The sequence below is a fragment of the Cupressus sempervirens genome, chromosome 9 (genome assembly GCF_028749045.1).
Source record: "Cupressus sempervirens isolate cs-2001-9-10 chromosome 9, ASM2874904v1, whole genome shotgun sequence".
In the NCBI taxonomy this organism is placed as follows: Eukaryota; Viridiplantae; Streptophyta; class Pinopsida; order Cupressales; family Cupressaceae; genus Cupressus; species Cupressus sempervirens.
Genome location: NC_143126.1, coordinates 642783872 through 642928050, shown reverse-complemented (window position 1 = coordinate 642928050; position 144179 = coordinate 642783872). Strand labels below are relative to the sequence as shown.

The window sequence follows — 144179 nt, the reverse complement described above, 5'->3', positions numbered from 1 at the left end:
GCCTAGAGGAGAGGAGTGCATCTTGAAGATGTGAGTGATGATGAAGTAGTAGCACCAAACCATAATCCAGAACCTGAAGAAGATCAAGATGAGGAAAGATTGTTGAGAGTATTGTCTAGAGCAAATTCAAAGCCTGCTGTAGAAGTTGTTCCTTATGATGGAAAATTGGATACCAATGCTGTGCTGGATTGGATCTTTGATATGGAGAAGTTCTTTGAGTATGAAAACACTCCTGATAATAGAAAGGTGAAGATTGCAGTCACTAGGCTGAAAGGTCATGCATCACTATGGTGGAAGCACTTGCAAACTGATAGACAAAGGAGAGGAAAGGAGAACATCAGAACTTGGCCAAAGATGGTGAACAAGGTAAAGAACAAATTCCTTCCTACTGATTACCAAGTTAGCTTGTTGAGAAAGATGCAAAATTTGAAACAAAAAGACATGACTGTGAAAGAGTATACTGAGGAATTCTATAGACTGGACATCAGATTTGGACATGTGGATGATGATGTTGAGAAAATTGCAAGGTATATTAATGGATTGAGATCTGGAATACAAGATGAAATAAGTTTTGTGAAGTTGGAAAGTGTAGAAGAAACATATCAATATGCCTTGAAAGCTGAGGAGATCTTGACAAAGAAGCATGAACAAAGACAAAGAGGTAGAGGTGGTAGATTCCAGAGAGGCAGAGGTAGATCTTATGGAGAAAGTGGTAGATTTGACAGTTCTATGCAGGATAAAGGCAAATCTGAATGGAAGAATGATGACAAAGGCAAGACTGAATGGAAAAGCGGTAACTCTTATCGAAGAGGCACTAATTCTTACCAAGGAAGAGGTAATTCTTATTCTAGAGGTGGATTTCATGGTAATTGTTTTAGATGTGGTAAAGAAGGGCATAAATCCTTTGAATGTAGATCTTCTAAAGGTGGGCAGAATAATAAAAATGCTATGATTCAAGAAGACATTGAGAGTTCACCAAGTGGACCTGAGGCTGGAGAAAATTTGATGGTGAGAAGAACCTTATGTAATAAGGGAGGTGATGAGAAACCTGTTTTAAGGAGAAGTCTTTTCAAGACAAGATGTAAGATGGCTGGAAAATGCTGTAAAGTGATCATTGACAGTGGAAGTTCTACAAATCTGGCATCAGAAGAGCTGGTTACAAAGTTGCAGTTGCAGAGGTTGAAACATCCCAAACCTTATCATGTTTCATGGATCAAAGATGAGCATAAGATATTGGTAAGTGAGCAATGCCTTGTGAAATTCAAAATTGGACATTACTTTGATGAAGTTTTGTGTGATATTATGCCCATGGATTGTTGTCATATTTTGTTGGGTAGACCTTGGCAATATGACATATGTTGTACATGATGGAAGATTGAATCAATATACTCTTTAGGTAAATGGGAAGAAACAAAAATTGTTGCCTTTGATTGAAGTTCTAGATGAGGTTAATTGTACTACTATAAAAATTTGCATGGTTAATGGGAAACAATTTGAAAAGGAAGTGAAGAAGAATTAGGTTTGTTTTGCTATAATTTCAGGAAAATCGAGTTTTGTCAATGGAGATCGAGTGCCAAAAAATAATGTTAACCGAGTACCAGTCAGTGGTGACCGAGTGACAGATGGTAGTATTGACCAAGTGCCAAGAGAAATTGTAGAGTTGTTGAATGAGTATAAAGGCATTATTGTTGATGATATTCCTGATGGTTTACCTCCAGTACGAAGTATAAGTCATTGTATGGATCTGATTCCTGGAGCTAGTTTTCCAAACAAAGCACCATATAGATTGACACCCACAGAGAATGAAGAATTGAAGAGACAAGTGCATGAGTTGTTGCAGAAAGGATTGATCAGAGAAAGCTTGAGTCCATGTGCTGTACTGGCTGTATTAGCACCTAAAAAGAATGGAGAATGGAGAATGTGTACTGATTCTAAAGCCATTAACAAGATAACAGTGAAATATAGGTTTCCTATGCCGAGGATGGATGACATAATGGATTGTTTGAGTGGAAAAAAGTATTTTACCAAGATTGATTTGAAGAGTGGCTATCATCATATCAAAATCAGAGAAGGTGATGAATGGAAGACTGCTTTCAAGACAAAAGATGGTTTGTATGAATGGTTGGTTATGCCTTTTGGTTTGACTAATGCACCTAATACTTTCATGAGGATGATGAATGAAGTTCTAAAAAGATTCTTGGGTAAATTTGTGATTGTTTATTTGGATGATATTCTGATATTCAACAAGACTAAGGAAGAACATCTTGAGCATATTAGACAAGTATTGCAGAGGTTGAAAGAGGAAAAGTTGCTGATTAATCTGAAAAAGTTTTCTTTTATGCAAGAGGAGATTGTGTATTTGGGATTTGTGATTTCAGCTGATGGTTTCAAGATGGATCCTGAGAAGGTTAAAGCAATTTTGGAATTTCCTACACCTGAGAATGTGGGCAAGGTAAGATCATTTCATGGTTTGGCTAGTTTTTACAGAAAGTTTATAAAGAATTTCAGTGCTGTTTGTAATGCTATGACTGAAACAATGAGGGGATATAAAAAGGAATTCAAGTGGACACATGGAGTTGATAAGAGTTTTTAGACTTTGAAACAAAAAGTTGTTGAATTACCTGTATTGGCTTTACCTGATTTCAACAAAGTATTTCAAGTTGAATGTGATGCAAGTGGTAACACAATAGGAGCTGTATTAAGTCAAGAAGGTAAGCCTGTTGCTCTCTTTAGTGAAAAGATGAATGATGCTAAAAGGAAATATTCTATGTATGATCAAGAATTTTATGCCATTGTTCAAGCATTAAAGAAATGGAGACATTATTTGATGCCTAGGGAGTTTGTGTTGTATACTAATCATAAAGCTTTACAATACTTGGGAAGTCAACATAAATTGAATTAAAGACATATGAAGTGGGTTGAGTATTTGCAGAGTTTTACATTTGTGATCAAGCATAAGAGTGGAGTTACTAACAAAGTTGCTGATGCATTGAGTAGAAGATGTTCTTTGTTGACTGAAATGAAGGTTGAAGTTCTTGGTTTTGATGAGATGAAAGAGTTATATGATGCTGATCCTGATTTTTCTGAGGCATGGAGAGAGTGCAAAGCACCAAATCTGACAGTTCACATAAGTAAGTATGATGAATATTTCATTCAAGAAGGTATATTGTTCAAAGGCTTTCAATTGTGTATTCCTAGAAGTTCTATGAGGTTGAAATCTAATTAAGGAAAAGCATAGTGGTGGATTAGCTGGACATTTTGGAATTGATAAGACATTGAGTTTGCTGAAAGAGAAGTATTATTGGCCACAAATGTATAAGGATGTTCATAAATTTGTAAAGAGTTGTGGAGTTTGTCAAGTTGAAAAAAGAGTGAGTCAAAATACTGGTTTGTATACACCTATTACTGTTCCTGAGAAACCTTGCACTGATATCAGTATGAATTTTGTTCTTAGATTGCCTAAAAAAGTGAAAGGGTATGATTCCATATTTGTTGTAGTGGACAGATTTTCTAAGATGGCTCATTTTATACCATGTAAGAAGACATCAGATGCCGAGCATGTTGCTGAACTTTTCTTTAATGAGATTGTGAGATTGCATGGATTACCAAGAAGCATTATTTCAGATAGAGACAATAAGTTTGTTGGTTATTTTTGGAAGACTTTGTGGAAAAAGATGGGTATTGAATTGAAGTTTAGTTCCACATTCCATCCACAAATAGATGGACAGAAAGAGGTTGTGAATAGAAGCTTGGGTAATTTGCTGAGATGTTTAGTTGGGAATAAGCCAAGTAATTGGGAGATGGTATTGGCACAAACTGAATTTGCATATAACAATTCTGTGAATAGGAGTACAGGGAAGACACCTTTTGAGATTGTTATCGAAATGCATCCTAGAGGTATATCAAATTTGAGAGATGTTGCTGGTGAAGAAAAGAAAAGTGCCGCAAGAGAAGAATTTGCTGATTTTATGGAGTCTTTGCATAAGGAAGTGAAGTTGAGGTTGGAACAAAGCAATCATAAGTATAAGGAGAATGCTGATTAGTCTAGAAGACACCATTATTTTCAAGTTGGCGATGAGGTGATGGTTCGTCTAAAGAAAGGAAGATTCCCAGTTGGAACATATAGCAAGCTGAAGATGAAGAAATTTGGACCTTGTAAGATCCTGAAGAAGTTTGATAGTGGTAATGCTTATGAAGTTGAGTTACCTGATGACATGGATATATCTCCTATATTTAATATTGCTGATTTGTATAAGTATCATGAGTCAAAGGATGAAGTTGTTATACCTGATGATTATCCTAAGAAATAGATTGAGGAAGTTGAATAGATATTGGATTAGAGAGTTGGCAAGAGTACAAGAGGAAAAGATTACTATGAATATTTGGTGAAGTGGAAGAACATACCTATTGAAGATGCTTCATGGATTTCTCAATTTGAGTTGGATTTAGCTTAGGTTGGGACATCTCAATGGTTCAGGAGAATCATTTCTTTCAACCCCGGTTGTCTGATGCAGGAGCATCCTGGGTTGCCTTGTTATCCTGCTCATTTTGGTTCATTCTACAGTTGGTGCCGAGTCATTGTAGCACTCTTCATGTGCCGAGTTACCTAGTTGATGCTGAGTGATGCTTAGTTGCCAGTTTCTAGTTAATGCCGAGTGATGCCAAGTGCCATTTTTCAGTTGATGCCGAGTGCCAGTTTTCAGTTGATGCCGAGTGCTAGTTTCCAGTGGATGCCGAGTGCCAGTTTCCTAGTGGGTGCCGAGTTGTTTGTTTTTTGGTTCTTAGTGGGAGTCGACTTGCATATTTTCTTTTGATTGTGAATTTAATGATAGGATCTTGTGTTGGCCTTCCTCTTATGTAATGATTCTAGAATGATTTGTAAGCCATTTTGGCAAGTACAAATAGAGAGTTTAGGCTTAGAGTTAAGTAAGTTTTGAAGAGAAGAAGTTTTTTAGAGAAAAAGTTTCAGAGAGAAAGCAGATTATGGAGCAGAACTAAAAGTGTGAATTTGCTGTTGGATCTTTGTAACTGAATGTATTGTAATTGGCCATAACCTAGAAGGCCTCATAGCTGGGCATGTATGAAGATATTTTGATGAATCAATAGAAGTATTTGCTCTTCTCTCTCCTTTGGTTGTTGTTCTTTGTGTTCATTTCCGTTGTGTTAACTCTTGCAGGGTGGTTTGGATAACTGGGTGAGCCTTTGACCCTAGTTATTCGTCCCCTTGCCTACATTAGACCTTGATATATCTGCAGATGTCAAGAAATCCAAAAGCAGAGAGCATGGTGAGAACAAAGTCCCATTCAACACGGTCATAAGCTTTTTCAAAATCAATAAGGAACATAACATCATGTTGGCCGGAAGAATTAGCCCACTCCATGGCCTCCCAACTAGTGAGGAGGTTTTCCAAAATATAATGCCCCTTGATGAAGCCGATTTGAGTAGAGCAGATAAACTTGGGGAGAATATGCACAAGGCGGGAGGCAAGGACCTTAGCAAGAATTTTATAAGAAATATTAAGAAGAGTGATAGGAACCAGTTCTTCATAAGGGCCTTATCCCCATCCTTAGGGATAAACTTAATAATGCCAGTGTTGATGGACTGACCAAAAGTGCCTAAATCAAAAGCTTCATAATATAGATCATAGAGATCTTTCGCAATCCAATCAGCATTAGCCTTGTAAAATTCAATAGGAAGGCCATTAGGGCCAAGAGCTTTATCATTTTTAAGAGAGTTGATGGAGCTAATAATTTCTTGGAGGGAGGCCCTGGAGTTAAGTAAGATGGTATCCACGTCATAGATCTTGTTAGGAATTAAGTATTTACATTTTTTCTTGATAAGCTTAGAAATATCATTATCCTCTGAAGTAAACATGGATTTATAGAAATTCTCAAAGGAAAAAATGATGCCATTAATGCTAAGGAGATCAGTATTATCAACAACAATCCTGTCAATCCTTTCTCTAACTTGTTTTTGTCTCAAGAGGTTAGAGAAGAATTTAGATCCTTTATCACCATATTGGAGCCAATGTTTGCAAGCCCTAATGCAAGCCCCCCTAACACAAACTTGTTGATGCTTTCTAAGACAATCTTTGGCATCAGAGACATGATTAGTGAGAATAAAAGAGGAGGGGTTAAGCTGGATTTCCTGCTCATGCAGAAGAAGCCAATTCTTAAGAATGGTTTCCTGAGACCAAAAATCCTTAGTGTTCTTTTGGCCTAAGGTTTGAAAAATTTTCTGCCAAGAGGAGACATTTATATTCCAATGGGCAATGAGGAAAGGGTAGTGCTCGAACATATTGAAAGATCTGACCATTCTGATGACAATAAGGGCATCTTGGTCCTTTAGAAGGGAGGTGTTGAGAAAAAAAATTATTAGAGGAATTGCAAAAATCAATAGAGTTCGTAAGCTTGATAGTGGATAAGATGGTGAGGTGGTCAGAGAGGGTAGAAGGGGCAACAAGAATAGGGGAGTTAAGACAATTAGAGGAGAAAGAAAGAAAATTAGAACTAACATAAAATCTATCAAGTCTAGAGTAGATCCAATTAGGACCTTCTTGGAAATTGCACCAGGTAAACCAAAGACTAGAATACTCAGACTTAAGGCCTTCAAGGGGATCAAAGAGATGAAGATGTTGTTTAAAATGATCCTAGTGGATCCTTTCAAGGTGTTTCCATTCAAAGGGAGCACCCCCACTTTTATCATCTTGATTCTCAATCATATTAAAGTCCCCAACCACAATCTAGGGGACATTAGGTAGATCACAAAGAGAATTCCAAAGAGAACACCTTTCCTTAAAATCATTAGAGGCATATAAAGAGAAAACGCTAAATAAGGAGCCTTTAAATCAAAAGTGGCCCAGGTCACCTGGTTACAAGGAGACATACCATAATTATGAATAAATTTACCCCACTAGGGGCTACTAAACAGAGCATCTCCACCCTTTCCTTTAAAATGATTGGTGACAATTTTAATAGAATCTTTCCATATACAATCAATAGCAGAAGAGAAATCAATAGCCTTTAACTCTTGAAGCATAAGAAAATCAACATGTTTATGACCCATTAAAAAATATTTGATAATAAACTTCCTCTTAGGAGACTCAAGGCCGCAAATATTTCAAGAAATACACTTCATAATGAAGAATTGGGAGCATGGCTTGTAAGGGGAGCAATAAGCTCTCCATTCTTCTTTTTGTTCTTAGAACCAAGAGGCCTTCCCTTTTTTTAAGAAGCACTAGTTCCAACTAGGAGGTCTTCATTAATTTTATTATCATCAACTTGAAGATTAGTAGCATGAGAGCTATTCATACCAGAGTCTTGAATAACACAAGAACCCATAGGATCCTAAGTAGTAGAGCAGGGGGGATCTAATTTGGCATAGATAACCCGAATAACATACTCATCATCAAATTCATTAAGAGTCAACATAGGAGGGTTGGTGATGTTAGCATTAGAGGGGTCCCTGCAACAAAATTAGAGTCAGGACCTATAGGAACCACAATTTTACTATACTTGGTTGCAGGGATCTCGCTTATGACAACATCATCAATCCTACTATTTATAGCAACTTGTTGTTCTTGGTGCAAAGTCACAGGGGTCGAAACATCCTCAAGTGTGAGAGAGATTTTCAGAAACATCAACACCATTAGGAGTACATGCCATATCCTCAATAAGCATGGAAGGGAAGACAATGCCAAAAAGGGATTAGAATTGCGGTTAGTAGAGCATAGTTGTTCCAAGGCAAGCTATTGGGTATTCTTCCACCTTTGATTTTTCTTATTTACTGTTTGAAAGCCATCTATATCAGGGATAGTGACACTTTGAAATGAAACAATGCAGGCTAAATTTTTGTTGGTGTCAAGGGTAGTATTATTCATGGGAGGGAAATTATTAACAATGGGGGATGTGAGTTGTGGAGACATAGCCAAGTTTTTCCCACAATTAAAAAACTCCAAGATTTTATCCATGCATTGAGCCTAATTCTGCTTGGGGTTAAGAGTAGAATTGCTAGAATCTAGAGAGTGAGATTTGGCAATGACAGTAGTAGGAATGGGTGGGCCAACATGGGTTTTAGCTAGGTTAGGTTTAGGTTTATTTCTCAAAATAATAGGACAATTCTTTCGAAGGCGCCCTTCCTGCTTGTAGAGGAAGAAAACATTTAACCCTCCAAGAATATCAACCAGGTAGGAGAAGATATCTAAATTAATGTTGAGATTGAGACATTGAGGAATATCTATTCCCAGTTTAATTGATATAAGCAACTTGGCATCAAGATTAGAGGCAACTTTGGTAGTTTCATCAATTTGAATGATGTTTGCAAAGGGTTCAAGAAGCTGTGGAAGAAAACACCATAGAAAAGCTACAACATTTTAATGATAACCCATCTTGGACTGGACAATGCAAGGACCTCATCACAAATGACATCCTAGAACCAAGAAAGTGCCTTGAATGAGGTTTTCCCAACCACCCAGTACTGCCATTTTAGGGCTTCTAATTGAGCATCATGATTATTGAAAAAGATAATATATAACCCTTTTTGGATTTGGCTATAGAATTTTTTTTTTAGCCCAAGCTTTAAGTTCCAGAGATTGTGGAACTAGTCATCCAAGAATTTCCTGGGGGGACATTTATCCAGATCAACACAAGTGAAGAAGATGGAAATATCACATAACCTAGTCTTTTCTAAATCGATCTTTTCTAAAGCGATCTCCTTTAACATAGCTTCATTTGAAGAAATGACAACCTCATTCAAAACATTGGTAGGGTCCTTACCTTTTTTTCTTGGTTGATCTCCTCCAAACATTGGAAGAAACCTCGCATCATAGGGGATCCCATTATTGCTGGGGGCAACAATCTCTGCAAAAGATTTTTTGTGCAAGGGGGTTAATAGAAATAGGGAATGGTAAATCAGGAGCCAAAGATAGATCATCAGACTAACGCAGGGGACTAATGATAGATGCATTAATAGGGCAAGAAAAATCCATACTGTCATATTCAGATTCCATAAATGCATAGTACAAAACCGACCAAGAGTAAGTGCAAAGCAGGGGAGAAGAATGCAAACCACGTGGAGGAGAGAACCTCCTCCAGAAATAAAATGTATGGAGTGACCACGATGCCCAGATTTAGATCTACTTCAGATTCACCTGTCAAAAATCGCCTTCTAAAACTCCAAAAATAATTATTTTTTAAATAAATAGGAAAAGAAAAACAATAGTTAAAAGTGGAGATTTAAAATATAATCTTTATGTGAACAAATTAGATTATTAATAATTTTATATTAAATATAAGGAAATCAAAGTACAAAAGTTTCACCAAGAAGTACCAAAAACAAAGAGGCAAAGCCTCACCATGCCAGTATCACCAAGACAAAGTATCAAAACATCCAAAACTAAAGAAAAGAGGCAAGGCTAATGAAGTAGGTCATCATGAGCATCGACCCAAGCTGTACATACCATGCTGCCCTCCATCCAAAAACTATTTTTCTTGTTCTAAATCTTATCGAGTAGGAGGATCATGTTATTAGTGGTGTTCTTATTAGTCCTTTTAACTTCCTTATTCAATTGCCTCTCAAAAAACTAGAAATTGTCCAAATGCTTCCTCCAAAAGTGGCCATCCTTAAGCTCAGTGGAGAAGAAGGTGTAGCCCATCTTGATAAGTCTTTTGAACTTGTCTTTATCAATCCTCTTATTATTTACTAAAATCTTTTAAATAGGTTAATAAATATTATTTATTTAAATTCAATTTATCAAATATGAAAAATTAATAAGAGAAATACAAAAAATAACAATGTCTAACAAATATTCTATTGACTAAATAAATTATAGAAACTAAAAAATAATATTTAAAGAAAAAACAAAACTAATACAAATTAGCAGTTACATGCTTTGTGCTTGCAACAATATGTTGATAGCTACTTGATATAATTTTTTTTAAAAATATAATCTTATGTGAACAAAATAGATTATTAATAATTTTCAATTTAAATAACATCATATTTACTAAAATATTTTAAATAGATTAATAAATATTATTTATTTAAATTAAATTTATCAGATATGAAAAAAAGTAATCATTTAAAAAAGTCTATCAAAAAATATATTATAAGAAATTGTAAGAATTTGGTATAGCTCTGATACCATGAAGGATTGGCCTAAGGGAATAATTCAATGCCAAGATCAAGAAGCTCAATAGACAACACAAGAGAAACAAATAGTGGTCAAATGAGAATGGATATCAAATGATTGGATATGAGATAATTGGATATGATATGAATACACACTAGAAATGCCTTGTATATAAAGGCAACTAGAATGTCTAGGAGTCAGCAAAAAGATAAACATCACAACTAAGCACATGTCCACCAAGAGTGGATTATCCTCCATTGAGCATAGGAATTAGTGCAATGATGAGAGGAAAAGTTTACACAGGTGTATCTCATAAAGAGATGTTGTAGACACCATGTGCTCAAATAAGTTGCTAACTCTTGTGTTGTCAACAAGACAACTCATATGACTATGCATATTCCTAAGTGTCTACATGAAAACTAATATAAAAATGCATTTTCCCAAGTAAACTTAAGTAAAGTGTAATAATAATTAATTATTTACACTAACACCCCCCCTTAAGTGCAACTTAGGGGAATGCACTTAAGCTCACAAAGCTAAATACAAAATGCAATGTGGATCCTAGCTATTAGGCCATGTTAGGTGCCCATGTACAAATGTAATGCTCTACATACAATGTTATGCAATGCAATCTCTCTGAAAACAAAGAAAGAGGGAAAACCTCATGGGAAAAACCTCCTCCAAAAAAAGAGATGAAGAAATACAAGATGCATGCAAGGATGGAGTAATCAAGACCCCCCCTAGTATGACATACATCATGCATGTACAAGCATATATCCCCCCTAAGAAAAAATACATGATGGTATCCCCCCATGTTGAATAATCTCCTGCAAGGGTGTCATGAAGATAAAAAAGTATCCAATTCCTACAAACGACATTTCTACCTTTAGGAAGAAGATACACCAAGTATAGGTGCAAGTATACTTCCCATTGTGAATAGGAAGATGGATGAGGAATCCATATGTAGTATTTTATGTATGCTACCTATGAAGTCTACTCATATGTTGACAAGTTCTTGATGAATGTAGATGCCACATGCCAATCTCGTGGATGCTCAAAAGGTGGTGGCAAACAAGGTAACATGTCCATGTATGAAAGTGAATCAAGCTCCAAAGACAAGGAATCATCCTTATAGGAAGATATGAGAAGAAAAGCAATGTAGCCTCCCCTCAGTGATGAATGCACACCATGAAAGAAGCTCCTTAATGACTAAAGAAGCTGTACAATGAAAATTGAATGATGTTCCTCCTTGTAGGAAGAAGTGGTGCCATAGGTGCAGTAGAGAATGGTCCCCAACTAGTAGGAAGAATCCTCAAAAGATATGATGTATGAGGAAATTGGAATACAATCTCCAAAGATTGACATGTCTTTTTGAAGTAAAATAGTCCTCCTCCAACTGTTGAAAAGAAGTGTCCACAATCATGTCAATCTCGAAAGAAAGATCAAGTGGTTGAGGGTCAGAGTGTTCCCTCACAACAAGTGAAGAAGAATTCTCCTCAACAAAGAGAAGATGGATGCCATCAATAATGTCTCTCACATCTTCAATGTAAGACTACCCAAACAACACTACAATGTTTGGAAGCAAGTCATTCCATGAAGTTGAAATAGGAAGACATGGTGTTTCCTGTTGCACTGAATAAGGAGCATCTGTGGCTAGAACTAGATCAATAGAAGCAATAGGAGCATCATGAGGTATGATCTCAATTGGAGTTGTAGGTACCACAACTAGAGTGACTGGAGGTATAATGTCCTCTAGTAATGGAGGGACTCATGGATCTCCATACACTTCCCAAAGACACATCCAAACGTCATGAGGACTACTTGCGTTACTAAGAGGAGAAAAGATTCCTTACTCATACTGTCATACATAAAGTGAAGAAGAAGAGAAAGATGTCCCCAATTAGTATTAGGTGAAAATATCTTCAAATATGGATAAAGAAACACTTCCTTATGTTCTCTTAGATGATAAATCATCAAAGCACTCCATTTCTGATAGTTCCTTTTTGTCAATTTGAATCTTAAACCAAAGTGACACTTTTGACATGACTCCATGAGATCAAATAATGTATGCACCCCCAAAATGCAAAAAATAACTCAAAGAAACCCCCCCTTAGTGTATGATTTGGAACTTTATATTTAGTGTGATTACAATGGCCACTTGCCAATTTAGGGCATATGTGGACCACTGATTTTGATGATTACAACAAAAAATATGAAGCTATATTGGACTCAGAAAGATAAGACACAAGACATCTCAAGATTCTAATTAATTACAAGTTCCAATAGGCCAAAATGAGACCAAAATTTGTAAGTATTATGTCTACTCAAAATTACTTCAAACTGATACCAGATCTGGAAAGTAGACAAAAAATTATGCACTTTCAAAAAAATAGCACCTAAATATGTGTCCAGATGAGCTCGAACTAAGCCTTTGAAGTTGCAAAAATTGGGATTTGTGATTTGCAGAAAAATTAAGGAAAAAAGATCTCAAACATTCTACACCAATGTGTAGATCATGAAATTCTACCCCAAAACAAAAAAAATTGCTCAAAAAAAGGAGTCCACATGAAGGAGATATCACTGTTTGAAAATTACCTTTGTAATTATTTTTCCTGAATCGTCGCTGTTGTACCTCCAAAAATCAATTGAATCTAGATTTCACCTTAGATGCCTAATTTTGATGAAATAAAAGTTGATTTGGGGGGTTTTTGACCTTCTGAATGTGATACCAATATTTGATTTGCACCAACAAGCTCCAATATTGACCTGCAACAAAATTCTCTCCAATGGCTATGCAATGAAACTCCTATGGCTCTGATTCCATGTAAGAATTTGGTATAGCTCTAATACCATGTAAGAATTTTTCTAAGGCAATAATTCAATGCCAAGATCAAGAAGCTCAATAGATAACACGAGAGACAAATAGTGATCAAATGAGAATGGATATCAGATGATTGGATATGAGATAATTGGATATGATATGAATACATACTAGAAGTGCCTTGTATATAATGGTAACCATAATGACTAGGAGTCAACAAAGAGATAAACATCACAACTAAGCACATGTCCACCAAGAGTGGATTATCTTCCATTAAGCACAACAGTTTGTGCGATTATGAGAGTATAAGTTTACATAGGCGTATCTCATAAAGAGATGTTGTAGACACCATGTGCTCAAATAAGTGCTAAATCCTATGTTGTCAACAAGACAACTTATATGACTATGCATATTCCTAACTGTCTACATGAAAACTAATATAAAAATGCATTATCATAAGTAAACTTAAGTAAAGTGTAATAATAATTAATTATTTACACTTACAAAAATTAATAAGAGAAGTACAAAAAAATAATATGAAAAAATAACGTTGTCTCTAACAACAATTATACAAAGTTAATTGTTAAAACATTGACTACTAGTGAATCACTAACTTGTGCTAATTTTTTTTATGAGAATTAAAATTCACAGCGAAACGTATAACTTTTTTTATGTATTAGAATAACTGTTTCCTTCCTTTCTGAAATTTTCTTTCCCTTATTCTTGCATTTTTCTTCGAATGTGTCTATCTCTTATGCCACTCTAATTTATAATCCTCTAGTAACCCAATATTTATATTAAATTAAATTTCAAGCTAAAATTAGATTGCAGAGATAAAATAAGCCTATATGAACTAAAAATTTGAGTAATTTATTTTTTCACTAAAGATAGCAAATTTTTATTTTCATATAAATTGAGTGCATGAAAAAATAATTTGAGTTCTTCCATATATGTTAATGCCACACCTATGTAGAAGTATTTGTTTGAGTTGCAACAACTCAAGACCACTCCCTCTTAGTGAGGAAGGTATTTTGCCCAACACCTAGCATATTCCTTAGTACACAAACTTGTCTTTCATCAAAGCCTTGGTCAAGATGTCTTTTACTTGCTTGTCTATACGAATGTAGCGCAAGTGATTTGAAGACACTCAAGCTTATCCTCATATAGGATATTGGTTTCCATTGCACATTGAAACCCTTGAAAAAAGGAACTAAAATTCAATTTATTTTTACAAATAATGCGACAAAAGTAGAGGCAACATTGTTAGTAATTAGAGCCTCCAAAAACTAGGGGTAACCAAACTTCATGTAGAAGGGAATATGCTAATTATTAGCAATGAAATCATTAAAGGTACTTGAAAGTATGACATCTCCAAAATTATATCACAAAGATTATTTAGGAATTAGCCACCCCAAAAGATTTGAAAATCTCTAATGCAACACAAGGTCGAAGAATCTCCAAAGGAGATGTCCTAGCCCCTAGCAAATAACCACATAGTGGAAACACAACAAAAATGCAAGATTTGATACCAAATAAAAATACTTTATTCATAAGTATAACTATTTACATGCAATATGCTTGACTATAAGGCCTTCTGGGTTAGGGCAAAATACAACAACAATTACGAAACAATTTTGCAAGATCCTTCAAGATCCAACTCAATCTTAGGTATCCCAAATCTGTAACATAGTAGAAATGTCCAAGATCTCAACTTGTGCTTGCAAGCCACCAAGCAACCTCCTTGTTTCTAAACTACCACCACTAGCCTTTCTCACAAACTTGCAACTCCACCACAATCCTTCTATAAACTGCCTCACATTCGATGCTCTGTCCACAAACTCAAGAAAACTTTCCCTTCAGCTACTCCAAGCTAAACTTAGGATCCACTCCCTTTGAATGAATAAATCACTCTATGAATGAATGAATAATGATTCCACAAGACCCCCTAGTTATACACAACTAAGCCACAAGTAGGCCTAGCAATTACAAATTAAATAAACCCATTGCATTAAATGCATATTTAAGCCACAAGTTGGCTCACAACAAACATTAAATACAAAATGTTAACCCTTACATTAACTTGTAGTTAACACATGATAACCACACAAAATACTTAGGAAAAGCCCCAAGTTTACAACACTGATTAAATACACATAGAAGAGATGACCAAGACCACACATAGGTCCACACAAATGACTAGATTGATCCACATCACAATCACATACTACATGCATTAAATGTACCAAGAAATTCAGTCGACACCAATAGACTTCTGCGTGTCAGCAAACTCCCAAGCATCTCTGAGCTCCCACAAGCCGAGACCATGCCAAGCTCCATAGACCATGCCAAGCTCCATAGACCATGCCTATCTCCAAGACCATGCCAAGCTCCCTTCAATGATCAAGCTACTCGACTGACACTAAACCCAATAGCAACCGAACAAAACTCCATAGCAACTACCGATTGGAAATCTAATTGAAAAGATATTGTGAGAAGAAGATTGATTGAAAGAGAGAGATTGTTGATAAAGAATGTTTTCAATCATTGTTTTGTCGTTGATGTCAAAACTGCTATTTATAGGAATGACAATTTCTTATAATATCGAAGTACTATCACTTAGTTGATTGATGAAGAGGATTTAATCAACAAGATGTAACAAGAGCACTTAAGGGAAAGGTTGAGTTATGGTTTTGTAATGAAGTGCAAGGATCAACTAAGACAATGGTTAAATGATGTACTAATAACATACTTGTAGAGACAAAGGTTGGCCACACTTAGAAGCATTGGAGGATTAAGTTGTAATAAGGTTGATTGCAATGCTTAAACTAAGTTCATTAGTGAGTGCTGAGCAAGCTAGTTTAAGCCAAGAAAATTCTCAGTTGGAGCTGAGAAAATGCAAAATCTAGTGTCTATTGAGTGAACTTCAGGTGCCAAGTGAAGTTCAAGTGCCGAGTGATATAGAAGGAGCCGAGCAAAAAAAAAACTTAGTGGATGTCGAGTGAATCCAGAATAGGGTTGATGCCAAGTAGCACAGTATGTGCTGAGTTGCTGCATTATTGGAAATGTCAAAGATTCACCAAATTTGAGCTAACAAAGTTGTTACCTTGAATTTTGTGAACTAGTTGGAGGATAAGGATGATGAGCTGGTGGCACAAAATTCTATGTAAACTATTTTAAAGAGAGTTCTTCATGATGTTTCTAGAAGGAACAAAATGTGGGTTAGATTCAATGAATCCTATCTAATCCAAACAAATTGAAATCGAAGGAGGGAAGAATCGAGTGGGAAAAGAAATTCCAAGACTTCTATTTAAGGAGTCACAGGCCAAGAAGCAAGAGTTGCTAGTGTGCCAAATTGTGAAGTGGCTAAAGGATGTCAAGGAGAAGACATCTAGGAGAAGGAAGACCAAAGTACAAAGGCTCTATTTCAATAAGTGGTCAGAAAGAGATGATTGCACTGGTACATTGAGCATGGAGACTCAAGGAGATAAAGCTTGAAAAGAGGGCAAGCTATCAGAGCTACAAAGATTGAAAGTCAGGTAATGTTATGAGTTGAAGAGTGATCTAAAATCTACAAGTTAAGTTGTATGCTGTAATCGGGTCAAAACCCCTTATTGTTACTCTCTAAAAATTGTATTAGTTAGGGTAAAAATCTTATGGACTTAGGTTGGTTTAACAGCCATTTGTAAATCCTTTAACAGGGTGACATTCCAAGTGAATGTTCTAAAGTCCTCTAACTAGGCCCACTTCTAACAGGGTGGTTAAATCCTTTAACCAGGTCACATTTAACATTGTGTTATAGCCTTTAATAAGGAATGCCTTTCATAGGGAATCACTTTAGAAGAGTGAGAATTGAGTAGCATGTTACTGGTGGTTTTTTCCAAATTGAATTTTCATGTAAATCACTATGTTGTGTGTTGATTCTTTATGTGTCATGTTTGCATGCTGATTTACAGTAACTTGTTAAGTAGGAAAGTCTAAGCTTGGATGAATGAATAGTTTAATGAGCACACTTTACTTGATCAAAAGTTTGAATTGGACATTTGGACCTTGAATAACTGATTCACCCCCCCTCTCAGTTATTCTAAAGCATTTTTGACAAATGGTATCAGAGCCATCTGCTGATATAGTTTAAAGGTACTAGAAGCAAGAAGATCAAGATGTCCAAGAGAGAAGTTCCCAAGCTTAATAGAGATAACTTTGCTACATGGCAGAGTCTGATGAAATTGCACCTTGGATCAAAAGGTGATTATGTAAAAACCTCAATTGGAGCAGAACATATAGATCTAGCTGGACCCCTCTCTATAGATGATTTGAAGAAAAGGAAGGAACACAATTAGTCAATGCTGGAGATTGCCTTTGCACTCAGCTATGCTAAATTTGATGACATCAAAGGATGTGACACTGCATTCAAGATGTGGGAAGCCCTATCAAATATTTATGGAAGAGATCAGAATGTTCAGAGCGCAAAGAGAGAAAGCCTCAGAGGAAAGTTTGATGACATAAAAATGGAGGAAGGTGAAAATGCTACTCAATATGCTACTAGAATGAAAGAAGTGGTAAGTGCAATAAGAAGTCTGGGTGGTCAATTGGAAGAAGAGACTGTTAATAGCAAATACTTGAGAATCCTGCTCCCTATCTAGGCTATTAGAGTTTTAGCCATTCAAGAGCTAAGGTGTGTATAAGGAAACACACTAACCTTTGAAGGTATAGTGGGAAGACTTACTACATTTGAATTGTCCAATTTGATAACTACAGACCTGAGAAACTTGAATCTACTTTCAAGGCCAAGCTAACATTGAAAGACACTGAGGAGGTGAAATCAAAGAAGAAGAGTAGAAAATGAAAACATGCATCTAGTGACAACATCACATATGAAAAAGATGTGGAACAATTGGAAGCACTACTGGCTAGAAGATTCCATAGAGGCAAAGATAAATTCAAAGGTAAGCTATTTATCATTTTTTTAAATTGCAATGAAATAGGTCATATTGCTGCAAGGTGTATGCAGAGGAAGAACTACAAAGAAGGAAACAAGTGCAAGAACAAGAGAGAAGATGATAACAAAGATTACAAGGACAAAGGAAAAAAATACTACATTGTTGAAGAACATTCTGATGCGAATGATGATGAAGTAGTCTATGTGGCCATGAAGGATGAATCAAATAAAGATGAAGCAACAAAATTGGTAACCTATGTAAACAAGAATGACAAGTGGATCATAGACAATGGATGCTCACACTACATGACAAGAGACAAAAGTAAGTTTATTACCTTTACTCAATATAATGGAAATAGTGTTAGATTTGGAAATGATGCTCGATGTCAAATCAAGGGAAAAGGTTCAATTAAACTTACAAAGAAAATTTCATGTGATAATGCATACTATGTAGAAGGATTGAACTGCAAATTGTAAAGTGTATCATAGTTAGGCAATGTAGGTTGCAAAATAGAATTTGGAAACAAAACTGCTAAAATCTATGACACTGATGGAAATCTGATAGAAAAAGGTGAGAAAACCATAAGTAATTTTTTTTACCTAGACATGGAAGATGCAACATATCTTGTTGTTAGACTTGATGATGTGTGGTTATGGCATAAAAAAATATGTCATGTTAACTTTGACAATCTGATTAGCATTAGCAAAAAGAAGAAAGTCAGAGGTTTGCCTAATCTAAAGAAACTTGAAAATACTATGTGCAAACAATGTCAACTAGGAAAGATGACTAAGTCTAGTTTCAAAAGAAAAACATACACTTCTAAAGAAGTACTAGAAAAAGTCCATATAGACTCATGTGGACCAACAGAAGTGCAAAGCTACCTAGGAGACAAATATATAATGCTATTTGTAGATGACTATTCTAGGATGATGACTGCTATGTTTTTGAAGCAAAAATTTGATGTATTTCAAATGTTTAAGTGGTATTTGGCTAGAGTTGAGAAGGAAATATGTAAGAGTCTAAAGTGCCTAAGGTTAGATAGAGGAGGAGAGTTTACATCAAAAGAATTTGAGACATTCTACAATGAAAAAGGAATCAAAAGGAAAGCATCAACACCAAGAACTCCACCACAAAACAGTATTGTTGAGAGAAGGAACATATTAGTGATAGATTGTACCAGAACATTGACGATGGAGAAAAACATTTCTCTAAAGTACTGGAGAGAAGATGTAAGCACTGCTATTTAAACCCTAAATAGAGTCCAAGTCAAGAAAGGGACAAATGCGACACCTTTTGAACTATGGTATGGTCACTCACCTAATGTAAAGCATTTCAAAGTATTTGGTTGTAAATTCTATATTCTTAAAGATACTAGAAATGGAAAGTTTGATGCAAAAAGTGATAAAGGTATATTCCTTGGATACTCCACTAGAAGCAAACCATATAAGTGTTTGAACACTAACACTAACAAGATTGTGAAAGTGCAAATGCAAATTTTGATGAGCATGTAGAAGTCCAATTTGATGAATCCAAGAAGTCAGAAGATTATAGATCTCTTGTATACTTCTATGAAGGAATGCCTATTGAAGTTGATGCGGCCAATCAAGTTGGGAATCAACAACAAATCTCAGTATCAGTTGAGTAACAACCAATGAATGTCGAGCTACATTCAGAAGCTGAGTTGCAGAATGAAAAGAATGGACATTCTAACTCTGAAAATAGTACACATGAAAGATATAATGAAATAACTAAAGGAGAAGAACAAAATAACTTTGAAGCTAAAGAATCAGATATGGAAAGAAGAATAGAATCAAGGTTAGCCAAGTATGTGAGAAGACATCACCCTGTAGATCAAATCATTGGTGACAAGGATGCTAGACCAATGAAAAGGAATAGATTAAGGAATGAATCATGTCTACTGAGTAAGGTTGAGTCCAAAATAGTGAAAGATGCACTACAAGATGATGATTGGTATAAAGATATGGAAGAGGAGATAGATTAGATTGAGAAGAACAAAACCTAGACCCTAGTTCCTAGACCAGCTAATAAGAATGCAATTGGTACCAAATGGGTGTTTAGAAACAAACTTGATGAGAATGGTGAGATAACAATAAATAAGGCTAGATTAGTCTGTAAAGGTTATGCACAAGAAGAAGGATTGGATTATGGGGAAACATTTTCCCCTGTAGCAAGGATGGAAGGAGTAAGAACATTACTTGCATATACTACCTACAAAGGATTCAAAGTTTACCAAATGGATGTGAAGTCTACTTTTCTGAATGGTACACTGGAAGAGGAAATCTACATAGAACAACTAGAGGGATTTGTTGATGACAAAAACAAGGATATGGTTTGAAAATTTCATAAGACACTCTTTGGATTGAAGCAAGCACCTAGAGCATGGTATGAGAGACTGCAAAAATATCTTGTGAAGATAGGATTTGAGAGAACAAATGACAACAACAACCTTTATATCAAGGCAAAAAAAAAGTAAAGACATTTTGATATCTGAAATCTTTGTTGATGATATAATATTTGGAGGAAAAGATGCTCTATGCAAATATTTTGCTGATCAAATGAAACATGAGTTTGAGATGTCAATGTTTGGAGAAATCAAATTCTTTGTTGGATTGCAAGTACATCAACTGAACCATGGCATATTTGTAACCCAATAAAAATACATCAAGGGGATACTCAAGATGTTTGGATTAGAAGACTCAAAACCAGTCAACACACCAATGATAACAAGACACAAGTTATCCAAGAATGATGAATTTGCTAAAGAGAATCAAACAATGTATAGACCAATGATTGGAAAGTTGCAGTATGTTGTACATAGTAGACTAGAGATTAGCTGTTGGAATAGTGGCAAGATTTTCTACAAATCCAAGAGAAAATCATTTGATGGCAGTAAAGAGAATACTAAGGTACTTAAAAGGAACTGATGAATTTGGTTTGTACTATAAGAGAAGTGAAAAGTTTGAGCTAAGAGCCTATACTGATGCAGATTGGGGAGGTAATATTGATGATAGAAAAAACATCAGTGGAGGAGCACTTTTCTTACGTAAAATATTGATTACTTGAACCAATAAAAAGCAAAGTTGTACCTCACAGTCCACAACAGAAGCTGAATATGTTGCAACTGCTATCAATTGCACCAATATTGTATGGATTAAACATCTATTGCAAGGTATGAAGGAAGAGGTAAATGAGCCTGTGGTACTTTATTGTGATAATACAAGTGCCCTCAACATGTCAAAGAATCCTGTGATGGATGCCAAAACAAAGCATATTGCAATCAAGTATCACTACGTAAGAGAATTGGTGGACAATAAGCAAGTGAGAATGAAATAAGTTAGTTCAAAGGAACAAATTGCTGACATTTTTACAAAAGCTCTACCCAAAGATGCTTTTAAATATCTTAGAAGCAAGTTAGGGGTGATACCCCTAGCCAAGGCTACTTAAGAGAAAACAAGACTACCCTGCATCAAATAAAGTGATTGTTGAAATATTACACATTGATGCAGAGGATACTTACTTTAGGATTCATGCCCGAAGTAATCAAAGTGCTAAAGTTCCAAATTAGTAACAAGCAAGGTGACAGAGGGAAAAATTGAAAGAAATTTCAAATGCTACTCTTGCATGTTAAGATGATAAGATAATATGTCTTTGGCATTGTTGTCAAAGAGGGAAAAATAGCTGAAATTGATCAACAATTGATCAATAGTTGTGAGAGAAGTAGTAAAAAGCATAACAAAAAGGGATATAATGTAAGAAGGAAGCAACACAAGCTCCACAAGCTCAAATTAAATAATGGTAAGCCACACGATAAGAGGGAGAAACATAATGATTGATCAGAAAGGAAAGAAAAAGGATACAATAGCTAAGAGAGAGATTGTAGAGATGTGAAAATTGATGGCAACACAATTTCTTTTTAGAATTTGATTTATTGTTCTAACCTAGTTAGCATTTTGATAACATGGTTGAATAGTTTGGTCTAATGGTTGATCTGTTTGGTTTTGCATCAATGCCAAAGAGGGAGATTGTTGGAAATCTGATTGAAAATATCATTGTGAGAAGAAGATTGATTGAAAGAGAGATATTATTGATAAAGAATGTTTTCAATCATTATTTTGTCATTGATGTCAAACCTACTATTTGTAGGAATGAAAATTTCTTATAAGATCCAAGTACTATCACTTAGTTGATTGATGAAGAGGATTTAATCAACAAGATGTAGCAAGAGCACCTAAGGGAAAGGTCGAGGTATAGTTTTGTAATGAAGCACAAGGATCAACTAAGACAATGGTTAAATGATGTATTGATAACATACTTGTAGAGACAAAGGTTGGCCACATTTAGAAGCAATGGAGGATTAAGTTGTAACAACATTGACTGCAAAACTTAAACTAAGTTCATTAGTGAGTGTCGAGCAAGCTAGTTTAAGTTGAGAAAATTCTCAGTTGGAGCCAAGCAAATGCCAAATCTAGTGTGTGCCAAGTGAACTTTAGGTGCTGGGTAAAGTTCAAGTGCCAAGTGATATAGAAGGAGCTGAGCAAACAAAAAACTTAGTGGATGCTGAGTGAATCCACAATAGGTGTTGAGCATCGATAAAATATAGTTGATGCTGAGTAACACAGTATGTGCCAAGCACCAGAATTTTAATAATGCCGAGCTGCTGCATAAATGTCAAAGATTTTCCAAATTTGAGCCAACAAAATTGTTACTTTGAATTTTGTGAACTAGTTGGAGGATAAGGATGATGAGCTGGTGGCACAAAATCCTATGTAAACTATTTTTAAGTGAATTCAAGAGGATTCTTCATGATGTTTCTAGAAGGAACAAAATGTGGGTTAGATTCAATGAATCCTACCTAATCCATATGAATTGAAATCAAAGGAGGGAAGAATTGAGTGAGAAAAGAAATTCCAAGACTTCTATTTAAGGAGTCACAGGCCAAGAAGCAAGAGTTACTGGTGTGCCAAATTGTGAAGTGGCTGAAGGGTGTCAAGGAGAAGACATCTAGGAGAAGGAAGACCAAAGTACAAAGACTCTATTTTGATAAGTGGTTAGAAAGAGATGATTGCACTAGTACATTGAGTATGGAGAATCAAGGAGACAAAGCTTGAAAAGAGGGAAAACTATCAGAGCTATAGAGATTGAAAGCCAGACAATGTTATGAGCTGAAGAGTGACCTTAAATCTGCAAGTTAAGTTGTATGCTGTAATCAGGTCAAAACCTTTTATTGTTTTTCCTCTAAAAATTGTGTCAGTTAAGGTAAAAATCCTATGGACTTTGGTTGGTTTAACAACCATTTGTAAATCCTTTAATAAGGTGACATTCCAAGCGAATGTTCTAAAGTCCTCTAACCAGGCCCACTTCTAACAGGGTGGTTAAATCCTTTAACCAAGTCACATTTAACAGTGTGTTGTAGACTCTAATAGGGCAGGCCTTTCATAGGGCATCACTTTAGAAGAGTGAGAATTGAGTAGCGTGTTACTAGTGGTTTTTTCCAAATTGGGTTTCCACGTAGATCACTGCGTTATGTGTCATGTTTGCATGCTGATTTATAGTAACTTGTTAAGTAGGAAAGTCTAAGCTTGGATGAATGAATAGTTTAATGGGAACACTTTACTTGATCAAAATTTTGAATTGGACATTTGGACCTTGAATAACTAATTCTACCCCCATCTCAGTTATTCTAAAGCATTTCTAACACTACTAAGCCTCCTCCCAAGAACTCCACAGTAGCCACCGAGAACCCAAGATGCTCCTGCATCAATCTCCCACATAAAGCAAGATGGTAACACGGAAGCATATCGAATGTGAAATTTTGCAGTTCATCTCAAAATACCTTAAGTGGTTATTGAAGATCTACCAAATGTGCCTTGGCAAGATGAAATCCAATTTAATTCTTGAACATAAAATGAAAGAGGAGTAGAGTACTAATTGCATTGGTAATTTGAATAGCAAAGTGTTTTATAGATTGTGGTTTATACAAGAGGGTCGTGTTGATGGGAATTGCATTAATGACACTGTTCATTGTAGCATTTTTCTTTACATTTTTCTGATCACATAAGATTAATAACACTTGTTTTAGTAGTCTTTCTTTCATCCAAGAAAAGAATTCTTTTGAATCTTATTGAGGAGTGTGTAAGTAACAACAAAAAAAATGCCATTTACCCTTGAATATACCAAGCAACACAATCCATTCCTTGGTTTGGAAAGGAAAGACATGATGGACAATTTATTTCAAATTGAGCATTCTCAACTCATAGAGGTTGTTGAGCTTTTGCTAGGGGAGATGTTCTTCCTAGTCCAAAACATACATTGCACAAACATAGATGTGTACTCCATGATAATGACATGGGCTCTACAACTTGGAGAATCTAAAGACATTGTAAGATTCATCATGCATCAACTGGGTCAATGAGATTTCTTGCAAGGATTTGAAAAAATTCTAGTTCTTTCAGTTCCAGGTTGGGGAATTAAACTTGGAGAAAGGGAGACATGAATTGATAAAATTTCAAAGACAAAACTTACACCCTTTGTGTGGCACTTTGTAGTAAACCAAAGACACCGACAATTCAGATAGATGAGGAGTTGGGAAGCCCTAAAATTACTAGTGATGATCAACCTTTATGTTTGAAGGATTTGAGCAATACAAATCCACAAAACCCAAAGAACACCTACATGCAAGAACCTGTCATAGAGAAGAAAAGACAAAGAAGAGGCAAGGGTTTTCCTCTAAGAATATGGAAAAGCATATTATTAGATTGAAAGAATGAATGAAATTTATAATTGATCAATCCTTATGGAAGGAGATTCAAAAACCTAAAAGGGAAACCCTAAGATGTAAATGACATTTAATAATTACTATTTAATTATTAAATGGAAATGCAAGTGCATAAAGTGAAATCTTAAGAAGAGAGTAAAGGTAATTTAATAAATGAAATGAAATTAACCCTTTACTCTAACACCCCCCTTAAGATGACCAACAATTCAACTACAAACAATGCATGAAAAAAAAAAAAACTTGGGTCCTGGCAAGAAAGGCCTAATGAAGTACCAAATCACAACCAAATCTCTATGAAATGAAGAAATAAGGAAAACGAAGTTGGAAATACCCTACTCCAAAAAGAGATAGAAGAAGCTAAAAAGAAAGAAAAGAAGGAAAGAAGGGCTCATCCTGAGACCCCCCAAGGACAACTTCCTTCACCCCAAGCATAAAACACAACTAAAGATACCACGGGGATGAAAAAGGTTTAGTGAAGATATCTGCAACTTGTTCAGTAGTGGGAATGTACTCCAAGCTAAGAGAGCCATCCTAAATCAGATGCCTAATGAAGTGCATGTGAAGCTCAATGTGCTTGGTCCTCTGATGCTCAACTGGGTTGCAAGAAATGTGTAAAGCACTTTGATTGTGATGTAGTGCAAGGTAGGAGAATCCCCAAAGGAGATGTCCTAGCCCCCAACAAATAACCACATAGCGAAAACACAATAACAATGCAACACAAATGCAAGATCTTATACCAAATCACAACTCTTTATTTATAAAATAATTGTTTACATGCAATATGCCCGGCTGTAAGTCCTTCTGAGTTAGGGCCAAATACAACAATAATTACAAAAATAGTTCTACAAGATCCCTCAAGATCCAACTCAATCCTAGCTAGCCCAGATATGTAACATAACAAAAATATGGTAGAAACCTCTAAGGTCTCAACTTGTGCTCACAAGCCACCAAGAAACCTCCTTGTTTCTAAACTGCAACCACTAGCTCTTCTCACAAATGTGTAACTCCACCACAATTCTATTGTAAACTACCTCACTTTTGGCACTTTGTCCATAGACTTTAGACAACTTGCCCTTTAGCTACTGCATACTGAATTCAGGATCCACTCCCTCTAAATGAATTAATTACTCCATGAATGGATTACCTAAGACTCCACTAGAACCCCTACTTATACCCAACTAAGCCACAAGTTGGCCTAGCAATTACAAATTAAACAAACCCTTTGCATTAAATGCATATGTAAGCCACAATTTGGCTGACAAAAAACATTAAATAAAAAAATATTAACCCTCACATTAACCCATATTTTACATGCAATAACCACACAAAAATACTTAAGACAAGCCCCAAGTATACAACATTGATTAAATGCACATAGAAGAGATGACCAAGACTGCACATAAGTCCAAAAAAAATCCTAGATTGATCCACATCACAATCACAAACTACATGAATTAAATACACCAAGAACTCCAGTCGGCACCAACACATTTCCAAGTGACAACACACTCCCAAGCAACACCGAGCTCCCACAAGAATTATCGAGAAACTAAACCACGTCGAGCTCCATAGACCATGCCAATCTCTTAGAGCATGCCAAGCTCCTAGAGCATGTTGAGCACAACTCCTTCTTTGATTGAGTACTAGTCCAAGCACCCTCCAAAGAAACTACCGAGCCTCATTCGATGAACTCTAAAGTAGTCAACAAGAAAACCAAAGATTGGTGTAGGAGCACCTAGGAGGGCAAGTGATTCAATGAAGACACCAAGAACTAAGGAGGAGATATTGATAACAAAGCCAATAAATTGGAGTGTCTTGAAGCCTATTATGGCCTTTTGTAATGAAAAATGCAATGTAATGAGTAAATGTCCTAAAGGTCCTAATAGAGACCTTAGATCTAAAATGCAATGTAAATGGGCTAATAATGCCTTAGGAGTCTAGAAAGGCTTGTTAATAGGGTCAATCAAGCAATAAAATCCATTAAAAGATATTAGTATTCATTAGGAGCCAATTAGAGTCTTTTGTTAAAAGTTTCAAATTTAAAATAAGCCTAATGACTAGTTAGGAGTTTAGTGCTTTTTAGGATCATTTAATAATCACAACGAAATAGAAGAAGTTAGGGGAGGTTAGAATGAGAGTCTATAAAGCCTAGAGAGGCCTATGAACTTGACAAGAAGATAAGAAGAAAGCACTGTACAGAAAACACAGATTTGGAGAATAAAATACAGTTTTTTTGCAATATTTCCTTGAATGCTTTCATTGTCTTGGCATTGATTCCAAGTATCTAACCTTGTGGGATGAATTAGTACTTTTATACAGTCATTTTATGGTTATTTAAAGTGATCTTGAAGAACTAAAAGTCTTTTTTTTTGTTATTTCCACTAATAGTGTTGTTACTGTTCATAGAATTGACTGTTTGAGAGGTTTTCATGAGGATTTGATCCATTCCTAAGGTATTTTCCTACTATTTCCTATGGAATGGATCTATTGTAATATATTTCAAATGATACTAACCAATCTAAGTGTAGGGAGAAACATTTAGAGGGTGATCACCGTGACTAACAGTGGAAAAAGGAGAGGAAAATGCTGCTACAAGTACAACAATAGGGTATCTACCTTAATGAGGGTATGATTTTATGTTTGGATGAGTTAGGGAATGTCCTAATTATGGTTTTTAGTCTTTGAACAAGTCTTAGAAGTGATCTGAAGTGGGAGATCTAGAAAACCCTTGTTTTGCATTATTAAAGGTGAGGGTTTGTTGGAAAGCATGCTTAGAAGAATCAACTTGGTAAAAGGACTGATGGATCCTTAGGCATCAAAATACCATACTGTGGAAAGTTTGAGAGTCTAAAGATAAGTTTAAAGTACACTTGCTTTGTAAAAGTGGCCTAATTCTGAGACAAACTGCCCTGTTTCGTACAATCTTTCCAAATGATTGATATCTTGGTTTTGGGTATGTTATAAAACTTTGAAAAAAGTATTTATTTTCTTGTTTTGTGAGATAAGTCAAAAAATTAGTGTTTGCTGACCTAATGGAGAGAGTAGCCTAGTCAAGGTGGGTAACTTGATTTATGCATAAAGTTGGTTTTTGGGGATTTAAAAACAACTAAAACATTCATTTTGAGTCTGATAAAACACTTTGTGGGGTTGGAATATGTATTTGAAGGTATATTCATAACTTGTGCATTTGAGGGTTATTTGAATGCTTTTGAGAGCCTAGTAAACCTTGTGCAATCATTCAACTTTGTGAAGTTATTGTTGTTACCTCCTTGGCTCTGTATCAAAGATGCTCTTGCATTAGAGTCCTCAAGTAAATAGAAAAGTGTGTCCCACACTTTGATGCCCAAAGAAAGATCAACAACCATCTTCATCTTCACCAAAGGCTTCCACTCCAATAGGGAAAAGAAAACCAACATACAAATCATTCACATCTGCATCATTTTGTCAAACACTAGAATCTCAACCATCCAATCATCATGCTCACTCCATGAATAAACCGAACATAATGCTTCATCAAAAAATCCACATCCACAAAAACAACTAGTGAATCTATAATAGTAACATCAAACTCCACATCAACAACAATATGTAGATCTTCATTAACACATTCCAAACTCACAACACCAACAATCTCATTGCTCACAACAAGATGCTTTGCAACATACAACTCATCACCAACAACAACTGGATCATCCATGACCAAGTGCCCTACAATATCCATGTCAGAAATAACTAACTATTCATGAAAACCAATCTCCATCCTAGCATCAACAAGGTCATGAATAACCTTAGCAACAATCTCTAGTTAATTTGTAGGTTCTGTATAAGACTCTATAAGATGATCAACAAAACCAACCTCTTCCACCTCGATCTTGCCATCTTCTCTCTCAAACAAGTTTTCTAACTAGCTAGAAAAATTTCTTTTGGATTGGTATACTCCAATTCCAAAAACATCTATGGAATGCCTTCCTCATCTCATCCTTAACTCGATTAGCCAAACTAGCTTCCAACCAAGCAAATACCTCCTTAGCTTGATCAACCAATCTAGCTTTATATTGAACAGACATCTCAGAAAAAATCCGCTCCACCACATCACAGAGATTCACAATTATCCTACAGTCCAATCCTCTTAGAGCCATCTCCCAAGATCTTCGCAAACCCTCTACAACAAATCCTCTCCACACTCCTTGTGACAAACCCAAATTGTTTGCAAGTCAGATTGCAACCTACCACCTCACATGAACAACTTGGAACCAAATCTCAAGTCTAGGAACATGGATCAATGATCTTTCCTCAACAAGATCAACCTTTCATCTTGCATCCATCGATCCATCTACAAGCCCTCTGCAATTCAAAAGTTAGAACCATGATCTACCACCTTGCAACCAAGAGAGCTGGGACTTCAAAAAAAACAATCCACCACCAAATCAAGATCAAAATCTCTCAACGCAAGTCTTGGTGCAAACTACCTCAACTTTGGTGATCCATCTACATGCTTAGGAACAACTTTCACTCTGATACCATCTGATGCAATGCAAGGCCAGAGAATCTCCAAAGGAGATGTCCTAGCCCCCACCAAATAACCACACAACAAAAAAACAACAATAATTAAAAAAATAGTTCTACAAGATCCCTCAAAATCCAACTCAATCCTAGCTATCCCAAATATGTAACATAACAAAAATCTGGTAGAAACCTCCAAGATCTCAACTTGTGCTTGAAAGCCACCAAGAAACCTCCTTGTTTCTAAACCACAACCACTAACTCTTCTCACAAATGTGCAACTCCACCACAATCCTACTATAAACTACCTCACATTTGACACTCTATCCATAGACTCAGGAAAACTCACCATTCAACTACTCCATGCTAAACTTAGGATCAACTTCCTTGGAATGAATTAATCACTCCATGAATGAATTACCTAAGACTCCACAAGTCCCCCTACTTATACCCAACTAAGCCACAAGTCGACCTAGTAATTAAAAATTAAATAAACCACATTAAATGTATATTTAAGCCACAAATTGGCTCACAGTAGAGATTAAATACAAAAAATTTAACCTTTGCATTAACCCATAGTTAACACGCAATAACCACAAAAAATACTTAGGAAAAATCCCAAGTTTACAATACTGATTAAATGCACATAGAAGAGATGACCAAGACCACAAATAGGTCCACACAAACTCCTAGATCAATCTACATCATGATCACATGCTACATGAATTAAATACACCAAGAACTCTATTCAACACCAACACACTACTAAGTGATAGAAAACTCCCAAGCAACATCGAGCTCCCACAAGCATTGCTGAGAAATCAAACCATGCCAAGCTCCAAAAACCATGTCGAGCTCCCAGACCATGCTGAGCTCCCAAAGCATGCCAAGCACCACTCCTTCTTTGACCGAATACCAATTCAAGCACCCTCCAAAGAACCTACCAATCCTCCTCCCATGAACTCCAAAGTAGTTACCATGAAAAACCGAGATGCTCTTGCATCAAATTGTCACACCAAAGAAAGGTAGGACTAACAAGAGGAAATCCAAACTCTGTCATCAACTGTCAAAGCCATAAAACCTCCTAACTTGATGCAAGGAGGGCATAGAATAACTAGGGCCAAAGGCATACCAAAAAATCCAAAATAACCTTGCAAAGTTAACACAACAAAAGAAAATGCACAAAGAGAACAACACCATAGAGAGAGAGAGAGAGAGAGAGAGAGAGAGTTTTATTGATTCATGTAATAATCATCATACATGCCCAGCTATAAGGCCTTCTAGGTTATGGAAAGGTATGAAAATACATTCTAGATCCAAGATTTAGCTTCAAATTTGCACTTCCAAACACATATGCAACAAAGTTTCCAAACCTTCCAGTTCTGTCCTAACTCTAGGCCTAAACACCCTATTTATATTTACCAAAATAGCTGACAAAAAATTCTAGAACATTACAAAATAGAAAGGCCGACCCAAAGATGGTCTACACACATCCCAAGACAAGATTTTATCATAAATGTCACGATCAAAATTAATCCCACAAGTTGGCTCCCATCAAAATGTAGAAAACTCATCCAAAATGCCAACACTCAACATCAACAGGAACACTTGGCACATGAAGGATCACTCGGCATACATTGGATAACTCAACACATGAAAGATAGCTTGGCACACACTACAAAGTGAGAAGGGATAACACACTAATTTGAGTGTTAACATAATGTGGGATAACTTCAACTCGGCTTATACTGCAAAATTTTGGGCACTTGGCAATTATTGCAACTTGGCAATGATTGTAACTTGACAACTACTAGAAAAATGAACACAAATAAGCATGATAACATGCCAATCTAGAATGATCCTACATCAAACAACTAGGGTAGAAAGAAATGATTCTCCTTAATCATTGAGATGTCACAACTTGAGCTAAATCCAACTCAGATTGAGAAATCCATGTAGCATCTTCAACTGGTATATTTTTTCACTTCACCAAATATTCATAGTAGTCATTTCCTCTCATGCTTTTGCCAACTCTCTGATCCAATATCTATTCAAACTCTTCAATATTCTTCTTAGGATAATCATTAGGTACAACAAATTCATCATCTAACTCATGATACTTATACAAATCAACAACATTGATATAGGATATATATCCATGTTATCAGGTAACTCAACTTCATAAGCATTTTCACTATCAAATTCCTTCAAGATCTTACAAGGTCCAAACTTCATCTTCAGCTTACTATATGTCCCAATTGAAAATCTTCCTTTCTTCAGATTAACCATTACCTCATCACCAACTTCAAAAATATGATGTCTTCTAGACTTATTAGCATTCTCCTTTTACTTCTGATTACTTTGTTGTGACTTCAGCTTCACTTCCTTATGCAAAGACTCCATAAAATCAACAAATTCTTCTCTTGTAGCACTTCTTTTCTCTTCACCATCAACATTACTTAAATTTGATACTCCTCTAGGCTTCATTCCAGTAACAATCTCAAAAGGTGTCTTCCCTATACTTCTATTCATAGAATTATTATATACTTACTTAGCTTGTGCCAATACCATCTCACAATTATGTGGTTCATCTCCAACTAAGCATCCCAACAAATTACCCAAGCTTCTATTCAAAACCTCTATCTATCCATCATTCTACAGATGGAATGTATAACTAAACTTTAGTCCAATACCCATCTTCTTCCACAAAGTTCTCCAAAAATAACCAACAAACTTACTGTCTCTATCAAAAATAATACTGCTTGGTAATCCATGTAATCTAACAACCTCTTTGAAGAAAATTTCAACAACATTCTTAGCATCTAATGTCTTCTTACATGGTATAAAATGAGCCATTTTAGAAAACCTATCCACAAAAACAAATATAGAATCATACCCCTTTGTTATCTTAGGCAATCCAAGAACAAAATCCATAATAATGTCACTCCAAGTTTTCTTAGGAATAAAACTAGGTGTATATAATCGAGTATTTTGACTTACTTCTTTAGCAACTTGACAAACTCCACAACTCCTTACAAATTTTTGAACATCCTTATGAATTTGTGGCCAATAATACTTCTCTTTCAAAAAACTCAATTTCTTATCAATTCCAAAATGTCCAACCAATCCACCACTATGCTTTTCCTTAGTCATATTCACTCTCGTAGAACTTTTAGGGATACACAAATGAATACCTTTGAATAAAATACCTTCTTAAATGAAATATTCATCATACTTACTAATGTGATCTGTTAGATTTGGTGCTTTGCACTCTCTCCATGCCTTAGAAAAATTTGGATCATTATCATACATCTCTTTTATCTCATCAAAACCAAAAACTTCAACCTTCATTTCAGTCAATAGAGAACGTATTTTTCTCAGTGCATCAATAAATTTGTTACTAACTCCACTCTTATGCTTGATCACAAATGTAAAATTCTATAAATACTCAACCCATTTCATATGTCTTTGATTCAATTTATGGTGACTTCCCAAGTATTTTAAACCTTTATGATAAATATAAAACACAAACTCCTTAGGAATCAAATAATGTCTCCACTTCTTTAATTCTTGAACAATAACATAAAACTCTTGATCATACACAAAATACTTTCTTTTAGCATCATTCAACCTCTCACTAAAGAAAGCAACATGCTTACCTTCTTGACTAAATACAACTCCTATTGCACTACCACTTGCATCACATTCAAGTTAAATACCTTATTGAGATCAAGCAAAAGCCAATATAGGTAACTCAACAACCTTTTGTTTCAAATTCTCAAAACTCTTATCAGCTCCATGTGTCTACTTGAATTCCTTTTTATCTCCTCGCATTGTCTTAGTCATAGTATTATAAACAACATTGAAATTCTTTATAACTTTTCTATAAAAACTATCCAAACCATGAAATGATTTTACCTCACCCACATTCTCAGGTGTAGGCTATTCCAAAATTGTTTTAACCTCCTAGGATCCATTCTCAAACCATCAGCTAAAATAAAAAATCCCAAATACACAATCTCCTTTAGCATAAAAGAACACTTTTTAAAATTAATCATCAACTTCTTCTCTTTCAATCTCTACAATATCTATATAACATGCTCAAGATTTTCTTCCATAGTCTTACTAAATATTAGAGTATCATTCAAATAAACAATCACAAACTTACCCAAAAATCTCTTCAACAATTCATTCATTAATCTCATGAAAGTACTAGGTGCATTAGTCAAACTAGAAGGCATAACCAACCATTCATACACACCATCTTTTGTCTTGAAAGCAATATTCCATTCATTACCTTCTCTAATTTTGGCCCTATGATAGCCACTCTTCAAATCAATCTTGGTAAAATACTTTGCTCCACTCAAACAATCCATTATGTCATCCATCCTCAGTATAGGAAACCTATATTTCATAGTGATCTTATTAATAGCTCTAGAATTAGTACACATTCTCCATTCTCCATTCTTTTTCAATGCTAACACAATAGGTACAACACATAGACTCAAACTTTCTTTGATCAAACCTTTTTGCAACAACTCATGCACTTGTCTATTAAGTTCTTCATTCTCTGAAGGTGTCCATCTATATGATGCTTTGTTTGGAAAACTAGCTCCAAGAATTAGATCCATACAATGACTTATTCTTCTTATTGGTGGCAAACCATCAAGAATATCCTCAACAACAATATCCTTATACTCATTCAACAATTTTGTAATTTCTTTTCATACTTAGCTACCACTATTTATTGTCACTCAATCATTAACAACTTCTACTACTTAGTCATTACTACCACCACTTAGTCCTCTAGGAACTATAGAAAAACAAACTTGATTCTTCTTCACTTCTTTTTAAAATTTCTTTCCATTAACTATGCAAATTCTCAAAGTAGTACACTTAACCTCATTTGGACTTTCAATCGAAGGCAACAATATTTGCTTCTTCCCATATACTGAAAGAGTATATTGATTCAATCTTCCATCATGTACATCATATCTATCATATTGCCAAGGTCTACCCAACAAAATATGACAATAATCCATAGAAAAAATATCACACAATACTTCATCAAAATAATGTGCAATCTTGAACTTAACAACACATTGGTCACTTACTAATATCTTATGCTCATCTTCCATCATGTACTTTTTCCTTCTAGTTGTGTTGGGAAATTATTCAATTTGATCTTGTTAATGCTATTCAGGAATTTTTTGGTTCCAAGAACCTGCTTAAAGAAATCAATGCTACTTTTTGGTATTGATCCCTAAAGTCACTAGTGTAGATTCTTTTGAAACTTTTAGACTGATTAGCCTCTACAACTCTTTTTATAAGATTTTTGTGAAGGTCTTAACTAACTTCCAAATATTATTGTGTCTCAACAATTGGGTTTTGCACCTGATAGACAAATCCTAGACACCATCACTAAGGTTCATGAAGTGATTCATTCCATTGAAGTTGGAAAATAGGAGGGATTTCTTCTCAAACTTGATCTTTCTAAGGCCTATGATAGGGTGGACTGGGGGTTCTTGGACATAATTCTTTTTAGCTTTTGGCTTCAATGCTAGAGTGAGAAAGATAATCTCTCAATTGGTTTCTACCCCTTCCTTTACAGTCATGGTTAATGGGACCCCCTCTGGCTTATTCAATTCCTTTAGGGATCTTTAGAAAGGAGATCCTCTCTCTCCTATCCTTTTCATCATCCTGGCTGAAGGCCTAGGAAGGCTCATACATTTCAAAAGGAGCAGAGGGGACTTAGTGGGCCTACAACCCTCCTCTAGTCCCTTGGTCTTCACCCACCAATAATTCATGGATGATACCATCTTAAGGGGTGAGGTCTTAGTGAGAGAAGCTAGGATTGTCAAAAGAATCCTCAATAATTATTCCAAGGCTTTTCGGAAACTCATCACCTAGGACAAGAGTTTGGTGTTCTTTTTTAACACCCCACTAGATAGATAGAGGAAAATTGCTGTCATTCTGGGTTGCAATGTTGGTGTGCTCCCTTCCATTTATCTGGGACTCCCCTTGGGGACCAAACCTCCTAAAATCTTTTGGGACAATCTCATTGATAGATTTAAAGGAAGCTGGTAGAATGAAAAGGCATCACTTTGAGTTAGGTTGGTAAAGTGATGTTGGTTAAATCCACCTTGCAGAATTTACCCACTTATGCTCTTAGCCTCTTCTCTATCCCTTCTAAGGTGGCTAACCATTTGGAAGAAATTCAAAGGAATTTCATGTGGTCTAGCATAGATGACAAGAAGAACTACCATTTGGTGGATTGGGATAAAATTTGCAGATCAAAGAAGTAGGGGGACTGGGGATTAGAAAGCTGAAACAATTCAACTATGCCCTTGAAGCGAAATAGATTTGGAGGCTTTTCAAAATCAATGGGGGATGGAGAGATATTTTAAAGCTTAAGTATGTTGTTAACCTCAATTTTAGATAGTTCATCTCTAGGGATCCTGACCCGAAGGGCTCTAACATCTGAAATGGCTTTTTGAGAACGAAGAGCTTAGCTTTTGAGAAAGCAAAATGGAAATTAGGTAATGGTGAAGATATCAATTTTTGGCATGATGAATGGCTTAGATGTGGGCCTCTATGGGACATAAATCCTTTTAATAGATGATAAAATGTTTGTATTGAAAGATATGGGAGTAGGGAGAGTGACTACAAAATCCATAATGAGTGGATTGATCTAGCTGAGATGTCCACAGAGCTCAAGCCATTGATGGACATAGTCAGGTTATCTAGGGGGAGACTGTGAATGGTATTTACACTGTGGCCTCTAGCTATGAGACTTTGCAAAATATTGGCCCTGCCCTTGTTTGGGCCAAAGCCTAGTTTCTAGGGCTTACTCAAAAAAATCAACATTTTTTTTGGGATTATGCTCCAAAATCACATTCTTATGGTGGAAAACCTCACCAAGGGAATATTCAAGTATTGAGCATATTTTTATCCACTGTCATTTCATTAGAACTATTTGGTCCCTTTTCCTATCTTTTTTCAACATGTCTTGGTGCTTCCCTTCCAACATTTTGGGGCTCTTTGAGCAATGAAACCATGGGATGTTAGGGAGTAATACCATGGTGATGCAGAATTGGACCTTTACCAATGTGTGTTGGGGGGTTGGAAAGAGCAAAATAACATGATTTTTAGGGAGAAGGAAACAAAGGTAGACATTGTCTTCCACAAATGCCTTAATGCTTTGATTGAAAACTACACCAAATAAAAGGTCCCATCCCCTCTCTCTACACAAAGGGCAGGGATGAAAACAAGAGGGATGGTTGCAGATGGACTCTTCTATTTGAGGGATGGCATAAAGCTAATTTTGATGGGGTGGCCAAAGGCAACCCAAAAAAAATTGGGGTGCGAGGAATCATTAGAAATGCTTTTGGTAAAGGGATTGTTGTAGTTTATGCCCCCCTTGGAATAAAAATTAATCATTATGCAGAGGCAGTTGTGGCTCACCATACTATCAAACTGGCAAGAGAAATGAGAGTCAAATATGTCTGGCTAGAAGGAGATTCAAAAAATATTATAGATTGCCTTAATGAGAAGAACAAGCCTACATGGACGACTACAAATATCATAGATGAATGTATTCAACATCTTAAGACCTTCTAAAAAATTGATGTGGCTCATGAGTATTGATAAGCTAATCAAATGACAAATAGGTTGGCTAAGTGGGTAGTCAAGTATAGTGAAGTGGCTAAGTGGATGGATGGGTATAATTTCCCATAAGATATTAATGAGTTGATCAAAAGGGAAAGGATCCCAAGTAGATTGGGAATAATAAAAAATTCATTATGATTGTTTATGAGTTATAGGGAATGGTCAAAAATATGATGTGTAGATTTATTATGATTGTTAATGAGTTATGAAGAATATGCAAAAATGTGATGTATAAGTACATTAACACTTGTACTTCTCACATCAACAATATCCATCAACTTATTTCAAGGATCAATTTTGGGCAGAAACTTCACAAGTCGAAAAGAAGCTCCAAGAAAATGAGGAGCACCAAAGATATTCTGGCTTCAAAGGGCATTTATACCAAATATAGAGCTTGCATAGAGGAAGAAATCATGGTGGGGGAAAGACACAAGAGGGAACAAGAGGACAAAGCTTAGAAGTGGTGTAGACATTCCAAGGTGTGGATCATTCTAAAAAAAGGTGAAAATAAGAATTTCATAGAATGGCTCCATGGTTGGAAACCCTTCATTACCAGGAGTATGGTAAAGAGCTAGAATGAGGGAATTTAAAAAATTGATGGGGTGGATTTCATGGTGATGGAGGATGTTATCTCTTTTGTGACCAACATTCTCATTATGGGGAAGAAATTCTACAGAGACAGAAATATTTTGGGGTAGGTAGTGGTTGAAATCACTAAGGATTTAGAGGAAAAGAAGGTGTTGGTGAAGAAAGGAACTTACTATCTCTCAAGCTCCATTAAGCCACTGTGGAGGTTTGTATTGTGGGTTTTTATCAAGTACATCTCCCTTGACACCAGATTTGACCACCTTTGCACCCACCATTTTGTTCTTGTCAACCATTATAGGTATGGGGAAAATATTTCTATTCCCTTCTAACTATAATCTTCTATGAATGAGAATATAAATGTTTATAAGGAGAAACATGCTAGAAACCTAACACTCCATGAGGGGCTTTTGCTATTAATCTACAAATTTTTTGAGGCTAGGTCTTTGGGGAAACATATTAAGAATAGGAAGGAGGGAAAGAAGGGCAGATGGGACTCTGGAGAGTCAAGAGAGGACTATATGCCTTTTGATACTGAGGACAACCTTGAGATTCATGTGGCCTCAGAGGAGGATGATTCCCCACAACATGGCTCTAGTTAAAAGAATCATCGAATTGGAAAGGAAGGAGAAATTTTTTTTTACTGAACCTAAATAGGGCCTTGCCACTTCTTTAGATAGGGACTATAATGAAAGGGATGAAGGCATGGATATGGGGGAAGGTAGTGTTGAAGGTGAGGAAGATCTTAGAGAAGGGGAGGGCATGGAGAGAAATAGGGGCAAGAGAAACCTTACCATCAAAATGTCGACAAGAAAAGAGGATGATGTCATGACCTCTTGGGGTTGGAAAAGAGGGAAATTCTCTAATTCTAAGGAGGAAAAATAGAGGATGGGGAAGGAGGGGGTAGGAGGGGACATTAAAAAAAGTGAAAGGGAGGAGTAGGGGCAGGGCTATGAAGAATTTAGAACCAAAAAATACAGATGCTGGATTATGGGCAAGGATAGGAATGTGGTGTGGAGAAACTTTGACACTACTTCTGCTAAAATGGGGATCAATAGAGAATTGATCAAAACTCTGGTCAATGAGAATGAAGAGGACAACATCCAAATAGAAGAGCGGATTGATTTGGCCCTTGTAATTTTTAGTGACACCAGTAAGGAAAATCATCAAATGGATGTCCTCAACAATGCCAAAAATAGGGTGGTGGATAGTTTTTGCACCACTAAATGGATTTTTCATTAAATCCAAGAGCTCAAATATAGAGTGAGCATCCTAGAGAGGAAGAACTACAAACTGAAGAATAGGATAAAAGAGGAAGAAAAGAGCATGGACAAAAGAGTGGAGGATGTGAGGAACAAGGTCCAAATGATGAAGAGCTCAATGCATATTATATTGGAACAAAGCTATAATATTCTCAAAGAGGCTAATGAGAATATTAAGCTACTCATTAACAAAGCGAAGGAGCATAGCACTAGAAAGGAGGAGGACCCTACTCCCCCTAGCACCAAGGACAAGACACTTGATGATAGCTCAAGGAAGCATACTAGCTCCAACATGAAGAAGGAGGACATCCTAGAACCTAACTAGGATCTCTTAGACATGGAAGAGATGACTGGTAGATTGTCAGAGCTAAAAATTAGTGCAATAAAAATTCTGAGAGAAATCAACTGAGCGTCTTGGATTTTTTTCACCAACCTTAACTTTTTATAGGCTTATTCCTTTTTTTTGGGAGGTTGTTTCAATTGGTTTCTTTTAGTTTACTATGTTACTTTAAGTATTCATTTTTTTTAGTTCTTTGTTATGTAAGGGTTTCAAAGCCTTGTTAGAACCTATTTCCTTAATAAAACACATGACAGGGTTTAGGATGCTTCAACCTCTACAACTGCAACTTTGTAACCAACTCTTCTAATGTCAAATTTGTGGAACTTCCACTATCAATGATCACCTTGCAGCATTTTCAATGCATCTTACATCTGGTCTTGAGAAGACTTCTTCTAAGGATAGGTTCCTCATCACTTCCCTTATTACATAAGGTTCTTCTCACCATCAAATTTTCTCCAGCCTTGGGTCCACTTGGTGAAATCTCAATGTCTTCTTGAATCAAAACATCTCTATTACCTTGCCTACTTTTAGAGGATCTACATTTAAAGGATCTATACCCTTCTTTACAACATCTGAAATAGTTATCATGAAAACCACCTCTAGAATAAGAATTACCTCTTCCTCAGTAAGAACTAGTACCTTCTTGGTATGAACTACCACCTTTCCACTTGGTCTTGTCTTTGTCATCATTTTTCCATTTAGATTTTTCTTTATCTTGCATAGAACTGTCATATCTGCCACTTTCACCATAAGATCTACCTCTTCCTCTCTAGAATCTACTACCTCTACCTCTTTGTCTTTGTTTATGCTTCTTTGTCAAGATCTCTTGAGCTTTCAAGGCATATTGCTATGCTTCTTCCACACTTTCCAATTTCACAAAAGGGTGAACCCACAATAATGGGTTCCACTTTAGTGGGATGAACAAAAATGAAAAAAATTGCAAAATGAGAAATTGGGTTTACCATATGTTTGCGCGAACACACTTATTGTGTTCGCGTGAACTTTTTTTAAAATTATGTTCGCGCAAACATGTTTTGTATGTTCGCGCGAACATATGTGATATATATGTTCCCACAAACATGATTTGCATGTTCACGCGAACATGGTAAATGTGTTCGCACGAATGCCATGTTCGCACGAACATGCAAAATACAAAAATTTTAACCTTTTTTTCTTTTTTCTTTTTTTTTTGCTCTTTTGACTGCCATAATTGCAGGAGAATGATCTCCTACTATAAAATAAAAAATTTCAAAATGTGCTGCTCGGAGCAAGCTTTCCAAGGACTATAATTTTATTACATAATTTAATCATTAAGACTTTCAAATATGAGTTTAACTCATTATAGGTTCATTACCGATTAAACATCAACCGACTTTGACACCTCGGGAAAATTAGTAAATTAGGTCAATTTTTTTTGAAAAATATGGAGGCACTGGCTTATTGAGATACCTTTTTATTCAAAAAAAAAAAATGGTTTGTGATAAATTGACTTCAAATGATCTATGTCAAACGGAACGTATGTCTGAATTACGGTTCATGTCACTTCAAAACTTCATAAACTATACAATATTCAACAAAAATAAAACAAACCAAATGAAAACACTGGATATTAATGTTACAAATCCAAATCCAAAAGAATTACTTCATTATCATTTCTAGAAAAAAAGTTATGTGTGTCAAACGGACTGTCACTTTTTAAAATATTGAATTTTATTATGTACCACTTTTTGGAGGAGATAAAAAAAATTGACATAAATAATTTTTTTTTTAGATTAAAAAATATGGTTACAAAGTAGGAACAAAGTACTCAAAATCACTAGTTTATGTCATCTTGAAATTATTTATAGTTTTGGAGATATAGTCACTTGAACGTGACGTTTGTTGCAAAAATATTGATTTCAGTGTCAAAATTGGTCAAAAAGTGGAACCCATTATTGTGGGATCACCCAAAACTTATTTCATCTTGAATTCTAGATCTCAATCTATTTAGATATCTTGCAATTTTCTCAACATCATCATCCACATGCCTAGATCTAATGTCCAATCCATAGAATTCCTCAATATACTCCTTCACAATCATGTCTCTTTGTCTCAAAATTTGCATCTTTCTCAACAAGCTAACATGGTAATCAATAGGAAGGAATTTTTTCTTTACCTTGTTTACCATCTTCATCCAAGTTTTGATTTTTTCCTTTCCTCTCCTTTGTTTATCAGTTTTCAAATGCTCCCACCATAGTGAAGCATGACCTTTCAGCCTAGTAACTGTAATCTTCCCCTTGCTATTATCAAAAGTGTTTTCATACTCAAAGAACTCCATATTAGAGATCCAACACAACACAACATTGGTGTCTAGTTTTCCATCATAAGGAAAAAATTCTACAACAAGCTTCGAATGTGCCCTAGAAAATACTCTCAACAATCTTTCCTCATCTTGATCTTTTTCTAGTTCTAGATTTGGGTTTGGTGCTACTGCTTCATCATCACTCACATCCTCAAGATGTGCTCTTCTCCTCTGGGCTATCTCCACAACATCTAATTTGGCTACAATTTGTCTCAATGCATCTAACACAATGTTATCAAAATTTCCTCTAGCACAAACCATCTTTACAAATCAGGTTTCTGGAAGATCATAACCGTTTGCAAGTTATAGGTCAAATCCATAGATCTGTGACTCTACAACCAAATCTGAATCAGAGTTCTACATGATCCAATCTCCACAAAGACAAACCTCAAGCTTTGATACCACTTGATGCAAGGAGGGCATAGAATAACCAAAGACATACCCAATAATCCAAACCAACCTTGCAGAGTTAACACAATGGAAGCAAACACACAAAAAGAACAACATCATAGAGATAGAGAACAATAGTTTTATTGATTCATGAAATAATCAACATACATGCCCAATTGTAAGGCCTTCCGGGTTATGGCGAGGTACAAAAATATGTTTTAGATCCAAGATCTAGCTTCAAATTCACACTTGCAGACACATGCAAAAAAATTTCCAAACCTTCCAATTCATCCCTAACTCTAAGCCTAAACACCCTATTTATATTTTCCAAAATGGCTTACAAAACATTCTAGAACATTAAAAAATAGAAAGGCTTACCCAAAGATGGTCTGCACACATCCCAAGACAAGATCTTATCATAAATTTTGTGATCAAAATTAATCCCACAAGTTGGCTCCCATCAAAATGAAAAAAACTCATTGAAAATGTTGATACTCGACATCAACAAGAATACTCGACATACACTGGATAATTCGACACGTGAAGGATAGCTCGGAGCACACTGTGAAACTCAGCACACACTGTAGAGTGAGATGGGATAACATGCTAACCCAAGTGTTAAAATGACATGGGATAACTTCAACTCGACTTATACTATAAAATTACTTGCACTCAACAATTACTGCAACTCGGCAATGACTGTAACTCAACAATAGCTGGTAGAATGAACACAAATGAGCAAGATAACATGTCAACCTAGGATGCTCTTGCATCATGACTAGCTAGCACAATTTCCCTATACTCTACCTCTATAGATGATTATGTGTGAGCATGCTTATTCTTGCAAGACCATCTGATAGGACAAGAACCAAGATAGAAAACAAATCTAGAAGTAGATTTGTGACCATCAATATCACCAACCCAATCTGAGTTTATATAAGCAACAATGGGTGGATCCCCTAATGTCTAGTGAATGTCATAACATGTAGTACCCCAGATATACCTCAAGATACATTTGGAAGTTTTCTAATGACTCTCATGTGGATCATGTGAGAAGCTAGAGACAAGTTCAACTGAAAAGGAATTATCTATTGAGTTAATGGGTGTTGCACACATTGCATAATATTGTTTATATTGTATTATTTTATTTTATTATGTAATGTTGTATCTAAGAGCACCTAGATGGATTTGCAACATGTAAAGATTTCCATGGGATATACTCAATGAGTTGTATTCTAACATTGTGAAAATATTTCATGTAATTATTTAATATTGGGGAAAATAATTAAATTTTTAATATTAAATGTAGGGTCAATGGGTTAGGTACCACATGGTTTTAGCACATGATTTATGTAATATCACTTGGTGGGTTTGTGGGACTTGCTACTACATAAGTAGACACAAGGGTAGTTCTAGAGATAAGAAGAAGGTAAAAAAGAAAGAGTCAAGCAGCACAAGGCTTGATAGGTTAGCCAAGGGAGCATTTGTGAAGGTTAGAAGCATGGGATGGGATGTATGGATTCATTCTTGTTCATATGGATTGCTCAGTTGTGGCTACAGTTTTGATGGCTTCCATGGTTGTATTGCTATGGTATTTTTTCTGAATAATACATGGTGATGGATGCTTTTGGAGGCTAGGTTTTTATGGTGATGGATGCTTTTGGAGGCTGGGTTTTTCCCTCAATGAGGGTTTCATAGGGTATGTTTTGTGTCACAATTTTGTGGGTATGTCATCTATTCTCTTGCATGTGGATTTTAATGACATATTCATTTTAGATCTATTCTTTATTGCAAGTTTCCTTTCAAGTGACATCAGAGCTATGGTTGTGTTGTTGTAACCCTAGATTGAATCCATGAGAATGCATGAGAGGACAATAGAAAGGGAAAGATATATGAGTTGTTTATTGTAGATTTGGGATTTTGGGTTTGTTATTATGATGGGATGTTGGTAGATTTTGGACATGTGAAATTGTTGGACAAAAATATTTTTTGGATGTTTCATTTAAATGAGGATTTTAGGGGGAAACTTGCAGAAATGACCTCCTGGGAAAAAATAAACCTCACCATTGGATCCAAGTTGATGTTTCCATAAATTTTGATATATAATATGCCCTAGTTTGGCCATATTCAGAGGGAATGAAAGAATTTTTTACTTTCATCTTGTGATGACAGTCATATTTAATCCTATCAGAATTTTTGTCAAAAAAAATTATAGTAAAAATGGTAAAAAGACTGTCATAGTAAAACAACCATAACTTTCTCTGAAGATATTGGATTTTAGACTTCTTACAAGCATTGGAACGATAATTCAGAGCACTACAAGTTGGTGTATATTTGGTTATGTGATTTTGACATTTTGTTAGGTTTTAAGAGCCCAAAAAGTGGATGCTATTTATTTTGAGCACATATTATGGAATAACTTGGGAATATAGAGTCATATTTTGGATTTTGAGTAGTCAACGAAAAGATCTTGGAGAGAACTACACATTGGTTCAAATTTGCTACGAGTTGGACATATTGAGAGTCAGATGCTCAATTCAGGGATGTGATCATGGTGCCATAGATTTTGGCATAACATGATTAGATATATAGGTACATCCTTGATTTTCATTGGTTTGGATTCCTAATTTGGTTATGGTGGTATATCTTCTTGGTTGAGGATAATGGTTATTTGGTTTCTTTTGAAGAGCTCATGATGTGCACATTGAGTTCTTTGATAGTTTGATGCCTTGGTTGATTCTCATGGTTAGAGGTTGATTTTTTTATCATGATGTCACAGATAGCTTGGAGACAGCTTAGTGGGAGCTTGTGATAGTGATGAAGTGATAGTGTAGGATTAGTTTTTGATTTGGTTTGTATCTTCTTGGTTTGGAGATCTTGGTTTTTCTTGGTATTGACACTTTGGTTGTGTGCATAGACCTATAGGATCTTCATGTAGGAGATGGATTTTATGATGCCGAGGGTGACTCGGTACCATAGTTGAGTGGGAGATCTTGGAATTGATATATTTATTGAGTGTTTGAAGATGTTGGAGGTTTGTCTTAGATCCTATTTCTACAAAAGCATCTTTAAAATTTGCATGGTGCACTTGTTATCTTCATGGTGTGTGGAGATAATTCTTCATGGTATGTGGAGATGGTTTTTCTTCATGGTGTGTGGAGATGGTTGCATCTTGAGGACTAATGGGGTTCTTGGTAAAGGTGTGGTTTATGCTTTTATTTGACATGTTATCCTTGGTGTGATGATGGTTTCATTATTTTATGTCATGGAATACTCTTGATACATGTTTAGATTTTTGACATGTTATAATATGTTCATATGGAGCATGTTATCTCTTTGGTTGAGATGGTTAGACCATGTTATCATATTTATGTTTTGAGGCCATATTTGGAACTTTGATGATGATCTTGGTTTAGTTTCTTGGTATTGAGTACATTGAGAGGTATAGCCCATTATTTCTCTCAGGTGCATTATATTTATGCTTGTCTTTCATGGATATGGATCTTTAGCTATAGTACATGAGTTAGTTCTAGAGGGTTCATTTGAGAGATTGTTTAGCATTAGTTATCTCCATTTGCATATGTTGTTATTCTAGTTGTGTTTGGGAGATGATTTTATAGTGGGTATAATCCTTGGATTAGAAATGGTTATTCTTTTGTTTAGGAATGGTTTATTAGTTTGATCTTCTTGTGAGAGACTTACATCCATGATTAGTTATATGGTATGGTTTTGGGTGTTGTTGAGGCTTATTTTTGGGGTTTTATGGAGGAGTTCATACTTATACAGTTTACATCTAGAGGCATGTGTGGAAGGACATGATATAGGTTATGATTTGCATGATTTCTCTTTAGTCTTGGTTATCTTCCTAGATGTTTGGTTTTTCTTACATTGTGTTTGAGATTGGTTGGAGATTGTGATAACTAGTTTGTGCTCATATATGTCATGTGAGAGATGACATGGTTATTCCTTTATCTCTTTCCTTTTTTGGTTGTGGAGAACTTGGGAGAGTGTTAGAGACTTGTTATAAGAATTGTTCTTGTAGGTTATTGGTTTATGTGTTGTGTATGTCCTTGAAACTACGTGGATTCACTTCTTTGAGATGTTCTAAGTGGATTGGTTATAGATTTGACATTATCTTTTGTAGTGGGAACTTCTTGGTAGATATAAGATAGGTATTTCTATTGAAGCTTGTGATTGCAAGTTACAAATTAGATATGTTGATGATGTGAGATTCACTTGGTATACCTTTGCAAGTATGGATAGTTGGATGGATTTGACACTTGCTCTGGGTGCTATTTCAGAAATGGATATTTCAACAACTATGGATACATGTGATTACCTTTGGATTAGGTTTTTTGTGCTTGGAATTTTAGTTGGTATAGGATTTTATTATTTTCTAATGCAACATGTTGGGTGGCTTTCTCTTTGGATGGCCTCTATGTATGTTTGGTGTCAGTGACATAATAGGAGGTGAGATCATTCATGTTTGAGATGCTAGATACTTTAATTTTTTTGCGTGTACCAAGATGGAGCACATGGTGTACTTTGATCCATGATGGTGGATGTGCTAGGAGGGAGATTGTTCACTTGTTCATTTATGTGGCTACAAATTGACCCTATGCAATATATACAACAAGTGGGAGATTGTTGAGATAATGGGCATTGCATACATTGCATAATATTGTTTATATTGTATTATATTATTTTATTATGTAATAATGTATCTAAGAGCACCTAGATGGATGTGCAACATGTAAAGATTCCCATCAGATATACTTAATGAGTTGTATTGTAACATTGTGATAATATTTCATGTAATTATTTAGTATTGGGGAAATAATTAAATTTTCAATATTAAATGCGAGGTCAATGGGATAGGTAGCACATGGTTTTAGCACATGATTTATGTAATACCACTTGGTGGTTTTGTGAGAGTTGCTATTATATAAGTAGACACAATAGTAGTTGTAGAGATAAGAAGAAGGCGAAAAAGAAAGAGTCAAGCAATACAAGGCTTGACAAGTTAGCTAAGGGAACATTTGTGAAGGTTAGAAGCATGGCATGGGATGTGTGGATTCATGATTGTTCACATGGATTCCTCAGTTGTGGCTATGGCTTTGAAGGATTCCATGGTTGTATTGCTATGGTATTTTTGCTGAATAATACATGGTCATGGATGCTTTTGGAGGTTGGGTTTTTTTCCTCAATGAGGGTTTCCCAGGGTATATCTTGCCTCACAATTTTGTGGGTATGTTGTCTATTCTCTTGCATGTGGATTTTAACTACACATTCATTTGATATCTATTATGGGTTATTTGGATTTTAACTTTTGCTAGAGTATTTCTATCACATCTAAAGATTGAACAACCTGTAGGCCCAAAAAATAGTGCAGAAGTCCAAGGTTTGTCATTTGAAATTGCTCTCTCAAAGCTCACTAAGAACTTTGAATCATGGAGGATTAGCTATATGTAATGATGAGATCATCTACATAAAGCACGAGTATCAATAAGTCAGCCCCATAATGTTGAATGTATAGGGTAGGATCAAAATGACACCAAGTGAACTGTGAAGCAAACAAGAAGGAATCCATCTTCTCATACCAAGCTCGAGGGGCTTATTTGAGACTGTATAAAGTCCTCTAAAGCCTGCATACCAAAGAAGAGTCCTACACAAAACCATAAGGTTGCTCCATACACTAATACATTTGACCCCATTTTTAGACCAAAATTTTTGACCATCTAATAAAATGGGATCAAATTGGTCAGAATATGCAAGGAAACATATCTTATTTTTTTAAATACATGCCATGTTGGTCAAAATTTTGACCAACACGAGCTTAATATGTAAAAAGGGCAATTTTGGCCCATTATCATTGTATTATTGAGGACACATGCATGGGAGAGTCAAGGGTTTTCTATGTTGTCAAAGAAATTCATGCTATTGTTGAGCAAGGAAATGATCAACTAAAAATAGAAGACAAGATCGATAAAACTACAAAATTCATGCTATTGCAGAGCAAGGAAATGATCAACTAATAGTAGATCAAAGACAAGCTCGGTAACACTATCCTATTCTCGATAAAACTACACTATTTAGAACACTATTCTCTTTTTTTAACTAAATATTAATTTTAGAAAACTACATTCTCACTTAATCATATTTGGTTGGTTACAGGCATAAGTCATTTTGCTGGGGTAGTTGAGTCATTTTCATTTGGTGAAACTCATTGGCTATTGCTGTGATGATGAAAATAGACTACTAGTTTATGAGTTTATGGCTAAAGGAAGTCTTGAAAATCATCTATTTTGAAGTAAATATTTGCTTCCTATTTCTTCTTAAATTTTCTTTAACCTTAATCAATTTTCAATCATAGACCTTTTTTGTTCCCTGGAGCAAGTTTCGAGTGTGGACTACAAAGTAATCTTGGGATAAAAACTTGAAAGTTGAAACCCTTGGCAAACTTGGAAATTCTTTAACATGAGCTAAAATCTATTTAGTGATTGAGAAATTTTGGTGCTAGAGTTATCAGAGGGTATGCGTTGATGCATTTAATTATGCTAATATATAAGTTATAGTTGTTTGAAATAATGGTTTTCATACCTTGCAACAGTTTTAAACTTTAAGATGGTATTATTTTGGATATCATGCCTATTTGATATCATTTTTTGGCTTGCATTATTATTTTATAATGCTAGTTGAATTTGGTTTTATCTCATTGTTGACTGGTGGCATTTGAAATTAGGTACCACTAGTTTTAGGTTGGACTAACATGGGGTCATTTAACATAGCTTTCATTGTTATGAGCCTATTCACTCGATAAGAGCAAACAGGAATCACTATGACCCATAGAAAACCATTTTTATTGCAGTCTCCATTTTGCTAAGTTGGTTGATAGTTGTAATTATATCCTATATAATGAAAATGAAAATAATTTTTGAACAAATCAAGAATTTGATTGCAGTTGTATGTATAATTTCCCTTTACTTTCGTGAACTGAGTCTCAATATATAAGTTTTAAAATAACCTAGTTAGGGAATTTATTGATGTTATATGTTTCTTTTTGGTTGTTTGTTTGGTGATTCTTATAGAGATGTCTGTTCCACTTTCTTGGTAAAAAAGAATGAAGATATTACTTGGGGCTGCGAAAGGATTAGCTTTTCTTCATTGTGCAGAGAAACCAGTTATCTATCGTGATTTTAAGATATCAAATATTCTACTCGAAAATGTTAGTATTTTCAGATATATTTTAACTGCAAATATGAACTATATTTTAGTTGCTATGTTTTGAAGCAATAGTAAAGGACTAGTTGGAAAATATCTGCTAAACAAATCTAGGAAGTAGATTCACATTAGTCCCACTTGAACCATATGCCAATGAAACCTCTTGCTTATCTTGCTATTTTTCTAATGAAGGATTATGTGGCAAAGCTTTTAGACTTTGGTCTTGCTAAAGATGGACTAGAAGGTGATCAGACTCATGTTTCAACTCATGTCATGGGAACATATGGTTACGCAGCTCCTAAGTATGTTATGACTGGTATGCTTGTAGGATAGTAATATTCTACATTTAGTTACACATTATGCACATTGTATGTGCAATATCTATTTATTTTATTTCACTTATCATTACAATTGGGTTTACCAAGTTAATTAATTTTCTTTCTTAACTTAAAATGTTTTCACGAAAGCTTGAATCACTTACCTGCTACTACCTAGTGATTTCTATACTTTTTAATAAATAGGTCATTTGACAGACAAGAGTGACATATACTACTTTGGTGTAGTGTTACTTGGTATTCTTACTGGTAGATGGTCAATGGATAATACAACCTAGCTGAGTGGGCTCATCCATTTCTTAATGACAAAAGGAAGTTGATGCAAATACTTGACCCTCGACTAGAGGGAGAATATTTTGTTAAAGGAGCTTAGAAAGTTGCAAACTTGGCCTATCACCGTCTTAGCCAAAATCCTAAATCTAGACCCCTCATGAAAGATGCTGTTGAAATATTGGAACCTCTCCAATTTTCTAATAATTTGTCAAATGTATCTTTAATATACATTGTGGATAATAGTTTGACTACATGTGAGATTCATCATCAGTCAAATAAAAATGGTAACTTAGCAAATGCCTCTTAGATTGTCATAATGATTAACACTAGAAACAGAGTTTTGGAAGAACAATCCTTATTTGCAGAAAAATCTTTAAAGCATCCAGATAGAGAACTGTCACTATATGTGACTATATAATATGGAGATGAAGTTCATCTGTTATTAGCTGAAATCATATTCATCTGTTATCATACAAAATCATTAAGCTCTCTGTTGGATAACATAAATTAGCTAGAATCCATTCAATTCAATCATTCCAGTGACATAATAACATTGTTGTGTTTTTCCTTTGAAACTTCTTTTGTTTTTCAATCTTACACTTGACACATATGCATTGTATTTCACAAAAACTCTTTAGAATTTTGATCTTCTGTATTTTATACACAACATTGTGTAACAAGTTCACTCAGAAATCTACATTCACATGCCTACAATTTTTAATCTTTTTGAATACTGAACTGATATTTCTCAAAGTTTCATCTCACATACTCAATATCATAAAAATGGAAATTTATATTATATGAGACACATGCATCACCTTCAAATTTAATTTGAAATTTATAATATTAGTTGTCTGTTTTGAACCGCATGTAGTTATAACTGCTCTGGCTTCTCCAAACAATAAGTTCATAAGGATTAAATGTGAAAGGTAAAGCTTTTTCTTCTGTGTATATAAATTCTTGTGTATTTGGATTTTTTTAATTTTTTTAATTACTATGAAATTTATCTTACATGTAATTGCCTCACTACATATTTCACATTTCTGATCATTGGATTTATAGCCTATAATCTCACATGGAAAATATTTGAAAGGTAAAGCTTGTGTTTTTTTCTCTATATATATTCTTGTATGTTTCATAATCTTGACAATTACTGTGGTGTTTCATATTTTTAGGTCACTAAAATGTAGAAACCAACAAAAAAAGTTGAGGGGAGTAGCTCTGAGGAGGATGAGAGCTCAGAAGAAAGCAACGAGGAGCCAAAGGCCAAGAAAGGCATTAAGGTATAAGAACATGCCTTCCTTTACCTATGATCATTTACATCTGTGTTAATTTCTGAAGAGATTCTTCATATTATGAATAAGATTGGAATTTGAAACCTATGTTTATTTTCTTGTAAATTTTATTGAATTATGTTATAAATTTCATCAAAATTAGAGCAAGCTGTTTGAGTGATCCAATATGTTTTATCTTATGCAATTCTAGAAGAAAACATTCCTTAGTTATTCCTTTTGATTCGGCTTAGATATAATTTTGATTTTGTTTCTTATCAGTGGTTGCAATGGTTGTATGTGAGATATGTATTTTAATGTTTGAGATATATTCTTGGATATAGTTGTATTTTTTTCTATTCTTGAAACTTGCCAAAGTAAAATGCTTTTCCCATTTTTTATGGTTATTTTTTTTTAATCATTGCATGCCTAGTCAGTAATGATCTTTCCTTGATTGTATTTTTGTAGTAAGTGTTGAGAATAATTATGAAGTTGGAAATATGATTGTAGTGGCCTTGTGTAAAGTTGGTAGGAAAGGTATAGTAACTCTTGAAGAAGGAAAATGTGCAAAAAATAATTTATATGTTGTACAGGGAATGCAATTCGACCGTGGATATATTTCCCCATACTTTGTAACAGAAAATGAGAAGATGATAGCAGAGTATGAGAATTTTAAGGTAACTAATATATGGATCAAAATCATTTTTACCATTTTTAGCCTATTTTGAAAATGAGCACTTATCCTTTAGCTATTGTAAGAGAGTGGTTGGACATGTATTAGGAATCAGACAACTTTATGTAGAAATGAATTTATTTTGCTTTACAACCTGCAACTCTTGTTGGTTGATAAGAAAATAACAAATGCAAGAGATATGATTGGAATATTGGAGGATGTAACTTGTGGTGGTTATCTTATCTTAATAATTGCTAAAGACACTGATCAAGAAGCCCGGGCTACCCTTGTTTTCAAAAGACTTCGAGGTGCACTAAAGATTGCTGCTTTAAAAGCTCCTAGATTTGGAGAAAGGAAAAGTCAGTATTTGGATGACATTGTCATGTTGACTAGAGGTATTATTTAGTAGTATGATTATCAAGTGAACCTTGAATTTTTGTCTCTTAATCATTTATCATGGAAATTTTCTATCCAATGTTAATTATGTTGGTCAGTTTGTCATAGGCCATAATGAAGTAGCCTTTTCAATATTTTGAACAAGAGTATAAATTGAGTGCAAAAAGTAAGTTGTCAGCTTAGGATTATGTCATTACAAAGTTCATTCTCCTAATATGTTATTCAGTAATATAGACAACTATAAACATCTAAACCATGTATTCTAATGCAGGCACTGTCACTAGAGATGAAGTGGGGCTAGCCCTTGACACTGTTGGGAATGTGGTTTTGGGAACTGCTACCAAGATAGTGCTAACAAAAGATTCAACAACAATAGTTAGTGATGGAATGACTTAGGAGACTGCTGAGAGAAGAGTTAATAAAGTTAGGAGCATGATTGAGGTATGTCTTCTTGTCTATGTGTGCGTTCTTCAGGCCTTAAAATGGACTATTAGTCTTATGCTTTGTAATTAGAGCACTAGTTTTATTCTTTATGTTATTTCTCCTTTGTTTGCACCTAGTATCTCATCATGGTTAACACTTTGTCTTTTTTTGAGCATATCAATATATTGGCAAAGAATAACTCATTAAAGAATTGTGCTATTGCCAACCGAGCTTGTAGAATGTATTTGACAATTGAATATTTTCTTTATTTCCAAGTTTTTGAACAAGATTATGAGAAAGAAAAATTGAATGAAAGGATTTCTAAACTATCTGGGGGAGTTTTAGTTATATAGGTGAAGTTATTGAAATGTGTCTAGTCTTCTATAGTGTTTCACTGTTAAATACTTCTCTGAGTAATAGATAAATTTTATCAATGTATATCATTCATTAAGATGAGCTTTATTGTGCCTATATCATTATGATAATAAATAAGCATGAGCCAAGTTAGGTGATGGATGATAAGAAGTATGATTGACAGGTAGGAGCACAAATAGAGATAGAGTTGAAGGAAAAGAAGTTATGAGTGGAGGATGCTTTGAATGCGACAAAAGTATGGTAGTCTTCTCTATAAATAACTTTGTCATTTGATACAAATGCATAAAACTTCCATGTGAATTCCTATGCTAGAAAAAAAAAACTATTAATCCATTTGTGTATGGAATGACAAAGTCTTTTGTCTACTATTCTCCAATGGTGTAAAGAGGACTAATTCTTTTGTCTACTATCCTTTGATCCTCCCTCATAGAATGAAAAATTAATTGAAGTTATATTAATTGTATTGGAGAAAGTCACTAATTAATTTCTATAAATAGGGAGTTGTTGAAGAGGGCATTTTTGTTGGTGGAGGGTGTGCTCTTTTGAGTCTTGCTACAAAGGTTGATGTTGTTAGAGATACATTTGAAAATGAGGAACATAAGGTAGCTTAATTTTGTGTTTGCTACATGAGCAAGTATGGTTGGCATGGAAGTGGCTTTATAATCCTTAATGGATATGTAGATAATGCTTTGTCATATAAGACTTAGCTCTGCAATATGTTTGTAACATCTGGCTCTAAAATTTGCTGGTTCTTTGGTGTTTGCTAATTCATGCAGGTATTGTTAAATGAGATTTGAGCTACCTGATGAAACTAATTGCAAAGAATGTAGGAGTAAATGGAAGTGTTGTAGTTGAAAATGTTATTACAACTCCTGAGAAATTGTTGAATAGAATCAAGTATATTTAAACTCAATTCTTTCACAGCTATTCAATAGAATCTTGTTGATTTAAGCTCTTTTGCCTAGGTATATCCTGTTCAATTTCATTGGACATCAGCCTAAATGCAAACAACCCTTTCTAGTCCTTATGAAGCCTATTGAATTTAAGTAAATTGACATTGTGCTTGGGTGTACAATCTTATTCAATTTCACTAGATGTCGTAGTGGATGCAAATAGCTCTTTCTAGTTTTCATGGTAGTAAAATGATAGCCCTATCCTTGTCTTTTTATAGGTCCTTTCCAATGATAATCTCAATTATGGATACAATGTTGCTACAAGTGGTTATGAAGATTTGATGGCTGTAGGAATTATTGATCCAACTAAGGTAAGAGGGTATATTCATTTGATGTAATTTATTTTTATTTTTTTAATTTCCTAATTGGTGAAATGAATGCAAATTAGTGTCATTTAATTCCTTGCAAATATGGTTTATCAGGATGTTCATTGACTATGTATTTGCATAGTGCCCTTGTTATAAAGAAAGAAGGAAAATGCAGGCCTAAGTTGGATGTGATGCCAATTGTCTTAGGCCCTCTACCCTTTTAGAATTATGATGTGTATTGTACATAGGTAGGGATTATACTATATCATATTGAAATTGAATGAATACCAATATCTATCATAATATGACAGGCAACTAGTTGCTTGCAAATTGTTAGGAAGCTCACTAAGATAAATTGGTCACTGCAGTCAGAAAAACATAACTACTGCAATGCCATTTTTGTTGAAAATAGGGTTATTTACCATGTATGTTAGTTTACAATTCTATAAATAATGCACCACCTTAGTGGTTTTTTTTTCTTTGAAATATACCTTATCAAAAGTTAACTCAAACTTAACACAAATTGAAACAATTAATAGGAAAATCAAATACTGTCCAATATGTCTTCTCAGAATTTGTTTTACAAGAAGATAATCCAATGGTAATAACATAAAATTAGTTCTTCTCTAACATCTACTTCAGTTTCAAGAATCTATGCATGACATGAATATCGAATAGTATTTTGAAATCAATACTTCTAGGTCTTGTTATTCAAACGTAAGAAAAAATAATCTTAGTTCCATTTAAGCATTAGAACCCCTGACTTTTTTGTTTGGAACAAGAAATATTCCTAAGAAATAGACTTGCATGTGCAATCGTGTTATGAAATGAACTTCAGGAAATGTAATTTTTATAATTGAACATGCATAGCCATATATGATTTCTAAAAGCTTAATCTCTTCCAAGTTATATGCAAGTTCCCTAGCTTCATACTCTGGAGTAAGTGTCAGATAGGGCCAGTAGTAGGAGGAAAGGATGTATAATCCATTACATTTAAAATTTCACCCTCTTTATTGGTTCATATATTATATATATATGGGTCAATGAGTTTGACTCAAAAAATGTACAGTTGAATCCTGATAGCAATATCACAATTTGACTTGTTGTGGAAAATATCTTAGGATTATCTATTGATGAGCTCAAGGGGCTTTCTAATAAATGGTTCATAAGGCACAACACTTATTGTAGGTTTTGCAAATGGGATTGCAAGTAGTGTGGTTTAAACCTTGGAGAAACTCCATAGTTAAGCCTACTTGAGCTAGAGTAGTACTGGAATGGGTGAGCCTTTGAGGAAGTCATGGTGCTTCACCTTTGTGAGCACTACCTAGATGCAATGAGTGCTAAGTGTTCCATTTATTCTCATGAGAAATGAGTTTGTGTGAAATACTATGCATGAATCATGGTTCAATGAGTTTGACTCAAAAAATACACTATTGAATCTTGATAGCAATATTAGAATTTGACTTGCTGTGGAAAATATCTCCTACTTATCAAAGATTTATGTGTCTTAAGTTTTAACATATTACTTCAATAATAAATACACCTTCAAAGTTTATAGTTTAGAAAATTTTGTATTTCAACATTTTGTGGTTTTGGCCTGATATAAGACAATTATTGAAAACAATAAGGTTTTTATATTTCCAATTATTTATCATAAAACCACTTCCCAATTGAGGATTTTCTTGTCATTTTGATGGTGCCCTTATCAATGATTTTAATTTGAAAAGTCATTTTTGAGATTATTGTTCTTAAGTCTAGAAGTTTTGCTTTGAAGATAATTATGCCTTTAGTGTGTAGAACTATCTCTATTTTGCAACTTGTGATTTTGTTCAGATATGAAGTAATAATTGCATATGGTTATTGTTTTTAGTTTTATTGGTTTATCATAAATCAAGTATCAGTTAAAGCTTGGCTTGTTATTACTATAATTACTTTTTGTTAATTGGTTCAAATAGTCACATTTGAGTTTTTGTTATTAGATTTTTTTGTGGATGGTAGAAAAGAAAACCGATGGAAATAAAATGATGTCATATAAGAGAAAATAATCTACTTGAAATGATTTAACTTGTCACCAATACAGGTGTCAATATCCAGTGTTCAGATCCATAGCAAAAGCACCACCTTTAGTTTTTTTTAGATGGTCTGTTTTAAAAATCTAATCGTTGTGTTTAAATTCAAAAATTAGTTGTAGTGGCTGAAATATTTTCCTTTTTCATGTCATCAAAAAAGTTTGTATTCCTACTTAAAAGGAATATTTGCTTCCCTTGTATTATTGATATTGTGGAGTTTTTTCTACAACATCTACATTGGGCATCAAAGAAGCAGTTCCAACATATTTGGATGACAGACTCACTTTAGATGATTTTTTTATAGGAGTAGGCTTTGCTTCAGCTGGCTCTGGCTATGATAATTTTACTACAAAGAGTGGGGTAGGCATAAATAAGTCTTTTTAAATCATTTCCATTTAATTAAAATGGTTACATTACCAGTGTATGTAATGTGGGTAACTTTTTGTTTGGGCTGAGAGCTTTTATATTTTGTGGGGGTTGTGCAGAATGTGATAGCATTGTGGAAGCAAGTGCATTATTTTAGGGAATATACATCTAGAATAAAAATTGTTGTTGGGGCAGAGTGTGCTTTGAGTATTGTAAGAAATGTGCTTTACTACTTAGCTGCAGGGAATTTTCATTGGGGTGTTAGTTATTTCTTCAATATAGGAAATGTTAATAGTAACTGTGCTAGGATCTATACAATGCTGGAGCCAAAAAGTTCATAGTAGTAGGGATGTCCATCTTGGGATGTTCACCTTTAGAAAAAAACATTTCTTGTTGTGGCAAGGAGGCCATGCAATGTAAGAATAAATGATGCATCACCCTACTTCAATAGAAACTGGACACTTGTTCTCTCCAACTTGGAGAGCTCACTGCCAAGATCAACTATTGTTTACTCAAACATCTATGACATTGTAGTGGATGTTGTTGCTTATCCCTTCAAATATGGTAAGTTTGAATGACATTGTAATTTTATTTTTAAATTCAATTGTGTAAATATTTTTAGCATCATCATTTTGGATCAAATGAATTTGTAGTTTAGCATCAATGTTTTGGATCAAATGAATGTATGGTTTAACATCAATGTTTTGGATCAAATGAATTTGTGGTAACCATAATCTTGTAGCTACATCAACATTAATCTATTTGAAAAGTAAATTTTTTATTTTTCAATTTGATTGTGTATGGTATTTTTAGGATCAATGTTTTGCATCAAACTACAAGATCCATCATCAGGATAGAAGAATGCAAGAGTGAAGTGTAATAGATGATTTGGTGCAAGATGTGGAAGTGCTGGTGGTCCCATTGAGGGGTATTTACCACATCAAGGTTCCTGTCAACCAATTGGAGGTATGGGATTTGGTTTCAACTTTGTTGGTCTTGAAAATATAGCAAGCTAGACTTTAGATAGAGGTCCGCCATCTCAAACTAGCTTATTGACTTGGGTAATCATGTATGTTTTTTGGCTTTTGTTTGATAGGTAGGAAATACTAATAGTTGTAGAAAGCTGTGGGAAATGATTTTTGAACATTTGACTGAAGTTTGTATTAATGAGTTATGGTAGTTTCCTAATCAAGGATTGAGTCAAAGCCTATTGGACGAGAAATTAAATCATATTATGGGATGTGGATGTTAGTAGCAAGGAATATATTCTTTGGTTGTAGGCATCTAATGTTTATGGATGTGAAATTAAAAATTCTATAGGCAGTTGCATGATAGGCTTCCAATCTTTTGCATGATTGCTCTATTTTGTTATCCCTACTTTCTTTAGGTTGAAATGCCTATTTAATAGGTAATTGAATTATGGTATATGTCCTTGTTCAAAGTGTGTTGTACTCATGTTGTCTTTGATTTTGATTGACTTTTCATACTAAAGTGTTGGATGGTGGACTTTCTTACATAGTTACCAGATCTGGTTAGGTTTAAATCAAATTCAACTTGATCCAAATTTTTTATACCAGGTAAATTTGTCCAATTCATCCTTGGCTTTTCAATTTCTATGCAAATTTTAGTGAATTCTTTCTTGGGTTCTGGATTTCCAATTTTTATGGATCTCCTGAACAAATCAATTTTTTGGACCAAGTAATTATGGTTTTTGAATATTGAATTGATCAAACCTAGTGGTTTTGAACCTTTAATTTTTTAAACCTGGTACCTATGTTTTGTGAATTTTGATCTAAGTAATGTGGTATATCTTTGTACCTACCTTGGCTTTTACACTTTCAAGAAAGAATTCAATGGTTTACTTATAAGTGATTTATGTCTTGGGTACCTGAAGGTTCTTGTAGCATGTTTTCTTTTTTCGGGCTTATGATGATGCTTGATATATATCATGATTATTCATGGTTCCATTGTCAATTTCTTTATGTACTTTGATATTTGCAGCTCTTTGATCATGCCTTAGGTTATTCCTTGTATAATGATTCTTATTGGGACAATATGCATATCCTGCAATATTGGCTTGCCATTAGATGACATTTCATGGAGGTAGTCAATAAAATAGTTCAAACACCTTACTTATGATTCCAAATTTTGCATGCATGTCTACCAAATCAGTTGCAACTTAAACAAATATATTCTCTCAATATATCTATTTTGCGCATATCTAGAAACCATGGCTTTTGATGACCACATTACATTCAAGCGTCCTATCAAATAGTTCACATGACTTATCTATGCTTCCATTTTGCAAGCATGTCTCCCAAGGAAAATGCTACTACTTCATCTACACTATCTAAAAAAATCCTTTATGCTTTGATGGATGCTTATAGGTTATCCCAAAGCTCTCATTTAGTAGTTATGAGATGACCAATCAAGGGGAAACAATTGAGAGCTTAGAGTGACACAATTTTCAGATGATCATATGAAATGAAATGGGTGTGTGAGTAGACAAAAACTAGAAAGACATTGTGTACAGATGAAGGCATGAAATAGATGGTTTTGGAGCACTCAACATTTAGCACATATCATCATTCAAGATCAAATGGGTGTGTGGGATTATATGCATAGTGAATAATAAAGGAGGGAATTGAACCCTTGCTGAGGCTCACATTTGTTGAGGTCCACTTCAAAAATGGCCCTTCCTGTGAAATTGCTATCTAAAACCTTTCTAATGAGATAATGTGTTATGAGCTCTTCATCAGTGGGATGGAACGTGAATCTAGGAGATAGTTTTGCATCACCCATATCATGATTATAACTAAAGTTAAGAGCCTCTATTATTGAATTCTCTTCCCTATTTCTCATAGAAAAGGAAATGAATATGGGTGATAGGGAAGAGAATTCAATAATAGAGGCTCTTAACTTTAGTTACAATCATGATATGGGTGATGCACAATAGCCTCCTAGATTCATGTTCCATCCCACTGATGAAGAGCTCATAACACATTATCTCATTCTAAAAGTTTTACACAAAAATTTCATAGGAAGGGCCATTGTTGAAGTGGACCTCAACAAGTGTGAGCCTCAAAATTTTTTTGACTAATGCTTGGCAGTTTTCTACAAGCATTGGTCAAAATGTGCAATTTTCTACCAGCATTGGTCAACATTTCAACGAGAAATTTTTTGACCAATGGGTTGGTCTAATTTGGTCAAAAACTGGGTCAAATTTTGAAACAATAATGATTGAAAAATGACCTCAACTGTACTAGTGATATAGATCTCCTCATGTAGGTCTCCATGCAAAAAATCACTCTTCACATCCATTTGATAAACTATCCATCCTTGTGAAGATACAAGAGATAGTACAAGGCAAATATAATTCATCTTGGCAACATGAGCAAAGGTCTCGGCATAATCAATATCTTAACCTATGAAAATCCCTTTGCAACAAGACATGCCTTGTACCTATCAATAGAACCATCTACAACATACTTGGTATGGTACACCCACTAAGACCAAACCAAATTTCTTGCTTTCAAAAGGGGACAAAGATCCCATGTGTGGTTTTTCATCAAATAAGAGTACTCTTCATCCATAGCCCTATCCCACTCTAAGTGTCCTTTTGCCTATGAAAAGCCTTGTGGATCATCTGAAATGTCATGACTCTATTGTCTAGTACTAGAAGTATGAGCACAAGTGTGGTGAGAATCTAAAGGATCACCTACCATAGGTCCTGTTGCATTAATAGTATCATGAGCCCACTTGGGCACTCGTTGAAAAATTGGTGGAGGTGGTGAAGGGGGATCAATATCAAGATCTTCCTTAGAGGATGCATAATCCTATGGAGGAGTAGAGGAAGTACTAGATACTGAAGGAGGAGTTGGTGATGGAGGCTCCATATGAGGATAACACTCATCAAATTGGACATCTCACCAAAACAAAACATCTCTAGAATCAGGATCAAACAATTTGTACACCTTCACATCCTCATAGTAGCCAAAAAAGATGAGTGGTTGGCTCTTCCTCTCCATAGCTTTCCACCGAGCATTCAGAATAAATGTCGAAGCCTCACTAGCAAAAATGTGGAATGTAGAAACATTGGGCTTGAGACTATATCATACAATTTTCCATCTCCCATAATGTCCTATTATTTCTTTGCAAGCCCATTCTGCTGAGGGGTATTGGGGAACTATGAATTGATGTTGTAAACCATGCTCAATGCAAAAATCTCTAAATGAGTGATTAACATATTCCCTACCATTTTTAGTGCATATACGCCTAATAGAAAGACCATACTACTTCTCCACAAATCTCTTAAAGATATGAAATGAATCAAAGACATTAGACTTGTACTTCAAAAAGTACACCAATGTGCATCTAGAGAACTCATCTATGAAGGTAAGCACATATTGAGCACCTAAAAAACATGGAGTAGGGAATGACATAAGATCACTTTGTATCAAATTCAATGGTTCCTTAGCATGTGTAGATCTACCTACTAGAAATGGATCTCTATGATGTTTTCCAAGTAGACAAGCTTTACAAACACTGTCAGTACAAGAGATCTGAAGTAGCCCAATCACTAGCTCCTGTGCACTCATCTACTATAGATTTATGTAGTTGACATATCCAAAATTCTCATGCCAAAATTTTCTCACTATTCCTACATGAGAAATAAGAGAAACATCTATAGAATCAAAGCTCTCAATGCCATCAAATGATATAAGTGAGACTAAAGATCAACACTCCTAGTAGCAACAACCAAGTCAAGATCATGGAGGTCTTGAATAACCACATCATATGGTGAGAACTCAACTGTCTTACCAGAGCCAAAATGAAAAATCTAAAAGATAGAAAAGAGGTTTTTAGAAATGGCCAAAACCAAGAGAACATCCTATAGTGAACCACCCTCTATAGAGATAGTTTCTGAACCTGAAGCTGAAATTTGTATAGAGTCACCAACTACAATCTATGTAGTAACACTCTGAGCAAGTGAGGTAACCAAATTAGGTGATTGTGTCATATGGTGGGAAGCACTTGAATTGAGAATCCAAGTAGTTATAGAAGATAATTCTCATGCATAAAGAGCATGTCCTTTTCCTATAGGAGGAGGTGGTGGCTTCAGAAAAGCAATACTATGCTGGTGCATGGCCTCCTCTAAAGCCTCAAGATGTTTCCAACACCTAGAAATTGGATGTCCTTCCTTGCCACTAAAACTAAAAGGATCATCTATAAATTTCTTAGTCTTGGAGGAAGAATCACTAGACATAGAAGATTTACCCTTTAGAGTGGATTTTTGAGCATCTAATTTAGCAATAGGGTCGAAGGAACTCTCACTACTTGTTGAATATATCTTGGGCTCTTACTTCCTTGTAGATATCTAAGAAACCAATGCATGTATCTTTAAATCTATGATAATATCCTATTGTGTAAGCTTGGACTACTCTCTAGTCAATCAATCAATAAAAACTTCAAAAGTGGTCATGTTAAATCTGGGACCCAAAGTATCCATAGTGGAATGGAAGGTAGAAGAGAAAATTTGAAAGTTTCCTTGAATATTTGATAGAATCAAATTGATGCACTCCTTATCTATCTTCTATTTCATGTATCCTTATAACAAAGTTCTCTACAATTTGAACCTTGTGAGAAAGTCCTAAATAGACAGAAAAGCATCTGGTACAAGTGAAGTAAGCTCTACCTCAATTTGAAGTGCTCTGAACTCATTAATGGTACCAAACAAGTCCTTGAACTTGACCCACATTTCTTGAGGAGTTGAACACCCATCAAGATGAAACTGTAAGCTCTTTAAAACACTCAAAGAAATTTTACACATGGTTTTTTCCATCTTATTCTTGTGCTATAAAGTTTGATATTGACTCTAAAAAACTAGCTACACTGAATCTAAACATGACCACAAACCCTTTGAACAAAGAAGTCATTGCATAGTAGTTTTCCATGTGTGACAATTATGTGGGTTTAGAAGAACTAGACAAGAAGAGGTCTTGTCCATTGTTTTAAGAGAGTGTTTTGAAGTTTACTGATATACTAATATTGTAACAAAAAATAATGAAAAAAATCCCTGAAAATGCAAAAAACTGAACCCTAACTGCTAGAAGGAATGTGTATGCAAGAAAAGAGGGAAAATTTTAGTTGAGTATCACAAATACCTAGTAAAATATACAATTTAAATATCAAAGAATCTAGAATGTCCTCGAGAAGGGCTTTTTGACACATTTTTTGGATTGAAAAACATAATTAAAATGAGCAAGTTATGCCCCTAGATAATATAAAACATCATTTGAATTTGAGAAAAATAATAAGTACAAAACTAGAAAATAATCCAAAAATACCATCACCATCATGTCCATTTTAGAATAATCTTTCTAATACTTTTTTCAGATCCAAAAAATGTCTTCATATGATCAAGTTAGAGCCAAAAAATTGCCAAGGTCTCCAGATAGCAAAAACCCCTCAAAAAATTGAATGGGGCTAAAAAATAGCCCCCAGCCCCCCATATGACTGTAGGCTAGGCAGTGGAGGCTGGGTAGGGTGTGGGTCCTACATGATAGTAGTTTGGTGGTGTGAGAGCATAAAGATAGAGAATGTCAATGGTGGTGGTTGGAGGGCGTAACATGGGAGCAGAGTGATGGAGATCACTTATAGTGACCACTGACAATTAAAAACAAACTGCATATGGTTTGATAATTGCAATGATATTTTTAATACCGTCTACAATTTTTAAATTGCATTTTTAAATATATTTTTTGCAAGTTTTTTTTGCATTGGATTGTGTGTTGAAGGTCATACAACCCTACTAGGCAAAAAAATTGCCTTAGATTTTTCCTATGTCCAAAATTGACAAATTCTATATGGAAATAGGGGTTTTAGCATCTTTTGAAGCTAGCCATGAGGCCTACTTGGCCTCAAAGTGGTCCAAAATTTAGAAACCCCAATATTTTCAAAAAAATACCTAAAAATAGCCAGATCTATTTTGTCAAACACTGATTCCTTTTTTTCTCCAAATAAGAACAAGCTATAATAGGTTAGGTTTTGATACCATGAAGAATTTGAGAAATATGAATCCATAAAATTGGAAGAACACCTGCGTTCAAGAACGTGTCATAGAAAAGAAAAGACAAAGAAGAGGTAAGGGTTTTGCACTGAGAATATGAAAAATTATATTATTAGATTGAAAGAATGAAAGAAATTTACAATTGATCAATCCTTATAGAAGAAGATCATGAAATCTAAAAAGGAAACCCTATGAGGTAAATGACATTTAATAATTACTATTTAATTATTAAATGGAAATGCAAGTGCATAAACTAAAATCTTAAGAAGAGAGTAAAAGTAATTTAATAAATTAAATTAAATTAACCCTTTACTCTAACAATGTCAATGGCATTGAGAAAATGAAAACAAGTGTGGGGTGGTCACAAGTTGATGAGGAGAACCTTAAAGAAAGACTAAAATTACAAGTGGCTACTCCCCAAGGGACTCAAGATGCAAATTTGGACCTAAATACAATGATTATAGAGGAAATTGGAGGGATTGTTCTTGAAGCCATAAAATGAAGTCATTGGCTACTAATCAACCCTTAAGTGGGTAATTACTTTGAGCATGGTTATGATGGTTGGTGTTGTTTATCTATTGTTTCAAAAAAAAATTGGAAACATGGTTTTTTCTTTGATGATAATTGCATTTTGAAGATTACTCAACTGCTAATTTGTACAATGGTGGTAGTCTTTTGGTCTTGATTAGGGTCTAACAGTAGAGATAGTCTAGACAGGTTAGGGTTCACTTTGAATGATTTTGTGTGACCATTTTGGAAATGAGTAGTTTTGATGAAGGCCTAGTGGGGTTTCTTCTTCCTTTCCTATACTTCTTCTGGTGTGTGAAGTTGCCTTCAGGATAGACACACAATGGGATGTTATTGTTGTGCTAACATGGATAATGTTTTGGTTGATAGAATGCATGATTGAGGATCATAGACGCTATTATGTGAATGATTTTGTTGCAATTACCACATTGGGCTTGGTAATGTGGAAGATTGTTTGGAATTAGTTTCTTTGTCATTCATGACTTTTTTGTTGTTATGTAATCACCATGATGGATTTTTTTTTGAAGGATGTGATGTTTGTACTACAAAATTTGTGACACATCCTCGTGAAGTTAATTTGAGGAGGATAAACTGTAAAATTTTTACTTATGACTTGATAAAATCAAAAAATTATTACCAAGAAAAATAAAATGATTTACTGTTTCTTGAAACTTGCATCACAAGAATTGGCTTCATAGTCATAGTATAAAGCTTTGATACCATGTTAATGTATATTTAATTGCTCAATGAATCTCATAGAATAGAAATAAGAATGTTGTTTCTTTATTTGATTTGTAACAACCAATACTATGGGTTAATTAACAACAATAAGCAAAGTAAGAAAATCCTCATGAAACTAGTAATGAATAACACAAATATTGAAACCCAAGGTGAGGAAACTTGTAACCACATTTTAATTCAAATTCAAGAGAAAGATTTCAATTAACTAACTACAAGATCACCACAAGAATTATACAAATAATTTAAGGCTCACAATATTTTTCTCTATCATACTACTCACTCTCACCAAATCACCAAATTGTGCTAAAAACTATTTGTGAAAGAATCTAAAAATTCAAGACCATGAAGTATAGTAATTTATATCTATAAGAATAATTGCACCCTTTCTCCTTGATGAACTTTTCTTTCCCCTTCTTTCTCATTTTTTCTTGGAAATTCTCTTCCTCTCAACGTGTATGGCTCTTCTTCCACCCTCTAACTTATAATCCTCCAAGGACCCAAGATCCCCAAACTAAAACTAGCCCCAATTTAAATTAGCTTCAAGCTAAATTAGATCTTAGAGATTTAAGAAGTCTACATTCACAAAAAGTACAATTAGAACATTTTTTCTCTAAACATCACAAATTATTCATTTTTTACATGGATTGAATGTATGGAAAATTAACTCGACAAGTTCCATGTATGTAGACACCACACGACTATAGAAGTTATCTATTTGAGCAACAAAAATTGAACATCTCCCATGGAGGAGTCTTTGTAAAGTATTTTGATATACATTATTTAGATTTTTTAACAATGGGAAAGCTTGAAACTCTAAGCTTCCAAAGTTGGTGATCCCATAATTGATTTTTAGTACAAAACTTTTGGAAGTGGGTGAAGGAATTTTTTTGCCTCCTCCACTCAGTAGACATCTGTATAAATCTAAAATCTAAAATTCGAGTGTCCTATTTTCTTAAGATTTTATTTTTATGTTATTTTGGTATATTTTTCTTCTTTTCCACACTCGTAATACTCCATAAAATAGTTACAAATACCTTTTTTAAAAATTTAGTTTGTTTCTTTTACACATATTTTATGAGTGATAAGGGAATGTTGAAATTGGTGAAGGCCTACAAAAGCAGTACGTGAAACTTGGGATTTGATGGTTGTGGAATATTTTCTCAAATTTCAATTATATATAATTTTGAGTGTTGAATACTTTTGATTGGAGATATAAACCAATATGGTCACACTGGAGGGCCTTGTCCCTGTGGTGATTTACCTTATAGTTGTCAAGGCACTATTTGATTTATCTCTTATTGATTCTTTATCTATTCTCCTTGTCACTCATCTCTTGCTCTCTCCCATCCTTATCACATTGTTCTCCTTATTTCTTTGCAACCCTTATTTCTCCTTAACTCTTCATCATAGCAAGCCACCTTTTCACTCCTAAGGAATCACTCTTATGATTTCCATGAATTCCTCCATGGTTGCACACTTGTCTTCCATCAATCTCCTATAAACTTCCTTTTCATCCTTGTTTTCTTCTATCACACACTTGAGCCTCTTTATATCCCCTTCACTACCCAACTGACTACCCTTCCTTATTGGTGGAAATTAGCTTCTTTTCTTTGTTGCATCAGTGGACTCATGCCTCCATCCACATTATTTCTCTACATATGTCTACCAAAAAGCTTGTGACCATCTTTATACCTATTCTCCATCATTTCTTGTCAACTCCTTACATGGGATTCAAACTTGTGTTACTACATTTGAGGTCAACCCTAATTGACATTGTATATTACAATTTAAATTCTTATAAAAGTAGATTATATATGGCATCTTAAATATATAGTATTACAATAATACACACACACACACACACACACATACATATATACACACATATATACATACAAACATACATATACATACATACATACATACATACATACATACATACATACATACATACATACATACATACATACATACATACATACATACATACATATATATATATATATATATATATATATATATATATATAAAGTTGAGAGATGAGGTGGCTTCATCAATTTGTCTCCATGTGATGTTGACATTGATTATCATTGCTGTTGAAACCTCCATACTACGACTCTGGTGTTACTAATTGGTTGTTGGTAGTTTTGAACATATCATGTTGGTTGTTGGTATTTTTGAGCATATGTTACTGGTTGTTGGTGATGAAACAAGAGTCTTGGTTGTGCACAAGAAAGGATCAATGAGCATGTTTCTAATGTCCCTTGGTGCTTCATGGCAAGTGTATTATGTTCTATTTGTACTTCATATGTATCGATACACTTATGCTTTTAGTGTTTGACTAATTCTATGAGTTATTAGTGATTGCTATGATTACAAATATTTCTTCAGATATTTCTTACATCTGAGTAGTAGAGCTTTCCATTAGATGTTTTCATGCATTGGTGACAACATATTATAAAGATTATTCTATCAGTTTCATGTTTTGGTCTTGGTTGTGTGTTCAAATGGTTTCAAAAAATGTGGTATAAATTATAATATCTTAATTGTGACTTATCTATGGGTGTTGTTGTAGCATGTTAGCTAAGTCTTCTTAAGTATTCCTAGATTTGGGGCTGGTGCTTTGAAACTAAATGTAATATACTTACATTCTTGGTGTGAGGTAGACATATGTATACTTGGATACTAATATAAATGAAGAACTCTTTGTATCCATATGTATGTGCCATGGAAAAATAAATTGAAAAATATTGTGGTTGCATACTCTATACAAACATTTAGAGGTGGTATATATATGTTGTGGTTCGTGAGTAGAGATACTTACATATTGATAAAAATGGATCAGATAGTGAATACAAAAGAAAACACATCCTTCAAATATGCTAGTGGTGGAAGTAGAAGAGTTTTATTAGAGAACTATTCATGCATATTAAATTTGTTTATGTTCTTGTTACATCTATTTTGATATCTATTTTGTATGTAAGGCTAGTTATCTGAATCACAATGAAGAAAAATAATGATAATGAGAAAAAATAATAGCAAGACTCTTGTAAAAATCACCTTAACCAATGTCACCCTAACATGTGTTCAATCATGAGAATTAGCTTCTTTATGGTTTTTCTCAACATAGTTTTCCACATAAGTTTTGGTGTTCTCTATGTTTGTGTTCATGTTCTTTTCATGTTTACATTTTTGTGGATGTTTAATGTGCTTTATCAATAAATCAATTTTTAATTTTTTTTTATAAGTTTACTGAAAAATAATAAGTTTTAAAATATGTGTTAGAAAATTTACTCACATCCCTCTCAATAATTCAACCTATTATAAAAATGGTATCAAAGTTGGTCCCTATTCACCATTTTTTCCCCCATTCTAGTTTGAATTTTTAGGGTGACAACCATGCCCATGTGTTGATCTTAGATTGGTTTTGAAAATTGAGTGTCAACACACTTAAACTATTTTCTAAGTTGATGTCAAGTAAAGTATAGATGCTGAGTTACAATATGTGCCAAGCCAAAAATTCAACAAGTGTCGAGTCACTCAGATGCTAAGCAAATAGATAATGTTGAGCAATTTTCAAGTGTCAAGTGAATAATAGATGCTGAGCAAGTTCAAGTGCCGAGAAAGATAGAATTTAGTATGTCTCAAGCATCAGTGATTAGCAAGTGCTGAGTAACACAAAATCAACATAAGAATTTGTGCCTTCATAAACTAAGATGTAAACCATTTTTGAGCTAACATATGTATAAATCTTGAAGTATTAAAAGATAAGAATGAATTTATTTGGATTCTCTATGCAATCAACATGCAACCAATTAGAAAAATGGAAAGATTTGAGTGGGAGAGTTGGATGAATCTCAATCATAGATTCATACCTAACCCTAAGTCACAAAACCCTTTTAAGGAGGGCAAAGTCCCATAATTTACAGTGTGTGAGAGATAATGCATGCGAGGAGATAATGCTAGCAAAGATTTGAAGGAAGTGAAAGGGGTGAATTGATCAAGTTGAAGGTGACTTAGAAGAAGGACATAACTGCAGATCAGTTAGAAGAATAGAGTATCAGTACTACAAAAAACTTCATATTAGATTAGCAAGGATCAGATTAGATTGAATAGCAATTTGGAATTAGAAATAGCATATTGCAAGTATTCAGGTCAAACATTTTTTTATACCTTCTAATAATTGTATTAGTAGAATGAAATCCTATGGAGATAGGTTGGTTTAACAACCACTATATAAAGCCTTTAACAGGGTGACATTCCAAGTGAATATTTTGTAAATCCTTTAGCTAGGTACACTTTTTGATAGAGTGTTAAGATCCTTTAACAGGTTAGGATCTAACAATCCTTGTAAGCTTTTAATAGGGTAGGCCTTTCATAGGGTAGATCATGAGAATGGTTAAAATATGTAACCTTAATAGGTGAACTTTATTGCTGCAGTAGTGAAGAGTTGTGGGTGTCATCTCCATCCCAATTTTACCTTCTCATTGGAGGGTTTCCAGGTAATGATATCTGGTGTTAAGTGTGTATGTGGATGCATTTTCTTTATATGTTATTTCTATATGTTTATGCATGCAATATTTTGTAGTTAAAAATTTTTATTGGTTAAAGTTTAGTACTTCTGATTCAACCGCACACCACCCCCCCCCATGCTCTCAGAAGTATACTTCCCACTTGTAAATCCCAACAATTGGTATTAGAGTTGAGTTATCATCAAGAGAAGCCTTATAGCTTGGAGAAAAGATCTTGAGATGGAAGTTTACAAGTTGGGAAAGACCATTTAGAATCAAGAGATTGAGATACACCTCTTACTGCAACAATTGGATGAAGCCAGAAATGCTTTGAGGAGTTCACTAAAGAGAAGGAAAGAGATTGCCATAGCTAAGAATGACACCCAATACAAGGATATTAACACCACAAATTTATTTGTAGATGGTAACTCATGTGAGTTTGATGTAGCAATTGTAGATCTCATGGACAAGAATAGAGCATAAGCTAAAGAGATCAAAAATCTCAAGATGGAGCAAGAATGACAAGCAATACTGCTATGTGAAGTAACTAAAAAAAAGAAGAAAGCCATAGAGGATAAGGCCATGATTGAAGAAGACAAAAGAATCTTATCAAATATATTAGAAGAAAAATCAACAGAGTTATCTACGATCTCAAACATGCATCTAGATACCCTGAGCCAAATGATGAATGCCCATCATGAGTTGAATGTTAAGGACATTGAAATAACTACATTGAAGTTGTAGAATAAGCAACTATATAATGACCTAAAAGAGAGAAGGAATTTTCCAAAATCTTCAACAAGCCAAATTAAGCCATAAGGTACTTTGAGCAACTACTAAAATCCCCTAGATCCAGTAAAAACACATCAGGTTTGGGCTACACAAGCACTGAAGAAAGAGAGTCATCCAAGACTACTGAACAAAGGAATGAAAAAAGTAGGAACTTCAAACCCATTTGTCATTTTTTTGGTAAGAAAGGACATAAAACTACTATTTGTAGGAACAAGAATGGTAGTTAGAATGCCAAGCCAAAGAATATGACTCATTGTTACAAGTGCAACAAATAAGGTCATTAGGCACATGAATGCAAAACTAGGACTATGCATGCACCAAGATTTGAAGGATGCCACTAAAATTGTCAAAAGCTTGGACACAAAGCCTTTGAGTGTAGATTGAAGACCACATGGTCATCAAACAACAGAAGAAGCAATGAAAATTCTTATAATTGGGACTACAATACAAGAAATAGCTGTCACTATTGTCAAGAGTATGGACACATCCCTGAAAATTGCACAAGAGCACAGTTCAGTGGAAGCTACAATAGATGGTTAAGCCAAACTACATGCTTTAGTTTTTTGAAGACTATTCATATCAGCAAGCACTACCCAACAAGGAAAAAGGCACCTAACTCAAAGTCAAACAAGGGAAAAGGCAAGATAGATATTGAGCACATTAGAGGAGAGATGAATAAAACATGGAGGAAGAAAGATGGATGTAGCACATCAAATGAAGGGATCACTTCACCTAAAGGGTCAAGTGGTCATAATCCATCAAACTAAGTAAAAAAAGGAATGTGGGACTGATATTTAAATGCTTTATCATACATCAATTCCTAGAATAAGTCAACACTAAAAAGGATAGATCAACATGAATAAAGATGCAAGGTTAAGTCTTCAATTTTTTTACATTATTGTCGAGTAACGAAAGTTGCCTTCAGATGTCAAGTAAAATCCTAGTATATTGTGAGTTGTCTACCAAAGTTAGTTGGAGCCAAGTTAGTAGTGGTCGCCGAGTAAAAAGGGAAATTTTTATTAAAGCTAAGTAAGGGAAACTCTAGTGGATGCTATGTGTTGGAAAATCAATGGAAGCTAAGTGAAATAGAAATTACATAAGGAGTTGAGTGGATAGTTATATATGTACTAAGCATTAAATGCTATGTAATGAAGGGTATAAGGTTGATTTTTTGATCATTTTTCATCATTGCAAACATAGAGCAAAGAGCGAATGAAGTGAAGAAGCAATTTCAAGAAAGGATGAAGATTTTAAGTAGATTCCAATAGAAATTTAGAGTGATATGATTGGTTCAAGGTATTTAATCAAGTGTCGTGCTATGCAGTTACTCAATTTTTACATCTTGAAACCCTAGTTTTTAGAAATGGCATCTAGCTCTAGGAATCCCAAAGACAAGGAACCGTTTCAGGTTCAGTTGGTTAGGAATGAAGTTAAACAGCTAGATTTTAGATCAATTCCTAAAGTAGCATACAAGAACAACCCTATTGGCACTTTATCTTATTGGAACTTTATCTATCATTCCACCTAAGGTTGTTATCGTGCAAGATGTTAGAAAGTGTTATAATTGTAAAGTTGGAGCAATTGGTGACATGGAGATTTGGAAAGCCTATGATAAACTTTGTGAAAATAGGGTATTAAAGGAGGAATTTTAAATTATTGAAAGGAAGGGCTTAACTCGTGCCTTAGATTTCCCTACAATTTTCAAGACGGAGTGGATAAGAATAGTTTTGAGTTGAATTCATGATGGATGCCTATGGTTGGAGTATGGACCTATTAAACTATCAAAGAGAATCATACATAGGGTAACAGGGTACCCAACCCTAGAATGGCCAAAGACCTTGAGGAGTGATTCAAAAGAAGCCATAGAGAAGAACATTGGGGAAAAGTAGAACAAAAGCAGCATGAAAATTGATACAATCAGAGATCCACTTGGAGAATTTTCTGTTAGGGTCATATCTCATAAATTCTACTAGTCAAGCTAATTGAACAATTCACCCTACATTACAGTTGATGTGGGATACAAACTTGTCAAGAAGGATCATACATATGATCTAGTTTACAATAAATTATGGATAATTTGGGAGCAATAAGGAGATCCAAGAGTGCTCAGTCTAAGTTTGGATCAATTGTGATATGCATATTTTTCTATGTGCAGAATAAATTTGCAATAGTAGTACAAGTAAATGAGTATATAGAGTAGATGGGAGCCAATTTTGAAACTTTAATGACAAGCTATTTTCAAGACTTCAAAAAGTCTATGAAACAAAGGCTTAGAATACTAGTTTCTCTAGTGGATTAGCATATCAATGACATTTGTTTCTTAGTTGAAATTGATTATACATATATCCAAGCAGTAGTACCAAGGATGAGATGGCTAAGGCCACTTGCATCTGAAATTAGCATTGATGATGCATCAGTAGCAATCATAGCATTTCTTGCAAAAGACATTGATAAAAGTGCAAAACCTTTTGGTACTTTTGATGTTGTAAAGTATAAGGTAGAAATGGAGTTGAAAATTGCTTCAACCCTAAAGCATAAAGCCAATTTTGTGAAGGGACAATAGAAGCAAAAGATGAAGATGATGATGATGAAGAAGAAGAAGAATAGGTCCAAGAGCCACTTGCCTTGACACAAGGCATGGGAGAAGATGTTGAAGAGGAAGAAGGTGCTAAGGAGGAAGAGTAAGCTGAGGAAGCACCTACCAGGCCAAAGCCAAAGAAAATAAAAGCTTAGAAACAACCTACAATATAACCCAAGGTTAAGAAAATTGCCAAACCAAGCCTAACTAAGCCTACTACAAGGGCAAGTACAAGAGCTACAACAAAGGAGGCTAAGGAGCAAGAAAAGAAGAAGGCTACCAAGTAGAAAGGTCCATCAAATAAGAAGCTAAGAAGAAAATATGTTGCTCAACCTAACTCAGATGAAGAGAGAATAGAGTCAGAAGACACAAGCCAATTTAGAGTGGTAAGTCACACCACCAAGTCTGATTTAGAAAATATATATGATAATATTAGAGATAATGCAGACTTAACTAGCTTAAAGAGAATTGATTTTAATAAGTTGAGTAGAGGAGAAAAAACATGGTTGAAGAATTAGTCTACACCATGATGGAAAAGTTCAAGAACACTCCACTTGAACTTGACAATTCAATGCCCAAATAGTTGTATTCTATTATTGAAAATAAATGGCATTATTTCCTTAACATGGAGAAAGAAATAAGAGAGTCAACATTGGATCGAGTAATGCCTAAGCTCACAAAAGGGAAAATAACCAAGGCCAATAAGAATCATGGGAGAAATTTTGCACCCAAATATAGAGCCTTTAACATTCTCCAAAATAAGATTGAAGATGTTGTCAAAAAGTTCACTCAAATGTGGAAATTAATCTATGGCCTAACTATTAAAGAAGGAGAAGAAGATCCCTTTGAGGAGAGAAACAATGGAGAAGAGGATGACAATGAAAAGAAAGGTGAAGGTGAAAAAGAAAAGGTAGATGATACAGTGGAGAAGGAAACTCAAAAAGATGATATGGAAACTACTGAAGAGCAGTAAATAGAATAGAGTGTGCAAGACACACAATTGCCACCTCCAAGTCCTCCACATGACACTTATACACCTATAGAGACAATAAAAGTAAAGAATGTTACTAATAACTCTAGTCAAAACATAAACCCATTGACTACAGAGGATCTCAAGAAGATCCTTGACCAATCAACTCTACAAGCCCAATTATGTAGTAATCTAGTTTGGGTCAGTGTAGAAGAGTTGTAAAAAGTAGTAGCTAACTTGACTAGGGAAAAGATGACAAAAAAAGATTCATCTTCTTTCATCCCTATAGTTACAAGTGGACAACCTAAAGAGCAAGTTTCATGAGATACATCAGCTAAAATTGATTCCACTTATAAAGTCACAACTGCCAAGGAGCTAGCAAAAGACCAAACATGATAGATGGATACCTCTATTCCTACTACACAAGTACAAGGTGCAGCACCTCAAATAATAGTAATTGATCAAGGAAGACCAATGGAGGAGAAGGAGACCCCAAAGGAAAAGGAGCAATAAGCAATTCAAACTTTGTTTAATCTGTTAACCAATGGGACTCCAACAAGAATGCCTCAAAAGCTGAGCACTAAAGCAATAGCATTTCAAATTTCAGCACTATGCTCAAGCTCTACAAAGGTTTCAAGGGTACTTCACTATGGAGACCCTACACTAGATGAAGAAATAGTCATTCCTAAGTATGACTATGCAACCATGAACATTGATTAGATAAATGAAGTGCAAGAGGCACTAGAAAGGAAGAAGTAGTAGCAGATACTTAGAAATGAGTATAAATAGAGGCAAACACTAATTGAAATAAAGGACATCTTTTTAGATGCATTTAGCTTGCAGAAACCTAATGAAACAAAGCCCATTATGGAGAAAATTTTAGAAATAGTGGACTAGGTGCAAAGTGAAGACCATGATACTAATGTAAAATAGATGGAATGGTTAGAAAATAAGTTTCAAACAAAGGTAAATGAAAGAATATCCAGTGAGATAGCACTATCACAGATATAGCTAATTAAAAGAATTGAAAAGCTGAAGACAATACTTGAGAACATATTCTCATTGTACTCAAAATTGTGTAACCCTTCCATTTTCACACAAGAAACTAGCTAGAGAATCATGAGCTTGGAGAGGAACTTAAAGATATCAAGCATGCAACTGCCTAAAGATCTAGCTCAAAGTGAGAATAATTTTAACACAATGCTTCACACGTAAAAGGAACTAGATGTATTAATAGTAGAAGAGGCTAACACAAGAGCCAAATTAGTTCAGATTCAATCTGCCCTAACCCTTCACATGGAAATTTTACAAAAAGAACTAGCCTATGTAGAAAATGTGATAAAGAAAGATCCAAATATTTCTACATTAGATGGCTTAGTTCACCTTGCAATAGAGACAACTATACAAATAAAATCCCTAGAAGTTGCAATACAAAACTAGGATGCCACTCTAATAATTGTAATGGAAGTGAACAAGACCTTTTTGGCCAAGTATTTAGTCAGTGTATAGACCCTTTGACATAAGTATCAAAAAAGGGGGAGAAATTAAAAGAAAAGGGGGAGAAATTGAAAAGCCAAAAGGACACTTAAACTTCAAGGGGAAACATGTGAAATGGGGAGCTAAACTAAAAGGGGGAGTGATAAAATAAATAGAGAAAAGAAAGGAGAAGAGAAAAATAGGAAATAGGGCATAATAGGATACATCAAATAAAGAGTTTCAGAATTGAAGACAAGGAGTATCAGCTGAGGCACATCAATCTATTCAGAGATATTTTTGGTTACAAGAAAATGACACATCAACTTAGGGGGAGAGACAAAATTTTGAACAATTTTGAAGTTTTATATATATGCTAAATAGAGTGTATATTATACTCAAGGAGATCAATTTTGTCATGTATAGTTAAGTATTTTTCACACTCATGTTAAAGGGGGAGATTGTTCATTTTAGATTGGTTTTGACAATTGAGTGTCAACACACTTAAACTATTTTCTAAGTTGATGTCGAGTATAGTATAGATGCCAAGTTCCAATATGTGCTGAGCCAAAAATTCAACAAGTGTCGAGTCATTTAGATTTCGAGAAGATAAATAGTGTTAAACCAGTTTCAAGTGCCGAGTGAACAATAGATGTCAAGCAAGTTCAAGTGTCGAGTAAGATAGAATTTAGGATGTGTTGAGCATCAGTGATCAGAAAGTGTTGAGTAACATGGAATTAGAATAAGGGTTTGTGCCTTTACAAACTAAGATGTAAACCATTTTTGAGCCAACATATGGATAAATCTCAAAGGATTAAGAGATAAGAACAAATCTATTTGGATTCCCTATGCAATCAACATGCAACCAATCAAAAAAATGGAAAGATTTGAGTGCGAGAGTTGGATGAATCTAAATCATAGATTCATACCTAACCCTAAGTCATGAAATCCTTTTAAGGAGCTTGAAGCCCCATAATTTATAGACTGTGTGAGAGAGAACACATACGAGGAGATAATGCTAGCAAATATTTGAAGGAAGTGAAATGGGTGAATTAATCAAGTTGAAGGTGACTTAGAAGAAGGATAAAATGATAGGTCAGTTAGAAGAATAAAGTATTAGTACTACAAACAACTTCATATCATATCAACAAGGATAAGATTGGATTGAATAGCAATCTAGAATTAACAATAGCATATTGCAAGTAATCAAGTCAAACATTCTACTATACCTTCTAAAAATTGTATTAATAGAATGAAATCCTATGGAGATAGGTTGGTTTAACAACCATTGTATAAAGCCTTTAATAGGGTGACATTCCAAGTATTTTTTTGTAAATCCTTTAGCTAGGTACACTTTTTAATAGAATGTTAAAATCCTTTAATAGGGTAGGATCTAACAATCCTTATAAGCTTTTAATAGGGCAGACCTTTCACAGGGTAGATCATGAGAATGGTCAAAATATGTAACCTTAATAGGTGAAATTTATTGTTGTAGTAGTGAAGAGTTGTGGGTGTCATCCCCACCCTAGTTTTACCTTCTCATTGGAGGGTTTTTGGGTAATCATATATGGTGTTAAGTGTGTATGTGGATACTTTTTTTGACATGTTATTTCTATATGTTTATGCATGCAATATTTTGTAGTTTAAATTTTTTATTAGTTAAAGTTTAGTACTTCTAATTCACCCCCCACCCCCCCCTCAGAAGTATACTTCCCACTTGTAAATCCCAACACCATGTTCATTTGACTATTTGTTAATGCCTTGCAAGCTAATAGGGATACAAAATAAGACTTTGACTCTTCTTTATATTCCTAAGCCCTTATATTTCAAGCATATTGAAGAAGGCATTTCAAGTTATGAAAATGTGAAATACCCCTTTTTGTATGGTCGCACACAATCATGACTTAACTATCAAAGGGCGTGCAAGGGTGTGACACAGTCATCTCAACAATTAGTGTAGTTTCATGGTTCAAAGGGCTCACATCTAGTTAATAGTTGTGATAATGTAATTAGTTTTAGTCTCATGATCACAAGAAGTTTCAACTCTAAGTGATTTCAAGATGTAACCATGCAAAACTAACCACATTAGTTCAAATTATATGCTTTTGCATTGTTGCAGAAGGTTAGGAATAGGCCAGGGTCAAGGTAGTGAAATTATGAAATTCTTTGTGTGCATAGTCACAATGTCAACCTTTGGATTAATAAGTTAAGTTGTGACTGGGCGATGGCAGCCAATATAATAGTTTCACTCATTCATAGCAGTAAGTGGAGGAAGCTAGTTGGTAGTTTCGATGATGCAATCACCATTAAGTTATGGTTTAATGTAGTCATAGGTGTCTATATTTTAGTCAACATTGAAATTGTGATAGTGCAAATGGAGGATGCTAGCAGTTAAGTTTTTAATGGTCACAAGATTGCAGATATTTGATGCCAACCTTAGTTTCAAGTTGTGAAGGGGAAACAATGACAAAATAACCAATTTTGCATCGTCACATGGTTAGAAGACTATTAAGTCTAACCATAGTGATAGTGTGAAGGGCCAATCTCACATCAATTGCAAGGTCAAAATGGTTAAGGAGACAAAATGGAAACATGTCACAAAGCTGCAAACAAAGGCATACCTAGGTCAGCAAATAGATAGACTACATGTTTGGAAAGGTGGCATAATGTTTCAATGGTATTGAACCATGTGGTGAGTTTGATAGTTGAATTGATGATATATCTAATTTGGTGCATTAAACACTATTAGGAGCAACTCTTTTATGGCGAATTAATCCATTGATCATTTGTAACTACTTTTTGATGTTCTCCATACCTCTTTGATGCAAAGGACATTCTATCACCACCCTAAGTTATCCATTCACTCAACCATGTAGTTATGATCATCATTTCTATCTTTTTGGGGTCAAAATTGGTATAAAAGATATGATATTTTTCATTTGGGCACACACTTGATCAAATCTTCTTTAGATCAACAGTGATTGTTCTCTATGATTTTAATGATAGTAGTTGAACTTTGTCTTAAGGAAAAAGTTTCTCAAATATGTTTAAACTATAAAAGAAAGTTTTGTAATCCTTCTAAGGGTTAGTATTTTCTCTAATTCTATATTAGTGCATCTTATGCTCTTCTACTACAATTCACCTTTTCTTGTGAATGAATATGATTCTCAGAAGTGTCTCTTTCTTTCATTAATATATTGTACAATACCTTCTTGCCTAATATTGATGTATTGCTTTCATTCTTTAGTTATTTATTTTTTCCATCTATCTTTGAATGATATAGAGTGAATTTATTTTCTTGTATTATCATTTTATGGATTTTTGATCTGTGCATGATTGTTGAGTTAAAGCTAAAATATAATCTATATGTTTGAGGATTATACTGATGAGTTTTTCTTTAATGGGTAGGGATAAGATTGAATAATAGTATGTTGTGTATCAACCCCCTCTAGATTAGAATAAGTAGTTTTATTTTATGAATTCCTTCTCCTTTTTCCTTTCAAGAAATAGTCAGGTGCATCTTGATAGTAAAGAAGTTATCCTTCTCTAGAGATTCAATCTCTAATTGCAAAGTTCCACACTTTTGAGATTGTTTCCATGTTATATGAGGTTGCCTTTAGGTAAAAACTTTAGGCAAGGTGCAAAATTTTGTGTCAACTATCCCTTGTCGATAGAGAATAACCATTTAAGGGAGATCTTGGATGTTTGAATATATGGAAGGGAAATACTACTCATATGAAGATTGACAAGTCATGATAAGTGACATTGAGAGTACTAAATTATAAATTAAGGAATTAAAGGAAAAGCTGATAGAGGAAAATTCATGCATCACAAAGCTAAGAGATCAGATCAAAAAATTCAAAGCAAGGCATAAGGAGGTTAGTTAGGAATTAAAGTAATTATAGAACATAATGTAGATCTGGAGTAAAAAATAAGAGAACTAAATAAACAGGATATAAAGGAAAAGATAGTTGATTTGAAAAGATGTTGAAAGAAAAAGCTTGGAGGGAAGAATTTGTTGGAGTTGGATTAAAATACAAGTCAAAGAATGAATGTTGAGCAAGAATTTAATTGGAAATGACAATGGAGGAATGAAGAGTAACTAAAGAAAACTACAAGGAAATTATTAGAATGATGTTAGAACAAAATGATATGTTAAAATTTGAACTGAAGAAGTTGAGATTAGAAGAAAAGTCATGTGAAAGGAATATCATCTTAGATCAATTACTAACAATGTAAAAAGTGACAAAGATAAAGAAGGTTTAGGGTTTATCGGTGAATGTTCAAAATAGAATGATAAAAACAAAGAAAAAATATTTTAAGATGATGTAAAAGACGAAGCAACTAGCGAGGTTAGAAAATAGAATGTACCTACTAGAAAGGCTCTAGTAAGACAATCAAATTCTCAAAGGATATTTCAATGGTTGTTGTTATATATGCAAAAAAATAGTCATAAGGCAATTGATTATAGGATGAGGAAGGAACAAAGAATTCAATGTTTTAACTATCTTAAGATTGGTAACAAAACAAGTTAGTGCAATATTTAAGTTTTAGATTAGGAAACTATGAATGCAATAAATATATTTTTTCATGGGAGTCGTTATGTGTCACAATTTCGGTCACAAGGCTAGTCAATGTAATTTTGTAAGGTAGTCAACAAGATATGAAATGAGAAATATAAATTGTTTCAAATATGGATAGACTAATTATTACACAATATCATGTATTTCTAAGAAAACACATGTGAATGATGGAAAGGATGTTCATGTGGAAGTAATAGATGAAAAGAAAAAGAAGACAAGATGTAAGAAGAAATCTAATGTTGTGAAAAGCTTGGTGGTACCATACCCCTATACTAGCCTTAACAAAAATTGATGAGTTGAACTCTTTGCTAAATAGTTAAAATCATGTACTTCCCTTGCTTGAAAGAGGTATCAATTGTAATTATGTTGGTACAAGAAGATAAGATAAAGACACACTATTGATTCAATTTTTTTAGGTGATTGATGTGTGTAGTGCATGGTTTTTCATCACCTATAAATAATTTTAGTAGGAAGTTCAATTATTTTTATTCATGTTTTTTCCAGTATGCACTTTTAAATCTTTTAGCATTGTAGCATGAAGGAAATATTTTGAGAACTTGTAGAGTACCCAAGCAAAATGTATTTGCAAAGAATCATGGCATCCAAATATATTATTTGTGTTGGTGAAAATAGAGGAGTAAAGAAGATGATTGAGCTAAAGGAGTATAATCATAGTTGTATAAAGAAATTGGAGCTTGGTTTCCTTTTGGAAGGAATGAAAAAAGTGAGAAATCTAGGGCTCAATATTTCGTGACAATTTTCATGGTGTGAAGACAAAGAATTTGTCAAGTTTATGTTGAATTAGTTTCATAGTGGAACCTTTATATTGGATAGACCATACCATGTGTTGAAAAATTTAATTGAGGAAATTACTTTTCTTTGTAGTGTCAGTGAGGTACAAACAAAGAAATATATCAGTTGTGAAGAACTGGAAGCCTTATGGTCATCAATAAGGATCAATGTGATTTCATATCTTTACTATTAAAGATCCAATTGTAAGGTATATTACCCATGGCATATCTTATAATATTCAAAATTTCATAATCATGGGGTTTGACTTTTGTTGTGCTTGTGTACATGACATGCAAGATGGTGATTGAGAGTGTTCAAATGAACTTGTACAAAATATTATTAGACAATTTTTTGTTGAATGTGAAGATGTCAATAGAGGAAAAATTTGGTTTTTGTTTTAGTTTGTTGGTCACGTGCTTGGTGTTCTATTCTATGAAATCTTCATTTGACCAAGAAATTGTTGAATTGAGGACTGACATTTTGGTTAGTAAACATGTTTCACAATTCCTCTAATGATTAGAAGATAAAGTACAATTCTGCAAGACATATTTTATGTCTCTTCAAGAAAGTGGGGGCTCTGGTCTAGTAGTTATTGGTGCTTAAACAATAAGGCAAATTGAAGGAGGCTCCTCTTTGGGTAAAAAAGTGGAATGGTTATCAATGGTGCATATTTTGCATTCAAGCATCATAGTCTCTTATCTCACATTAACAACTTAGGTTTGTAATTTTATCAATGAGTACATTACAATAGTAAGTCAACATATTTCATAATTAGTTTTGTGATGTACTCAATGAATAAATATACTTTTCAATCTAGTAAAGTAGTTTTATGCCTTTAAATTGTAAGTATATATGTATGAATACAAGCTTCCTAGTCTCATGTCTCACATTATCAACTTAGTTTTGAAAAAAATTCAATGACTACATTACAAAAATAATGCTATGTATTCTAGATTTAGTTTTGGGATGATTTCAATTCTCAAATCTACTATTCAATCTAGTTCAATTTCTTTGAAAGTGCTCTCATAGTTCACAATGTTGTCTTACCTTTTTAATGTTTTCGATAAGTACATCACAAAACTAACTTTTCATAGTATACATTTAGTTTTTTGATATATTCATTGATTATATATACTTGTCAATCGGGTTAAGTTGTTTTGAATGTGCTATTAGATTTTCACATTTTTGACTTAGTTTTGTAAAGTTGTCAATGATCACATTATAAAACTAACTCTACATTTTTCACATTTAGTTTTGGGATTTATTCAATGCTTAAATATACTTTTCATTCTACTTCATTTTTTTAAATGTACTCTCAGATTTCACATTATTATCTTACTTTTCTAATATTCTCAATGACTACATTACTAAACTAGCTCTATATACTACACATTTAGTTTTGTGATGTAGTAAATGATTACATATAGTTTTCAATCTAGTTAAGTTATTTTTTAAATACTTAGATTTCACATTATTGACTTAGTTTTATAATGTTGACAATGAGTAAATTACAAAACTAACTCTAGAACATGCATAATTAGTTTTATGATATATTCAATAATTTAATATACTTGCAATCTACTTAATTTGTTTTGAATGTATCCTTAGAGTTCATATTTTTGTCTGACTTTCATAATGTTCTCAATGAGTACATAAATAAACTAACTCTTCATACAACACAATTAGTTTTCTGATGTGTTCAATGATTAAATTTACTTGTCAATGTAGTTAAGTTGTTTTGAATGTACTCTCAAATTTCATTTTGTTGTCTTACTTTTGTAATATAATCAATGAATACCCACATATTGCATGTTCATTTTTTATGAAATTCATTCCATATCTCTTCTCTACTTTAGGTTGGAAGGCTATCTCATTTATTCCTTGTTATTGTATGCTTAATGTATGGTTATTGTATGTCGGTTGAAATGTATTGCATAACTATGCCAACATAGTTACATGTCTTTTCCTAGTTACTATAGGTTCAAAATATTAGTAATGCTTATTTTAGAATGTTCAATAATTGTTTCCACATTTAAAAAATATTTGCACAATTATAAATGAGTAATTTCATCTATGTTTGCATAACTGCATTTTTTTATGATTTTATCTTTACATATTCTTATTGACATACATATATATTTTTTTCATAAATTTTACTTTGTTTTAGATGTTCTTTATGGACCAAACTTTCAATGTTCAATGTTTGGTATCTTGCCAGGATTCATTGGAACACCAATGCTCTAGATTATTGTTCACACAACATGATTGATTGCAAAGATTCTATTCTATATCTTGTGAGACACAATGTATGTGACACACATCTACATGATGGGTTCATATATGAGCTTGTCTTTTCTTCCCTCCTCAAGTTAATAATAGACTTGGTTGGGTATTTGACATTTCTAATCATGTTGTTTTACCTTCCAATTGGGTAAAAGTTGTTGAAGGAATTCATAATATTGATCCTAATGTCATCTCTAGAGGACTTGGAAAAATATTTGATTTTGGGAAAAAAGGGTTGTAAAGATCTTATGCTGGAAACATGGGAGTTTTTCACATATTCATGTTGTAGCAATGACTACACTTCCTTTACAATATTCAATGCTAAGAATGACGATTTTTTTGTACCTTCTAAAAAAGTTGTAATTGTAGACTACTTCTATGGAGTTTCCATTTTTGTTAAAAAACCAACACATATGTAGACTTGTGGGTGTAGATTTTCCTACTTACACACTAATTGCATATATTTTTGGGCTGGTCTACTTGAATTCGATACATTTTTTGTGTTCAAAATTATCCACATATTTTCAATGTTTATGGATGAGAATCATCATGTTTTCAATTATGTGATATTAATGTATTCCAATGCTTTTAAATATGTAATGTTAATAACAAATTGATGATACATACAGAAATTTTGAACTTGGGAATACATACAGTAATTGAAACTTCACACTGCATATACTAAATATTAATTTATAATATTGTTTGTAGGGATATATACTTGCAATGCTCTCATGGTTTGCTTTATGCTCATGGTTGACATGTTTAAGTTAGTTTTGTAATGTATTCACTAAATATATTATAAAACTAAGACAATATCGTGCAACCTTAGATTTATAATGTATTCAATGAATACCTTACAAAATTAAGTCATCTTAGTATTGTCTTGGTTTTGTGAGGTATTCAATAAAGAACTTGTTTATATTATTGTGAACCTTCTCATTGGGTAGGAAAGGGGATGAAGGGACCATTTTGATTGAAATGCATTTCCCCTTGTACTAATCAAAATCCCATCTTATTACCCCCAATAGAGCACCCAACTTAACCGCACCTTACCCTATACCTAATAACCTTTGAAGTTGCATGTCAACTATTTTCTTCATTTTCTAGCATGACAATAATCACACGTAGAAAATTTATCAATGTTATGTATTGTTCAGTTAGTCTATTCATCAATATAATATGCAAACTATTTTTTGGTGTACTACTTTTCCAAGATTGCATTTACTATATCTATTCTTGAGTTGGCATTGATTGCATGAAATTTTGTAACTTCTTCTATCACCATATATATATATATAGTCTATGAATTTGACAAACACTTGTTGCATTTTTATTAGGGAATAGTGTTCATTGATGGAGATGAAGCCAAGAAACTACCATATTTACATCCTTATTCTACAAGGGGAACAACCTATTGACTTTGTAATGTCCAAAGATGTATCCATGGATTTTTTTTGAAACACTCATTATACCTATTTGCAAGACTATATGGTTGAAGTCATTTAGAAAGAGCTAATTCTAGGTCCGAGGAAATATATTTATCCATCATAGTTATTATCTATCTTTTTATCACTATGCATGGACTTATTGCAGTCTAGTTATGACCTCAAAAAAATGCATAGACTTATGTTGATGAGTACTACTTTTAAGAGAATAGTTTGTAGGAGGTCATTAGGTCATACAACCCTTATAATGGTGAGGCTTATGTGGCTAAAATTGCACCATATTCACTATTGAAGGACAACATTGAGATAAGAAAAATATTGAGTAAAGTTAGGAACCATATAGTGGAAGGTGACATGCATGAAATCAAGAAGTTTTTTGAGAAGCATCGGCCAATAGTGTTATGCCATTTTCAGAAATATTTAATGAAATTTATGAATTTGATTAAATTCCCACTCTTTGATGGTAATAGTCCACATTTCACATGTGCAAATTACAAATGTCCAATATGTGGAAGGAACCAAGGTATTTAGAAGGATGTAATATTATTTACTAAGATTTTGTAGTTGTCAAATTTAGTTGTTCTAGTACTGTGATTTCTAAGGGGACTAATTTAGCTAAGTCAACAATTTTTATTTGATCATGTATGGACATATATGTAGTTGCATTTAATAGTTGTTAAGTTAATTATTTATAATTATGTGATGTTATTATAATCAAATTCTTTACTTATGTTTTTTAATGTTGAATTGACCATGGATACAGTCAAATTCAACTTGGGAATGCATAGAATAAATCCAAGCAAAAAAATACATATAGTAAAAATCAACGTGTATATGTATGTATGTATGCATATTGTTATGTTTATATATATTTTTGTATAGATTTGTTTTTAAATATGTATGCATACATGAATATGTATGTGCATTAAAATTCTTTCTAAAAATAAAATTATGGAAGTGCAATAATATCATGTGTGCATTGATTGAATAATTAAATTATAGTAGAATTATTTTCTATTAAGTAAAATATGTTTTGATGGGGTCGTAAAACCCATTACAACTAGATTTTATAAGGTATTTGAAACCCAATAGAGATGAAATGTTGTAGATAGAAATTCAACAATAAATCAGCATTAAAAAACTAGTTGATGGCCACCAAAAGGAAAACAACATGAATATGAAAAGAGTAGAGCATGGGCTGCAAAAAGATACACACAAGGGAAAAGAAGGACCCAACAAGATCTAGTAGATCATAGGGAAAAATGAGGGATTGCCTCCCAACCCTAAAGCATAGCCATAATCTTCAAACACAATCTAATCATCCATTTGAAAGTACATATTCTTAGCATCAGTTGAATCCTTAAGGAAGAGAAAGCTTCTCCACACCTAGTCTCCCATCCTAACCCCCTTCCACCTCAATAGAAAGGGAGATTGTTAGTTTGGTGACTAATTAAGGAAGTATTGTACATACTCCATTATTCATCAGCTATTTTATCCATATTTATGAATCGACGTGTTGTAACTAATTTTAACCCTAAAGTGGAAAAATACTTGTGTAAAATGGCTTAGGTAAGGAATTTCATTATGTGTGATGTGATAATTGCTTCTTGTGGCAGTATTGAGTTGTAAGGAATAAAAAATTATAATTAGGTTGTAATCATTGGATAATAATAATATTGGACTTGCTGGTTGGTGGACGTAACTTAAGGATTGGGTGAACTACATTAAATCTTTGTCTCTGTGTTCTCTTCTATGTAATTTTTTTTGATATTGGTTATATTTGCATGTAATTTTTATTTATGTTCATGGTTAATCCTAACAAGTGGCATTAGAGCAAGGTTGTTTTTTCAGTTTTCCTCTAGGAGAAAGTCTCACGGTTGAGTGAGAGTGATGATAGACAAGGGTAAGATGAAGGTTGAGAAATTTAATGGGAAGAACTTTTAGTTATGGAAAATCCAAATGGAGGACTATCTTTATCAGAAGGATTTATGGAATCCATTGGAAGGAAAAGCCAAGAAACAAGGAACTATGATAGACGAGGATTGGGAGATTTTAGATAGAAAGGCACTTGGAAGTATTTGGTTATGCCTGGGACCATCAATGAAATTTAACATTATAAAAGTGAAAACAATGGAAGAGTTGATACAAACCCTAAGAAAGTTGTATGAAAATCCCTTTGCTTCAAATAAGGTATTTCTAATCAAGCATTTATTTAATATGAAGATGATAGAAGGTAGATTTGTTGTAGATCATTTGAATGAGTTTAACATAGTTGCTAGTCAATTATCTTCTATGAATGTCAATTTTGATGAAAATATTAGGGTTCTCTTGATTTTGTGTTCTTTTCTTGAAAGCTAGAATGGCTTGGTAATGGTTGTGAGTAATTTTGTTTCTAGATCTAATACCCTAAAATTTGATGATGGGATTGGTTTTATTCTAAGTGAGGAAACTCGTAGGAAAACCTTAGGTGGATCTACATTATGAAGTTCTTTGAGCACATAAAATAGAGGTATAATGACTGAGAAAGGAAGTAATTCTAGAAATTATGGGAAATAAAGAGGAAAGTCAAAGGGAAAGAGGTCTCAATCTAGAGGACCAAGAGATTTCTAGTACTATGGAAAACCAAGGCACAAGAACAAAGATTGTTGGACTTGAAAGAACAATGAAGGAGACAAAAAAGATGGAAAGAAGGAGGCACATATGGTAAGTAACAAATCCAAAGAGGATTTTTTTCTTCTTTCTTGAAAAAGTGTTGATGATTCTTGGGTTTTAGATTACGGGGCTTCATTTCATGCTACACCCCATAGAGGTTATTTTATTGATTATGTCCAAGGGGCTTTTGGGCTTGCTTATTTGGGGGATAATGACCCTTTTCAGATTGTTGGAAAGGGAAAAGTTAAGATTAAGTTGCAAAATGGGAATCATTGGTTACTACATGAGGTAAGACATGTTCCAAGGCTGATTAGGGATTTAATTTTAGTAGGACAACTTAATAATGAGGGTTGCATAGTTAATTTTAATGATAAAAATTGGAAGGTTTCAAAAGGTTCTCTTGTAGTAGAAAAAGGTTTAAAAGTAGGCACCTTATACTTTTGTACAAGTCATAGTGTTCCTTATACTTTAATTGTTTCAGAGAAAAATGAATGTTCAAGAACAGTTGTTGCAGTTCAGAAGTGACAACAAATAATTGTTGTAGATTCTGATACAACTCTATGAAACAATAGACTTGGGCACATGAGTGAGAAAGGTATGAAATTAATTCGTTAAAAGAAATTTTTACCAAGTCTAAAATGTGTCAATATTGATTTCTATAAAAATTGTGTGTATGGAAAACAAAAGAGAGTGAGTTTTGTGAAGAGTGGGAAGGAAAAGAAAAATGAGAAATTAGAGCTTGTGAATATAGATGTATGAGGACCAGCTAAACTATCTACTCCTGGTGGCTCTCATTATTACATTACATTTATTTATGATGCAACTAGAAAAGTATTAGTTTATTTCCTTAGGCAGAAATATGATGTATTTGTAAATTTTAGAAAATGGAAATGCTTGGATGAAAATGAGACTGGTAAAAGATTAAATATATCAGATATGATAATGGTGGTGAGTATTGGAGTCATAAATTTAAATATTATTTCTCCACTAATGGTATTCTTAAATAGAAAACTATTTGAAGAATTTCACAAGAAAATGGAGTGGTTGAATGCATGAACAAGATAATAATGGAGTGTGCAAGGAGCATGAGGTTGCATGTTGGGCTACCCTTAATTATGTGGGTAGAGGTTGTCAATACTATTGCATATTTTATTAATAGAGGTGCCTCTACTCCTTTGGTTTATGGTATTTCGTAGTAAGCATGGACTGGTAAGAAGGTGAGTTATTCTTTTCTTAGAACCTTTGGTTGTGAAGCATTTTCACATATAGATTCTCAAAATAGAACCAAGTTGAAAGCTAAGTCAAAGAAATGTGTATTTCTTGGCCATGGAATTCATGAATATTGTTATAGGCTTTGGGATTTTGAAAATCATAAAATTGTAAGAAGTGTGGATCTCATCTTCAATGAGAAAGTGTTGTACAATGATCTGTTGCAGCAATATGAGAAGAAAGAAAATGATTATGTAGTGTCGGATGATTCTCAAAAGAAAGATGCTCCAACAGTCCCCCATGCTTTGCAACAATTGTAAAAATAAGTACCACACACCCCAATGAATGTTAGATGGTCAACAAGGCTAAGTAGACCTCCAAGAAGATTCTTCTCCCTCTTTATACTCTATTTTACTAATTGATGCTAGTGAACTTGAGTGTTATGATGAAGCTATGTAGGCGGATACTTAGATTCAGTAAGAATCTATGATGACAGAAGAAATGGACTCCTTGCTAAAAAATAATACTTGGGATTCATGCAAGTTTCCTACAGGTAAAAGGGCTTTACAAAACAAATGGGCTTACAAGTTGAAAGAAGAGGATGGAGGTAAGAAAATATTTTAATCCAGGTTAGTTGTAAAAAGATTTGCATAGATAAAGGGTATTTTTTTTGATGAGATATTCTCTCTTGTTGTTAAATGACTTCTATTTGCATTATTTTAAGTATTATGGCTATGGAAGATTTACATTTGGAGAAGCTTGATGTTAACACAATATTTCTTCATGATGATTTGGATGAAAAGATATATATGGCACAACAATAGCAATTTGAGGTCAAAGGTAAAGATAACTTAGTTTGCAGATTGAAGAAAAGTTTATATGGCTTGAAGAAAGCACCTCGGTAAATTGTATCTTAAATTTGATAGTTTTATGCATTAGCATGGTTAAATTTGATGCCATTTTAACCATTATTTTTATTTCAAAAGGTTAGATAATGAAAGCTACATTATTTTATTTTTATATGTTGATGATATGCTTGTAGTTGGGTCTAACATGGATCACATTAAGGGGTTAAAATAACAATTAGCACATTCATTTTCTATGAAGGATTTGGGGGCAGCAAGAAAAATCCTTGCAATGAAAATTTGCAAATATAGGAAGAACAAAAAATTGACATTATCTTAGCTTGATTATATTGTGAAGGTGTTGCAATGTTTATCTATGGAGAATACTAAAGTTGTCAGCACACCTTTACGAGGTCATTTGAAGTTAACCAAGGAGATGTGTCCAAAAGACATAAGAATAGGAGGATAAGATGTCCCAGGTACCTTTTGCTTTAATTGTAGGAATGTTGATGTATATTATGGTATGTACAAGGCCAAATATGGCACATGCAGTGGGAGTCATTAGCAGGTATATGAGTCATCCTAGAATTGAGCATTGGAATGCAGTCAAATGGATTCTTTGATATTTGAGAGGAACACCCAGTAAGTGTTTACATTTTGGGGGCTCTAATACTAACTTATAGGGCTATGTTGACTCGAATTTTGGTAGGGGATATTGATACCAGGTAGAGTATTATAGGTTATGTATTTACTATTGGCAGGGTAGTAGTGAGCTAGGTTTCATGATTATAAAAGGTGAATGTTTTATCTACTATAGAGGCATAGTATATTGATGCTATAGAGGCATCCAAGGAGATGATATGGCTTCAGTTCTTCTTGAAAGAATTGCAACAACCATAGACAGATAATTATTTTTTTACATATAGCTAGAGTGTTATTCATCTTGAAAAGGATTATGCTTTGCATTCAAATACAAAGCACATACAGTTGCAATACCATTTCATTTGGTTAGTTTTGGATGATGGACAGTTAAAGTTGGAAAAAATACATATAGATGAAAATCCAGTAGATATGTTTACAAGGGTAGTGACAAGGGAGAAGTTGAACTCCTCTTCATCTTTGATTCGTCTTCTCAATTGAATAGAATAAAAGTACAACCGAGTCTAGGTTGGTTTGATCTAGTGGGAGCATCATGCAGTAGGAAAATTTCTATATGACGAGTCTCCAAGTGGGAGATTGTTGTCTAGTGTGGAGCCTAATCAATCCCCAAGTGGGAGATTGTTAGTTTGTGGTGATTAATCAAGGAAGTACTATACATACTTGTATAAAATGGTTTAGAGTTAGGGATTTGATTATGTGTGATGCAATGATTGCTTATTGTGGTAGTATTAAGATGTAAGGGATTATAGATTGTAATTAGGTTGTAATAATTGGATAATAATAATATTGGACTCGTTGGTTGGTAAATGTAGCCCAGGGATTGGGTGAACCACATTAAATCTTTGTGTCTTGTGTTCTCTTCTATGTGATTTATTATTTTTTGATATTGGTTATATTTGCATGTAATTTTATTTCTATCTGTGGTTAATACTAACAGAGACCACTTCAAAAGGAAGATGAAGAGAAAGGAAATCCATAAATAAAACCACTTTAGAACCTCCTAACCAATCCAACAAGTAAAGGGCTAGGTCTATCATCGATAGCAACAAAAATATAGAATATCACCACCTCAATAGATGATACCTCCACTTAATATCAACACAACATTGAAGAAATAGAAGCTAACCCTCAAACTTGAGATCCTCCAAAAGGATCCAGTAAGGTGATTGGAGGAACTTCACCTCTATAGAACTCATCGAAGGAAGAAATAGAAGAGAAATTAGAGACCTCTCAAAGGTAAATAAACTTAGGCGCTAGTCTCCATTAGGGGAAGAAACTCCACCACTAAAAATTTTACTTAACCAATAAAAAAATAGAGCCATACAGGGCCCTTGAAAAATTCTACGATCCTCCTACAAAAAAACTAGGAGAACCCACTTATGCATCTAGACATAGTTCATCCACAATTTCAAATTTTTTATAGAGCCAAAATAGATGAGGGAGATCATCACCATAAAATTTTAAAAAAAACCATATCCCTCCAAGAAGATAAAAAAAATCCCAAACCAACCAAGAAAAAGGCATTGTAGTGAAACAGTATAGATCTCATCTCTAAGGGGAAAAAGGATCAGAATGAGAATACAAAAGGATCTTGATGGCTCAATGGACAAGAAGAAATGATAGAATCATAACTACCCTCCAAAATAGAATCACAAAGCTTCCAAAACTAGCATGCCTACTTTCCAAATGCCGTCTAAAGATACATATTGAACCTCATCCTAGGAGAATCTAGACCTTAGTAATAGAAGAGCTCACCCAGGAAACTAAGCACCATGAAGAGGGAGAGTCCTCGATAATAAAGTTATATTTCCCACTCGAAAATTAGATTGCATATCCTTCCCCTACCCACACAAGCCTTTCTTGACCTCATCCCCACCGCTAGCTCTAGTGCCCTCATCACTAGGAACCCAAGAATAAAAATTTCCTTTTGAATCCTATCACCCCATCAAGACGGAGAAATCTCCCTCGACAAAGAGGAAGTTGCAAAGTTTGTATAAAGCTAGCCAAGGGGATGCAATCTCATTCCTCTAACCATCCAAACTAGATTCATCAGAGTCCTCAGAGTCATTTCCCATGCAAAAAACCCTAGTCATGTTGCTTCTCTCACAGTTCTTTTTTATTTATGCCTAAACAGAAAGAAAATTATTTTTGAATTGTTACTTCTACCAGTTGTTACAATATTTTGTAGGTATGTGAGGTAGTTGATTCGGTGGATATTTTCAGTGAAAATTGAAGTGTCTTATTTCTCTCCAAAATTTGCACCATCAGAAAGATCTTGGCATCCTGATTTCAACACAACTTGAACGAACAAAAACGGAGTTCGGATGTAGAAGTTACACTCAGTCAAAGTTTTGGTCAACAAGTAGACCAGAGGGCTAGATAAGAGGAAAAATTAGACCATCTCGAAAGTGGTCAACAATGGATTTCAAAATGAAGAGCCCGATGAGAGCTTTCCAAGGGTGTTCGTTTCATAAAAAATGGAGCTCATATGAAGAAGTTATGACTTTGAATTTTAGAGGCAAAAGTTTAAAATGGTGACATTAGCATGATGCCACAAAATCATAAAGAGAGGGAAAACATTCAAATTCAAATTAAAATGGTTATTTAATTTGAATTAAAAGAATGAGATAATGGGAGTTGAACTCCTAACCATTGGCCTCCTAAAATTAAGGCCAACCAATGGGCTATTTATGGTACATGTAAAATTAGGGGAAGATTTGTTATCTATTCATAACAGATCTGCCCAATCTTATCTAAATAAGGGCATTTGTTGAAAACAAACCCTTAATTTTGGTATGAGATCATAACAAAATAATGGTAAAAGGGGAAAATTCAAAAATATGTAATCAAAATAGGGGATTATGTTTGTTAATTGTTTTAGCCCATTTTTGGCTAAATTTGATGTATAAAATGGGGGTAGTAGGCTTTGGAAAGATTCAAGTGGTGAGAACGGGAGAATGTTTAAGAGATTTTCGAAGACTATTCTGCACGTCGAGGGCATGTTATGCTCATGTGTTTAAGGGAATAAGTCTTGGTGCATTTGTAATTGATTTTGGAGAATAATCGGATCGGTCGTACTCTATTGGAGCTGACCCAGAGACGCAGTCACATTTGTGGTGAACTCCAAAATCAAACTTTGTTTGCACTCTCTATCTTCTTCTCTCTCAATTTTGTTTATTTCACCTTAAATTCTTAAGTTTTGATGCATAATTTCATTTATGTATGCATGTAATAAGACTTCCACTAAAATTTGATTTTATTTAAGCAATCAATACTGCAATTAGTCTAGATCCATCAACCAGATTAGTAGTGAAGACTTGAGCATGGGTAGTGAATTAATTATGTTTTCTAACACTCTATTTTAATTTGATAAATCGTAATATTACAACATAATATGATATGGTTTACTAACACTATACATGTGACTTACAAATTATTTTTCTTTTGTATATGCTTTTTTGGCATGTTACCTTGTAAAAGATGAAAACATTCAACATAAAAGACAACAACAAAATATAGCTAAAGTCTTTTAGACTTTACTAAGGTCATGATTTGATTAATTAATTTTTACTTTTCATTTATTAACTATTATTATTTTTTCATTATTCTTTTTTACTCTTTTTTGAAAGATCAATTTCACTTATTTTTCAATATTAGTAAGTCTTAAATCTTAGGAATTAATATATTAAATTTAAACATTATATTGTATTATGTCTATATAATTATGTACTTCTAAATGCAATGATATGTATGCATACATAATTTTATCTTGGTGCACATATGTATGTTGTTGGAAACTACAATTAGAACAATTGTTATGTTGTCATTGATGTCAAACCTTATTGGTGAGATAGTTTTCTATTTGATCTAAGTGTCATAACTATTTGATTGATGAAGAGGATTTGAGAAGTTGGTCATAACAAAAGTGTCTAGAGAAAAGGTTAAGTTATGAGAAGCAAACTACAAATGGACACCTAATTAGTTGGACTTTGACAAGATAAAGTGATTTCTTAAATCATGTTGCAAGTGGAGAAGATAGTAATGCTAAAGCCTGGAAGCATATATTTTAAGATAGACCAAATGTATATGCTTGAACAAGAAATAGAGTAGAAGACTAAAGAAATTACAATGCATGTTGAGTGATGCTAGAGTCAACTGAGCCACATTAAGTGCCAAGTAGAAATAGTGTTGACTAAACATCAATATTAACCAAGTGACAGTATATGTGTCAAGAAAGAAATTTAGTAGTAACCAAGTAACCCAGTAATGATCAAGTGTTAGAACATAGTGTTGGTTGAGGAACAAAATTTTAACACTTTGTGAGAAATTATGATTTTTGACTGACAAAGTTGATTTCTTGGAGTATGGAAAGAGTGTTGAAGATAAGGATGGATGACTTGGAACATTTAAATCAAGGGAAACAATGTTACACATTTTTATGCAAGGATTTGTGAAGAAGTTCCTAAAATAGAAAGAAGAGAAAAAATTATGGAAGGATTTGATGAATCTAACCTAACCCTAAGATATACGATGGCATTTAAGAAAAAAATATCAAAACTACCTATTTAAGGAGGTATAAGGGCTAAATTTTGACATGGTTAAAGGTTGGAGTAGTTGCTAATGATATTTACTAGAAAGCTTAAGTAAACAAATGAAAAGAGTCAAGAAGAGAAGAAGGGTGATTGCTTGAAGGGTTTCCAAGATAATCAGAGATTGAGATGACAATAAAGGCCAAATAATGAATTAGCTTATGAGTTGGACTGAGATCTATATTTGCAAAGTGAGTTGTTCTTGACAAATCAAAACCAACTTTTTTTTTTTAACCATTGTAACAATTTGAAATCCTTTAATCAAGGTTAACCTAACAGTCATATGTATATCCTTTAATCAAGGTGGCATTATAATGGAATGTTCTAAAGTCCTCTAACAAGTCCACTTTTAATAGGGTGACCAAATCATTTAACAAGGTCACATTTAACAATGCATATTGTAATCTTTAACAAGGTTGGCTCCTAATAGAGCTCACTTCAGAAGAGTGAAAATTTGGTGACATGTTACTAGTGGTTTTCCCAAATTAGGTTTCCACATTAAATCTTAGTGTTAAAATTGTGTGAAATTTTATATGTGGTGATTTACTATAAATGATTACATTCTACAAGTCTGTTATATTTAGGACAATCAACTGCTAATTGATGTTACTAAAAGTTGACTATAGAGACTGAGCTATGGAATATTAAGATTTGAAGTTGTTTAAGTATTTTTATTTTCAATTGCTACATCTAGACCTTGGATAATTGACTCACTCCCCTAGTTATTCTAAACATTCTAACAATTGATATCAAATAATTGATGCTTGTAGAGAAAAGTTTGAAAGTGCTTAAAAGATAAAGATCATGATGTACAAAAAGAAGGTGCCTAAGTTGAACAAAGAGAACTTCCCTGCATGGCAATGATTGATGAGATTACACATAACTAGAATTGGTGATGTTGTACTAGATTTTGTGGAGATAATAACAATCCTTCTAATTTCTCAACAATAGAAAGAGAAGTAAGAACACAATAAGGCAATTTTGGAGATTGCATCAGTCCTAAGCTATGCTGAGTTTGACATAAAAGATTGAAAGAATGCAAAGGAAATGTGGGATAAAATAAAGACCATATATGGAGGTGATGATAATGTCATGAGAACCAAATCATAAATCTTGAGAGGAAAATTTGATGAAATGAGAATGATAGAAGGTCAAATATAGTTTAGTACTGTGCAAGAATCAAAGATGTTATCAAAGCTATTAGAGGTGCTAATAGAAACATTGAGGATGAAATAATAATAAGCAAGGTATTGAGAACTTTACTTCTTATTTTTGCTATTAGGGTTTATTCAATACAAGAAGTGAGATGTACTCCAGGTAATGCCCTAACTCTAGAAGGTGTGATTCATAAACTTACTACTTTTGAAATGTCTAATTTTGATAATTACACTCCTACTATTGTTGAATCTGATTTGAAATCACAATTGGTTCTTAGCAAGAAAGGAAAAGGAAAACATGTGAAAAGTGACAGTGATACTTCTAATGATGAACTCAATGAACTTGAAGCACTAATGACTAGAAGAATTGAAAGAGGCAAAGGGAAATACAATGGTAAACTTCCTATAATCTATTTTTCATGCAACAATGTTGGTCATATTGCTGAAAGATGTCCTGAGAGAAAAGAAAAGGATGATAAGAGAGAAAGCAAGTACAAAGTGAGAAGAGATGACCAAGACAACAAGAGAAACAAGGACTACAAAGATAAAGGTAAAAAAATATGTTACATTTATGAAGAAGAAACTAATATTGAATCTAAAAGTAATGATGAAGAAGTAAACTATGTTGCTATGAAAGAAGATTATGATGAAGATGAGAAAATTGCCTTAATTTCTTATGTGAATAAGAGTGATAGGTGGATAATTGATAGTGGTTGTTCAAATCACATCATTAGTGATCAAAGTAAATTTGAGAATATTGGACCATACAAGGATGGATGTGTTGAATTTGGTAATGATGTTCCATGTCTTGTGAAAGGTAAAGGATTAATACAATTGATTGGCAAGATCAAATGTGAAAATTTTTATTGGGTTGAAGGCCTTAACTATAATCCATTGAGTGTTTCACATTTGAACAAATCAGGTTATAGAGTTGAATTCCATCATAGAAAAATAAAGATATTTAATATTGATGGTGAACTAATTGCAAGTGGTGATCAAACAAGAGATAATGTGCTATATCTAGATTTATCTAGTGAGACATGTTTGTTTGCACAATATGAAGAAATATAGTTATGGAACAAGAGGTCATGTCATGTAAATTTCAAAAATTTGGTTAGTATTAGTAAGATGAAAAGAGTAAGAGGTTTTCCAAAACTGAAGAAACCCGATAATGCCATGTATAAACAATGTCAATTGGAAAAAATGACAAAGTCTAGTCTCAAGAGCAAGTCATATTTATCTGATGTTATTTTGGAATTGGTTCACACTAACTTATGTGGACCTATTGGTGTTAAAATCTACTTTGGAGACAAATAATTAATTCTATTTGTTGACGACTACTCTAGAATGATGACTGTAATGTTTCTTAAAGAAAAATATGATGCTTTTCATTTATTTAAGTGGTATTTGGTCATTGTTGAAAATGAGACAAGAAAGAGTTTAAGTTCTTGAGATCTACCAGAGGTGGTGAATTAATTTCCAATGAGTTCAACATATTTTGCAATGATATAGGAATCAAAAGACAGATGCTAGTACCTAGGACCCCTCCTAAAAATGGGATAGTTGAAAGCATAAATGATCAATCATGGATTGTGCTAGAATACTGATGATGCAGAAGAATGTATCTCAAAAATTTTGGAGAGAAGTTGTAAGTAGAACTATTTATATTTTGAATAGAGTACAAGTCAAGAAAGGTACAAATGCTACATCTTTTCAATTATGGTATGGATATGCACCAAATGTAAAGTATTTTAAAGGTTTTGGAAGAAAATGTTACATACTTAAAGATACTATAAATGGAAAACTTGATACTAAAAGTGATGAAGGAATATTTCTAGGCAAAGCTTATAAGTGTTTGAACTCTAACACTAACAAAGCTGTGAAAAGTGAAAATGTGAAAGTTGATGAGTATGTAGCAAAGAATGAAGTTGAATGCAAGACAAAACCTAAAGACTATAGTTCATTCATATATGTGAATGATAGTACTCCCAACACCCCACCTAAACAAGAAAGTAAAAGTTGAAAATTGACAATACAATGGAAATGTCAAGTTGTAATAGCCAGTTAATGAGCACCAAACTATGTGTGTTGGGAAACAAAAAAATGATGATGAGTCGTAGACAGAGGAAGCCAAACATTAGGAAGATAATGTTGAGCATGTAGAACATGAACCTGATCTTGAACAAGAGAGAGATAATGAGCTTGAAATCATTATTCAAGATGAACTTATTGAAGAAAAAAGAAGAAAATAACTTGTACTAGAAAAATATGTGAGAAGAAATCATGCACCTAATAAAATTATTGGAGAAAAAGGATCTAGTGTTATTAAAAGAAAAAGACTCAGAAGTGATACATGTTTACTTTGTGAGTTTGAGCCCAAATCTATAAATTATGCTTTAAAAAATGAAGAATGAATACAAGAAATAAATGAAGAAATTGAGCAAAGTGAAAAGAATAAAATATGAACACTGGTACCTAGACCTAAAGACAAAAATGTTATTGGAACAAAGTGGGTATTCAAGAACAAGCTAAATGAAAATGGGGAAGTCACAAGGAACAAGGCTAGACTGGTATGCAAAGGATATGCACAAGAAGAAGATATTGAATATAGGGAAAGATTTTCCCCTATTGCAAGACTAGAAGGAGTTTAAACACTGCTTGCATATTTTTCTTACAAAATATTTAAGGTATATCAAATGGATTTCAAATATGCATTTCTAAATGGGATACTTGAAAAAATATACATAGAGAAACCTAAAGGATTTTTTGACTCCAACAAAAAGAATATGGTGTGCAAGTTGCACAAGGCTCTATATAGTTTGAAACAAACCCTTAGAGCGTGGTATGAAAGACTATGTAATTATTTGGTGAAGATTAGATTTGTAAGAACTAATGATAATAACAATCTATACTTAAAGACTGGCAAGAGGATTGAGGTATTTTTGTCTAAAAATTTGTGTTGATGATATCATATTTGGAGGCAAGGAAGCATTATGAAAATCATTTGATAATGAGATGAAGAAGGAATTTGAAATGTCTATGTTTGGTGAGATCAAATTCTTTGTTGGTTTACAAGTATATAAAATGAAGCAATGTATCTTCATTACACAATCTAAATACATCAAGGAGATATTGAATTTTTTTTAGAATGGAAGATTCAAGACTAGTTAGTACTCCTATGTCCACTGGATATAAGTTATCTAAGAATGACGATTCTATTAATGTGAACCAGAAACTGTATAGATAAATGATTGGAAAACTACAATATGTTCACAATAGACTTGATATTACAGTAGCAATTGGGATAGTTGCAAGAATTTTTGCAAGTCCTAAGGAGAATCAATTTCATAGTGAAATGTTGATATTGGATATACAATACTATGAGATTAAAAAAATGCAATTGAGGATTTTATTTTTCTTTGTAGTGTTGGTGACATAGCTACAAATACATCTAACAATTATGAAGAAGTGGAAGCCCTAATGCTCATCAATAAGGATCAGTGTGCATTTTAGATCTTTACCATTGAAGATCCAATTGCAAGGTATATTAGTCATGGCATGTCTTACAACATCCAAAATTTCATAATCATGTTTGTTTGACTTTCGTTGTGGTTGCATACATGACATGTAAGATGGTGAATGAGAATGCTCAAATGGACTTGTACAAAATTTTGCTAGCTAATTTTTTGTTAAATATGAAGATATCAATAGAGGAAAAATATGGTTTTTGTTTTGGTTCATTGGTCATGTGCTTGGTGTTCTAGTCTATGAAATCTTTGTCTGACAAAGAGACTGTTGAATTAAGGACCAACTTTTTGATTAGTAAACATGTTTAAAAAATCCTCTATGGATTAAGAGATAAGGTAGAATCCTATAAGAAATATTTTATGTCTCTTCAAGAAAGTCTAGGCACTAATCTAGTAGTTATTGGTGCTTAAACAATAAGAAAAATTTAAGGAGGTCCCTCTTTGAGAATTAAAAAACTAGAACTAGTTATCAATGGTTCACCTTTTGAATTAAAGAGAGCACAAACTTGTGAGGAAGGGAAACAAGTGTTAATGTTTTTGAGAGTGAAGAGGAAGAAGTTGACATAGAAGATAATGTTGCAAGTAAAATTAAGGAAGAAGAAGAGGAAGACTTAAAGTAAGAAATGGAAGTTAAGGAGGAATCTAAGAAAATCATGGTATCTCTAAAAAGATCCTAATGTTCTTAAGATGCGAAATAATAGTAAATTTGATAGAGTTGATGGCCTTGGACGAAGTGCTTTGCAGCTGATAGGATTTTGGTACTAAAATTATTGATTAATTATTTGATCTATAAAAAGATTGGTGTATCTAGTATATATGATATATTACCATGTGGTACGATCATAGAAATAGAGAAGTTTGGTTTTGAAATTTAGTGCTAACTATTGGACTAAAACAAACAAGATATGAGAAGTGTAACAATGTAAAACAAAAACTATCTATAATTATTGATAAAATAGAAGCGTGCATAAAAGAAATCACTTGTGTTGTCTTCAATGTCTCACTGTACTTGAAAAATTTAGAGGTCATAATGAGAAGATTGAGGAAGAACTAAATAAGTTTGGAAAAACATATGACATATTTAAGGACAAACGTGGGAAGAAAAGAATCAAAGTGGGAAATTATTAGGCATAGTTTTTGTATCAAAGATAGAGAAAATACATGATCAAGACCTTCTAGCTTGTGAAGCTTATGATTGAAGTTAGGTTAGAGTATGTTTTTGTAATCTTAATAGATGTGAATAATTATGAAAAAAGGTTTCTAGTTTTAGACTAGATAAAAATATTTGTTAAACTAGTCAATTGTGATATGTGTGCACTTTCATCGAGGTAACAATTATTGTGTAATGCCCTACTTGAAGATCCTTGGAAAAAGGATAAATATAAGCAAAGATATATTTTTAAAAAAAAACAAGTATTGATGTACATAATAATCAACATACAAGGATCAAAAAGATCATAACGGAAGACTAACCAAACATCCAAACGCCAACAGATCTCCAAATACTATTATCAGACTGACATGACCAAACTCAAGAACAAAAACCAAAGATGGCATCAAAACACAAAATCTTTAAGGTACTCAAAAGTCCAAACTACATTCTCTAAAAAATAGCAGAGATGCCCCTTGTTATTTTCACAAGAAAAATTGCAATTGACAACCTCGTGTGAGGAAGTACCTCTTCACTTGAGAAAGTACACTAAACCACACAAGAAAATGCCAATTCATGTGAGGAAGTAATGGTTCCAATAGCCAAAAAGAACTGCATTGCTATTGAGGTTGGTGCAAGGAAATGCGACAAGCTATATGGGGAATTGTAGAGAACCACATGAAACTTCCACAATCTTGTGTGAGGAACCATGATAGCATACCATGAAAACAAAAAGAAAGAAAAGACAGTTATATCTTTCCTCCACATTGGGGAGTACTAGATCCAAAAATGAAGGCATAGACAGTTGAATCATAACCAAGGAAAGATGGAACTAGACATAGCAGTGAAGAAAATAAACTGAAAGCAACTTCACAATGTACTAAAACAACGAATTAAGTGTGTGGTTCATCCCAACTATAATAACATCATTAGACCTCAAAGGTCCTAGCCATCCCCCATGCGTAACATCCCAAATTTCCAACTAGGTAGTTGAAGATGTCTAATGATGATGTCATTACTAAAGTGTAACATCATAAGAACAAAAAATCTAACATGCTAACTAATAAGCAATAGATACTCCAACTAAGTAAATCACATCATCTAATCATATGCTAAACATCATAATATAGGAATGCATCAAATAAATTACACCATCTAAACATGATATTGATGAGAACCAATTATAACCTATTTAATGCACTATTTTAATCTATCTTATGCACTTTCCTACATACTTCTCTATTCCATTTGTATCCCATTTCATTCCATTTTACCATTATAACATTGCATATAGTTTAATATAAGTAAGTAGTAATTAATAATGTTTTGGGATTAAATTTTGGAGAATTCATTATTGATTGCTTATACTAGTATGTTCATATGTGAGTAGATCTTCATGTCACCTACAGATCTTCCTATCACATCTGAGACATCAATTATTGTGGATAGTGTTGGCTTAGAACTTATTCATGTTATTATTTAAAAATATTATTGTGGCTTTCACGATGGCTTTACCTCTTCCAAATAAACCATGCTGGAAACCTATGATATAGCTGGAAAATAAACATTGTCCTCTTCACCGTAAATTCCACGCATCAATAGGATATCAAGAAGAGTAATTAATGAGAAGGAAAAAATTAAAATCTAATCATAGATCAATGTTGTTAATAACTCAGCTAATGAAATGAATATATTTTATAGCCACATTATTGTTTGGACGTATCTAATTGTTATCAATAGTTGGATTCTTCCAAACCATTTTAAAAGTCATGGCTCAAAACAATAGATAAAAATAATACATTTGTTAGAACGATAATAGGAAATTGACTATTCTTTGGAAATTGAATATTTCTATTATGGATCTATTCTATGTAATAGCCATTCTTTAAATAGAATGCATATCAAATTAGTTATGATATTGTTGAGGTTGTTAATATATAAATAGTGTGAGATATAATAAGAGGCAAATTTTTAATAGACAGATTTCAGCAGGAAGAAATTATTGTACGCAGGTTTGGACTACACTACTTTGAAGTAAATAAGAATATTTGTTTTTGCATGATCACAATAGTGTAGACATAGTGTTTCTTTTATCCACCATGCAAGCCAGGAGTAAGGGCCCACTCCATGGTGAAACGTGGTGATGTATTTCATTAGTGTGTGTTTTTAGATTCTTACTTCTTAATTAGTCTATCTAGTGTATTCAACATTCATGTTTTTGTCAAATTTCTAGATTAGTTAATTTAGATTTTTAGACAAGTTTATTTAGAGTTGGTATTTATATTTGTATATATATTAATGTTACTGTAATTCATTTTATAAATTTTTTCTTTTATTATTTTTATAGATTAATGTTTATCTCTATTCTTGTTGTTCTTGTTGCTAGGAATTGATAGTTCCTGTTATTAGGGTTTATTTTTTTTTTTTTATAGATTCAATCCACGTGTTCTAGTTGCATTCATAATCACTCAAGTCATAACTATCATCCCTTGATGGCATATTACTCGGACACCTTTCACAAGCTTACACTCTCAAATTGACATGTATAGACCAGCCAAAATTTATTATAAATCATTAATTCTTTTTTATTATTTTCCTCAGTGTTTTCCTATCAAATATCCAAGTATTCCAATGAAATCATAAATCACAAGGAAACATAATTTAGATAAATCAAATACCAAGTGAGCATCAAGCATCCATCGCACTGGTAATAGACCATCTTTATACACCAGTCCCCAATAGTGATATAAGTAGTTATGCCTCCCAACCAAATGAAACATGTAGGTCCACTCCTATCATGATGATGGAGATGATGATCCAAACACACACACATAAAGCAAACATCCATGGCTAACACTCACGCTAGATAGTAAAGAGGATTGTAACCAAGATCACCAGACAATGCAAGTGGATCAGGTCCTAGTCAAACACTCTATGGGTCACTATATAGGGACTCCCCTAGAGGGTTTAAATAACTTGGCATCAAGTAGCCCAAGCTAGTGGTGGCATCATCAACTTCCCAATGGAAGGTGCACAATCCTAGCAGCATCAACTTCCTAATAGAAGGCACACAATCCTATGTGCTCTAACTTAATCGGGTGCTCACTTAAATTTTATTATCTTTCATTTATTACCTAATTAATTATTTAGTTATCACTTAATTAGAACTTCTTTACATCAACCCTCTAGGAAATAGTCACCAAGGTTGCGAGAGAAGCCCCTCTACACTACCCTACATACTCATGCTCATCACAATGATGAGTGCCCGTAGGCATGCATATTCCCAACCAAACCTCAATGATCATAACTCAACTGAAATAAAAATGGGAGATTGATCCCCACGAGTCACCTAACAAATGCACACACACATGCTCGTGTGTGGCACACCACCATCACAAAAATCATAACATAATGGCTAGATGAGAACACAGGCAATAAAACACTCAACCAAATAAAAACTCAAAAGAATGGATGTGAAATACTTCTCAATTCAATACAAAAGTGTAACAATGATCTAACTGACATCCAGAGGATGATCCAGGTCCACAATCAATATCATGCCAAGAAAACCTGAGAAAACTGGGGGTACACAAATTGAGGTAAAAACCCCAAAAATTGAAAACATAAAAAATAAAACTCATTTGATCTTTGGGCACAAAAACCATAAAAATCCAATTAAATTTGGGTTCATACACTGTATGCAAAAATGACTAGCATAATGGTGCAAAATCCCAAATCCTCACCCCAAAAATAGGGAAAATGTTCTTACCCAATCAACTAGGCAGAACTGGAAAACAAAAATGGAGGGGAACACTAGTTCTCAGCCTCCTAACCAACAACTACCTAAGATATAAGCTAAAATGGAGCTGAAGGATGAAAATAAGAGAGCTCTACCTGACAGCAAAAATGGTAGAAATAGGAAACAACCTAATAAAATAAATAACTCGTAGAAGCTACCAAAAACCATGACAAGGAAAGGTATCCCCAAGTTAGATCCAATGAGACTGACCTTGCAAAGATCCCATGCCCGTAGCTCTCACAACAAATAGAAAAATGATCCTCCAAAAGAGGATTTTGGAAAAAGCTCTCAAATTTGTGATTTGCAAAAGTGAGAAGTGAGGAATTAGTTTCCTCTTTCAATACTTATTCACTTTTCAAGTGAATAATAAATTAGGGAAAATAACCAGAAGGACTAATTAGGTCTTGAGTCAACCCAAAAAAAAAAAGGTTATTCCAAACAATTGGAATTCATCTATGGAAAAGTTGCCAGAAATTAAATTTGATAAAATCTAAAGCCCAAAAACCCAAAATAACAGGAATTTCCTTAACAAAATTTTCAACAATGTGAACCTCTTAATGCACACACACTTATAGGTCTAATTACAAAATGCAAATGATTTTGGATTTAATAATCACATAAAGGTTTAATGTAAACAATTAAATAAGGATACGTCAACCATATAGGGACGACATTGGCCAATATGAACAACTAAATCACTACTCCATTATGCCACTGCCAGGGACATAAATCTTGCACACTAAAACACATGATCAAGTGTAATTGTATATAATAACATAGCCAAAGAAATAAATGCATTAAATACCTAATTTAACCATTTATTCAATTCTATTGAAATAATCCATTTACATCACTCACATTCACATAAAGTATAACAAAGCAAGAATGAAGCAAATCACCATAGAATTAAATCCAACACATAACCAAATCAAAGATATTTCCAAATACTGAATAACCATATATCATCATGAAACGTACTGTCATCTCAAAACAACATCATCATGCAAATATGATCAACTGAACAACATAGTAATCTAAAATCTATAATGGTGAAATCAAAGTATAACATCTGATCCTTAGGTTATCTCAAATGTAATATAACAAGAGTACAAGTATCTCTTGAATCAAAATACATCAAGGTTTCAACTGCAAACATGAGAGGCACTACATGTTGAGTGGAAGAAAGATTTTCCAATTTTGAATGGAAGATGCAAAATGGTTTTATTATTATTTTAGTTTGTTATCTTTCTTTGAATATCTTTCATTTTTTGTTTTCCCTTTTCCATTATGGAAGAAGGGGGATAGATATTAGAAGAGAGGGAAAAATAAAATGAATGATCCATCTACTCAAGGGTAGTTCTCTTGTTTGTTGATCCTACAAGTCTCAATGGCATAAAGAAAGATAACTAGTGATGTTAACACTTAGCACACCAAAAAAAATCAGTGATTGGTAATTTATAAAGATGAAGAAGGAATGTACATACCATCTCAATACCACTAGTAGACCTCTACACCACTTTGATAGGTTGTGAGATGAGGACAAGGCAATGTATCAATCACAGTTAGAAGGGTGAATCACCATCAATGTAACACGGTAGAGAGACAAGGTCTACATTGAAAAATGATTAAGGTATAGATAGAAAAATGGAAGGATGGAGAAGATATATGTAGATGTACTATAAAATTGGTGGGGTACTAATCTAGACCCTACAAAGTAGGTGTCATGGGTTTTTCATGTACAACCTAGATGTGCAATTCAAATTTTGAATACATTTATTTTAGGCAGAATGTTTTAATTATCTAGAGGATTGAAGACACATATATAGTTTATAAAATCTATTATTGAAGAGTGGCAAGTGGAGAAGTGGATATGCATGTATAAAGAAGAAATATTAAATTGAAAGTAGTGTTGCATGGAATCATAAAAAAATGGAATAGACAAGTTGATGCAGAATGGTGCACTATATATAGGGTAGAGTATAAAAGGGAAGAGGTGATACAATTGATATCACAAAGAATGCCAATATAATGAAAAAAAATCAAGAAATCTTCATGGTATACAATAGATATTTACAATGTAAGGTGTGTCATATATCTTAGATCAACCTTTGATTGATTTCTTACCATTGTAATCATTTGTAAGCTCTTGATCGGACATGCTTCATTAGATAGCATATTGTAAATCCTCTAACAAGGTACCTCCTAGAAGGAGTTTAAATCCTTTGACAAGGCAGCTTTGACAAGCTCATGCAATCCTAATATGTTTTTGAAATTCATTAATGGATGTGTTCTCAGAAGACATAGTTGTAGCCTCTAAATGCACAACCTTTTATCTGTAGTAAAAGGCTAGTGGGTATAATATTCCCACCATGGTTTTTATCCAATTATCAAGGGTTTTCGCATATAAATCTCTGTGTCATTTGGTTTATGCATTTGTGTTTGAGATTATACACTATAAACTTATTGCATTTCTCATTATTATATCAATTAAGTGGTTTTTGTTTAGTTTTCTTATAATAATTATTCAACAGATTGGTATAAGAATTTGTACTAATTAACTATTGGACTTAACAATGGGAAAGTAAGTTCTAAGAGGGGCGTGAATCAAACCTTAAATTTTTTACCTCTAAAACATTTCACCACACATCCATCTCATAAATTGACATGCAAATTGAAATATGTAACCATTCATGACATCCAAAGCATGAAATAAATCAATACATAACACATAATATTTTGGTTACCCAGAAACCCTCCAAGGAGAAGGTAAAACTGGGGTTGGGGATGGCATCCAAAAATCTTCATTACTATAGTTGTAAAGTGTGGCCTATTATGGCTACAATGTTTTGATCATAAACTATGATCTACCCTATGAGAGGTCTGCCTTATTTAAGGCTTTCAAATATTATTAGGTCTCACCTTGCTAAAGGATTTAAACTCACAATTAAGTAAGCACTTAGTTAAGAGATTTACAAAAGCCTGTTATGACTACTATGTTAAGAGATTTACTTTCTATTACCTATTATAATGATTTGGCACTTTATCCTTTGGTTAGCACCCTTCTTCTTGAAATTAGATCTCCTCTTTACTAGTTATCTCTCGATCCTCCTAATTAGATCTATCTTCTCTAACCTTTCACTATTGTCTATGTTCTTAGATTGATTCTTCATTGCAAAACTCTATCTTAGCCATATTTTTTGATTCCTTTGCACCAAATACTCTCCTTAGTATCCTCCTTTGCAACATAGGTTACCCTTAGGGTTTCCTTCTTTTACAAACATCATGGAAATGAAATTAGGTTAGAATCAATGGTTGCGGTTGATCCATATTGCTGCCTAATATTTCCCTCAATCTAATTGGATGTATGCATTGTATAGGGATGCATAATGACTCCCTCCTTATTTCTTATAATAAAAAATTCATGTTTATGTTGGCTAAGAATAGTTTACATAGAAGTTTATGCCATTACAAACATCTATGAGATAAATTATTCACTCAGCATCCAGAGGCTCTAATTCTCGGCCTTTGTTGTGCACTATATATTGATATTCAACTTTTGAATAGCTTGGCACTCTCTATTTACTCGACACCTTTTGTTTGCTCGACACTTAAGTGACTCAACACACATTGACTGCTCAGTGCATACTAGTGCTCAACACTAACTATCATATTACTCGACATGTATTATTTGGAGACTTATGCTCAGCATGCTCTGTTCACTTAGCTCATTCTATTCATTCAACATGCATTGTGCATTTCGATTGCACTATTCTTTTTTGAATAATGACTAAGCTTTTTTGTCACTACCTTTGATGAGTCCTGATAGTGCCTTGTTTCTATTAATCTCTTGCCTCATACATCTCCCACTTCTTTGGCATAAAATTCCCTTTTTGCTAAACTATTGATAGGAAATTAGAATATTTAAGTACTTCTCTAAAGAGGGAAGAATAGTTCCTAAAAGGTTATTAAGTTTATGTAAATGATATATTGTGATTGATGCTGCTATAGGAGCTAAGTAAAACAAGGATGCGTAAGAGTGGAGCCAACCATTTGAAGTGGATGAATAGTTTGGAAACTATAGTTTTGCTATGATATTTTTAGCAAATAGTTTGAATGTTAAAAAAAAAACAGTTTTTGGCTGTATGTTATTTTAGCCAGACAGTTTTATAAATTGTCATGTATGGACAGCGGCCAAAACAAACTATTATCCATGTTTAGGAAACAGGCCAGTGGCCATTCTAGGTAGTTTTTAATATGGTTAAAGATTTTAGGCTATATAAGTGAATGTGAATTAAAAGACATATCATCGATAATCTATAAAAATACTTTGTTCCATATTACCTTTGAATTTTTAAGGCATGGTTTTCAAGTAGCATATGGTGTTTTATCTCTCACCTTGTGAACCAGAGGAGGGCCCCCTCTTGAGAAACTTGGTGAGACTCTAGTAGATTACTTTGTAAGTATTTTAGTATTATTGATTGTGTGTGTTTCCCTTAGTTTTGATTGCATGCATTTATAATAAGGTTGCCATATATGTTTGCTAATCAAATTCACACAGAACTTGCTGATTAATCATGAATTCAATTGTTTGATGAATTATTGATTGCGACAGTCTTATAAAGGAATTTTTTGATGTTAATACATAAATCAATTATATAATACTATTCGTTCTGGTCTTCCTACTGCTCCCATTAAGCCTTGGTACTCATAATATCATCCTCTGTATTCCCCTTACTGTATCCTTTCAGTCGTTAAACCAAAATATTTATCATACTCACAACTTTCTGTCGCCATTACAATATCCCCCATCACCCTTTATCAACTTCCTGCCACACCTTATATTTGAAACCAGCCCATTGGAAACAATTTCCTGTCACAGTCTAAGAAGATTACATTAAACAAAAACTCTGCAACAAGAATTCATTGAGATTAATTGTTTAAAAGATTGTAATTGATTGTTAATAGTATTTGGGATTAATTAATTAAAGGAGTGTTGAAAGTATTTGTGATTAATTGTTTAAAGTGAGTTGATAATATCCATAGCATTCATAAAGACATTGTGTTTTGTTTCCAGGTGTGAACTTTAGATTAGAATCCATTTGCAAAAGTAGTCTTAGATGTGTGGTAATTTAGATAGTTCAATTTTTTGACAAGTATTAATTGCATTCATAAAACTCCTGATTTATTATCTTCACCCCTTGAGAAAATAGTCGTGATATCTCTCGCAAGTCCACGATTCTTGGATTGACATTTTAGGGGTAATTTTTGATTCAACTATATCCATATAAAGGCCATCCAATTGAACATCATTTTTACCCAACATTTTTGGCGTCGTTGCCGAGGAGAGATATTAAAGGCATGAAACTATAATAAGTCAAGATAGGAACAGTGAGCCCTTGAGAAATCTTGAGCAATTTTTGACCTTACTTAGGATAGTACCTTTGGTTTCCACTGTAGTAAATTATTTAGGTGCATGAATTGGCCTAGAGATAGTGAAGGTATATTTGTTAAGAAGGAATCCGTAGGTAGCTCAAAAAATCAAAAATCACAAAAAGAGAAAAATCCATCAACCATTGAAACCAAACCAAGCAGTGTAGTTAAAATCTAGCCATTCTCTCAATTCACCTCTCTTACTACACCCTCTGAAACTGCTGAACAGTTTGCAAAATCATACGAAATTAGGTGTAGTAAGCCTCTAGAGGCTCAGGAACAACCCTTTAAAACATATTTTACACCTTTGGCAACCAAAGTTTTGGAAGAAGTCATGGCTGACAATGTCAAAACCAACAATGTAGGGGGAAATAATGATGAAAACAATAGGAATGAAATTGTTCAACATAATACAACCTTTGAATTTCCTATTCAGCCTCCCATTGATGATGCCCCTACGAAAAATATCCCTCACTCAGCACTTCCCATATTTCGAGGGTCAACCTCCGAGGATCTTGATATGTTCCTGTTCGAATTTGATGTCCTTTGTAATAGCTATGATTATCAAAGTGATGCACAAAAATTAAAGCTCTTTCTAGCTACTTTGAAAGATGATGCATTATGATGGTTTATGAGTCTTAGGGACATTAGGACATGGAACCAAATGAAAGATGCTTTTCTATCAAAGTATCAAGAGTACTGTAAGACCAAGAAAGTATGGGATGAAATCTTTTGCATGAATCAACAAGAAGAAGAGTCAGTTGAAGATTTTTTGGAACATTTTTCCTTTAGCTTACAATGCTCACAACGTCTTGATTTGACTACAGAAACCATTAAGATGCTTTTCTTAAGAGGGATTCGCGATGAAACCATGGATGCCTTGAATTTAATTGGAAAAGGTGATATTTCTAAAATGTCCTTTGAAGATATTTGTGATATATGCAAGATTTATTCATGGTCTCATCGATCTATTCGCAGGAATTCAAGTAAGTTTTCTACTATGGGTAATGCATCAAGTATTTCCCAGCATGAAATTGGTAATTTACTTGAAGATCTTAAAATTGGCTTATTAAATCATATGGGGAAACAAATTGACATGTAGTATTCTCATAGGAAACATGAGGAAGCTAAAAAGGCCTTGGCAGTATTTTTCCAACCTGTCATAAGAAGCATGGACCGGAAGATTGCCCTTATAATTGAACCCATGTAGCATCACTTGAGGAAGCTAGTAAGACTTCAACGCTATGACCTCTTCCTGAAGGGATGATTCCTATGGAATATACCAAAGAACCAATTTATTATATGGCTCCACGATGCCAATTTTTACCGAGAGGGTTCTCCAATGAATATTTTTTTAGACCACCTCAGCAATTCTCTAACCAAGGCCCATGGTATGGAGGTTATCAGCAATGGCCCCAAAGCTTTCAGCCTAGTACATAACCATGGCATCAAACATGGAGGCCGCAACCTTCATATCCAACTCCTCCATCATCATATCAACCTTATACGCAATCCTATTTTCCACAACAGTCCTTTCCTTCACCACCATTAATAGGCCCCTACCAACAACCTTAACAATTCCTTCCTCCCATACCTCCATCTTCTTCAAATCCACCACAACCACCTAAACCCACATCCATGCCAACTCAACCAAATTTGAATCCCAATAATAAACGTCATCAACCAATCTATAATAGTGAAGTGACTAATCTTCCCACCTATCTTGTTAACTTGGTTGAGTTGGATGGTGTACACCTTAGATCTGGGAAAGCTCTTAAAGGACCTACTATCACAAAGGTTCCAGATGAACCTGAAGAGGAGCCAGAAAAAGAACCACCCTTTCCTGATCGATTCATTCATAAGCCAGAGCCTAAAAAGCTAGCACATCATGAGTTTGATATTTTAAATGAATTACGCAATGTTAACATCAAAATTCCTCTTTTGCAAGCTCTTAAGGATGTACCAGTATACAACAAGACAGTATGAGAATTATGTATCCGGCGTTAGAAAAAGAAGGATCCAAAAATTCTTCAAGTTAATGGACAACTTGCAGAATTAATGTTGGGGAATATTAGTATTCCAAAATATGCAGATCCTGGCAGTCCTGTTATCTAGGTAAGTATCAGTACAATTGTTATTCCTAATACACTTTTGGATTTAGGTGCTGCCATAAATGTAATGACAAATGAAACAAAAATAAAATTATCCTTAGAGGGACTTAGACCTACTCCTACAATGCTTCAAATGGTTGATTGCTCCTTAGTCAGACTAGAAGGGGTTATAGAAGATGTCATTCTTTCCATTGATAGTTTGGATTATCCAACCGATTTCATGATCCTTAAGCCTAAAGCTAAGTTGGGGGGATATCCTCTCATTCTTGGAAGACCTTGGCTAGCAACAACCAATGCCCACATTAATTGTTGGTCTAGTAACATGATTATTTCTAATGGTGAGCAAACAAAAGCCTGCTCAACCATTATTAGATATCGAGGATCCAACCTGGGTCGACAGTGATTCAGATGACTATGTTCCAGTCCTCACCATTGGGCAAGTACAATATTTTGAAGATCTAACTGATGAGGCCATTTTAGTAAATTTTCTGCAGAATAGGTATGAGTCTAATGATATCCTAGAAACTATGGTTTTTCCTTCTCATGCGACTATTAACTGTCCTTTTGGGAATTTTCCTTTAGTTGGAAATCCTCAATCCATTCAGCACTTCCTGACATTACATCAACTTCTACCACATCAATGTTTATATAGTCCATTATTATCTTTAGAAAAACCATAAACATCATGAAGACCTACCTCATCTGAACCTATGGAGGTCCTACCTAGGTGTACCCTTAATATTAATCCACAATTAACACCATCTCAGGTTAAGGATCTCATAAGTATGCTTAAAGAACATAAAGATTCTTTTGCATGGGAACATCAAGACATGCATGGTATTCATCCTAACACTTGTACCCATCACATTTATATTGACGAGGGAAGTCACCCAGTCTGACAACCGCAGCGTTGACTCAATCCCGCCTTGTGTGATATTGTCAAAGAGGAACTCCAAAAACTTTTGAATGTTGGATTTATTTATCCAATTTTGGATAGTAGGTGGGTATCTCCCTTAGTTTTCATTCCAAAGAAAAATGGTAAGTGGCATATTTGTGTTGATTGTCGAGCTTTAAATAAGGCTACTAAGAAAGATCATTTTCCATTACCTTTTATTGATCAAGTCTTGGATACTCTTGCAGGGAAGCAATTCTTCTCCTTTTTGGATGGATTTAGTGGTTATAACTAGATCTGCATTGCCCCAGAAGATCAGGACAAAACTACTTTTACTTGTCCATGGGGAACCTTTGCATACAATGTTCTTCCTTTTGGGTTATGTAATGCTCCTACAACATTTCAAAGTGCAGTATTAAGCATCTTTGCTGATCTAGTTAATGATTGTGTAGAAGTCTATATGGATGACTTTACTATTCATGGAAATACGTTTGAAAAGCCAAAGATAACTTAGAGAAAGTGCTTAAGCAATGTATTGATACTAATTTGTCTTTAAGTCATGAGAAATGTCATGTGTTGATGATAGAAGGAATTGTTTTAGGTCATTTAATCTCATCAAAAGGTATAGAGGTTGATCCCAAAAAGATCCAAATAATTCAAGATCTCCCCACACCTTCAACACAAAAAGATGTTCGAAGTTGCCTTGGTCATGCCGGATACTATAGGAGATTCATTCAGAACTTTAGTCAAATTGATTCTCCCTTGTTTGCCTTGTTAGCTAAAGATGTTGTTTTCACTTGGACCCTTGAATGTCAAGAGGCCTTTGAAACCATTAAGAACAAGTTAGTAACTACTCCTATTCTTAGATTGATCTGGGGGATATTTTCACCAAAAATTGCAGTATCTCCAAAACTCCAATAAATGGCATAAGTTTTAAGTCCTCAAAATTCTGCACCCAACGCAATTCGAACAGGCAAAAAAAGAGTTCATATGCAAAAGTTATAGCCAGTCAAAGTTTGGTCAAACTAGGTGCAGAGGTCATCAAAAGGTGAAAAATATAATCATCTCAAAAGTGGTCAACAATGGGTTTCAAATTGAAGATTTTGTCGAGAGCTTTCCAACGGCGTTCGTTTCGTCAAAAATGGAGTTTGTATGTGAAAGATATGTCCGATTGAAGTTTGAGATGATGTTGTGGAAAAAAAATTAGAAAAAAAAATAAAATTAACGGTTTCGGGATTTGAACCCGCAACCACCGACCCCTAAAATCCAGACAGTGGCCGTTACACCACTGGCGGCCTTTGAAACATGTTAGACAAATGTTTATTATATGGTTTGAACGGTGCTAAGTTTAGTTAAAGGCTAGAGGTTGGTGTGGTGATTGGACCCACCGACCTCCCTCTATTACATGCATTTTCAAAATCTCCTCTGCCATTGTGCCACGTGAGTGGCTTGCAATATTATTAGCGCTGATTTTATTTAAAGTGTATCAAGCCCGATTCCCTATTGTCTAAGTAAAGGCAATTAGTAAATAAGGACAAAATTATAAAATGGAAATGAGTCCCATTCTGAGGAGGGACTGTTGTAAGGGTCTAAATATATTTTTCCCTATAATTAGACATTTTTTGGTATAAAAAGAGGGGTTAGGGGCCTTTTGAAGGCATGAAAATCAAGGGAGAAATGATGTAAATGGTGAGAGAGATTTTGTGTATTTGGAGACTTAGTGATTTTTCCTGCACATAGAGGAATTTTTTTGCGTGTGCTTGAAGGGAATTGTCACAAATCACTTGTATTGATTTATTGGAGTTAATCAGATTGGTCCCCCTATTAGAGCTAGACCCAGAGACATGGTCCTTCCCGGACGAACTCCAAAATCAAATGTGTTGCGTCTCTATCTCTCTTTCTATCATCTCATTCTATGTTTTCTTATTTGCAATTACGTTAATTTTGCTTTATTAAAGCTTTAAAATTAACTTTATGTAATTGGTTAGCATTCTCTGTAATAGTCCTAGATCCTAAAAATTAGATCAAATTTGGTATCAGAGCTTTGTTGGACTAGTATTGCAGATTTGAATGTTAACAAGATCTAGGTTGAATCAAGGTGAAGGTTATTTTAAAGAATATAATTCTGAGATCAGAAAATGAAGAGCTAATCCACCATTTTAGATGGAAGATAAAGGTGGTGGACAAGGTTCAGAAGATCAAAATGTCCAGAAGACTCTCCAGAGGTTGCAAACAATGGTAGAAGTTTTGTTACAAGAAAGAGAAGAGAAGATGCAAAGGCATGCAGCTCGTGATTACAAAGGGAAAAAGAAAGGTGCTGATAATGATCCTGGTCATGAGCGTCCATCTCCTCCCTCTTCTCCTTCTTCTACACATTCTGAGTCTTCCAATATTTTTAAGGGTGGACATAAGCCTCGAATTAAGTTGGATGTAAAGTTTGACTTGCCAAAATATTGTGGGGAGTTAAATGTTGAGAAATTAGATGACTGGATTCAGCAAGTAGAAGTCTACTATAGAGTCCAAAACCTTGTAGATGATGTTGATAGAACTCAGTTAGCCACTCTTCGGTTAGGCAGTGTAGCTCTAACTTGGTGGGAGAGTAGGACCCAGCATGAAACTTCAAAACATGGTAAGTTAAATATGTCTTGGTCAGAATTTGTTAGTGCTTTAAAGAAGCAATTCTATCCCTTAGGCCATATGCAACAATTAATGATGAGCTGGCAATATTTTAGGCAAGGGAAAGGTCAAACTGTCCAAGAGTACACCCATGAGTTTCGTAAAAGGGATATTTCGTTAAATGTCCCATTGTATACCCAGGACACTTTACTCAAGTATATCGGTGGTCTTCATTCTTACCTAAGGCACTTTATTCTCGTCCTGAATCCCTGTAATTTGGATGAAGTATGTGTCTAGGCAACACATTTAGAGTCAAGAGGTAAGGGTACCTTCATTGATAAGTCTGACAAAAAGTCATCTAAGTCTAAGGAAAAGTCCAAAGGCAAAGGGAAGGGTAAAAAGATAGCTATAGTAAAGAAAGAGAGTGAGAAACCCACATGCTCACATTGCAAGAAAGAAGGGCATGATGATTCTAAGTGTTGGAAGTTGCATCCTGAAAAGAGGCCAAAGCGATTTGGTGGAAATAAAAGAAAACAAAAGACTATTGTTGTAGCTCAATAGGATCTTGGATTTGACTTTAGAGATGAAACAAAGATCATTGCTACTGGGATCCAAGGTAAAGGAAAAGGTATTTCTCTTTCATCAACTACGAGTTCTTCTAGCATAAGTGCAAGTACAAGTGAAGATTCTTCTCCTAAGAATGATAAGAAAAGGAATGCATTATTTCACATTCGATTTGTCATCAAGCAAAATAAGGTTGATACATTATTTGATACGGGTTCTCAAGTTAACTTGATATCTGAGGAAATTGTTAAGAAGCTCAATCTGACTATAACACCTCATCCAAAGCCATATCCTCTTGGATGGGTTTGCAATGATGTGCAATTACAAGTAACCAAACAATGTAAGTTAATATTTGCTATCATTGTAAACTTTGTAGATGAGGTAGAAGCTGATGTAGTCCCTCTAGATATTTGTGGTCTTGTACTTGGGAGTCCCTATTTATATGATCGACAAGCTACCTTCTATAGGGGGGAAAATAAGTATCATCTATTTAAAGATAAAATTGAATACATTGTACGAGCACATAAGGTTAAGACTAATCTGGCACTAGTTAATGCTGGTTAGATGAAAAGGTTAGTCAACTCTAGTAAGAATTTTGTGTTGATGATTGTAAAAGCCAAAGAAGATGAAACATTTGAGGCATTTAAGGAATGTGATCCAAAACATAAAGATGAAATGGTCAAATTTGTTTCTGCCTATGATGACTTGTTTCAGCAACTGAAGGGATTGCCTCCTAAAAGAGAGATAAAACATGAAATTACTTGTAGCCAGAAGTGCCACTTCCTAATATTGGCATGTATCATTTATTAGTCTTGCAAAATGAAGAAATCAAGAAGCAAGTACAAGAGCTCGTCTAGAAAGGAGTTATCTATCCTAGTACTTCTCCTTGTGGTTCTCCTATTGTGTTGGTTCCAAAGAAAGATGGAACATGGAGAATGTGCATTGACTATAGGGCTTTGAACAAGATAACAGCAAAGAACAGGTACCCTCTTCCCAGAATTGATGATTTACTTGATCAGTTGAAACATGCAATTTATTTCACTAAGTTAGACTTATGTAGCGGATATCATCAGATAAGAATAACAGAAAATGATATTTGGAAAACTGCTTTTAAGACAAAACAGGGACTTTATGAGTGGTTGGTTATGCCATTTGGGCTTTGTAATGCACCAGCTACATTCATGAGAGTCATGAATGATGTCTTTCATCCTTTTATTGATGATTTTGTCATTGTCTATCTAGATGATATTCTTGTATTTAGTAAGTCTTGGGATGATCATCTAATTCATGTAAAAAAAGTATTTGATGTATTGAGAAAAGAAAAACTCTATGTAAAGATGTCAAAATGTGAATTTGCAAAGACATCCTTAGTGTACTTAGGCTATGTCATAGGAAATGGTCAATTGAAAGTAGACCCAGCGAAGGTTGAATGTATTGTAAAATGGCCTAAGCCAAGTACAGTTACAGAAGTTAGAAGCTTTTTAGGTGTAGTTCAGTACTGGAGAAAGTTCATTGCAAATTTCTCTTATATTGCATCACTGTTGCATGCATTGACTAGTACTAAGGAAACTTTTCAGTGGGGAGGTCCACAACAAAAGGCTTTCGACACTTTGAAGGAAAAGTTGAGCACCACACCAGTTTTGGCTTTACCAAATTTACATCAACCATTTGAGATTGAGATAGATGCAAGCGGGTTTGCCATGGGAGCTGTACTCATGCAAAGAGGTAAACCAGTCTGCTACCACTTTGAAACTTTTTTAGGAGCAGTAAGTAACTATCCTACTTATGATAAGGAACTTTATGCTTTAGTTCAGAGTGTTAAAAAATGGAAGCACTACTTAATGGGAAAGGAAACTATAATCCACACTGATCACCAGCTGCTACAATATTTGCACTCACAATCTAAGTTGCAACAGAGTAGGCATTTTAGGTGGATGGGTTTTCTACAATAGTTTCATTTGGTAATTAAGTATAAAAAGGGTTCCCATAACAAAGTAGCAGATATGCTCTCTAGGCCTCCTATTAAGAATGCTTTGATAATCCTTTAGAATAGTTCTATGGTTCATGAAAGTTTTCAGGAACAATATGCTAATGATGAGGACTTTAAGGATATCTATGCAGCTTTAATCTAGGGTAAACATGTGGAAGAGAGAGATTACTATGTGCAGGATAATTTGTTGTACCACTTAGGTAAACTATGCATTCCTAAAGATGAACAAGAACATGTAATCCATGAAGCACACACCTCTTTGATTGCAGGGCATTTTGGGGTAAGTAAGACATTAGCTCAATTGCAAAAATATTGTTACTGGCCATGTGATGCAGGAGCATCCAGAGGTATAAGGGCAATCTTGTGTCACCCAAAAAAATGTACTTAGACTTAATTTTTCTTTCAGGTCTTTACATTTTTGGATACCCATTTGGGTCAAATAAAGGTTCCAACTCTCATAGTTCAACTATCAGTGCATTTGAAAATCCTAAAAAAATAGGAGCATGTATTTGGGCCATCATTTCAGTAAAATAGAAGGTGTGAATTGGCCAGATGAATGTAATCATGATTTAGAGCATTCCAAAAAAAGAATCAGGTCAATAAGCCCCATGGTTTGAAAGTTATTGCAGTTTTTTAGGTTTTGGAGACCTCCTAAGAATGCTTCAAAGTCAGGTTTGGGGCATTAAATGACCTTGAAAAGGGTCAAAAAATGGGGGATGAGTGAAGCTTGTCTATAGGGCTATAGAGTGCTTCAAGAGCTTTCCAAAAATGTAAACAGTTCATCAATCGAAGCTATGGTTCAAAAGTTATGCCTCCTGGAAGTTCGGTTACCGTTTCTAGATTCTTCTAGATTTGCACCGACTTCTAACGCAGCTTCCGGAACCTTCTATTTGGTCGATGGATGCCTACTATAACTTTCTAGAATGTACTCCTACTCCTTGACCCTCTAGGGTCTATTTAAGGAGATTTTTGGCATTGTAAAAGGAAGTTCAGAGTGGAGTTTGAGAGGAGGTACTGAAAGGAGAAATTATCTCCAGATTTATGCTATTGTAAGCTCTTAGGGCATGTTCTGAAGTTTATTTTCTTTGTACTATTTGTAATAGCTTTTTTTTTTAGTTAATATAATTTTCCCTTTTTTTTGTGTCCATTTTGTTCTTGGGTTGTGTCCCCATCAAGTGGTATCAGAGCTGGTTTTCCTGAGTTTGTAGACAGAGCATCGACTGTGAGGTAGTTTGCACTAGGACTGTGTGGTTGTGGGATCAAGTTAGAAGATGCCTCCACAAAGAGAGCATGGTGGAAGGGCCAGAGCTATTAATCTTGAGGAGGTTAGAGCCCTCCAAAGGTAGGTACAAGCATTGCAAGAAGAGCTCCATAGAGGAGAAAATGTTGCCGCAGGTGACAACAGTGAGGATGACAATGAAGAAGAAATAATAGGACTAGAAGGGGAACTTGACGGAGAAGTTTTGAATCCTATAGAGGAAAGGCTTTTTAGGGCCATTACTAAGTTTGGAAAAAGACCTACAATTGAAGTGGGTGTATTTTCAGGAAATCTGAAACCAGATGAGTTGATCGATTGGATCAATGAACTGGAAGAATACTTTGAGTATGAGGATATCAGGGACCCAGATAGGGTTAAGTTTGCAAAGGCCAAAATGAAAGGCCATGCCAAAATTTGGTGGCAAGAGGTTCAATTGGAAAGAAACAGAAGAGGAAACGATAAGATCACAAGATGGGATCGCATGGTGGACAAATTGAAGAAGCAGCTCATTCTAGTGGACTATGAGCTTGATTTATTTAAGAAGATGCATGGGTTAAAGCAAGCGGGAAGATCAGTCCAAGAATATACAGAGGAATTTTATCGACTCTTGATTAGAGCAAGACATGTAGAAGCAAATAAGGAGAAGGTTGCTCGTTATATCAGTGGGTTGTGACCTAGCATCCAGGAGGAATTAAGTCTAGTAAGAATGACCAGCATTGAAGAGGCATACCAGTTTTCCCTACGAGTTGAAGAGAAGCTGAATAAAAGGTTTGAAGGAAGATAAAGAGGGTGCAGTCAAGGAGGAAGGGGAAGTGGTAGATCATCTGGAGGCCACAATGAAACCCAAAAGAAAAATGAAGATGAGGGTACTAGTAGGAACTAGAGGAATGAGGGTTTCAACTGCTCCTGTGACCAAGACTTTGGAAATCAGAGAGGAAGAGGTAGAGGATGTGGACAAGGAAGAGGAGGCTTCTGTGGTACCTATTTCCATTGTAATGAACAAGGTCATCGTACCTTTTAATTCCCTCAACAACAAGGAAGGACAAATAGGAGAGCTGAGGGCCAAGCTAGGGTTGCTCATGTGGATGAGGATGCACAATCATCACATTCAGAGGATGCAGAAAGAGGAGAGACCTTGGTAAATGAAAGAGTCCTACTAAGTGGTGAGAATGAACCAGGACAATGGAGGAGTTTTTTCCATACCAGATGCAAGTGTGAGGATAAATGTTGTGACGTGATCATTGATGGTGGTAACACTGATAACCTGGTATCAGAAGAGATGGTCTCTAAGCTAAAGCTCAAGAGGGAGAAACATCCCCAGCCCTATTAGATTTCTTGGGTAAAAGATGATCATAAGGTCCTGGTAAGTGAACAATGTTTAGTAAAATTCAAAATTGGGAGTTACCATGATGAAGTTCTCTGTGATGTTATTTTGATGGATGTTTACCATCTATTGTTGGGTAGACCATGGCATTTTGATAGACATGCAGTGCATGATGGACATGCAAACACATACTCTCTCACAAAGGATGGAGTTCGCCATAAATTGAAGCCCATGAAAAATGAAGATGAAAAGGTATGTAGCAGTGCGAGGATTTGTCTTGTTGATGGAAGGAAGTTTTTAGATGGCATGAAACATCAGCATATGTGCTATGCTTTGATTCCTATGAAAGATAAAGAAGGTAGTAGTGAAATGCCATTTGAAGTTTCAGATTTACTAGGGGAGTTTGGAGATATTATCTCTGATAATTTTCCAGATGGATTGCCACCAGTAAGGCAAATCAGTCATCAGATAGATCTGATTCCAGGAGCTAGTTTGCCTAACAAGGCTGCCCACAGGATGACTCCTACTAAAACAGAGGAGCTAAATAGACAAGTTCAGGAGTTGTTGAGGAAGGGCTTGATTCGAGAGAGCCTAAGTCCATGTGCAGTACCTACAGTACTCGCACCAAAGAAGGATGGAGAGTGGAGGATGTGTACAGATTCTCGAGCTATAAATAGGATCACCATCAAGTACCAGTTTCCTTTGCCAAGGATGGATGATATTATGGACTGCTTGAGTGGAGCTCAGTACTTCACAAAGATAGATCTGAAGAGTGGTTATCACCAGATACGGATTCGAGAAGGAGATGAGTGGAAAACAGCCTTCAAGACCAAGGAGGGTCTTTATGAGTGGTTAGTCATGCCCTTTGGACTGATGAACACCCCAAGCACCTTCATGCGGCTCATGAATGAGGTACTTAAGAAGTTCTTGGGAAAATTTGTTATTGTCTATTTGGATGATATTTTAATTTTCAGCAAGACTTTGGAAGAACATTTATTGCATATTCGTAGTGTCCTTGAAAGGCTAAGGGAAGAGAAACTATTAATCAATCTGAAGAAGTGTAACTTTGCAAAAAGGGAGCTAGTCTATTTGGGGTTTGTTATATCACCTGAAGGTCTCAAAATGGATCCAAGGAAGGTAAAAGCCATCTTGGAATGGCCTGCTCCAAGGTCTGCTATTGAGGTAAGATCATTTCATGGTCTGGTTAGTTTTTACAGAAAGTTTACTAAGAATTTCAGTGGCATATGTGCACCCCTAACTGATACAATAAGAGGGGATAGAAAAGAGTTCAAATGGACTGCAGCAACTGTGAGAAGTTTTGAATTGCTAAAGAAGAAGGTGACAGAATAGCCTGTGTTGGCACTTCCAGATTTTAGAAAGGTTTTCCAGGTGGATTGTGATGCTAGTGGCAGTGCTATTGGGGCTATATTAAGCCAAGAAGGTAAGCCTATTGCATATTTTAGTGAAAAATTGAATGATGCAAAGAAGAAGTATTCTGTTTATGATCAAGAGTTCTATGAAATAGTTCAGGCCTTAAAGAAATGGAGGCATTATTTATTGCCAAAAGAATTTGTTTTGTATACTGATCATCAGGCATTATAGTACCTAAATAGCCAAGGTAAATTGAATCAGAGGCATATGAAGTGGGTAGAGTTCTTGCAGAGCTATACATTTGTGTTGAAGCATAGAAGTGGAAAATCTAACAGGGTTGCAGATGCAATAAGTAGGAGACAGTTGTTGCTTACAGTAATGCAGGTTGAAGTAGTTGGGTTTGATGAACTCAAGAATTTGTACCCTGAGGGTCTTGATTTTGCTGAAGCATGGAAAGCTTGTAAAGAACCTGTTGCTGTAGATAGAACCAAGTGGTTAGACTATTTGATTCAGGATGGCATGTTGTTCAAAGGTAGTCAATTGTGCATTCCAAGGAGTTCCATGAGGGAAAATCTGATTAAGGAGAAACACAGTGGGGGGATGGCAGGACATTTTGGTCGAGATAAGACCATTGCCATTCTTAGAGAACATTATTTTTGGCCTCAAATTTCACAGGATGTGAAGAAGTTTGTACAGAGTTGCCAGGTTTGTCAAGTTGCCAAGGGGTTTAGTCACAATACTGGCCTATATCATCCATTTCCTGTTCCATCAAGGCCATGGGAGGACATAAGTATGGATTTTGTTCTTGGATTGCCAAGGACACAAAGGAGTAATGACTCAGTATTCGTGGTGGTTGATAGGTTCTCCAAAATGGCACATTTCATTCTATGCCACAAAACTCATGATGCTATCCATATTGCAGACTTGTTTTTCAAAGAGGTGGTAAGACTACATGGTCTTCCAAGGAGTATAGTTTCTGATAGACATACTAAATTTGTGGGGTATTTCTGGAGGACATTGTGGAAAAAGTTGAGAACAGACTTGAAATTCAGTTCCACGCATCACCCACAAACTGACAGCCAAACAGAAGTGGTAAACAGAAGTCTGGGCAATTTGCTGAGATGTTTAGTTGGGGATAAGCCCAAGGGATGGGATTTGATTCTACCACAAGGAGAGTTTGCTTACAATAACTCTATAAATAGGAGTATTGGAAAATCACCATTTCAAATTGTATATGGGAATAGCCCAATGACTACACCAGAATTGAGGAAGATAGAACAAGGGGAGAGGACAAGTGCTGAAGTTGAGGAATTTGCTGAACATATCAAGCGTCTACATGAGGAGGTTCAAGCACACATTACCAAGATGAATCAAGAGTATAAAGCTAGGGCTAATCAAAGGAGAAGACATAAGGAATTCCAAGTAGGAGATCTAGTCATGGTGCACTTATGAAAAGAAAGATTTCCAGTTGGTACTTACAACAAGCTGAAAATGAAGAAATTTGGCCCCTGCAAAATTTTGAAGAAAAATGACTCAGGAAATGCATATGAGGTGGAGCTACTAGAAGGTATTCACATTTATCCCATCTTCAACATTGCAGATTTAACAGAATATCATGATGATGGTGCAGATGAGGAGCTGGTTTTAGAGCCATGTCCAATTCCTGCTTCTAAGAAGGAGGAGATAGAAGACATTCTAGATCATCATGTGGGTAGGAGTACCAGAAACAGGCAGTATGAAGAGTATTTGGTCAAATGGAAAGGACGGCCGATCGAGGACTCAACTTGGATTTCAGCAGCTGAGGTTTCCCATTTGGGATTTCCTCTACCATCCATAAAGTGACAGGGTCACTTTTCAATCTACCCTAGGTGTTTGATGCAGGAGCATCCAGAGGTATAAGGGCAATCCTGTGTCACCCAAAAAAATGTACTTAGACTTAGTTTCTGTTTCATGTCTTTACATTTTTGGATACCCATTTGGGTCAAATAAAGGTTCCAACTCTCATAGTTCAACTATCAGTGCGTTTGAAAATCCCAAAAAAATAGGAGCATGTATTTGGGCCATCATTTCGATAAACTAGAAGGTGTGAATTGGCCAAATGAATGTAATCATGATTTAGAGCATTCCAAAAAAAGAATCAGGTCAATAGGCCCCACGGTTTGAAAGTTATTGCAGTTTTTCGAGTTTTGGAGACCTCCTAAGAATGCTTCAAAGTCAGGTTTGGGGCATTAAATGACCTTGAAAAGGGTCAAAAAATGGGGGATGAGAAAACATTGTCCATAGGGCTATAGAGCGCTTCGAGAGCTTTCCAAAAATGTAAACGGCTCATCAATCGGAGCTACGGTTCAAAAGTTATGCCTCCCGAAAGTTCGGTTACCGTTTTTGGATTCTTCTAGATTTGCACCGACTTCTAACGTAGCTTTCGAAACCTTCTATTTGGTCGGTGGATGCCTACTAGCACTTTCTAGAATGTACTCCTAGTCCTTAACCCTTCCTGGTCTATTTAAGGATATTTCTGGCATTGTAAAAGGCAGTTCAGAGTGGAGTTTGAGAGGAGGTACTGAAAGGAGAAATTATCTCCAGATTTATGCTATTGTAAGCCCTTAGGGCATGTTCTGAAGTTTATTTTCTTTGTAATTTTTGTAATAGCTTATTTTTTTTAGTTAATATAATTTTCCCTTTCTGTTGTGTCCATTTTGTTCTTGGGTTGTGTCCCCATCACCTTGTATGCAGGAAACTATCACCAAGTATATAAAAGGATGTGTAATGTGTACAACCAGTAAGCCAAGTAATAGGAAATTGGGTTTGTACACACCATTACCTGTACCATCCCGTCCATGGGAAAGTGTGTCTATGGACTTTGTGGGGGGTTTACCTATGTCTAGGAAGGTTCATGATTATTTGCATGTAGTAGTTGATCGGTTCAGTAAAATGTGTATTTTAATGCCTTGTAAAAAGCAGGTCACTGCTGAACTAACTGCTCATTTGTACTTTCAAAATGTATGGGTTCATTTTGGGTTACCCACTTCCATTGTATCAGATCAAGATTATCGATTCTTAGGGGAATTTTGGTCATCTTTGTGGGGACTCATGGATACCAAGCTGAAGAAGAGTACAACCTTCCATCCACAGATTGACGGACAGACAGAGGTAGTCAACAGGACAATGGTTCATCTACTTAGAGGTTACTGCAGCAAGCATCCTAAGTTGTGGGATGAAAGTCTTCACTATGTGCAACATGCTTACAACCATGCAACACACTCTTCTACAAAGAGGTCTCCTTTTGAAACTTGCTTTGGATATTTGCCAAAAACACCAATGGATTTTTCTTTTGGAAAGGACGATATCATCGATGGATGCCATGATGTAGAAAGGGCTTTGAAGTTCATCCAGAAGGTCAAAGCAATCCAGCAGGTAGTATAAGCACAGTTGGAGCAGAGCTAGGCAAAATACAAGGCTCGCCATGATAAGCATTGCATTGATCATCAATTCCAAGTTGGTGATAGAGTTTGGTTACATATCAGTAAGGAAAGAATGCAAGGTGAAGGAAGGAAGCTCAAGCTTATTAGGTATGGTCCTTTTGAAATCTTGGAAAAGATTGGTACTAATGCCTTCTACCTTAATCTTCCTCCATACATGCAAATTTACTCAGTTGTCAATATTGAGAATCTTAAGTTGTATGAGCCTCCAATGGTCTTGGATGAAGACATCAGTGTTCAAGTTCTATCAGTTGATGATCTTTCACCAGAGTATATGACAAAATTGCTAGAGGATGTCATCCTTGAAAGGAATGTCAAAACTTCACGAAGAGGACCAGTTGAATACCTCTAAGTGGGATGGAAGGGGATGCATCCAAGAAAAGCAAGATGGATTGAGATTGGTAAAGTGAGGGAGAAATATCTTCACCTATTTTCTGAGTAATTAAACTTTCGGTGGTTCGAAAGCTTCTCAGTGGGGAGGCTTGATCTGAGGGATATTTTCACCAAAAATTGAAGTATCTCCAAAACTCCAATAAATGGCATAAGTTTTAAGTCCTCAAAATTCTTCACCCAACGCAATTCGAACGGGCAAAAAAAGAGTTCATATGTAAAAGTTATAGCCAATCAAAGTTTGGTCAAACCAGGTGCAGAGGTCATCAAAAGGTGAAAAAAATAATCATCTTGAAAGTGGTCAATAATGGGTTTCAAATTGAAGATCTTGTCGAGAGCTTTCCAACGGCATTCATTTCATCAAAAATGGAGTTCGTATGTGAAAGATATGTCTAATTGAAGTTTGAGATGATGTTGTGGAAAAAAAATAATAATAATAAAATAAAATACAATTTAAAAAATAAATAAATAAAATTAATTGTGCCATGATTTTAATCCACGACCACTGGCCCCTAAAATCCAGTCAGTGGCCGTTACACCACTGGCAGCCAGACAAATGTTTATTATATGGTTTGAACGATGCTAAGTTTAGTTAAAGGCTAGAGGTTGGTGTGGTGGTTAGAACCACTGACCTCCCTCTATTACATGCATTTTCAAAATCTCCTCTGCCATTGCACCATGTGAGTGGCTTTCGATATTATTAGCGTAGATTTTATTTAAAGTGTATCAAGCCCGATTCCCTCTTGTCTAAGTAAAAGAAATTAGTAAATAAGGACAAAATTATAAAATGGAAATGAGTCCCATTCTAAGGAGGGACCATTGTAAGGGTCTAAATATATTTTTCCCTATTATTAGACATTGTTTCGTATAAAAAGAGGGGTTAGGGGCCTTTTGAAGGCATGAAAATCAAGGGAGAAATGATGTAAATAGTGAGAGAGATTTTGTGTATTTGGAGACTTAGTGATTTTCCCTGCACATAGAGGAATTTTTTTGCGTGTGCTTAAGGGAATTGTCACAAATCACTTGTATTGATTTATTGGAGTTAATCAGATCGGTCCCCCTATTGGAGCTGGACTCGGAGACATAGTCCTTCTCGGATGAACTCTAAAATCAAATGTGTTGTTTCTCTATCTCTCTTTCTATTATCTCATTCTATGTTTTCTTATTTGCAATTACATTAATTTTTCTTTATTAAAGCTTTAAAATTAACTTTATGTAATTGGTTAGCATTCTTTGTAATAGTCCTAGATCCTAAAAATTAGATCATAGAGGTCCTAACTAGGGATTACCATTCCATATCCACACTGATGCTTCTAACTTCTCAATGGGAGTAGTACTTGGACAAAAGGAGGACAATCTCTTCTATTCAATCTACTACATTAGCAAGAATTTCACTGGTGCTGAGGTAAACTATATGGTAACTGAAAAAGAATTTTTAGCTGTTATTTATGCTATTAATAAATTTTCGCACTACATTACTGGTTATAAAGTGTTTGTTCATACTGATCATTCAACAATTCAATTTTTGATGAATAAACCTATGGTAACTAGTAGGGTTATTAGATGGTTGCTTTTATTACAAGCATTTGATGTCACTATACTTGATAAGCTTGGTCAAGAAAATGTGGCTTCAGATTTCTTATCTCAAATACCTCAGTCAGATAATGAAGTTGTTCATGTTGATGACTCGTTCCCTGATGAACACCTCTTTGCAATCTCTGCCAAAAGTTTGTGGTATGCTGACATTGCCAACTATTTTGTTACATGCAAATTTCCACTGCATTTCTCCCCTCATGAGCATCGTAAGTTGGTGGGCCTCAGTGGACAGTATACTTGGATTTATGGTCTTCTTTTCCAAACTGGCATTGACAATATCATGTGCCACTACATTCCTAAGGAATACATCTTTGACATTCTTCGTGCTTGTCATATTGAACCTTGCAGAGGACACTTTGCTGCTCAACAAATTGCTCACAAGAATTTGACTACAGGTTATTATTGGCCTACGCTCCATAAGGATTGCAGATGTTATGTTCAACATTGTGACCAGTGCCAATGCATGGGTCATCCTACATGATCAGATGAGATGGCACTTCACTCTCAGCTTTCTATTGAGCCTTTTCAAAAATGGGGTCTTGATTTTGTTGGACCTATTAACCCACCTTCTAGAAACAAGGAATATATTCTTGTTTGCACAGATTATGTCACAAAGTGGGTTGAAGTAGTTGCACTAAAACACGCCAGGGATAACAAAGTTATTGAATTCTTATATTATGAAATCTTCACTCACTTTGGTGTTCTGCACGAAATCACTACTGATCAAGGACCTCAATTCACTTTAGACCTAATTTCTAAATTAATCAAGGATTATGAGATCTGCCACAGAAAATCATCACCTTATCATTCTCAAGCGAATGGACAAGTTGAGGTGACTAATCAGGAACTGAAGAATATCCTTACCAAAACCGTTGCACTTCATAAGCATGATTGGGCCACATGACTTCCTGAAGTTGTGTGGGCCTATCGTACTATGTGGTAGACCACCACTGGTTTGACCCCTTATGAATTGGTTTATGGTAAAAAGGTTGTACTTCCTATTGAGTTTGAGATTAAGACTCTTCGAACTACACTTGAACTCAGATTGAGTCTCTCTAATGCTCAAAAAGAATGACTAACCCAACTTTACTCCCTTAATGAGTTACGTCAAGAGGCACTTCTTCATACCAAACTTGTTCAAAATCAATGAACATTGTGGCATGACAAACACATTCGTCGACATTCTTTTCAGCCTGGTGATTGGGCGCTTTTATATGACTCCTGATTCTAGGATTTCAAAGGTAATTTTCATACAAGGTGGCTTCGACTTAAAGAAATTGAACATGTCTATGACAATGGTGCAGTCCAACTCTGCACTGTGGATTCTAAACATCGTAAGCTTCTTGTTAATGGTCATTGATTGAAGCTATATAGGAGGCCTCTCTCAAAGGAAACTTTCTTTCTAGAGATTGCCAAGGAACTCCCCATGGTTCCCTTCGGTCTCCTTCAGCATTGATAATCTATATATATATATATATTTATATATTTAAAATTTATATATAAAAAAAAAAGAGAAGACGATCCAACAATGAAAACCAGATCTCTGGCATTGTTGGCCAACTACTTGTTGAAAATTGGGTAATCCAGTGACTTGTAGTTGTTAGACTTCCTGGACATGAAAACTGGTTTGCCAGCGCTTCCAGACACTGGGTTGAAAACTAATTTTTACTGGTCTTGTGTCATAAATAAATTTTATAATAATAATAATAATAAAAAGCAAAACAAAACCAACCTTGATGGTTGTGACAAGAGATTTCCTTGCTCCTATCACCCTTTTCTTTTCACGCCCATCCTTCTTGGCTGGATGCGATAGGAGGTTTCTTAGATCCTATCGCCATCCTTGTGGTCTCCCTTTTCTTGACTCTCCTGTTGCTCTGGCCTTTTCCAATACCCTCCACCACTCTCTTGCACATGTCTCTATTCATGATCCTCTCTCTTAATGATCGTTCTTTTCAAATCTTTTTGTTGTAGGTTTCACATGCTTCCTTCATATTTCTACGATGCTCCTTCAATTTTTTGGCATAATTACTCCATATTTGGCTTGTGCGGCATGGATATTGCTAAATCATCATTTTGACATCACCAATCCATCATTCCACTACTTTTTAGGGAGTTTTCTTACCCTTCTTTTTAGTTGTACTTTGTTTTCTATTTTTCTATTTCTAGTTTTAGCGAAAACAAGATGTTTTCTTTCCAAACTTTGGGGGGGGGGGTGTCGTACCTCTGCATTCCCATTAATTATTTCTGTTCTTGCCACTTTCTCCTTATAATTTATTCACATAGGTTGGAGCCCTATTACCATTATTTTACCTCTACATTTTCCATTAAAATGACAAATTCTGATCAGCCCTCCATTCCTCTCTGTTTGCCCTTTTGAATTCAAATTTTTCTACTGTCATGGGTGGAAAATGTAAGCGGTTTGAACTAGACCACATGGACAAGCTACTGGTAGACAATGAGGCCTATAAGATTTTTTGCCATGCAAGATGGCATCAATTTTTTCATCGGCTGTAGGGTTATGACCTTACCATTGCTGAAGAATTCGCCCATGCCTTTGATCAAGACTCTATGACAATACAGGGCATCACCTTTCCTGTGATGGTGCAGATAGTGGCCGCTGTAACAGATCTTCCCCAAATTGGTGAATTATAATTTCCCACTACCAGTACATGAGTTATAGAATTAAAGACCAACAAAACCAATTTTCTATAGTGCAATGAGTTTGTGGAGGTTGTTAAGGGACAAGGAGCCAGACACAAAACCTTTCCTTCACCATGGGATTTGGTAACCCAATTTATAGGTCAATATATTACCTGTGAAGGCCACTTTAATTTTGTTCATGCACATCATTTATGACTCATGCTTCATTTGAGGATAGGGCAACTGGTTAATCTTCCTTATTATCTGTATTACTCCTTGAAGAGAGCTTGCACTCAGTTTAGAGAAGGTCATGAAAATTCCCTAGCACATCATGGTTTAATCAAGCTATTGGTCATACATGGTCTTCAGCTCTAGGAAACCCCCATAGCATGGGATGCATTTATTGACCCTACATATAATGCCCTTCAAACCCAGCAAAAAGAAACTTAAACTATGATTGAAGAACAACCCTCTCAAGACCATGACCCCAAAAAAAACCCCTGTTGTTGAATCTTTGCAAACACCCAAAAAGGGCCTACGCATTTCCTCTAGTACAAAAACACCTAGCCCCTCTCCAATATGTCGTAATTCACCATGCTCTGCTAGCCACTTATAAAACCTAGCCAATGTTGCTCAGGCTGCTACAAATGTCGAAGTTGAGGTTTTGATCAGTAGCTCTAATAAGAAACGAAAAGAAAAAGTGGGCAAGAAACACTGTCGTCAAACCGGACACACAGAGAAACAGAGGAATGCACCATTCATAGAAAGTTTCTTAAATTCTACTAATGAAGAAGATAATTCTCACAAAGGTGATACTACTGTAGACCAGTGTGACCCTCGAGATGAATTGGAAAATCTTGACACAAACAAGGAAGGAGAAATCCTTGAAATTCAAGCCAATAAGGAACCTGAATGTGAACCCATAGAACAAATGAGCCCTGATAAAGCTACAGAATCTCCAAAGAACTATCTTGATCAAGACATAAGTCAACAGACACTTGATGTAGGAGGTGAATCTGAACTAGGTGTTGTATGGCAAGATGATATAGTGAAAAATACCATCCAGAGGGCTTATGAATAGGGTGAGGATCATTTAAAGAAAAATGTGCAAGACAACTCTGAAACACCTCAGAAAGAACCCCTTTCGAGAAGTGCTACAGGAAATACAGAGAGTTCTTGTCGCTCGGTGACATCACAATCTTTGATTGTTCCTGAGATGCCTCCAAAGGATCTATCCAGTGAGTTTAGTCATCTTCCTGATTCTATTCCATTGACAACGGCAATACCAGGCGTTCCTGCGTTTATTGTCAATGAATTTCTACATACTTTTATGCAACTTTAGCAGGAGCTTCAACAATTCAAATCCAAGGTCGTACAATAGGATAACATTAACAGTCCAGCTATAGTTTCAAAAGAGTCCATGGAGCACCCTGACAAAAATGTTCCACCTGGTTTGTATCCTTTGTTTGCATGAGGACATTCAAATCCTTCAGTTGGGGGGAGATGATGAATCCTAATAGTGCCCTATTTCTATTAATCTTTTGCCTCATACATCTCCCACTTCTTTGGCATAAAATTCCCTTTTTGCTAAACTATTGATAGGAAATTAGAATATTTAAGTACTTCTCTAAAGAGGGAAGAATAGTTCCTAAAAGGTTATTAAGTTTATGAAAATGATAAATTGTGATTGATGCTGCTATAGGAGCTAAGTAAAACAAGGATGCGTAAGAGTGGAGCCAGCTGTTTGAAGTGGACGAACAGTTTGAAAAATATAGTTTTGCTATGATATTTTCAGAAAATAGTTTGAATGTTTAAAACAGAACAGTTTATGGCTATATGTTATTTTAGCCAGACAGTTTTATAAATTGTTGTGTATGGCCAGCAGCCAAAACAAACTATTATCCATGTTTAGGAAATAGGCCAGCGGCCATTCTAGGTAGTTTTTAATATGGTTAAAGATTTTAGGCTATATAAGTGGATGTGAATTAAAAGACATATCATCGATAATCTATAAAAAATACTATATTCTAGATTACCTCTGAATTTTTAAGGCACAGTTTTCAAGTAGCAGTTGGTGTTTTATCTCTCACCTTGTGAACCAGAGGAGGGCCCCCTTTCGAGAAACTTGGTGAGACTCTAGTAGATTGCTTTGTAAGTATTTCAGTATTATTGATTGCATGTGTTTCTCTTAGTTTTGATTGCATGCATTTATAATAAGGTTACCATATATGTTTGCTAATCAAATTCACACAGAGCTTGCTGATTAATCATGAATTCAATTGTTTGATGAATTATTGATTGCGACAATCTTATAAAGGAATTTTCTGATGTTAATACATAAATCTGTTATATAATACTATTCGTTCTGGTCTTCCTACCGCTCCCAGTCATCCTTGGTACTCATAATATCATCCTCTATATTCCCCTTATTGTATCCTTTTAGTCATTAAACCATAATATTTATCATACTCACAACTTTCTATTGCCATTACAATATCCCCTATCGCCCTTTATCAACTTCATGCCACACCTTGTATTTGAAACCAGCCCATTGGAAACAACTTCCTGTTGCAGTCTAAGCATATTACATTAGACAAAAACTCTACAACAAGCATTCATTGAGATTAATTATTTAAAAGATTGTAATTGATTGTTAATAGTATTTGGGATTAATTAATTAGAGTGTTAAAAGTATTTGTGATTAATTTTTTTAAGTGAGTTGATAATATTCATAGCATTCATAAAGACATTGTGTTTTGTTTCCAAGTGTGAACTTTAGATTAGAATCCATTTGCAAAAGTAGTCTTAGATGTGTGGTAATTTAGATAGTTCAATTTATCGACAAGTATTAATTGCATTCATAAACCTCCTGATTTATTATCTTCACCCCTTGAGCAAACAGCCATGATATCTCTCGCAAGTCCACGATTCCAAGATTGACATTTTAGGGGTAATTTTTGATTCAACTATATCCATATAAAGGCCATCTAATTGAACCTCAGTTTTACCCAACAACCTTGTCAAAACCAAAATTAGATTATCAATCTCCCCATTTAACATTGGTGAAAAAAATAACTTTTTCATGGCATATACATGCTTATCTCATGCATAAGTCAAACAATGCATCTTCTCTACTTGACTTGTATGTAAAAACTTCAAAATCTCAAAATTTGCAAAAATGTTGTTATCTCCCATACCTTATTACTCCCCCTAAGAAAATACTTCACTTCATTTCTGTGACTCCTCCTGAGTAGATATCTACCTTGAAAATATCTTCAAAAAAATTGAAATTTTGATATAATCTCCCTTTCGACAGTTGGGTGGTACACTTATAGTATGTTTATCCAAAAATGGCTTGTGCACTTGCATTATGATTCCCAACATGGAATCTTAGTTATCTCTTGTTGTATCTAGTGTTTGAATCTAAATTTCTATTTTGGAAACCATATCAACTAAGCCTTCATGAGAAGAAAGATGTGGATCTTTTTGAATCAATGCTTATGCTTGGGCTTGTGTGGAGTCAACATGGACTATATATTGATTAGAGTGGACCTGATATTTGTATCTTTTGCTCACAACTCAACAAGCCTACTCTGTGTTAGCATCAATCTCTAAAAATCTAATTGGCTAGTTATAAGAGATACCTATAATGAAATTCTAGTTGATTTCAACTCTTCTTACAACTTGTCAATTGTCTATTAAGTCTCTTGAGTAAAGATATCAACATCACATAGTTTTGTGTACAGAGAATAAATGTGTCCCAAAAATATCTTCACTCCCTCTATCTTAGTTATTAAATCAACTTGACTAAGTGCAATGGCACTAGATATCTTATCCATAACTTTGGTGTGAAATTTTTGCTCAAACTATTCCAATAACTTAACATTGGTCTCTATATCTTCATCTTTTACCTTGTCAACTATGTGGACAAGTTGCTCTATAATAGGCTTATCAATTAATGAATCTGAGAGACTAAAAGCATCAACGAATACATCTATCATTTCAAACAAAACTTGCTATTTCTTGTGCTCCCTCCTTAAAATTTCTTGCCTTTTCTTCCTTTGTAGAGCCTCTTAAAGAACATTGATTTCTTCAAGTGTGACTTTTGTCAGATCAAATGTTGGTAACATAATCATCTCATCTAAACTTACATCCTTAAATGACGTAGCATCAACACTCTATTGTGTGCTTGAACTTGGCCTTGAAATATGCAATGGAGTAGCTTATGTACTCAGCTTCTATAGAGTTTGGCTACTAGGAGGAGGTGTAGTGACTAGTAATGTAACCAATGTCTGAATTTCTATTTGCTCCTCTATCTTTGCAGTCATATTATCCTCTTTAGTCTTCTCATCCTCTTGTTATTCTTCACCCTATTGTTCTTCACTAAGTTTTAGTGGGGCTACAGTTGGATTTTCTTCCTCATCATTTCTCTTTTCATTTCCCTCGACATCAACTTCCACAATAGCTAGTAATCTTGAACTTAATAGATCTAGTAGTGATGTGACTTGGGTATCTACCTCCTTTTCTTTCATCTTAATGAAAATTGTTTGCATTAAATATGGTGCTTGATTTAGCTCTTCTTTATATTCAAGAGTTACACTTTGATCTATGATCTTTTCTTATGGCTCATTTTCTATCACCTCAATAACACTTGATGGCACTGAAGATGTATCTTTCTATTGCTCATTCTTAGTGGATGTAACCTCAACCTATTGAGATGCATCAGTCCTTACCAATACAATATTTGTGCTTGGTAGAATAGTATTGGTAGAGCAGTTTCCTTATGTCTTCCTCACTCAATGGATTGATATTCTATGAAGAGTTGTTAGGTATATCTTCAATAGTTACAGACTCTTTCTCTACATATGGGTGCCTGGTGTTTAGAACTTGAGAATCCTGTGCATCTTGTGAATTATCATCAGCTATTTCATCATTCTTTTCTTTTGATATAACATCCTTTTCTCCTGTTGTTGTTTTGTTTACCTTTTCTTGGTCTCCCTTCTCTTCCACAGCTTTAATGGATAACCCATGGATAAATTTTCATAGTAAATTTCTCTGGGTTACTTCCTCTTCTATTTCATTCCTCAAAATGTCTTGGTAGAGCAGTTTCCTTATTTCTTCCTCACTCAATGGATTGATATTCTATGAAGAGTTGTTAGGTATATCTTCAATAGTTACAGACTCTTTCTCTACATATGGGTGCCTAGTGTTTAGAACTCGAGAATCCTGTGCATCTTGTGAATTATCATCAACTATTTCATCATTCTTTTCTTTTGATATAACATCCTTTTCTCCTGTTGTTGTTTTGTTTACTTTTTCTTGGTCTCCCTTCTCTTCCACAGCTTTAATGGATAACCCATGGATAAATTTTCATAGTAAATTTCTCTGGGTTACTTCCTCTTCTATTTCATTCCTCAAAATGTTAAATTCTCGACACTTGGGAGAAAATCTCCCTTTATGTTTCTCTACAACCTCTGTAATCATTCTTTTGTCAAGCTTAGGCATGATTGTGGCTAAAGTAGCCTCTCTAATTTATTTTTCAATCATCAAATAGTACTTCCACTTTTTCCCAACTCTCGTATATGGGCTTTTAGGAATAGAGTTAGCAATCTCTAATAGAGTGGTCTTAAATGTGGCAATCATATAATAAATAGCCTCTTCAAGATTATTCTTATCCTCACTCCCTAACTTATCAAAGTCAATATTTGAAAAACTAGATAAATCTGTATTGGTCTTTATATTTTCACATAAATTGTCAATGTCAAATAAGAGATTGTGGCTTACCACTTTGAATTGACTTAAGTCATGTGATTCTATCCTTTCCTCATCTGAGTCATCTTATAGTTTGTACTTTCTCCTTGTCTTCTTAGCAAGCTAACTTGACTCTGTTTTGGCACTTTCTCTTTTGCCTTTTGCCTTTGTTTCTTTGGAATTTTTAGTGGAAACCCTTGTGCTTGACCTTATCAAAGGTGCAACTAGCTTCTTTATGATTTTCTTTGTTGTTTTCTTTGGTTTCTACACTTATTTGAGTTGTTCTTTCCTCTTCTTGCTAGTTTCTTTAGTTTCCTACTCATCATCCTCTTCATCATTGTATTTTTCCTCACCTAATCCTTGAGTCAGTCCTAATGGTGCTTGGCCTTCTTCTTCTTCTTCTTCTCCTCCTCCTCCTTCACTAAATTTTCCTTTTAGCTTCTTCACCATCTTGTTTTTCCTTATAATGATTGTTGCATTTTTTTAGTTCTATGGTGATCCTTGACTTGGCTTTGTCATTGTTCCCAAATTATGTACCATCCTTATCAACCTCTTTTTCCAATAATGCACTAATAGTTGTTGATGTTTCATAAATATTAATTTCATATGGTAAAGGTCTTAACCATCTTACCCTTGGAATTGTTGCTTGTACATATGTGTAGTCACCATCAACTAGAAAATAGACATCATTATAATGTTGTTCAACTAGTGACACAGGAATTCTTGACCTCAACTTCATAGACTTCTTAAAGTCTTCAAAATAACTGGTCGTTACTAACTCAAAATTATCACCTAATTTCTCAATGAGCTCTCTTATATGTTGAGTAACAGATTTGTTTGTCTTCCATGTAACCTTTCCAAATGTAGGAAAAGTATTTTGCACATAAAATAATATGTAAATAATAAGTGATCCAAACATACATGAGGCATGCTTTGCTTTCCTGATAGCTTCCATATTTTCTTATAGTTGTTGAAATTATAGCTTGGCTAAGTCATAGTTGTGATCTCTCTTTATAATCTTATAACCTAGGTCAATTGTAATGCATGACACATTGTTAAGTCAACTTGACTAGTAAAATAAATGTGTGATTACTCTTACTACAAACACTATAATAGGGTTTATGATGGTGTCAATTGACATTCTATGTTTATTCTAAATGGCTCCAATGTTCTTCTCAATAATCTCTTTTGCATCGCTCATCAATGTCTTTGGATGATCTAGGGTTGGATACACTATGACCTTGTAAATGATCCTCTTAGATATTCTAATTGGTCCACCTTCTAAGAAAATCTATTTTTCATGAATCTGGCTTAGTACAATCCGTATCCATTTAGTCTTAAACATTTGCAGGAAATCTAGGGCACATGTTAACCCTTTTTTCTCTAAAATCTTGTTTTCTTCCCTCAACACACCATTCTTGCACAACTTTCAATAAGTTTCTCTTATTTCCAAATCTCCAACCTACCTACCTTGTAGGTATAACAACATTGTATATATTAGATCATTAAAACCTTCATTGGTATCATAGCTAGTGCATCAAAGCATTTCCTTTATATGCAATCTTAGGAATGGCACAAAATGGAGGTTGTCTCACATCATTGCTAATTAATCGAACATTAAAAACTTCCTCCCCCTCTTTCCTAGGTGTTTCTAAAGAGCTTATTTCCATCTTGATTCACTAGGGTTTGTAAAACACGAAACAATGAAACTCAACACAAATTAAATACCTTTCAAATATATTGTATAATGTTGAGTTGTAGTAGAATCTAGTTTGCAAATGCTTGAATCTCTTGTTGTAAATTGTCTTGGTGCTCTTCAAACTCTGGTAAGTGAAAATGACTTGAAAAATCAAGCATATAGCCTTCAAAACCTTGTCTTTAATGCTTAGTACATATATAGTTGTTTATTTGATCTCTATAGGGTTTTTTAGTGTGCTTTCCTATCATATCGAGCTCAACTATCACTACCATACCTTCCTTACTCTATAGTAACTAAAAAACTTTTAATGCTTAGCATCAACAAAGAAAGTATGAAAATGATAGATTTTCTCTTTGTTTTAGAATCACTTTATTGCATGTTAATACATGTTTATAGATCCTTTACATTGCTTAAATGCTTGGAACTGATGTAAAATATATCATTTTAGATGTCAGTTCCACACATGCCTTTGATTGCCTAGTTGGGGGTGATATGATCACCTGATCCATTGGATGAAGTGACCTTATATTGACTTGATGTCTTAGAATATTCTTTCTTTTTCCATGTCTTACTCATCTACATCCTTGTCTTTTAAACATCTACATCCTTGTCTTTTCAACATCTACATTTTCTTTACCTTTTCTAAATTCATTACTCATTGCAGGTGACTAAGTTAGACAATTTCTTCTTGCATGACTAGTCTTAAGACAACTAAACCATACAACCTCATTCAACCATCTATTGTAATTGGCTTTGAAATGTGCCCTAACATAATTTATAGCAACATTACCATACTAACTACAATAATGAAAATTGCACCTCATGTTGTAATACTAATCATAAGTATTCTCATGATGGTGTACCTTGGTTTTCTTGTTTGATGTCCACTTAGGTTTAGATCTGCACTTATATCCCTTGTGTCCAGATAGTTGTAATAGTATCCTCCAAATATTTGAGTTTTTATGGTCTTGTTCTTGTAATCATGTGCCTAATGTCCTTCCTTCTTGCAGTTATGGCAATGTCCCATGAATTTTTGCTTAGGGTTTTGATTTCCAATGTTACTCCTATAGACATTTACTATGTGACCCAATTTTCCATAGTGATGACAAGTAGGCTTGTTGATATTTCCCTTATAGTTCCTTTATTCACCACTTCTAGATGATTCTCCTTTCTCAATAGTAGAATAGCTCAAACTAGTAGTGTCATTGTTTGACCTTGGTGATTCCATCAATTTTTCAAAATACTTTATGTCTTCACTAGGCTTGTTAAGCTTTTCTTTCTTAGTCTTTAATTCATTCTATAGTAGGGTATTATGTGTTTCCAAAGTTGTAATCTCAATATCTTTCCTATTTAGTTCTTTATTTGTAATCATCAATTGATTCATTAGAACTAATTGAATGCTTGATAAATTCTACACATCTAATGACTTCTCCTCAAGTCTATTAGCTAGTAGTCTTTTATCTTCTTAAATCTGCCTTCTTCTTCTTCTTCTTTAAGTTCAATTGTCTTAGACAACAATATTGATTGAGTTTCTTATTCTATTTTTTAGATTCTTGACTTCTTCACTTAGTGCATTGTTCTTTTCCATCAGATCTACAATAGCTATATCAAACTCTTCTAAATTCCTATCCTTAAACAATCTAGTAATGTCTTCTTCTTGATATTGAGTATCATTTTGTTGAATGACCAATTCCTTACTTCTTTTCAATGACTATTGCAATTCATATCTTTCCTCCTTAAGTTGATGCAGGGCAAGTTGTAATTCAATCTTCTGGTTCTCAATAGTCTTTCCCAATTTGCAGACTTCTATCTACAAGATCTTACCTCCAAAGCTATCAAAATTTCATTTCTAGAGAACAAGGCTCTGATAGTAATTTTTGTGATGAAAAATTGGAAATTAAGTTCTAAGAGGGGGGTGAATCAGCACTTAAAATTTACCTCTAAAACTTTTCACCATACATCCATCTCATAACTTAACATGCAAACTAAAATATGTAGCCATTCATTGCATCCAAAGCATAAAATAAATCAACACATAACACATAAGATTTTGGTTACCCAAAAACCCTCCAAGGAGAAGGTAAGACTAGGGTGGGGATGACATCCACAAATCTTCACTACAATAGTTGTAAAGTGTGGCCTATTATGGCTACAATATTTTGATCATAAACTATGACCTACCCTGTGAGAGGTTTACCCTGTTAAAAGATTACAAAGATTATTAGGTCTCACCTTGCTAAAGGATTTAAACTCACAATAAAGTAACCACTCGATTAAGAGATTTACTTTGTATCACCTGTTAGAATGATTCAACACCTAATCCTTTGGTTCACACCTTACTACTTGATTTTAGATCTCCTCTTTACTAGTTATCTCTTGATCTTCCTAATTAGATCTATCTTCTCTAACTTTTCATAGCTTGTCTCAGTTCCTCTCAGATTGATTCTTCGTTGCAAAACTCTATCTTAGCCATATTCTCCATGCTTCCTTCTTACTAGATACTCGCCTTAGTATCCTCCTTTATAATATACATTACCCTTAGGGTTTCCTTATTTTATAAACATCATGGAGATGAAATTATATTAGAATCAATAGGTATGTTTGATCCATATTGCCACCTAATGCTTCCCTCAATCTAATTGGATGCATGCATTACATAGGGATGTGTAATATGACTCCTTTCTTATTTTTAATAATAAAAAATGCATGCTCATGTTGGCCAAAAATGGTTTATATAGAATTTTGTTCCATTACAAACATCTATGACATAAACTATTCACTCGGCATCCATAGGCGCTAATGCTTAGCCTTTATTGTGATCTATATATATTGATACTCAGCATATGAATACCTTGGAACTCATTTTTTGCTCAACACTTAAGTGACTTGGCATGCACTGATAGCTTGACGCATACTTTTGCTTGGCACTAACTATCATATTAATGACATGTATTATCTGGAGACTTATGCTCAACATGCTCTATTTGTTTAGCTCGCACTAATCACTTGGCTTGCTTTGTTCATTCAGCATGCACTATTCTTTATTGAATAATGACTAAGTGTTCCCCCCCCCTTAATACTACCTGGGACCAAAATTTGGTATCAGAGCTCAAACCATAGTAGTGGTAACCCTCACACCTTGAGAGAAGATCAAATGGTAGCCCTTAGGTTCAAGAATCAACTTGATGATGCTCTTGACACTATTAAGGATCTAAAAGAAAATTTAAGAGTATCATTATCAAAGAGAAAGAAACATGTGAAGAAACTAAGTTAGAGTCACAAAATCATTGGGAAACTAGAAGAGAATAGTATAATAGATGAATCTAAAGAAATTATCACTAACCTCATGACTGATAATGAGAAGTGGAGAAAAACCATCTCACATCCAAAGAAAGAATAAGAAGAAACTTCAGGAAAGCTAAGTCAAGCATAGAATGAGAAGTGGAATGTTACACTGACAATAGAGAAAGGTAAGGATGATGTAATATAAAAGGATGAACAAATCCAAAAACTGGCTAAGGAACCACAAAGTAAAAATAAGAACTGAAAAGCTCAAAAAAATTCAAGGATGGCTCCAAAAAGATAGACATGCAACACAAAGCTCAGAGAAATACCAAGAGCACAACTAGTTTTTCCTATGAAGGTGACAACAAAATTGAAAAAGGAAAATCCTCTAAAAGTAAGAACCTAAACCAAAAAACACAAGGTAAAACATCATCCAAATGTATGAAACCTAAGAAACCAACCTGTCATTGTTGTGGTAAAATAGAACACACTTTAAATGTATATTGGCATAGAAAGGTTTCACCTGTTGTTTAAAATACCTTCAATGGATATTGTCATAACGACCATCAGTGTGGTCACACTACACAAGAATGTCAATCTCATCCAAATGAGAGAACATTTAATGGAGAATGCTACTTTTATAACAAGTATGGGCACAAGGCTAAGGTCTGTAGATCCAAGGAAAGATCAAATCAATCATCTTTGAAAACATCAAGCTCAACCTAGAAGAACATTTTTTCTACACCGGTATGTTCAACCTATGGAAATAACAGACATCATGTAGAATACTACAAAATAAAGACTGGTCAGAGAAACCTTTGAAGACCCTAAAAAGGAATAGGCATGGCATATTACTGATATGGAAAGATAGTTCATCTTGCTAATTAATTGTTACCCATTAATCAAATAGGTAGAGCCATGCTTGTTCAATGCATATGGAAATGTAATAACTTGTCTTTCCATGCATATAAGTTACATTTTATTAGGAAAATTAAATCCATCACATAGAGAAACTAGATATCACATGTAAAAAATAATTAAGATGTAAACTAATTTCATCAAGTGTTACTAAATCTTCCACACAAGCCGTAAAACTACCCAAGAAAAATAAACCAAAATTTGATATGAACATAAATACAAATGCAATAAAAAACTTGAAAGTAAAAGGAGGTTTATAGGTGTTAGGCATTCCCTAGAATGATTGGTTGTATTTTTGGTTGCTTGCGCACTTCGTGTCTTTCCTCTTCCCATGCCAAGTCCTACAAGTGAAACAAGAAATAGTTAGATTGAAACAATCTAAGCAATGGATAGATAACTTAACATCCTACCTCACATATGCATTCATATCCATAAAATCCCAAACCCTAATCTATTTTTTTAATTGGTTTTTGCAATGTACAAAAAAATATTTAATGATATGTAGACATAATATGTGGCTTCTATAATCACCTAAAAATGATATAACCAAACAGATGCCCCTAAACTCAATTATCAATAAAAAAAAAAACATCAAAAGTCCTAACTAAAAGGAAATCTATTTCTATCACCTAATTTGATCTGAGTCTCAAATTGTATAAAATACATAACTTGTAGTAATCCTAAAAAAATCAATTAATTCTTAAATATTAACATTAATTGGCAATAAATCATCCTAAAATAATAAATTTAGTTCAATGTCTTAGTGCATTAATTAAATTTAGCCCATTTGCTAGTTGCACATGAAAAAAGGAATTAAAATTGATTAAATTCAATTAAATCTCTAGAAATATCATTTGCTGACTTAAATATTCAATTAATTGAGAAAATCATATGAAATAAGATAAATATTCAATTATCTTCTCTGAATTCTAAAATTGATGAAAACAAAGCAAAAACAGAGTTTGAATGAATAGTTGAGTTCAATTCTTAAAACGTGAAATTAAAAATTAAAGGAAAGAGTTCACTTGACCATGTATAAACAAAAAAAGAAAGTCAAGAGAACTATTTCATTGTTCGTGTAAAAAGAGAGTTAGTTAACTAAGCAATTTAACTCAGATAAACTAGCCAACTCTCTTATCACTCCCAATCAAGGACAGTGAGTTGTGCTTCCACCTTCTAAAGTATCTAATCAATAGGAGTTGCATGTGTTGAACTAAACTCAAACTCATCCTAGAGTCCTATAAAAGGAGGTTCCCTAACCTTTATTTCTCATGTAAAATTGATGAGTAAAGTCATAATGTTGAATTTTCTCTAGAGATATTGTGCATCACTTTTATTGAGATCATTGTTTTTGCTTAATTTATATAGATTACTTGCATCATTTTTACAATCATCTAGATTCATACATCCTTTTGCATATAAAAATTCAAAAAAAAGGATTATTTTTCATTCATGTTAAATCCTTCATTTCAATAGCATCTAGTCACTAAAAAAGCTTGAAAATCTAAAAGCTTCATTCTTCTCTTGACTAGAAGGCAATAGGTCATTTTCTCATGGTTTTTTGCATATCACTTCAATATCTAATTTTACTAACCATGGATCTTAATACTTATTAAGGTGTTGTGTTTATTTTTGTAGGGTACAATTTACACACACATTTTTGGCACCCACGGTGGGGCTGAAAATCAGCTTTTTAGCTTCATTTTTGCATGTTTTGTAGTTTTATGTCTTTCTTTGTATGTTTTTTTGTGAAATCTAGCACGATGATTAATCTGGCTGGTATGAAAATTCACTATTGGGAAACTCTCATGCAAAATGCCATCTTAACTTGCACAAGACCTAGATCTTTACAAATTATCATTTGGAATTGTTAGTGTAAATAATTAATTATTATTACACTTTACTTAAATTTACTTAGGTTAATGCATTATCATATTAGTTCTCATATAGAGACCTAGGAGTATGCGTAGTCATATGAGTTGTCTTGTTGACAACACAAGAGTTTGCATATTCATCTAAGTTGTCATGTTGATAGCATATTTGTTTCCACTCCAATTGAGCACATGGTGTCTAGCACATCTCTTTATGAGATACACTTATGTAAAATTATCCTCTCATCATTGTACAAACTCCTATGCTCAATGGAGAACAATCCACTCTTGGTGGACATGTGCTTAGTTGAGAGACTTATCACTTTGATTACTCCTAGTCATTCTAGATGCCTTTATATACAGATACTTCTAGTGGGTATTCATATGATATTCATTCTTATTATTGTTATTATGATCATCCATTATTGATCCATATTGCGCTAGTGCTTGAGCTTCTTGATCTTGGTGTCATTTTTCCCTAAGGAAAATTCTTACATGGTATCAGAGCTATACCAAATTCTTATATGGTATTAGAGTGATAGAATATCTCTTCAGATAACCATTGGAGACCATTTTTGTTTCACCTCTTGGAGGGCCACGATTTAGATCCAAAGTATCTACAGTTATTGGGAGCATCTAGAGCCAATGTGAACCTCACCATTGCACCTGGAGCATTGATTTAGACAATTTTTATTATAAATTTTCCTACCCAAGGCTATAGTCAAATCTAAGGCAAAAAAATTTTGCAAACCGAAACTCAAAGGCTCGATTTGTGAAATTAGTATGACCTCTTTAGATCTGTGGAATTAATTTTTTTGATCTACATTTTTATTTGCTTCTCTACACTTTTTTTATTTAGATCTACATCTATTCTTTTTGGATTTACATTCTATTTCTAAAATTTTGCAAAAAAATTAGCCTTTTAGGCCAGTAGGAGAGCACTTTTTTACAGGCAAACTGGGTGGTCAAACCTCGGCAACCCATGGCCAGTATATTCCACTGCAATCAGTATATTCTAGCCTGCGGTCAGCTTAACCACCATGAATAGTAATCGGCATTCAATATGACTCACAAGTCACCTTACTCACTGAATCTTGCAATTTTAAACATATACAACAAAGGTAACAAGGTGCATGTGGGATAAAATTCCCACACCACCGCTCGATGCTTACAACCAGCCGCTCCTCCTCCATCAGCCAACCA

At 34.4% G+C, this 144179-nt stretch overlaps 2 pseudogenes; both read left to right on the top strand.

Moving 5' to 3' along the window:
- The first annotated feature begins 38429 nt into the window (after positions 1-38429).
- Positions 38430-49701, top strand: LOC149540378 (putative serine/threonine-protein kinase PBL8; annotated as a pseudogene).
- Positions 49702-51162: 1461 nt separating this feature from the next.
- LOC149540377 (ruBisCO large subunit-binding protein subunit beta, chloroplastic-like) lies at positions 51163-130533 on the top strand (annotated as a pseudogene).
- Positions 130534-144179: the final 13646 nt, after the last annotated feature.